The following is a 144,179-nucleotide window of genomic DNA, read 5'->3' on the forward strand; positions in this document are numbered from 1 at the left end:
GCATATTTTAGATGTGTCCCTTATGTGACACACCCAGGTCAAGGCTCACACTACTAACAAGCTGATGAGTTGAACCAGGTTTGTTAGATAAAGGAGACATCCTAAATGTGTAGTGTTCAGGGTACCACCCCAGGACCAAGATTTGGATACACTGTTTGAAAGTCCATTTATAGCAACACATTTTAGTTTCTGTATTCTGATCTGTGAAATGAAGTTTTATCTGCTTTACATCATTGACCAGACTCCTCAATTCAATTATATTTTCTTCTCAGATCGATTTTTTTCTTTGTGACTTAGGTTAGTGGTAATGATTTGATGGGTTCAGGGACCTGTCTCTGCTCTGACTTTATGTAACGAATAACATATCGTACACACGTGTTGCTTGCTTAACACTACACCATCTATTGAGCTCCATTTCAACACAGGACAGCAGCTTTTGTTGCGCTCAAAGTGGGGCTGCAATGAATGGGTAATACAACGGGGAATATCAAAACAATCTCCCTCTCTTTTACTTCATCTCTATTTCTCTCTGTCTCTCCATTCTTGTTTTAATGGCAGCCCAAGGCCCCTAGCCACCATCTGTTGGCCCTAAAGGCCAGCGGTAGCCCCATGTGCCAACTGTACTGGCCAGACGCTCTCTTGCTTTGTCAGTATCAGCCCAACCATAACACAAGGACCCCGATCCCCAAGCCGAGGACCCCTGCACGCTCACAACAATTAGCCACATGAGCTCCAAGCCATAGATAATTGTTGCTCGTTTGGTGGGTGAAATTAGTATAGGGGAGGGGAAAAAATAGGGCGAGTGAGAGAAGAATAGAGGTCATGTCAACATGACACCCTCCCTGGTACTAACCCCTTCTATTAGGGTACTAACGGTCGCCCAAATTTGAGGATGTGTTTGTTATGTATGGTTGTCTAGAGTTTTTGCCTTTATGAGTCATATATTTTGATAAAATAACCTAAACAAAGCACTTTTTTATAGCACACCTGGTCTACAGGGGGTATCCACCCTGATAGATATTCAGTGTGTTTGTTTTCATCTATATGATGTATTGTTATATTACTATTGTTCATACTTTGGTTAGGGATTTCAACATATCCTGAACACTAAGTGTTTCACCTGGTTTTGAGTGAACACTTGTTTTTTTTAACTGACTTGATCCTATTGATCTGAGAGGTCTGTTAGGTTTATATTCAGCAAGCACTTCTGCAATGTATTTAGGTTCTAAGCAATTGATTCTTTTATAAACTAGTAATAATACCTTAAAATATATTCTAAATGTACCTGGAAGCTAATGTAAAGACCTGAGGACTGGAGTAATATGCTCAGATTTTTTTGGTTTGTGTCAGAATCCTGGCGGCAGCATTCTGAATGAGCTGCATCTGTCGAATGGTCTTTTTGGGAAGGCCAGTGAGAAGTCCATTGCAGTAGTCCACACTACTTGTGATGAATGGATGAGCAAGTTTCTCTAAGTTTTGAGTGGATACAAGACATCTAATTAGTAGGTATGAATAAAAAATATAAGTTATTCAATATGAGACATGCCAGGGTTTGTTATTCAGTACGTATGCTCATAGTGTTATATATGTCAGTTTAGGAACATCGGCTGTTCAAACCAGTATTTGATATGGGCTGTATTTAATATATATCATGTGAACAAATGTACAAAAAAAAGTTTGGTAATTATAAAAATATTATTAAAAAAAAATGCAGGCATGAAATTCTGAATAGCACAAGCCGTTAGGTTCTTTGAACTTGCTATCTATTAGCCAATCAGCTCACTCACATATGATATGTCAAGCTCATTGGCTCACAAGCTGTTAGGTCCTTTGATGTGTAATCGAGTAGCCAATTAACAAGAGCGCCTTGAGAAATTTTCTCTGAAAATGCTATTTGCTCAGGTGGTAACTGGGGCTTTTTCTTCTACAGCTTGCATGGTAAGGTCTGCTTTAGGTCATGACAAATAGAAATGCATATTTATCAAAGTAAGCCATAGCCAAATCAGGGACTGGCTCACATCGCTATCTAAGGTCAGTTGTTTAAACACAGCTAAGCTAAGTCTCCAGTTAAATAAACTCTGGGCTTTCCTGGTCCAGATACAAATAATGAGTCAGGTCACTAGCCATTTAAACCATTCGGCCAAGCAGGCCCAGACACACATATCAATTTAGTTCATTAGCTATATGCAATTTGGCTAAGCAGGCGAAGGCACACTTAGCTGGCATACACTCTGTGCACAAGGCTCTCCGGAGCAGCAGCAGTACACAAGTCTTGGCGATAGATCTGCTTTTTTTGAGCGTTGTTTTTTGTATTTTGTGTGTGTGTAGGCTCGCTGCTTTGTTGGGGGATTTTATGTCATACATGCGATAGACACTTTGCACTGTCTTGTGCGTGTTGCATTATTTCATGTGGGTCAGCTGTGTGTCATCTAATGGTTTTAGATCCACTTGCTGTCTTTTATTGAAGCTGCTCCCATTCGTTTTGTGGTCTGTGACCACAATGCTATGCTGAGCAATCTGCTCTTGCTTATGAAATCAAAGCACTTATACCTCCCTCCATCTTTAATTTTATCCATCCCTCGGATCCCAAGCCAGCTCATCCAGGAATCTTCTCAATGCGCACTCTCTTTGATCTGTTACAGAGAGGTTTATTTGGAAAAGCTGCTCTGAGGTATCCGTAGCCTTAATTTTATAGATTCCATCTGTTTCACTGGAGGGTTACCTTGTTGATAAAGGGAGAGGGATAAAAGAGGTAAGGATAACACTAAAAGGAGGGCAGCTGTTGTGCAGGTACACTACAGAGCACACCCTTTTTAAAGGATACAAGCCGACACACAAAATGTTTTTTCTTCCTACATCCATCCACTTAGAGGTACATCAGTGTGTAGAGTAGGCTATGTGATGCAGTTGTTTTTCCAATATTGTTTTTCATTTTGTTTTCACTTCAGTTTTTAGTGAAAATAATAAAACTGCTTTGAATCCTGATTTGATTTTGAACTTACTAAGATAAGAAACACACCACATGCTACATAACTGATCTTGCCTTACAATAGGTACAGCTGCCAGGGGGTTGGGTGGGTGAGGCTGGGGTAGGACCCTCCTTTGATTGGACATTTTTTAGGAGGACTAAAGACCTGATTAGCTTTCAGACTAAATTTATGCAGGTCTGTGTGAGTATTCACATCAAGTGGTGATTAATAATGGCACAGACACGGGAGTTATTGGAAAATATGTGAATGAGAGGGTGGGATGGGGTAGGTAAGGGTGCTGGGTTTAGCTAAATGTTGTTGTTAGAGTCTGAAAGGTGTTGAATGACAAAGCAGAAACAAAAGCTTCTAATAAAATCTAACAATGTCTACATTTCTTACTGATGTGCTTTCCTAGTGGTTAGAGAGTCTTTTATTAAAGAGTTCACCCAAAATGACTTACATTCATTTAATTCCAGATCCAAAATTATTTCCTCTGTGAAACACCAGGTGAATATCCTGGCCACTCTTTTCCAAATAATGAAAGTGGAAGAGGACTGAGGCTGTCAAGTTCAAAAATGATACGAAAAAAGGCATCATAAATGTATCATAAACACGGTCCATATGATTCCTGCTTCAAAATTTAGAAAGAGTGTGAGTAAATGATGACAGAACTATTCCTCTACAGAGCATGATTGAATAACACAAAATTGTATATTTTAATGTAACTATACGTATATGTATGCCAACTATATCCACAGCATCTGCTGGACAGTAAAGAAGAAACCTTTTTCTTTTATGTGTTTGAATGTATGTTAATAGAAGAGGTCGACCGATAGTGGATTTTGCAGATGCCGATAAAAGATTAATCGGTCTATAGTTTTAAAAACTATTATTAGTCTTTACTTATTGTGACGGGCACAGACACAGAGGCTACAAGAGTCCAAAATGGATAAAGATGTTATCCAATAATAACACAATAGGCATGTAGGGAAGTCTTAAAGGGGACAATACAGAAAACCGAGCGTTTCAGACTAAGGGCCATAGATGGGGTGGAAAAAAAGTTATTTAATACTATATTATGACTTTTTTAGTTGAGGAAAAGTGGTAAATTATGCAAAGCCGAAGCCGCCAAAGCAGAATGAAACAGAAAGGGAAGTAATTGAATTTTAAAGTAATGATTTCAGATACTGTAACTTTTCATGGCATACATTTATTATGCTGTGGTATATCCCAGTATTGGTGTACTGCTTTACAACACATAACAAGGTATTGCCTATCACCAGTGAAGTATATTCTTTTAGGGTATAGTAGAAGTATACAAATTGGAAAGCATCTTTGGATTGCTCTGTTTATGCAACTGTACTTGTAAATGTCAAACTTGTGTGCATACACTATGTAGAGAGAGTTCTCCTGATGCATAATTCAAAAGAATAACTAAATAGCCAGCTGCACAGCATCAGAGAATATCAAATAAAAATTTCTATTTGATACAATCTTGTTGTTCTCTACTAAATTGAATGATATACCTGAACTAGATCTGATTCTTGGTTATTTGTGTTCTGTATTGTTGCATGACCGAACTTGCCTAAAACACACACACATAAATCAATTAACCTTGTATTTCATACCAGCAGTAATGCACTTACACAAATCACATAGATTGCCATAATGGTCAGACGACCTTATAATTAAATGCTGCCCTGCATTGTAATTAACCATTTTGATTGCCAGAGCAAGTGCCTGACTGCTCTGTTAAGGTGAGGTCCAAATAGTCTCTGGTATGCAAAATTGCTTCAGACCCGCAATGAATGTTAACAACAGAATACAATGTCAAACTCTAGTCTAAATTAAATAACAATAATTTCACAATGTTCAAATGCACCATCTAGCCACTTTTCAACAAACCATGTGGCTATGAAGTTTGTATTCTTTGTATTGAGCCAAGAGACCAATCTGTGCCATTTAGATCTTCTATTGGTCAAACGTTGATTCGCGATATGAATTTGTAGGTCAGAGTTCACCAAACTTGAACTTTGGTATGCAGCGGAAGACGAAACATCTTCTCATGTGCTTAATTGCATGTAAGTGTCTACATTAAAATTAATTCCTTAAAATGTATTATTGCTTAACTTTTAGGCTCACACGTTTAAAAACTGCTGTGGCAACTTCTTCATTATCTCTCCATTTTACACAACCTCCTCTTCCACTATGTATGGGTTTATGGCAATATTAGATCTCTTTATCTATCTTTAAGATGACTGTAACAGGTGAAGGATGGGCAAGGAGGAGGCGGGAACCGGCTGAACAGTCAACGTAAAGTTTTAATGTCAACTCAACTTAAATCAACATAAAACAAACATGAACACACACATACATGCATCTCTCTCTCTCTTTCTTGAACTGGCGTCTCCAGCTCCCCTTTATCTCACTGATTCAGTGCTGGCCGTGCACCCTAACGGCCAGGCCACGCCCTCCTCCTCATTACACACTCCTCCCCTGCCCAATTTAGGCTGGGGCGCCACAGGACTGACTTACTCCTTACACCTCCACTCTGGTTGGGAGACACTGCCGTTCCGGCCGTTCTGTCAGCTGTTGGTCCTGGGAACCTGGGGGAGAGACGAGGGGAGGCATGGGGAGAGGGAAAGCACGAGCGGGAGACACAGAGATAGAGAAAGAGGAGCGAGAGAGAGAGAGAGAGAGAGAGAGAGAGAGAGAGAGAGAGAGAGAGAAAACATGCTCGCTGGTCCCCGGACATGCCGTCGCCCGGTCCTCAACCGATCCTCCGTCCTCTGCCGAACGTCAGCTCGCTCCTCCCCTGGCAGACGGCAGCAAGCCTCCAACCCCTGGAGGATGGAACCCCTCTTCCCCTTACTGGCGGACAGCAGCGGTTCCTCAGGCTCTAGATGGCTGGCAGCAACCCCTCCGTCCCCAGGCAGATGGCCGTGGATGCGCCTCTGGTGGATGGCAGTGGCGAGGAATCCATGACGGAGCATCCCTCCTCCCTCCCTGGTTTCGGCACCACTATAACAGGTAAAGGATGGGCGAGGAGGAGGTGGGAACCGGCAACTCAACTTAAAACAACATAAAACAAACATGAACAAACACATACAGCACGGCCACGTGCATCTCTCTCTATTACAATTACAGACTTCATAAGTTCTATTTTTGTGTTTCACATAAGAAATAAATTCAAACATCATAAATTATGATAGAATCTTTGGGTGATCTATTCTTTTAATATAGAATTCAATGGATGTGTGATTGGTCGCCATGTATTTTATACTGTATCTGGCCCGATATGTATATATTTTTTTCTGTATAATTTAGATTTTGATCAGAAATGTGAATTTTTCATGAAATGTGTATGCATTATCAGCTACTTGCAACATTTGCTTGTTTCAGTCTTTGATGGTACATTTGATAGTACTGTATATGTAATCTGTATTTTCTTGTGCACACACATACAAAGGAGGGAAATAGTACAGTACATTTCATTTTATGACTGACTCTCAGACAGGTCCTGTTCCATTACACTTGAGAAAATATATATATTTTTTGTGTGTGGGAATAATATTTATTTTTGTACTGTATTTTCTCCATTATTTTGCCTTATTTTAAATGGCTCCCACACCCTAATCCACCCCTTTACTACACACACTCTAATGAAGAGTAGGGATATTCCTATGAAAGAAAATACCTGTCTCTTCTAACCAACCCCCACGGCACCTGTCCCTAGTGACCATGCAAATGATCAGCCTTTTACTATTAATGAGCACTGCGCCATCAGGGCTTGGCAGGGATTCTCACTCTTTCCCTGTATCCATGCCGAGCTGAAATGAGAGTGCTTATAGCCACTGGAACTATGCAGGGGCCCCTCATGGCATTATGAGCCAATTAGATTACGTTTGCTAAATCTAATTATTTAATCTAGATAGATTTTACTCCATATAGATATTGCATCAAAGCAGTAAACACTGTTTGTATACACTTAAGGTAGCACAGCCTAAATGTACAGTATATGAACAGGACTCACAGTTGTGAGAAGCAGTGTATCACAAGCAGGAATATTGATTGACACAACAAAGGAAATTGGGAAATCGCTTCACACTCATTTGAAAATGAGTTAAATCACGAAAGAAGCATTAGTGGTTTTCCATGATATCACTAATTATTGTATCATTTGTTGATGTTAACACTTTAGGGAGTCGGCATCATGTCAATCACCTACTCTCTGTATGCTGTATTTGTTTTTGTTGTGGATGATATTTTACACTGTTGTGTCATGGCAATACAATAATAAGTCAACAATGTGAATAGTAGAGGGCCGAGTACAGAGCCCTGCAGGTCACCATTGCTTATGTTGACAGTTTGTGAGATCCAGTTATGGATCTTGACTGCCTGAGGTCTGTTAGGCAAGGACAAATCAAGGATCCATTTTAGGGCTTGATATGGTTCTTTCCCAGCCACTAAAAGGACTTAATTTTGCCAGTTGTGAGGACTGTAGATAGTAGAGTGGGAATGTAGACATAAAGGCATGTTACTAATACATTTTTGTGAAACTTTTGAGAACATCAGTAAGGGAGGCCGGGAGCACCCTGCCAGGATACTGTCTGCAGTAGGTTTGCATAGGTTTTCCCACTGCAGGGTTCTTTTCACCTTGGCTATAACAGACCACACCTCAACTCTGTCCAAGTTACGAATTTATGAAAACAAACGTTAATATTGCATAACAAAAGCATCTCTTCTGGAGAAACTGCCGTAAAATAGAAGCCAATGTGGCTCTCTTGTTTATTGTAAAAAATTACTTGCGGTTAAGAGTGCGCAGACAAAACACGAACATCATGGTTGATTGCAATCGGCAGCAGATGCCTTATGCCTTATTTTTAACACATACAGTACATACAGTTAAGACCTGTATTTAGTGCTGAACACCAATCAACACCAATCCGATCACCAAAAACAAATTTTAATACCAGGTGGAAACAGGGTCATATTATGACTGGTTCACAAGCAATCTGTGCTGATATGAGCTAACAAAACATACAATCCATTCTGAAATGTTCTGAAAACGCAAACGTAAAACAGTTCATGGTGATGTTGGCTGCTTCAACTGGATTCAACAGGACAAAGCAGAGACACTGGTCTTCACATGTGCGACATCTCACATCCTCATCACAAGACTGCATGTGTTTCTCCCAGTCTGTGGCAGCAGCAGAATGAGACGTGTTTTTAAAATTTGCATTTGCACATCACTGGAAATGCATCAAAACAATCAAAGACATCCATCTAGTGCATGCTTACAAAAGACCAACAATTCAATATAGCACAGATTGGTGCAAAAACAGTCCAGGATACCTTCAAAATAACAAGAAACAGAGCTGCTGAATGAAATAGAATGGAGGTCTCTTTTTAGAGTTATAACTTGACATTGCATATTTTAAAAAAGGCACGAGATGCTCTAACGAGATGATAATGGTCAAAGTTGTTCATGAAAAAATATTTAAATTCAGATTAAGTCTCCTTTGGATGAATCTTCCATTACAAGCCCTTTCTCCTCTTCACCTGTGACTGACTGTGAGCACCAGCGTGAGGGGCCAAGGGTGCAATGACGAAAAATAGGTGTTGTTGTCTTGCTGAAGAGGCAGTCATATACAGATGTATTTTGTCCTTGTGAAGTCACAAGTTCCACAAATTCCAAATGGCCCATTTCTAAGGCCTGATTTAAATAAATGCTATTTTTTATTAAGGAGGAAGTTTCAGTTCTGAGACTTAGAGTGTGTTTTTAAAGTACAATGTCAGAAGGAAAATTTGACTCCTCTCTGAGCAAATTCTGAATTCACATGGCTTGTTGAGGCAAAGTCACATGACTCTTTTATGCATCTATAGTATAGTCCTATATACATTCTATAGGAATATATTATTGTAACAGTTAAAAGGACGGGCAAGGAGACAGGAACTGGCTAAACAGTCAAAGTAAAGTTTAATGATAGAAATGAACTTTAATCAACATAAAACTTAAGGACACACATGCAGCGCGGCCGTGTGCATCTCTCTCTCTCTCTCTCGCTCTCGAACTGGTGTCTTGACACCCTTTATCTCGTTCTCCCGCTGATCATCTGATTCAGCGCCGGCCGTGTACCCTCCTGGCCCGGTCATGCCCTCCTCCTTGTCACAATTCTGTAAATGCATTTCCATTGTAGTTTATGTAGTCCTAGGTGTGTTTTCTCATCAAATAAAATAATGATCCACTTCAAGTGAGCTGTTAGGTTTATATATAAAATGTATTGGCTCTTTTACCTGTAAGGTGGGACATCCTTTTCTACATCCACCATACTGGGTGTTCCAATTTCTCCCATTCATTTTAATACAAGTGCTCCATCAGGATAAATAGTGTTTGGTTTTACATTAGCATTTTGCTAAGCTAACGTTGTTAACAACTGGAGCTATTTCATACTCATGCAGTGATTGAAAATGACTTCAAAAATAGAGATAGTAATAGAAAATTAAAATGTTTTGGAACATGTACCATGCTGTGGTATAATATAATATAATATAATATATCCTTCTAATCATTTGTAATGTACAAGGAAATGTCAGTATGTCAGTATTATTTTGTTGATATATTGATATATCCTCGCCAGAGTAAAATCACTGAATTCCTCTAGTCACATGTCTCTCATCCTCACTCCCTATTTCCTTCTCTCTTTCTCTCTCTATCTTTTCGTGATTGAACTCGTAAATCTCCAGCTAACATGGGCGCTAGGTGGGCGGAAGCAGGAGTGGAGTGGTTACCATGACAACTAACACTGATTCATTGCTGTATTGCAGCACTGAGGCGCAGTGGAAGTGAACGAGGGAGAGGGGGAGGAAAAGCGATGGAGAGGAAAGGGGTTGTCCTTGGCGGTACTCCAGTCTGTGGGTCCCATTGGCTTGTGTCCCAGGATGCTCACCACATCTAAGGTGCTATAGAGCTGTAAAGAACAGTGTGATTGATTGAGACTATGTGTGGATGTGTGTGCAGGATGCCACATTGCTTCACTGCAAAAAAAAATTTTTACTCAGTGTTTTAATTTAAAAATATCGAAATATTCCAAGATCAGTGTAAAGCAGTTCAATGGAAAGGAGGAGGCGAGAACCGGCTTGACAATATAAATAATATTTTTATTATAAACTTAAACAAAAGACACAAACACACATGACGGACATGTCCGTAAACTATCTCTCTCTCGTTGTACCACAGTCTGCCATTGGCCTTTATCCCTCTCGGAGGCTTAATTAGCCTGATAAGGGACCGGGTGTGTAGAATCACAACCCGGCCCCGCCCTCTGCCCTGCCACAATCAGCTAAATTGAGAAGCAAAATGACATAAGTATTTGTAATAAGTTGTATTGTCTTTTTTTTTTTTCAGAGACACCTAATAAAATGTAATAGTGTTTATGCTTAGATAAAATAATAATAATAATAATAATAAAAAATAAAACAACTATTTGCCAAAGGGGTAAGGAAAATCAAGTCAAAGGCATTTTATTTTTCTTACCACATTGGCAGGTAGGTTTCCTCAATAAAGACGTTTTTGCTTAAAACAAGAAAAAGTTATTTTGAGTAATAATAATAATAATAATAATAATATATATATATATATATATATATATATATATATATATATATATATATATATATATATATATATATAATAGAAACGTATTTTTTCTTTCAATTATTTTTTTTTTACTGGAAAATAAGACAATACTGATACAGATTTTAATTTTATTTTTTTTGTGCGGTGTTGGTTCACATAAATGTCAGCCTAGTTTGTAATGAGCATATTCCAAAGAAGCACAGAATATTGATGAAACCATTTCGTAAGCCTCATACATGCATGCACAAAAATATACTGAATTGTACTGTAAATGTACTGCATAACACATATGCATACACACAAAAATAATTTTACCATGATCAAAGGTTAACAGTAGATTGTATTGTTAGTAATTTTAGCTGTGTTCCAAAATCTACACTGCAAAAAGGGAAAACTTGTAGTTGTTACCACAAAAAGTAATGCGTGAAATTTTTCCAATGTTAAAATACTTGCTCTTAGCCCAACTTAATATGCACAAATCAGAAACCAGTTTGAAAACGAGTAATTATTTTAGCAATTTTGTTTGGTGACTTTCACTGTTGTGCTCGTCTCCGTGTTTATATCAGTGTCTCCCGCTGAATGCGTTTGCATGCGCGTCCTCCAGCGAACTTCAACCGGGGCGAATAGGGTGGTGGATGTCATGACATTATTGTCTCATAAATGTTCACACCCCTTTCATGATTTATACAAATATAAGAGATAACAATATATATACATACATACATACATACATACATACATACATATAAGTGGTGTGGGACTTTTAATTTTAAAGAAGCCCGAAATACACATGAAACTCTTATTTTGAAATGTATGCGCTCCCAGTTGTGAACACACTGTTGGATGATTTGCTGAGAAAGTGAATCTGATTCAAACTGCTAACCTGAGCTCCTGATTTCACACCATCAGTTATTTCACGACTCTCTCTGCTGGGTTTGTTGTTGCATGCGGTGCAGCTAACTCGTCACAACAGAACGGGTGAAAAGCGGCTCGAGACACACTGATTGCACTCTAAAAATTCAATATCTCACAAGATGATATCTGATGAAATGCATTTGAACGCACACAACCCGTCTGTTGCCAATGGCGACTAGAGTTTAAATGATAGTCGCAATCAATTATTTTTGGTATATAACCATTTATAATAACCATTTTAGTTGCAGCCTGGAGCCCTGCTGTATCTGAGGCACAAGGGGCATCCGCCACCCTATTCTTCCCCTCATTAAGGGGTATTAACATTTTATACTGCCTTCCATTTTCACTGATTTTAATAAAAGAAAAATAGTACAACTGCATCTTTTTTTTTACTGTAATAACCAACAACAACTACAAAAAAGATTGTGTAAAGGTTATGAAAATCATTAAAAAACTATGGAAATTGTATAAGTTAAATGTGTCCAAATGCATTTCAGTAACGAGAATTGGGGGGTAAACTGTGCTTAATTATAATGAAAATAATGTCACAATCCAAAAATCCTTAAATATGACCAGGACTTTTTCTTGATAACCCCTAGCCCATGCCATGTTTTGGAATGAGCAATTTTCTGATTTGTCTTTTTAAACATCTTATTAGAAAGATCCATATAACATTGTAATGAATGTTACAATACTGAGTTACAGTGATTCTTTGCCCTCTCAAGATTGTAAATTTCAGTCATGAATTATTGTAAAGGCCAATGCTGTCTCCTCTTTACCTCTCAATCCACAGTACACAATAGGCCACTGTGGCCTGTAGAATAGAGCTGTTAAATGACAGAACTCCAGTAAGCATGAGCTTAATTTGAGGATGTTGCGATTTTTTCAATCTGGGCGGTGACTTCCAAATGCTTGGTATCATATGTTCGACATGTTCCCCAATGCATTGAACTCTATGGAATGAAGCATCAAGCTATAGCGTTTTCCTAGGTGGCGTGTTGAATGCAGGTCAAGGGTTGTAACACAAGTCTCACAAATCAAATAAATTAAACTTTGACCCTGATTGCCACTGATCTTTCAAAGAGCAGCCATTGACTACCGAACAGTTTGAATATTGTTATGTGGCTGATGTCGGCGTGGAAATCACAACTAGATGGAAGAGAAACTGATCCTGTGCATATCAGAGCTATTGTGAGGACTTCTTCTGTTCCTTTACATTGAATTTTACTTGAGGTAGAAAACAGAATGCAGAAATCTAATAGGAATTTGAATTGAAGGCATTGACAATTGAGGAAACATGATGACAATTCTGCGAAGGGGACATATTGAGCAATGATACTCCCTGGTTTTCAACAGACAGTGCATTCTGGGAATTTTTAGAAAGCAAACTTTTCAGTGCACTTGATCAATGTTGTAATTGGGACATCTGTAGAAATGGCCGATTCCCTGACCAGTGCCCTGAATACTGATCTAGGGAGCTGATTTAGACACACCCGTGGTGTAGTGGTTAAGGTTCAGGGCTGGTAGCCAGAAGGTTGCTGGTTTGATCCCCTCAAGTGAGCCATGAACCATCACCATAGTGCTGTGTTCAAATATAAAATGATTTACAGAGCATTCAAGGTGCATATATTTAACATTTGTTTTCTGGGAATCAAGACTATAACTTTAGGTTTGCCTGCCCTATGTTTTACCAGCTACTGGAACAACTTCAAGACATCCAGGACAACAGAGGTGCAACTTTAAGACTAGCCTAAGGGGGTTTGAACACCTTTGGAGTACTAGCCTACTACTAGTTCTACTAGCCGAAACAGCTGAGCACTGGTATACTGTTTGCAACATACAGTATGTTTATTTAAAAATATTTAAATAAACTCTGGTTTTTACAAGCACTACAGAAAATAATTGAAAATAAAAAGCTCATTTTCCAATGTATTTTCTATGAAGGTTCGGTTTTCATCATCAATTTGCCTTTTGTCGAAAAAGGTTGTGCATATGAGCTGACATCACTTCTGTAACAGCTTTGAATTTTTTTTTTTCATCTGTAGATTTGTCTGCACCCAGCGGCTAAACAGTTTGCCTCAATACATTTCAGTGAACAAGATGTGATAAAATGCGCTCACCCAAAAGTTGCTGGTTCATGTTTTGGAGTAGAGTGTAACTGAACTATGGCCAGACAACCTTAAACACTGGAGCACGGGTAGCTTGACGTGCACAGACACTGTTGCACGTGTTGAGCGTTGTTAAACTCATCGCTGAGTTTTGCGCAGAGAGAGCTTGGCTAATTACCGCGATTTTATCACAATCATTTGTAGGTCATTGTAGGTCCCCCTTGTGCCGCCAAAACAGCGCTAACCCGCATCTCAGAATAGCATTATAATATTCTTCTCACCACAATTGTACAGAGTGGTTAAACTGAAGTATAGCTTGGCCTCTCTGTTTCATCTTGAGTTCAGGTAGGCAGAAACAACACCTTTGGAGCAAGGTCTGGTTCATGAACCCTTTTAGGATCTGCCCAAAATGACACACTCTTTGTGGACTTGCAGACTCGTGGCCTTCACTCATGCATCCATGAGACTGCAGGATGTCCCATTTGTCATGATTGATGATTCAGCTTTGCAGCCTCTGTGCTCCCTTGATGCGACCTTTTGCAAAGGCAACTCAGCCGACTACTACCCAATTGCTATGCAGGGGGGTCTGTGCGGTGTCACCTACCTCTGTTGTATTGCTTGAAGGCTTGAGCTACAACCTTGAAGTTACATTCAGCTGATTTTGTGTAAGTGGAACAGGCGATTGCTTTTATTTAACTTTCTTCTTACTTCGGCAACCAAATAAAATTGATCTTGAAATCTCCCTTATTGTAAAATATAGGCCCAAACTTACTGTGATTCGTCTGATATATTCTTCAGCTTAGTTATATGTCCTTCAGCCCACTTTTAGTACAAGGCCTTCCTTGAAAGATTAGAGTGTTGCAAGTTGGCTGATGTAATTCAACCAGTTTATATGCATTTAAAATATACTCAATTGGTTTATAGAACACAGCTGCCTCAACTAATTGTTATTGGTGGTAAAATATGAGGCCTATACGAGGTAACAATTTTGCAAATGTTATTGTTGAACAACCATTAAAACCTCTGCATTACATCTTTTTTAAAGAATGGAAATAAACCAAAGTATAGCTATTTCAATGTACAAAACTGACTACCACTCTTTATTATGACAATCAGTCATTGCTTTTGAGTTGGATCTAGAAAGAAGAACAACAGAAAATCTAGTGAAAAATAGAGAAAATATAATTAAGACAAGGAATAAATCTTAATCCGAGTCAATTTTATTTAAAAAAAACATGTCGTATTGGTCTCACAGAAACAGGTTTAAAAATGAAACATAAATAAATAAATAATATTGTTGAAACACCCATCAGTGTCTGACATCCCCCATCATCCCCTACTTCACAGGTCAGCATCACACATCAGGCCTGTTATCCCCCAGGACCACAAAGTTGTCACGACAACCGGTGTGAATCTGATTCTAAGCAGCTATGACAAGACTCCGCCTCAAGACAGCAGCTGCTGAAGCCAACAGCCAATCAAGGGTGAGCAAGAGGGAAAAAGATGACATCATAGGCAAATTAGGGCAAGTTGCAGCAGGACTTTGTTTGGTGTTGCTGCCCACAGTGGAATCGTAGGAAAGCTGGGGCAAAAAGATAAATGCTCATTCAACAAACTCGCGGACAGCTGTGCATAGCAAACTAAAAGCTACTTGTTTAAAATAATCTGCTTTTATCAATTAATTAGTCTTGAAATGTTAAAAAAGACAAAGTAAAGAAAGATTTAATTAACGCTTGTTTTCTTAGTCACAGTTTGCCATTTTCTCCAAATCCTTATATTAACCTGTCAAGTAATTTGAACATATACAAGAATATATCATGGTACAGTGATAGTATCAGACAGTAATATCATGGTATTTTGGAACCATGCTACCTCAGGTTTACCATATTTATATTATATGTTATTTACAATATAATTAGAAGAAAACTGTGGTATTCCAATCATATCAGTGCCCAAATAACCTACAAAAAATCTGAAGAAAAGGCAGTCAACTAAAAGAATAAGTAAAATCTACAACAATCATGGTAATACAATGTTACTTTTCTTAAACTAGAACACTTTTTCAGCTCTCTTGGTTCCAGAAGAGTATTGCCCATTTAGTATTTCAATAGGGATTTAATAAAATCCTTTATATAAGAGTTCTAAACCATAAACCAAACCAACCAGCTCTGAGTTGAATCACAACATTACAAACTTTGATTTGAAGCAATAAAGTATTTGAAAACGTGACTCTTTTGGTGTGCTTTGTTTGCTGCGATTCTCTGATTGGTGGATTTCCCCTTTCAGGATCATGGGTAGTGAAGTTCTTCACCAGAAATTCCACTATTATACAAATAATTTTTTTAATTACTTTGAAATAATGCAGTCTGTTGGCCATATCCATTTTGATTAACAACCACGGAGCTCATGGTAGGTCCGTCTTTTCTCCCCAATTTGGAATGCCCAATTCCCACTACTTAGTAGGTCCTCATGGTGGTGCGGTTACTCACCTCAATCCGGGTGGTGGAGGACATGTTTCAGTTGCCTCCGCTTCTAAGACCGTCAATCCGTGCATCTTGTCACGTGGCTTGATGTGCATGACACCGCGGAGACTCCCAGCGTGTGGAGGCTGTCCGCGATACTCTCCGCGATCCACGCATAACTTACCCCATGCCCCATTGAGAGTGAGAACCACCAATAGTGACCACAAGGAGGTTACCCCATGTGACTCTAACATCCCTAGCAACCACGCCAATTTGGTTGCTTGGGAAACCGACTGGAGTCACACAGCACATCCTGGATTCGAACTCGCGACTCCTGGGGTGGTAGTCAGTGTCAATACTCGCTGAGCTACCCAGGCCCCCCTCTGTCTTTAAAGGTTTATACGTTTCAAAAATCAATTCACCCATAGAGAAAAAGAATGGGATTTAACTTCCTGAGCCAGACTGTTGCGCTTTATTACAACAGGAAGTTTGGGCAGGACATATCGAATGGCTTCTCTCTTTATTTATTTCAAAAGCAATAGGTTTTAATTACATCACAACCTTGAACCATGACTTCTTACTTGCTTGTCGGTTGTAGGGGGAGGGACATCCTCATTCTAGAAAGCATTTGATTGGACAATTTATTTATTTATTTTTGTGGAAGGAGTAATCAATCATTTTGGTCTGGTTTCCCAGAAAAGAAAGACTATCAATTTGAAATGTGTTTTTCTGCTAAAAGATAATTCCTCTAAATGAAACTGGGTGGAATAAAAAAATCCTCCCTATGTTTTCTGTGAATTCACCAATCTGTGAAACAGCAGATCCATTCTGTCTGGATGCCGCCCTCCCCCTCTCTCCTGGCAGCTGCCTTTATTAACATGCAGCCTCTTAGCCAATAAGGCTGTAAGTTCTTTGTGACATCACTGGCTAGGGAACAGTAGGCAGGCAGTGAAGCAGGCAGGCTGCTGACTGAAGCCAGTGAGTCCAGGTTTGGGGGTCAGGAACTGGTCTGACAACAGAATGGAGAGCCTGAGCATGCATTAGCTTTCAGGAATATATGCTGTGGAGGATGTACAAGGAAAACACACGGAGGCTTCCACGGATGCAGCCAGGGAATGTCAAGACATGTTTCAGGTGAGTTGTTTCAAAGGGCTCCTTTTCTGTCTGCGATGACACGAATATGGATAAGAGAGAGAGAGAGAGAGTGTGAGAGAGAGAGAGAGAGGGAGAGGGAGATAGTAGGGCTAGCCTTTTTCCTTGGCTTCCAGAATTCAGCCCTTCTAAGGAGGATAGAAAAAGGAAGATGGTAGAGGAAAGAGAAAGAGATAGCAGCTGTGTGGAGGCATTGTCTTGTATGGAGGAGATGCAGTTGCATTCTGGGTGCTGTTGCTACTGTCAGCTGCCCCTGCCCCATTCCAATGCCACATCCCCAAAATGCATCTCTGTTGATGTCACAAAAATGAACGTTGTGGGTGTGTGTGATCGCTTAATTGAACCATCTGCAGAGCAAACAGAGTAACAAAAAGCACTGCTTTTTTGGGGGGCATTAAGATTAAAGGCTGAATTTGTGTCTGTGTGGATGTGCCATTCCACCCATTGAATCTTGGCCCTTGTACTGTAGGTGCTACAGCTGGATGAATGTAGAAAAGGATGAAAGGATGGATAGTTAGATGGACAGATTTGTGTCATTGCTGTTTGTACATGGCCTTTTGTTAGGCTACCCATGTCTGTATTTGGGCCTTTTATAGGGACGCTTCAGAATGATTGATTTTTACCTCTGCCAAGCCTGCGCAGACTCACAAGAGGCCATGCACACACTCTAAGAGTCTGAGATATTGCCAATGCCGTCTCCTTAGAAGTGTTGTTAGAGATGGTGGAAACAAAGAACAAGGAAAAGTGATCTGTGTATTTTCCTGACTGGGTGGGGGATTAGATTAATTAACATATGTGTCCTGTGGGACAGGAGTGTTCATGGAGTTTGTGTTCGTGCATATATTGTATATGAGGGGTGAGGTTTATGGTGATGACTGGGGGCTTGTGCACTATAAACACCTGACAGCTAAACTTCAGCACCAATATAATAAATTAGGATTTATGTCCGATACATATGATATTATGAAAATAATTTTTTTTTTTCATGTTTTGAACACTGTTACAACTGATATGATGGCCAATGTTACTTTATCTGCTTTTTTATTTTTCACACTAAAGAGCCAATCTAGAATTTAGTGAAATCAGGTATTTATATACAATAAAATATTATATGGTAGAAAAAAATTTCTAATGAAAGCTAAGGTCTTTCTAGGGATGCACAGCAGGCTATATTGAAATGTTGGCCTTTAAAATAGCTGATAATTGTATTTAGGCATCAAAACTTAAGATGTATACAATAGAAAAGATAGATAATTGTTTATGAGCTCAATCGACAGCATTTGTTGCATGAAGTTGATTAACACACAAAAAAAAATTGACACATTCTCCCTTTTTTTAAAATAAAAAGCAAAAGTTGAGGTTACAGTGAAGCACATACAATGTAAGTAAACGGGGGTCAATTTTTGGAGGGGTGAAACGCAGAAATGTGAAGCTTATAATTTTATATGTAAATCATTTTGTAAATAAGCCAGGTCAGCACAGCCATAGAACAAGAAGCCCCAGTGTATGTCTCCATATACAGTACACTGTGTGTGTGTGTGTGTGTGTGTGTGTGTGTGTGTGTGTGTGTGTGTGTGTGTGTGTGTGTTAGAGATTACGTTTTTCCACACAGTTGACATTAACATTTTTATCCTATATAGAGCCATATATGCTGACATAACTGATATATACCTTCACACTTTGACATTTGACCTTGCCTTTTTTATTTACAACATGCTGCCACAACACTGCATCACTTCACCTCATCTGGTTTGAAGATCCAAAAGCAGGGCCCTGAACAGATAACTTTTATATTTCATTATTTTTATTTTTACATTTACAATAGTCAGCAGTTATCAGACATCATGGTACTGTAACACTTTACATCACAGTGTCAATGTTACACATATTACATGTTGCTGTAGTTCATAAATGTAGTATTAATAACAATATCAATATGTAAACACAAGCAGAGCCATAAGTTATTAGCTTTTGTCTTCATTAATATTACTCAGTACTTACTTTATGTACATAAAATTATTTTCAATTTCAATGTAATTAGACTGATGCTAATCATTAAAAAACTGGAATGTGGTTAATAAATGCCAGAGTAAATAGCCCACTCACACCACAGCAATATACACTACACGTTTACAAGGAAATAGCCAATTATCAAAGACCTTGTTCAGACAAGCGGCAAAAAACTGATTTTGTTGGGGGGGTGTCTCAGACTCAAATCTGGTTCATAATTTGTAGTGTGAACAGTGAAAATTAGGTTTTTACAAACCCAATCAATACCATATCCTTAGGTGATGAAATCTGAGAAAAACTTGTTTTTGGAAATGCTTCTATCTGATCTGAATTCAAGTACTTTTCTGTCATTTGTGACATGATGCATTTGAAACGTCACAGTGCACAATAATGTTTCTAGCTGTGTCCAAATGCAATATAATTTCCCAATACAGTGAACTAGAGTTACTAGTCTGGGGATATTTGGGAGTGGAGTGTCTATGGATACCAGAGACAAATATATGGAATGGGATTGAGTGAAAAGTGTATGTGTAAGTGTGTTAAGTGTGATGAGGGATTTTCCAAATGGCAGGATGATTTTGGGGGTTGTGACAAGCTGAATGTTTCAGCAGCTGGTGAATGTGTGCATTTGCATATGTAATTCTGTGTCTGAAGTGTGTGAGGGGGCATCTGTTATGGACTATAATAAAAAGTATGTTGTTGGTTCTGGTGCCTTTGCATGCTTGTGTATGTATGCTAAATATCTCTCTTAGGCTTAACTCCACAAAGTAGGTTTAAACTGATGCAAAAATGAACAGAAGGACTGAACCTTTAAACACTGTGGTGACTTGGCTTGGGTGTTCCACAAGGCTCTGTTTTAGGTCCCTTTCAGTTCTTTACCGACACAACATAAAATAACAAGAAAAGGGGTTTTCAAACAAATCATAACACAACCTAATTCATTAAGAAATTTGCATTGCCCTTAAGTAACTTTGTTAGAACTTGGACTAGCTACATACTTTCTCGACATTTTAACATAATCTAATATTTTGCTTGCTGACTACAGCTGTTAAGATTATCTGCCATTCACAGGTTTGTAAATGGACTGTGTGGCCTTATAATCTTCTTTTTATATGTTTATTCTGTCCATTTCTATCTTTCTCCCCTTGTTAGTCATCAAATAAATAATTTATTTGCATGCGCTGTCTGTGTTGTTTTAGCACCTGATTTACTAAAGGAAATAGGCAAATCAGGTAATGGCAACATGACCAAATAAACTGTTCAGAACAATTTGTAGGGAACAAATCATGATCTTGTAGGTTAGCGTTTGTTGGGGATGCAGCTGACTACTACTATCTACCACCACTGTACTGCTCTACAATACAGGCACCTGAACCTCTTTAAAATGGACATTTTGATATATATCCAGTTATAACACTCTTCTCCATATTTTGACCATCATTTGAAATACCGCTTGCAAATCTTGTGCAAATGTTTAGTGAATTTGCGCCTTTATGGTTAAAAGGAAATGGAGAATATTATTTGGAAGTTGAAAGTCCTTTGGCATGATTGAAACTGTCAGAGTGCCAAGTGCTAATGTAATTATGGAAGGCACATTGGCTCAAATTGCTCTCTTTGCTTTTTCTATGGTGTTGGGATGTTAAATAGACTTTCAGATTGAGTTTGAGGACTGCAAAAGAGCAAAAAGAGAGGTAAACAGAGGTTGCAGAGGTTAGTGTGCACACATTTTTGGAGAGTGTGCATGTTTTGGTCTGTTTTAAATTCAAAGGAGATTCACAGGGAATAATGGTGTAACTCTAATAGGGCTGGGCGATGTAGCAAAAAAACCCTAAAAAAACCATTATATTTTTCATAGATAATATTGTAAACACAAGATAATATTCTTAATTTCCTTCAATCTTTATAACGGCAAAATCTAAATATTTATGTATTTGCTCTGATATGCTTAAAAGGATTTCTTTTTTCCTGTAGCCAATTAGATTCAAAATGTTAAATGTAAACTGAATTAAAAAAATAATCAAGACATGTTTACATTAAATGATGCACAAGTATTTAACTCATATATTAGTCTGTTTCATTAAAATATCTAAAAAATGCCACATGGAAAATTCAGAGAAAATGTTTTTTTATGAATACGTGTTAGTTTGCTCAGATTTAATCTCTACACAGATGAAATCACCTAAGACAAGTATTAACAATTGCATAAAAACACACACGCAAGTTACTGAATAGACTTAGCACCAGTGTTAGAGCCTAAGGAAATATGATACACTCAGCCGCACACATACAAACATAAATGATCCTCTGCCTCAACACTATGGTCACATTGTCACATTTAATGCGTGTGTGTCTGTGTGCCATTGTAAGGTGCTTGTCGGGCCCTGGTTGCTATACTGGATTAGCATAGAGGATTGAGTGCCATCTGGCAACCGCCTGCAGAGAGCGAGACGGAGAGAGAGAGACAGGCACTTACACACAAATCCCAAATACTCTACCTTTCTACTTCTTACAGAGAATACTAGAGCTTTCTCTACTATTGATTTATTCATCTCATAGTCAATGGCCACCAATCGTACATTTGCTTGGCACTATCGACAGCAGAAAATAAGAATGTGTTCTTGCATTTAAACACAGCTGGACAGAGCACAACTCCGAAGGGAACTCGAGGCGTCTTTTCTACATTTCAAACTGTTTCACTTGACACAGTGACCTAAAAATGCTGTATATTTGACGCAAAGCAACCAAAGTGAGATGGTCCAGAAAAGCGTATGTCTGACGCAGGTGTACATTGACACATGCTAGAGTGTTTTATAAATATAATATATATTATAAAAATAATAATTCAGGTAATTAAAATGCATAACATTATTGTGGCAGATCAGTAAAGCATGAGGCTATGTATCCGCTAGCTAGCTAGCTATCCAGCTAATATGATATCGGTAAGGCTTAAAAAAAGCGCTATATAATTGCAGAGCATTTACATACTATTTATTAGATGGGTATTGTCAAGTAATGTTGTAGTCAAAAAACTAGTATATTAAAATGCAATGTAAATGTAAATTAAAACGCACGTTAAAAATAACACGTATGACACATATGCGAAATGTAACTTTTGATTTATTCAAGACCGTTACCAAGAATAAGATGATGCGAGGGGCCTGGGTAGCTCAGCGAGTAAAGACGCTGACTACCACCCCTGGCGTCGTGAGTTCGACTCCTCGTGGTCGCTATAATGTGGTTCTCGCTCTTGGTGGGCCACGTGGTGAGTTGTGTGTGGATGCCGCGGAGAGTTGCGTGAAGCCTCCACATGTGCTATGTCTCCGCGGTAACGCACTCAACAAGCCACGTGATAAGATGCGCGGATTGACGTCTCAGATGTGGAGGCAACTGATATTCATTGTCCGCCACACGGATTGAGGCAAGTCACTACGCCACCACGAGGATTGGGAATTAGGTATTTCAAATTGGGGAGAAAAAAGGGGAGGAAAAAAGAAGAAGCACAGATACCATGATTTCTTCTTCTCTCACCCAACACCTGGATGACGCACATCTACAGCACCCCCAGTGGACTCAATTGTAACTGCGAGATTTGGTGAGAGATTCAGAGGGAAAACAAACAAGTTCTGTTTAATTCATTCTTGAAGTGTAACAAACATGTTAAAGCATTTCCATCCCCATTTATGGTATAATGTATATCATGCTAAATATCCTTATCGAACAATATCTAAAAAAAAATATTGTGTTAGTATTTTTTACCATATCGCCCAGCCCTAGTGTAAGTATGTGTGTGTTTGTAATGTGAAGTCTGTTGGGTCGTTTCTTGTGAGATGGTCAGATATGACAAGTAATGTTAGCCAAACAGTATCAGTATGGGGTTAATGAAAGATCAGGGTCCATCTGTTACTATGTGTGTGCATGTGAGCTCGTATGTGTGCTAATTTTTGTTTTCAAATGGACCACTTTTTGCAGGTCTATGATGTCATGTGTAAGTGTGTGCATGCAGAAGATGACATTGAGTGCATCTTTAGTGAGGAAGGTTTTCATGAACCTAATGCTGGAGCAGACCGATTTACTGCTTTATGGTTTGTCAGTATTACAGCCGTCTCAGCGGATAATCTCTCTCTCTCTCACACACACACACACACACACACACACACACACACACACACACACACACACACACACACACACACACACAGAACTGACCCTCACCCATCAATACTGTCTGTTGTTTCCCAGTAGACTACCTTTGATTTTTCTGCTAATATTTTGACCTTTAAATATGTACCTTGTTTGGCATATGTTTTTGCATAAAATAGCTTTAAATGAACATTGCTATGTATATTATAATCATACGTCTACTTTTACTCAATAAATCTGTCACATCATTACAGTGGACTTGCCCATTGAGTAAGTCCCTTACAAAAAATGTATATGGTAACCCCAATTTCAGTGAAATAGTTATAATTATTGTTCCCAGAGATAGGGACTCGAGGTAGAGACTTAATGGGACAATTTGTGTTTTATTTGTATGGATTCATTACATCTGGGTCACATGTGTAGGGTTGCCACCCATCCCTTAAAATATAGGATCATCCATATTTAAAGATGAAAAGTCACATCCCGCATTGATTTGATTTGATTTATGTATTCGTATTTTAAGCTGGCTAGATGAGTCATGGCGACCGTTTAAGATTGTTAATTTAACCTTGATATTCATATTAAATGTTGTGTACTGTGGGTAAGGGACCGTCTAAAAAGTCCACACATTGTGCTAAAATGTCATAATACTGTGGCGGGTATGATAAGGGACCGTCTGAAAAGTCCAAACAAATGACAACACCATCGCAACAAACTTGGACTTCAGATGAAAGACTTGTGAACATCTCTGATTGTTACTTCCATAAAACCATAATAAATGAATACAAGATCCCCTTCAAACATTGTAAGAAGCTTTTGGTATCTTTCTAGGATGGCCGTGCGGCTAATAGCATGTTACTGCAGTTTTATTGAAGTAACAGAAAATGCGCATGGTGCTTCCACATGCAAACGTTGCCATGATGCTAGAGTGTTGTGGGTGGTGACCAAGGCTTTTCCCATTATCAACCACATTTTCCATGATAGTAGTGATAGTTCATCTGTTTTCACAATAGTGTAGCTTTTGCCATTACAAGATGCAGTGCAGCTTCACAAAACTACATTTGGTTATCATAATACTGTGATTTTTATTAGGTGTGTGTAAGGCAATAATATTCTACTCCTGATGCAAACATTTCTTCTGTACACCAGTAATGAGTGAGTTAATCTCTGATCACTGTTGCTACCTATTTTGCTATAATGTCAGTTTTAACAGAGAGATGTAAAAAAAAAAGCAGCTTCTCACAATGTACTAGCCAATGGTTGTAACTGATGTTTTTAAACTCCAATCTTGCTGGAATGTAGTTTAACTCTTGTTTTTGTCACTGAAATAATTGTGTTTTCAATATATCCAGTTTATATTGGTGTGTTACTGGTGGAACTAGTAGCCATTTCATGTAAAGCGAATATAATTTGGGATACTAAATAAAGGAAAATGAGTTTAAATTGGGACAGTAATGTAATGGCCCCTAATGCCTTTCAGCATTATACCCATAAATGAACAATGAAACTGTGGCAGCACAAAGAAAATCTATCACTTAATTCTCATTTCATTCTTTTTAAAGAGGGCAATTTTATTTGCTTCAGTATTTCAGTGCCATCAATGGCCATTCCATCAGCCATGCAAAAGATTGCAACTTTTCTTTGTGTTGCTAAAGAGTGCATTGAACATTGATTTACATTACAAAGACGGCTTGAACGATAAACAAACTTTATTGTTGTTCTCTTAATATCAAGTTTAATTACCTTTTCAATACCAAAATGGCATTTAAATGAACAGATAACAATGAACTTTGAACTTTTAAAAAAACTAACATCAACACCATTGAAACATAGCCAAATACTGCTCATTACAGATTAGTACAGACCTTGTCTTGTTGAGGCTAATGTTAAAGTAAGGCTAGACTAATTTTATCAAGCCAGCTACGACTACAACAATAGTATGCATGTTTTTTCTTCGTCTTTTTTTCTGGATAACAAGCCTGTTGCTAATATATCAGCAACAGGATAGGGGATATTTATTTAGGGGATAGCAGGGTTCTACTAAATGTAATAACCGCAAGTTCACTCACACTGTAAGGGAACATACGATTGCATCAGGGTTTCCGCGGGTCTTAAAAAGGTCTTAAAATTTTTAATTCGCCCTTCTGCAAAATGAGGCCTTAAAAAGGTCTTAAATTGTATCAACAAGTCTTTAATTCATAAGGTCATGGCATTAAATGTTGCATGAGGGGTTGTTTTCTGGTTGCAGGATTGTTTTCTCGTTACGTTTACGTAGGGTGACCAGAAGTCCCGTTTTGAAGAGGTGTGTGTCCCGTTGTCCTGACAATTTTCTAAACATTGTAATTATGTCCTGGTTTCAGCTGGTAGGCTCACTGATTGTTTTCTACTTACATTTGATGTACTAATTTTCCTTCTCGCTATTGTCATTGGTATCGTTTGCAGAGAAGAGTAGCAATTTCAAAGCGTTGCACGTTGATTTGAAGATACTTTCATTCTAGTCTTTCTGCAAATCTGCTGAAATATGTCTGGATACCACGGCAATGACGTCATACGCTTGGCAAGCACTCTTTGTCATCCTGTCAGTCAGCACAAGTAGAAATGCACCAATAAATAATATATTTTCAACAACGAGCTGAAAGAAGCCGATCTATTTCTTCGTGCATCACATGAATATGTAAGCGAATATTTTTCTGTTATGTTCATTTCCCCATGAGCACGGCGGTAAATCAGACAATGTCACATTTAGACAGCTACACTGCTCTTTTTATGTAGTACTGCCCTTCAATAGCTACATAACACAAAATGTACTCTTATTTACACAAATCATACTGTTCAAAAGTTTGCATCCCTTGTTTCTTCTTATGTTCTTCTTTTTGAGGATCAAAAATTGTTTGCACCTTTTGTAATAGTTGTGTATTAGTCCCTCAATTGTCAAAATTTGGACCTCATATATAGCCATTGTTGGGAAGAACTCAAATGTGCAGAAGCTAATTTTACTCTAGTTGGGCATTTCTTAAGAAAAGTGGACATCTTCAATGCTCAGGAAGCATACCCCCGCGTTTCAGCGGCTGGTAGGGGTCTCCTTCGCCCCTGGCAGCGGCCCTGACTGCCCCAGGCAGTCAGTTAGGAGCCCCTTCTCTTTTCGTGGTTCTGCTCTTCGTCTGCTCTCAGGTGGTCAGGCTCCTCCGTCCTCTGGCGGATGGCTACGGCTGCTCCATTGGGGTGGATGGTAGTGGCGAGGACTCTACTACGGCGCATCCCTCCTCCTTCCCAGATTTCGGCACCAGTGTAAAGGGATTAATGGGAAAAGAGGAGGCGAGAACCGGCTTGACAATAGAAATAATATTTTAATAAGGAACTTAAACAAAAAGACAAACACACAAAGGTATCGGACAGCTGCCCATAAATCTCTCTCTCTGTCCCACTGCAGTCTCCAGTCGGCCTTTATTCCTCTCTGAGGCTTGAGTAGTCTGAATAGGGGCCAGGCATGTAGCATCATGACCTGGCCCTGCCCTCCGCCCTCTCACACTGTGCGTTCAATTCATTAGTATTGAAATTACATACTTAGTGTAAGATGATTACATATGTATTTTAGTTATTACTTCGAGATGCAAACGTCAATGTGTAGCTAGTTGAGTTTTAGAGAACTACTCATTGGCAACTTGAAAGCAAGTGTGGTGGGGTGAGCAAGAGTCAGACACAGTGGGTGTGATATCAAGCCTAAGAGAGATGTAGCACTCAGCCTGTTTTCTTCAAATGTTTTAGTTCAGCTTGTGAAAATACAGCTCTTATCTCTTATTTGCATGCCAGCACAACGTTCTAATCCACTGCATTCTGCTTTACATCATCATTCTACTACATTCCTCCAAATGTGGACAGAAGATTGCTTTAGTGACTCCTGCGTATTTGTTTGATCTTAAATATGGTTTAAATCAAATTATCTGCTAACAATGACAACAAATTATGTGAAGTTGAAATGTGGTTATTGGTAGACCAGTGGTCTCATCTGAGAGCATGTGCAGCAAGATGAAACCGAAGGTGTTTGTGAAATTAGACTGGACTGGTATTGCAGACTGATCTCACAGAGACATCAGAAACAGTAGGTTGACTTTTCTTTAGCAAAAACTGAACTGTGCTTACCGAAATGTGAAACACTGCCCCCGGTGGCCAAAGCCGTAAGTGTCTTGGTGTAATGTCCATGAAGGGGCACCAAAAAGTTCAGGCTGTAATACAGTGAAAGAATTACATATTTTATAAACTGTACCCCAACCCAAACCTAAACCTAACCATCAGTGGAGTAAAAATGTAATGTTAGAGGGGGAAATGCAACTTCGAAATCACACTCACTGTCTTCCTATGTGATCATGCTGGGAGTAGACCTCATGAGTCTTCTGCATGGTTATATATTTTCCAAATTTGTGACATCTTATAAGTCTGTCTAAGCATTGCACTTACTGATAAAGTACACCTTTCGTTCTCTCCGACTCTATGAGATGAGAGATGGAGAGGTTCCTCATTTGCTTGCTGACCTTGAGAGAAAGTGTAATGGAGTTTGAGGCGTCATAATGGGCAAGCAGTCTGGTGAGATGCTGCAGGGTCAGGGTATATTCTGGCAAACCGTTTGCCAATCACGTCTAGCAATCGGCAAAGCAAAATGTGGCACACGCCATTTACCAACAAGCGATGGGTAACTCGCAAAGCACGATGTTTCTTCCCGTTTTCCCAGCACGATACCATAGAACGGCATAAAGAGGGGTGAGAATTAAGAGGTGGGGCACCAGTTAAAACATTTCAAAGTTAAAGTTCACGCAAACAGGTATTAATAGACAAGTTTAGTCAATAAATATTGATTGTTTATAGCTAAATCCAGTGTTAAAGTAGAACACAAACAATCTGCTGGCTATATTTGGAACATTATAAAACCAAAGTGTACGGTCACTTCCACGTATTCGTTCAGGGGGCTTAAGTAGCTACACCCGGCGCTGCGATTACCTGGAGCTGTCAAAATAACTGAGAGAAGATGATGAGTTTTTAGAATTTTGCAGAAGCACTCCTAATCTGGGTATTGAATTTATTGTGTTAGCCTATATTTCTTAAATTGCACACAAGCATGAAAACAATGTAGGCTACTTTAAATATTTGTATTATCTTAATGGGCCATGAGTGATAAACAAATAGCCTAATGTATAACCTTGATTATTTTCCAAACAAGATGACTTGCGCCTAAATATCCCTGTAAACCAGATAAAGGAGACACTTTTATTTTTCACTTTGTTTTGAACATTACAGTTGATGTAGTTTTAATAATACAGGTTTGTTGTAAATGTCATTTTATTAGGCTATATATTTTTAAGTTGAATATTTGATTGAATGTGTCAGTTGCAAAGGCTGGTATCACTGGGATCGCATGAGCAGACCAAACTTTGATTTGTCTGGGATCCCAAGACCCTTTCTGAAGTATGTTAATGTGTGTGTTTAAATAAATCCGAATGAGATTTTACGGAAATATGTAACGTTAGTGCAGTTCATAAAGTAAACCGCGTAATTTAAATTTCGCTCTGAATTCCCCTCTGCATACCAAGCTCTGATAAACTATATGATATTTCCATATCTGTGTGTCCATCTTCATACATGCTCTTTATAACGTTTTCATATGCTGATAAACTCATGGTACCGACTAAGTCGAGTTAGAAGTGCACCCACTGCATTTAAATTACGCGGTTTACTTATAGATATGGAAATATCATATAGTTTATCAGAGCGTTTTGGATTTATAATGTTCCAAATATAGCCAGCAGATTGTTTGTGTTCTACTTTAACACTGGATTTAGCTATAAACAATCAATATTTATTGACTAAAACTTGTCTATTAATACCTGTTTGCGTGAACTTTAACTTTGAAATGTTTTAACTGGTGCCCCACCTCTTACTTCTCACCCCTCTTTATGCCGTTCTATGGTATCGTGCTGGGAAAACGGGAAGAAACATCGTGCTTTGCGAGTTACCCATCGCTTGTTGGTAAATGGCGTGTGCCACATTTTGCTTTGCCGATTGCTAGACGTGATTGGCAAACGGTTTGCCAGAATATACCCTGACCCTGCAGGCTGTATGTTAATAGTTAAAAGAACAGTAAACTGGCACATATACTGTATGATATAGGACCAGCCTTTCATTTTTCTCAGCTATCCCTAGAAATTACTAAGAAATCAAATCTGTTATCCAGTCAGCTACATTGGTTGCGACCAAGCTTTATTATGGTATGCTTTATTTATCATTTTATTCTGATATTATTATTATTATTCAAATTGAAGACCCTTCACAAACACTATGTCCTAAACAGGTGCTATGTGTTAAGTTACTAGTGAGTCATTTTTCTGTTCTCGCCAACAGTTCAATACCACTTAAAGTAACAAATTATTGCCAATCAGAGCATATACAATGTTGACTATGGGGTCAGTACAGGTAAAGTTTGACAACGGGTATAGAGGGACACATTAGCTTAATCATCTTTATCATGGTGTGTACATTTTTCAGTTACTAAGTCATTAGGTTCATTCTAAACTAAACTAGTGACATTAAAAATCCCACTCTACATAGCTGGAGGGTGAATACTGGTAAAGTGGGACACTTTCTGATAATTTGTCATTGGTGTTGTTTTTTAAAATATAATTTGTGTTTCTGTGACAGCTGAAATTAGTCTTTGTAAGGGAAAAACTAGTGTATGTATGACTTGTGTATGACAACAAACAAGGAAGCAGTATGATTTTTTAAGTTGTTGAGCTAAAAAACAGAGATCCGTAAATCAGTAAAGTAATCTGATTTCAATTTATAGAAGTAATTAGTCATTTGTATTTGATTGCTGTCACAAACTTCTCCTGGTCTATTGGTTATGTTTGTTTGTGTAGTATTATTCCAAAACACATAAGGTCAAGGACTTCTATACATACAGTATATAGCATGTGCCTTTGGTGTACTTTTTTCAAAATACTTTGATTTGTAATCTGAATCCAACCAACCCAATAGTGCACAGACTGAGCTCTGCCAGTGTTACACAAACACATGTGTTTGACACTCTACTTTAATATAACTCATCATCTCTAGTAGAAAATCATGGATCAACTGGAGTGAGATGTGATTAGCACCCACATCATTAATCCCTGTCTGCTCTCTATCACACCACACTGTAGGGGATGCATATAATGCATGCGTGTGTGTGTGTGTGTGTGTGAAAGAGAGAGAGAGGATTATATTTCAGAGTTTTGTTGTCAGTTATTATGCAAATTAGTGCAAGGGGAGGTGTTCAAGATTAGAAGATTAGTGAAACATTGTATGCCAGCAGCAGACATATGGAAGTGTTACAGCAGGTGAGAGGAGAGAACAGATAGTATGACACTGAGGTATAGAGAGAGAGAGAGACATGAGGGAAGAATACAGGGTGAGATAAGAAGGCCACTGCAATATTAGTCATTCACATTCAACTAGACACTGAAAAGAGCATTATTCTTTGATCAGAGAGAGAGAATATTTGTAATAGCATAGTACTGTACTACTAGAACCTTTTCTGCAGTATGCATAGCCTACTGTGCTAATTTTGCATGTAGTAATTAATATAATACAGCCACATATATATTTATACAAATATAAATATATATAATTTTTTATATAAATTAAATAAAAATATTTCTCCAGACTGGAAACACTCAAGTTAAATGACTGTTGCTGTTTAATATATATATATATATATATATATATATATACATTAGGGCTGTCAATCGATTAACATTTTTAATCGAATTAATTACATGGTGTCCCGATTAATTAATCGCGATTAATCGCATATACAAATATTTGCTGAGAAAGCCCTCATATAACAATAATTCAATATATAATGATGAAATAATGATAGTTATCTTTAAATATAAAAAATTATATATATATATATATATATATATATATATATATATATATATATTAAAAAATATATAGATAATTAAAATGTATTACATTCTTGAAGCAGAAGAGTTAATCATTAATAAGACAATACAAAAAGTGGCTTTAGAATACAATGTATTGTTTACTACCATATTATTGATCATAAGACAATCATTGGCATACAGTTCACAGCAATCCATTACACAAGTGAATTTGTCAATCAGTTTGAGATTTATTATGAGGGTTTGTTTAAGAGCCCGTCAATCTACACCTGCGTCAGACATGCTTGTGTAGCCTCTCGGGTGCGTTGCATCATAAACATACAATCTTAGGTCACTGTGTCAAGTTAAATATAGTTTAATACTTAGAACACATCTTGAGATCTCTTATTCGGATTTGTGCTCCATCAAGTGTTTTGAATGCAAGAACATAACGCATGTTTGTGCTGTTCTCACTGATGAAAATATGTGGTTGTTCTGCTGTTCACGGGTGTTTTTCTTCACTGTATAAACTGCGCATTGCCACGCAGCTGAAGTTTCACTTAGTGCCCTCTGGAGTAAACAGACGGTACTACAAGCTTGCATTTCTCAGGACTCTTCCATATGACGGTCCGGGGGCATTGCGATTAATGGCGTTAATTTTTTTAACGCGTTATTTTTAGTCAAATTAATCGCACTGAATTAACTTGATAATCGACAGCCCTAATATATATATATATATTTAACAATATCACACTCGCAATCGTGCTATATGGCCCTACATCAGCACTGCTGTGATTCAGCCGCAGGCCGAGTGCCATAGGTAATTACAGCAGTGCTGATGTAGGGCCATATAGCATGATTGCGAGTGTGATATTGCTTATATACAACATTTCAATGAACAAGTACATTTAAAAATATTAGGAAAAACTGAGTACGGTCATAAAAACATATTTGTGCATGGAACTACTTTATTACGCGACAGATCAGAATCTGCCATTGCTGGTTCAAAACAAATGATGCGTCCAAGCCTCCGTTAGTAATTCAAAATGTCACTTCAGAAATAGTATCACGCCTTGTGCTGTTTCTAACAAGTCATTGGATAAACAAGGATAGACGGATGGATGTGTGTGTGTGTGTGTGTGTGTGTGTGTGTGTGTGTGAGAGAGAGAGAGAGAGAGAGAGAGAGAGATGGATCACCTGTTGCCACACCCAATCAGAGATTCTTACAGCTTTCTGATGGTCAGCTTTCTAAGTGGAATATAGACGTCCAAGTGGGGTATTCCTCTCTATTTCGGGGTAGCCGGTGCACAAATGTAATTCACTATAGAAACAGTGATGTCCTCCGCCATTTTAAACAGTATGTATCCAATGTGGAAACTCACAGAGCGCTGTTCTATGTAAACAATGACTAATAGATTCACTTTACGTCACCAACTGGTTCATATTACACACAAAAATTATCTTTTAACTTATGTAGCATATGTAATTTCAAAAATAAAGACAGTAACTCCTAACACATGCACTACGCTTACACTTTAGTTTAGAACAGCAGGAACACAAGCGGAGTGATACACACACAGTGAAGCGTCTGATTGTTGATGGTGTCAGACCATCAGTGCTCATGGAACATCTCTTGTCCAATCAGATTCGTGGACCGGAACTAACTGCATTATAACGGGTGCCTGAAACGGGTAAGGGAGGAGTGTGACGAGGAGGAGTGCATGGCCAGGCCTTGAGGGTGTACGGCCAGTGCTGAGTCAACCGCTCAGTGGGAGAGCGAGATAAAGGGGAGCCTGAGACAACAGTTTGAGAGAGAGAGAGAGACGCACGCAGCTGCTGTGTGTCTCTGTGTGTGTGTGAGTCTTATGTTATTTTAAGTTGAGTTTTTCATTAAAGTTTATGTTGACTGTTCAGCCGGTTCCCGCCACTTATTTGTCCAACTTACCTGTTACAATGCAATACTAAAATATTCAAAATGTACTGCAAATCAACACCACATATACTTAACTCAACGGCTACACATGTAAAGTACAAAAGCACATATTCTTAATCGACACACATAAACATACATAAATATTTCTGTAGCATACAGCCGTGGGATTAGATTGTCGAAGTCAAACAAAGATTCATATGGGCATGCAACCTCAACTAGGTGAATCGAGGCGTCCAGTGCTTAGTCATTTCCCAGGGTTTAAATAGGGTTTTGTATTAAACACTGAGGTTCCAGGCAGTGACTTCAGTGTGTGTGTATGTGTGTGTGTGAGATCCTTATTCCCTCTCCTTTAAATGTGCCACATCAATTCACAATTCACATCTCAAATGTGCCAGTCTGTGCCTTGCATCCATATGTGATGGGGACAGAGAAGTGGAAAAGAAGGTGAACAAAACTAATATTTCTGAGTCACATTTGTCTGAGTAAGGCTCCAGACTAAAAAAATGACTGAGGAGCCATTGGCTCCTAAACTGAAACATTTAGGAGAGAAATAGCTGTTTTAGTTCCCACATCACAGAATTGCTCGATTTAGATTGTTGTTCAAAAACAAAGAAAGCACAAGAAAAGACAGCTGATAACTCATTAATAGGGCATTTAATAGATATACTGTATAGATGAGTACACACATTTGCATTCCCCTTTTGTCTCAAAAGTTCTCACACCCTTTTCAGAATTTATACAAATATAAGAGATAAAAGATCTTTTTTCTTTCAATTTATTACTGTCCTTCAGAATCTACATAACAGTTATTTACATAAAGTATAGTATGCATATAGTAGTGTGTTGCCTTCTTGAGCATCAATGAATGTTTGCACCTTGTGTAATAGTTGTGTATGAGTCCCTCAATGGTCCTTAGTATCAAAAGCTGGATCTCACATCACAAATAAATAAAGTATATATATGTATATATGGGCCAGCGGTTAAGGCTCTGAGTTACTGACTGAAAGGTCAGGGGTTCAAGCCCCAGCACTGTCATGATATCATTGTTGGGCCCTTGAGAAAGGTCCTTGGCCCATCTGCTCTGGGGGGTGCTGTTTCATGGCTGACCCTGTGCTCTGACCCCAGCTTAGTTGGGATATATGAAAACAACTGCATTTCATTGGCTCTGTACCTGTACACTGCACAATGACAATAATGTTGAATATTAATATATATATATATATATATATATATATATATATATATATATATATATATATATATATATATATATATATATATATATATATATATATATATATATATATATATATAAAAATTATATATAATATATAACCCATAATGACAATGTGAAAGAAGTTTGTTTGAAATCTTATTCACAGCCTTTGCTCAATACTTTGTTGAAATACCTTTGGGACCAATTACAGCCTCAAGTATTTTTGTGTATGATGCTACAATCTTGGCACACCTATTCTTGGGCAGTTTCTCCCATTCTTCTTTGCAAGACCTCTCAAGCTCTGTCAGGTTGGATGGGGAGTGTCGGTGCACAGCCATTTTCAGATCTCTCCAGAGATGTTCAATTGGGTTCAAGTCTGGGCTCTGGCTGGGCCACTCAAGGACATTCACTGAGTTGTCCCGTAGCCACTCCTTTGTTATCTTGGCTGTTTAGGGTCGTTGTCCTGTTGATAGATGAACCTTCGCCCCAGTCTGAGGTCCAGAGCGCTCTGGAGCAGGTTTTCATCAAGGATGTCTCTGTACATTGCTGAATTAATCTTTCCCTCAATCCTGACTAGTCTCCCAGTTCCTGCCGCTGAAAAACATCCCCACAGCATGATGCTGCCACCACCATGCTTCACTGTATGGATGGGATTGGCCAGGTGATGAGCGGTGCCTGGTTTCCTCCAGACATGACATGATGCATTCAGTCCAAAGAGTTTAATCTTTGTTTCATCAAACCAGAGAATTTTGTTTCTCATGGTCTGAGAGTCCTTCAGGTGCCTTTTGGCAAACTCCAGGATGGCCTTTTACTGAGGAGTGGCTTCCGTCTGGCCACTCTACCATACAGGCCAGATAGGTGTAGTGCTACAGAGATGGTTGTTCTTCTGGAAGATTCTCCTCTCTCCACAGAGAAATGCTGGAGCTCTGTCAGAGTGACCATCTGATTCTTGGTCACCTCCCTAACTAAGGCCCTTCTCCCCCGATCGCTCAGTTTGGTCGGGCGGCCAGCTCTAGGAAGAGTCCTGGTTCCAAACTTCTTCCAGCTACGGATGAAATTTTTCTGTATCCTTCCCCAGATCTGTGCCTCGATACAATCCTGTTTCGGAGGGCTACAGACAATTCCTTGGACTTCATGGTCTTGGTTTGTGCTCTGACATGCACTGTTAACTGTGGGACCTCATATAGACAGATGTGTGCCTTTCCAAATCATCTCCAATCAACTGAATTTACCACAGGTGGACTCCAATCAAGTTGTAGAAACATCTCAAGGATGATCAGTGGAAACAGGATGCACCTGAGCTCAATTTTGAGTGTCATGGCAAAGGCGGTGTATACTTATGTACATGTGATTTTTTTTTTTCTTTTGAATAAATTTCAACTTCTTTCATGTTGTCATTATGGGGTATTGTTTGTAGAATTTTGAGGAAAATAATGAATTTAATACATTTTGGAAGAAAGCTGTAGTATATCTAAATGTAGAAAAAGTGAAGCGCTGTGAATACTTTCCGGATGCACTGCATATTATATATACATGTATATGGGGGTGCATATATTAAATTTATTTTTTGTATATAATTATAAAAAAATCTTTGTCTTTCTTTACTGTAACTATATGGCAAAGACACAGAGACTACAAGAGTGCAAATTCTCAGATGAAGTTTATTGTGCTACTCCAATCCCAATCAATAATAAAATAAAAAAAAAATATTTGGCACATAACACAGGACTTTTCATTATAAACAAGTCCGAAATACACATGGGACTGCTATTTTGAAATGTCTGCACTCCCATTTGTGAACTCACTGACATCTGATTCGCTGAGAAAATAACTCGAATTCAAACTGCTAACCTGATCTCCTGATTCCAGATGAGCTCTTTCCAGATGATTTGTTATAAAGACCTAGTTCAAAAGAGTCATTTGTTCATGAATCGGACATCATGGCTCACGCTGTTTTTGTTGTTGCATGCAGCCAGCAAGCTCATATCATCAACAGAAAGGGTGAAAAGTGGCACGAGACACACTGGCACTCTAAAGATGTATTCAATAACTCACAAGATGATATCTGATGAAGTCGCATATGAACGCATACATCCCGTGAAAACAATGACGTTATGCGCACTCGTATTACCTGTTCAGTCTATTGGCATGAACGTCCAGAACTTCGTCCTTACCTCCAGGGCAAACAGACCAACATGAGATCACCAGTTGGAGTCCTTAAAAAGGTGGCGTGCTTTATAGTCCAGGGTCATTTATCATGTAGTAATAAAGTAACCTCATCGTCCGTCCAGACAAAATTGCTCAATGCTTTCGCCATCTTCATTGTTTTATTCACAGTTCTGTGGAAGAGTGATTATGTGCAGAGGTGCATAGTGTTTATTTACAAAGTGACATCAATAACTACTGGCCTGGCGTGCACAATACAGCGTTTTTTGTCATTTTCACGAATCTGTGTGAACGGGGTTTGTTTTGACAACGTTGTCGTCTGTATGCGAAACTTTTAAAAAACGCAAAGGAAAAACTTTTCAGTTTTTAGTAAATCATTGTCGTGTACATAGTCGCAGTCTGGAGCTCTTGTAAAAGTCCCTTTCAAGGCAATTGATTCCACTTGGCGGCCATCTTTGGAACACTCAAGGGGAGCTATTTTCTATTAATAAAAGTGGCATGACCATAACAATCCTATCTACTTTATTGGGGAGAAACCTAAATCTCTTCTTTTTCTCAGATGAAGGAAAAACGTAATTTTTCAGGCTAGTCCAGCTAATGCACATTGACTTTCTCCTTTACTAAAAGGTGATTGTTTTTGTTGTTGTTTTTACCTTCTAGGTGGGACTTCCTTTACTACATCTGCCAAATTGGCTGTTCCAATTTTGAAACAATTGATCTGTCTCGGGCTAAGTAGTCTCTGGCCTTGTTCGCTTTTAGAGTATCATATTATTAGCATAGCAACATGCTAACATTAGACTCCTGCCAGATCTTTTTTTGTGTACATTTGTATGGTGTATGCACTTGTTGCCTGAGTATACCAAATCAGTCACTTATGAGATTCCATTACAGTTAGAATGTTGTCTTAGAAGGCAACTGCCTTTTTAGGTGCTAGACAACAAGGTAGCACACTATGTTTTGAAACAGCTAATGTACATACCACTGAGGATGTATTGAGCTGTTTTTAAAAGGTTAATATACATAACATGTACAGTATATTTCATGTTTCTTGTTAGATTTAGGCAATCACTGTGGTCTCTGTGTAGCTTATTTTTATCAAAAGGACATTACGGAGAAGAGAGACTAATGGATGAGGGGAAAGATGAGAGATTCAGGGAACCACTCTCATATTCTCTCACTCTCTCTCTCTTTGCTGGTCTGCGCTTGGCTCTAAATAGGTCAGAGTTTTAATGCTACATTGGGGGATGTGGCAGAGCTCTTCTTCTCAAATGAAGGAGGAAACAGGAGCCGTGTAAACATCCAAACGTAAGACATTTATTTTACCCACACTTTTCAGTGTCACACATAAAGGGGTGTTTTTAAGCACCACATAAAACATATTGACATACACAAACACACACAGACAGCTTTGGGCGTCTCGCTCTCTCTTTCTCTCTCTTTTAAACTGTGGCGCTGGCTCCTCCTTATCTCTCTCCCGGCTGATTGCTATAATTCTGCCCCAGCCGTCCATCCTTATCACTTGGCCACGCCCTGCTCGCCAAAGGGAATAAGGAGACACTATGGCGTCCATCTTTAACCCTCCCTACAGAAAAGACTGTTGCTGCTCCATATGGAATGGGCACACAGATTTAGCAGTGATGACCCTCTATGACTAATGACAAGATATGAGCCAAGCCCATCTAATGATACTAACATCACAAAACTACTATAGTACTAACAGATGGGTCTAGAGTCAGATTCACTGTACATTGGCATTACACTGATGGTAAAACACGATAATGCAAAAACATGGTATAGCCATTGTACAAGTCCAAAATACCATGGTTGTACAATACATTTACAGGTTAATACAGGTTATTTTGAATTACAAGTCTATACTGTACATCTTTACTAGCATCTGTACTGCTGACTTATAATTGATGAGACTAACAGAAACGATTATGCGTGTCTGCTTCAGGAGAGGTGATGTCAGTCCATCAGACTCATCCTATTTGAGTTACATTTAACATCTAAAATTCAGTGAGCATTTAAATGGAAATGGATGGCAAGTATAAAACGATTCACATCAAACATTTCATATATATTCCATATATATATATATATATATATAGAATGTCTTTATTGTCATTGTATAAGTACAATTATTATTGCACAGGTACAACAAATTAGGTTTGTGACTCTCCTTACATTACTATAGAACAATAAAACAATAAATAAGATCAAATAAACCAAGTAAATCAAATAAAAATACCAAACATGATAAGGAAATTCCAACAAATGTAAATAGTGCGATAGCTCAGGTATGTAGTACAGCAATGGAATCAGTAGTGTCACTCAGTGGATTGATTCATAAGAGTTATTGCTCTGGGGAAAAAACTGTTTCTCTGTCTGGAGGTGCGTGCATAAAGGGCCCTATAGCGCCTTCCAGAAGGAAGAAGTTCAAATAAATGGTGGCATTGGTGTGTGTGGTCCTTGCAGATGTTGGCGGCTTTCCTGAGGCAGCGCGATCTGTAGATGTCCTCTAGTGCTGGCAACTAAATCCCAATAATCCTCTGTGCGATGTAGACGACTCGTTGTGGGGCTTTCCTATCAGCACAGAGATGCAGTATGTTAAGATGCTCTCAGTAGTGCAGTGGAAAAATTCACCAGCATGTGTTGAGGCAGTCCAGCTTTCTTCAGCATCCTCAGGAAAAACAGTCATTGCTGTGCTTTCTTGGTCAAAGCAGTCGTGTTTGTGGACCATGTGAGATCATATGAGATGTGTGTCCCAGAAACCTGAAATTGGGCACTCGCGCCACACTGTCTCCATTAATGAAGACTGGAGCATATCCAACTTTCTGTGACCTTCTAAAGTCAATGATTACCTCCTTGGTCTTTGCTGTGTTGAGGGACAGATTGTTCTCTGAGCACCAGCCCTCCAAATTCTGCACCTCCACTCTATAGGCTGAGTCATCGTTGTTAGAGATCAGTCCAATCACTGATATATCAGTAAACTTAACAATGGTGTTATTGAGGAATGCAGGAACACAGTCATGTGTGAACAGGGAATAGAGGATGGGACCCAGTACACATTCTTGTGGTGTGCCAGTACTCAGAGTTATAGTAGAGGATATGTGGGCGCACATTCTCACCGCCTGAGGATGCTCTGATTAGAAAGTTCAGGATCTAGTTTCATATATATATATATATATATATATATATATATATATATATATATATAGCCAGCTCCTATCAGAAATGTTTGATTAGGCTCCAGTGAATGTAACTTCCTTGTGGTGCAACAGGAAGTGCTTTGCATCAGCAGCATGGGAGACCCAGGTTCACGCATTGAAACTCGGAAGTTATTATATTCACATAATCAGTCACGAGCGTAATTGGAGGTTGTATTTTGTAATGTAACATTACATTTTTACTCCACTGATGGTTAGGTTTAGGTTTGGGGGTTGTGTTGGCGGGACAGTTTAGAAAATATGCATTACTGTATTAAGCCTGCACAGCTCAAACCAACTCACTTCACAACTTACTTTTGGCGCCCCTCTGTGGACATTACACCTGGTACATGGAGCTCACACACCCATACGCCCAACAACACTTACTACTTTGGCCTCTGGAGGCAGAGTTTTTGCACTTTGCTAAGCACAGACCGATTTAAAAAAAATTTACCTGCACCTTTATTATAACTGTGAATGGTGCTTTTTTTGCACATGTTTCTAAAACTTGTTTTTATAATTATGTATTAACAAATAGGGACACATTTTATTATTTAAATCAATAAGACAATTAGAAAGGTAGTTGTATGTCCTAAATCTATATATATGTTTGTGGTTTCGGTTGACATATTGCATTATTAAAAAGACAAAGTTATCCCCCGAGGTTATTTGTCAACTCTTTACAACCATAACGTCTCTAATTAAAGGACTTCATTTACTGTAAATCTCTCTTGTATTTTTGCAAATTTTGTCAGTAGGGCAAATTAAAATGTCAACCCTGTTATCAAGATTTTATATGGCAAACAACTGATTTTTAAGACATATCAGCTTTAAAAATCTTCTAATAAATACTTTATAGTGTCATGATTCAGAGCACAAACCTAGAAATATTTAACTGAACTGTAAAAATGACAACCCTATTAGAATAAACTGACATATATTTATATCTATTCATTTAGCTTGCGCCGACACAATACATTTCCTCAACACCTAATGACATTTCTTCTTTGATAAACTATTTATAATCTTATAGATGTGCACTTTTTCAAAATATGACCTGATGATGACAGTGGGTGAAGAGAGGTGTTCATGTAATGTTTTTTTTTTTACAATTAGTTAAAAACTGGAACTCTGAGAAGCAGATTAGTAATAGCTTTGATGAATGCGTTTAAAACAGCTCCTAATGGCCTATTACGCTTTCAAGTGTATTCAGGCTTACTTAATGTTTCTTTGTGTATTTGGGATCATTAGACATACAGAGGTGTGCATATGGGGTGTAGAAACATTTGAAGGTATGTTTGGGGGTGTGTGTGTGTGTGTGCATCTGCGTGTGTTGGGGATGGTTTGTGGCTCACATATAGGGATTTTATCATTCTTTTTGAGTTCTGGTTGTGCCAGAAAAACGACAGTTAACGTGTCTGTGCCACACCTAGATTCGCACAGTAGAGGAAAAACCCACTACCTGACTCAATGCTTGAATGAATGCATCATTATTGTTGTTGAGTTTATGTCAGATGTACCCAACGAAGTTCAAACTGATCAATCAAAACTATTAAGTCAATACACTTTACACACATATACACAGAGAAAGTTTCGTAGCAAACTTAAATTTTCAATTTTGCTAAACCTTTATCCTCAACTACTAGTCTTTCATTACAAATATATATATACTGTATATATATATATATATATATATATATATATATATATATATATATATATTCAAAATGTTAAAAAGTTTTTACATTTAATGCTGGGAATTCTTACACACTATGTTTTAAAACATATTGCTACCAGAATAGCATAATTTATGTAAGAGCTAGAATAATTGACTGATTGTTTGTTGTCTAGTGTTGAGTTTGGTTTGCTCATCATTATCTAAATGGCTGTACATATCTATCATATGTGGAATGGGGAAGTGAAAAAAAAAGGTGCTGAAATTGTACTCTATATACACGTTTTTCCCCTGTCTATCTGTGCTAACAACCTGATGGAATATATGCTTTCATAACGACACATCTGTGACATCCACAGGGTCACAGACTAATTACAATTGATTGCTACAGAAAGATGAAACCGCATCTGAAAACACACGTGTTTGTTTATGTGGATGTATAAGAGTATATTTACCTCTCAATGAATGTTGGGAATGTTGTTATGACTGTTCAATGGTTCCTAAACATTTACTGTACAAAATCATCTTCATTAATTCATTGTGTAGTATTTATACACAGTTTATTTACACACGGCCGGCCTTGAATCGGCTAATCAGCCGGGAGGGGGATAAAGACGAGCCGGAAATGCCAGTTCGAGAGAGAAAGAGAGAGACGCACGTGGCTGCACTTCATGTGTGTTTTTGTCTCATTTTTATGTGGTTTTAAGTTGACTTTTACATTAAAAGTTATGTTTACTGTTCAGCCAGTTCCCGCCTCAAAAAAAGGTGCTAGTTGCTTTGCGTATGATGATGTTAAAGGTACATTCAGTGATATTTTGGTTGCGCTAGCTGATATACAGATCATTTTGGACTTAACTAACAACATGCAGCATGAATACAGTATCACGTAAATTATAGTTTTCTATAACTAGTGGCATTGTAGAAATGCACTATTATATCAATTTATTCTATATACGATAATTTAGGGGTTTCCGAGTAGCATGTGATTTCAACATGGCACCCCCCATGAGATGACTTGCTCCATGTAAAATGTATTTTAAACCTAATTATTAGGCTACATATATGAATTAAGTCTTCATATCCAATCATATCCTATGATTAAAAAAAAAATAAATTATACATCTGCTTTTGATGAATATTAGAAATGAATGTGAACCAATGCATTTGAATGGGGTTATGGGTTGCATCATGGAGTGAGGGAGCGAGTTTCCCTTAATTAATGCTTTGAGGAAATGTGTGTGTGTTTGCGTGTGCACTTGCATTTATGTGTAACTGAGATCCAAAGATAGACCACAGAAAGAGTGCATATGTGTTAAATGGCCTCATTGTAAACACTCTGGCTATTGTTTGGAATGTAAGTGTATTGCAGGGTACAAATGCATCAGACGGACACTTTTGGAATGTCACTTTGGTTGCGTCGTGTCATAAATACAGCATATTTAGGTTGCTGTGTCAAGTTCAATGTAGTTTGAAACTTGAGATCCCTGCATTTAGAATTGAGCTCCGTCCAGTTGTATGAATGCAAGAACGCATTCTCATTTTGTTCAGTCGCTACTGTCAAGTAAGCCTGACTGTGGCTTGTTGCCTGTATAGCTGCTCATTGCCTATACAGCTGGAGTTTTGCTCACTGCCCCCTGATGAAAACAGATGGTACTTCAAGCTTGAATTGCTCCAATGGTAGATATATTCCTTATTAAGGTTCGTGGACATAATTAATTGCATAATTTTTTGTATGTTATTGTTTTATATAATTAATCACAATGAATTAGTGTGTTAAATCAACAGCTCTAGTTAATATCCTTTTAGATTTTGGTTTTGAATAAACGATTCTTTTTGTATCTCCATTTTTAAGCCCCATATGTTAGGCCCCTATATGTTTGAATACTTAGAGGTATGGGGCTCTCAATGTTGCTCCATCCATAAATTGTTCCATTTTACTCATTTTCAATGGTCGAAAACCAAATATGGTCACATGTTATCAAGCCAGTAACAAATTATTTAAAAAAAACATTTTTTTTTTTAGCTGGGGACCTCTGGTTGAGTTGACTCTGCACAGAATATACTGTATACTACTTTAAAAATGGTAAGTGAAACAGCACAGTGTGCTATGATAATCGCATATGTTTCAAACAGTAGTATGCATGAATAGTTGTCACATAACCACTACATTGTATTTGTATTCCTCATTTTGTACTCTGGTTGTATACTGCAGATTTTGGCAAGTGTAGCGTGTCACCTAGGCATTCCACAGATACAAACAATTCACAAACTGCACATTTGAATACTGCAAAAATAGAAATATGCCACTACGAATGTGGCCCATATGTCTGTTTATTTGTAGATCTTTTGTTGCGCAGACTCATAGTCTGAATTTTCCATTTGGGATCAATAAAGTCCATGAATCGAAAAGCTCCAAGCTCTCCTAAAATTGAGACTTCTCACTTCTCTCGGAAATATTCACGGTTCCATCTCCAATCTGAAAACAGTCTTTACAATGATTCTCGGTTTCTCTCTTTCCCTGCAGGCCATAGTGATTGCAGCTAAAGATGTCAGATAGTGTCGATATTGAAGAGAAGCCGCCTGCCCCCCCCCTGAGAATGAACAGTAGTTCCCGCGACCCTTTCGCACTTCACAGTTCCAAACCACTTCCAATGGCTCCAGAAGAGAAGAACAAGAAAGCCCGTCTCAGGTCCATCTTTCCAGGAGGAGACAAGAGTAAGTGCATGCCATCCACATGACTCCAGTATAGTATGGGCACATGCTGTTTTCAATGTAAATTTACTAGTTTAAAAAACTACAATTATTTATATGCTTAAATGAGAGCTTAAATCAGAGTAATACACTCTCTGGCTGAAAATATAGACCATTTCAAGTGTGTTAACAATAACAAAGAAATTAGAACGCTGAATTCTGAAGCACTAAAGCACTTCCGTGTCGTTAACAGATCGTTTAAATAAGGCTCTGTGTTACATATTTGTAACATATTTTCCTCAAATAACCTCAAACGTTTATCTGAAGATCCAGACATGTTTGTTGATACTGAGCATCTACTGAGCATTTGTGTTCCTAATTTGTGGTGGTGGGGGGGGGGGGGCTCTGCATATCACACGCCGTTTTGTGGTCCGTTCTGCATAACTGGCATGTTTCACGGCCGGTTCTCCCGATGGCCAGTCTGCCCCTGATTGGTCCTAAAGTGCGTCGGCCCTCCAGAAACATGCCTGGTATGCCAGATTACCAGTCCAGCCCCGTGTGCAGTGGAAAAGCCCCATTAGAGTTCCACCTATCAAACTTAGAATGATTTTGCAGAAATGTCATTCACCTACCAGAGATAAGACGTGTGCTACAGTGTGCTACTCACTTTTTTAGTCATTTTTGTTGGAAATTCTGTTTGAAGCAATTTTACAGCATGGCTATCATGATTTTTCTCCATTCAAAGTGCCCTTCGGAGGGTGATTTATCCCATGTGGAACACAGTTTGAGTTTGACAACTAGCAGGAATTGTTCAAGGAACAAAAAGATGTCACTTCCTCAAACCATCTTGAAATGGTATATTAGCAAATTAGACCAAATATTTAAACTCTGCATGCCAGTATGTTCATGTTGACTGATCTTAACTGGCTGAACGGGATTTAGCTGTCGGTCTCAATGTAGGAGGAGCTCCAGGTCACACCTACCAATGATGTGGACAAATGGTAGTAAAAAGTGTTTAGCAGCCGGTAAGAAGTTTTCCCCCGAACCCCCGAAAAGAACGCAAAAACGTTTAGGCCAGATTTAGTTCTCAATGACGTTACACCTGTTAATTCTTCAATTTCATAAGTGTGTGCATGGACCTTAAGCCATTTATGAAACCATTAATAAAAGGTATTTTAAAATCGGTCAAAAAGACAAAGGTACAAGACCATGTACTTTAATGGACTACAATCCCATGTTGAAAAAACGCAGTCTAATAGCTCCAACAGAAGTATACATATTACCACTGATTAACAACCTCTGATCTCACAGTAGGTCTGTCTTTAAAGGTCTGTAAGTACTTGTTAAAAATGTATTTCCCTATGGACAAAATTTATGGGATTTTTTACCTCCGGAACCAGACTATTGTTCTCTATTAGGCCAGTACTCTATTGTAAGTCCTGTATTTGTTGATCTTGTACATGTGCTTTTATGCCACGCCAACATAAACATAATGTCTAGGTTACGGAGAAGAAGAATCATAAACACGGGACGTGATGGTAAACTGTCCATTGTGCCAATGGATGGTATGCACATGAGGTTTGCCTTGATGTTGAGAGTGGCGTGGGAGTTGTACCTCAGTCATGGGAAAGATGTAAATTTCGAGACACATCATCAGTAATGTACCTTTGAATCAGGGGGTGTTTCGGCCTTTCAACACTAGACACCCTCATCAAAGGTGGCCAGCTACAGGGTGATCAAACCTGAGTTTGTGTCCCATGCCCAATCATGAAAATTAGGACTATGCAAGGCATGGAAGCGTCCTCTTCCCTGATTCAAGCATAAGGCTGACCGCATACCTTCAGCCTCCTCATGGAGGGTTGTGACCTGGGTTCTCAAGTGGGTTATAGGGTGGGGGGATTAGTGAGTGGGTCATGTTGATGCTCTTTGAGCCCAACAAGGGTCCTTCCTTTTAATCCATATCCACTGACTACTTCTTTCGGCCGCTTCAGAGACTGATCTAATTGTTTGTCGCAGAGCCTGTCCACGGATGCCAAGGTCTTTCAGCAGTCTGATGGTAGAAAAAGCCACAAAACCTCTGCATCCCACTTCAACCAGATAGACTTTCGCTTTTCATCCTCGTTGTCGAGCGTCTGCTGCCAGTTCTATATAGCGCAGTTTCTTGCGTTCATAGGCCTCATCTGTTGAATTCTCCCATGGGACTGTGAGCTCAGTGATGTAAACAGACTTCAATGAAGGGGACCAGAGAACCAAGTCTGGCCTAAGGGTGGTGACTGCAATTTCAGGTGGAAAGATTAGTTGCTGGCCTATATCGACTAGCATCTTCCAGTCCCGGGCCATCGCTAGCTGTCCAGCCTCTGGTTTGGTAGGGGGATGGTTGGGCTTTTTCTGTTCCTCTCGGATGAAGGCCGTAATGGACTTGATTGCTCTCAGGAGCAAGGAGTTGGTGGCATTCCTCTGGCTCTCAAGAGCTGCTGCCAGACTCTTGAGGACCTGGTTGTGTCTCCAGGTGTAATGACCTTGTGTGAGGCTGGTCTTACAACCGACCAAGATGTGCTTGAGAGTCGCTGGAGTTGGGCAGAGGGCACAGGTTGGGTCCTCGCCATACCACTGGTGGAGGTTTTTTGGAGATGGGAGCACATCATAGGTGGCTCTGATGATGAAGCTGATGTTGCTTGCCTCTATTTCCCAGAGCTCCCTCCAGCTAAGCTTTCTCCTCTCCAGGCCTTCCCACCTCATCCATTGTCCCTGCTTGGCAAGAGAGACAGCCTTTGCACTTCTTTCCGCCTCCTCCTGATGGCGCACCTCCTTGGATGTAACCGCCGTTCCCTGATGGAGGGAATGAGACGTTGTGTCCTCCCGGCCATGTCGCTGAGCCGAGCCACTGTAGTGGCCAGACCATTTCCGGCTCCTCAGAAAAATCCTGAATGAACTCAACGTATTTCTCCGCTTTTGTACCCGTATGTCCGGGGGGCGGGGTATGAAAATATTGTCTGCCTAATTCCCATTGGCCTTTTTTCATAGATCAGAGGCATATTCGGCACTCAAGAGAGACACCTAGTGTCACTTCTTCGACACAACATCTCGTTCCCTCCATCAGGGAACAGAGGTTACATCCGTAACCTAGACATTTTCTGTGATGTATTGAGCATTATTGTTGGAAATTTTGCTAATTTAAACTTTTCACCAAGGTAAAGTTTGTAGCTGTCTGAAAATGTGATTCTCGAAAGCATAAATTTTGTAAAGAAGACTGAACGATTAATTAAAAGCAAGCAAAAAAAAAAAAAATGTATTTCTTGTGGTGCAGCCAGTGAAAATGTTGGCAGGTTAAGTAAAAACACAACTGGGCCAGCAGAAAGAATCCTTACTGTTAAGAATTTATGCTGATCTAAGATAACCAACAGTGATGAACTAGGGATGTTTTTGATGAGTTGATGTGAGAGTGTCAAAATTGTGTTTGTTTCTCCATTCCACAGCCAATAAGAAGAAGGAGAAAGAGCGTCCTGAGATTTCCCTGCCCTCTGATTTCGAGCACACCATCCATGTAGGCTTTGACGCAGTAACAGGAGAGTTCACCGTGAGTTCACCCAATCTCAATGGACTGTAGTGTATGTGTATGGAGTGGGATTGATACTGTATCAGTGATGTGTGGATCTGCCGATGGTGTCCTATTATGACAGTTGGTGTTTGTATGGACATGTGTTAGATAACCACATTAGTAATAAATATCAGAGAGCATATGGAGGATTTTCAAAACATTGCCAAATCCTTTCACAGTTTAATTATTTTTTTGTTTGAGGCATGCAAAAGACATTAATCATTTACCCGTCTGGCCTTTATGTCTGTCTCCAATGGTCACATACACAGGGTATTCCAGAGCAATGGGCCCGGCTATTGCAAACCTCTAATATTACTAAGCTGGAACAGAAGAAGAACCCTCAAGCTGTTATAGATGTTCTCAAGTTCTACGACTCCAAAGAGACCGTCAACAACCAGAAATACATGAGCTTTACATCAGGAGGTGAGGCACAGACACAAATACACAAGCTCAAGTCCCCTTGACTTACAGTGCTATTCATATTATTAAGAAGAACCTGAAGTTTTTCGTTAGTGTGTAATGTGCTGTATTTTCTGCTATTCAACTAGTAGAAATAGTCAAATCGAACCCATGATCTGGCACTAGCAACGCCAATATCATGGGTTTGATTTTCAGGGAACATTCAAACTGACAAAATATTGACATTGAATGCTCTAAAAGTCACTTTGGATAAAAGCGTCTAGGGTTAGTAATGATAATATTGTAATCTGTGTTGGTATTTTTCAAGACCATTACCACATTCTTAGGTGTGTTAAATAGTTTAATGATCTGCCATTGAAAAACCCATATTTGTTGACCACTAATCTGAATATTGTGGGGTCGCATCCCATTAAGGTGTCTTTGGTGGTTACGCTCCTGGTACTTTGGGCTTATGGAGGGAAAATATGATATCTTTCAAATTTAGCATTAAACATTTCAATTGAAATAACACAAAAACAAACTGACATTTTCATGCAGGAATTGCGCCGTTTCTTTAGAATGACACAATTATGTGATTGTCATTCATTTATGTCAAGTACTTCAGTTAAAGGACAAGTTCAACTCAGTCAACAGCATTTGTGGCATAATGTTGATTACCACCCAAAAAAAATGTAAAAAAAATAAGTCACAATTGAAGTGAATAGGGCCAGTCTATTATTGTTAAAAATACACATAGTTTATGTAGTCAACAGTGTAGCCACACAGTGTAAATATTGTTCTTGTTAACATGATTTTAATGTGATAAAATCGCATACAAGTTACATCCAATACCAGGATTACAGGGTTATGTCGCCATGACAACAAAGTTGTAACATTGCCTATTTCTTTACACAGATAAAGTTAGTAAGCAATTTTATCACATTAAAATTATGTTAACATGTATATTGGTATGTTGTGGCTATACTTTTGAAACTGTGTATTGAAGCATTTATCGATTCAAGTGACTTGGAACGAGGGGCGTGTCAAAGTTAGATTTTGTAGTAATTAACATTTGCATTCAACACAGAACATTCCTTTAAATCTATTAATTGAAAACAGAACAATTTATTACAGTTTTAAAACTTAAATCACTTACAATATAAAATAAAATCATCATCAATTACTAAAGTAACTGTAATAATACATTTACATTTATCCAATGCGACTTACAAAAGAAAAAAACATAAGCGAATCCTCTTAAGGACACAGTGGTATAAAAAGTGCCATATTACAAAGTTTCACTATCATCAGAATAGTATACAAGACAGATTAAAGTGCAACAAGAATGTTTTTTTATTTTTTTATGTATTTTTTATAATAGTGCACCTGACATCAAAACACTATTTACAATTGATTTAGCTAAAATGACTTTTATTTGCTAAAGGCCAGACCGTATAGAGGAATTCACTACATTTTAAATATCTGGGGATTTTCCCACTTTCAGTGGCATTTTTGTACTTCTACATTAAGAGATATGTCTCATGAAGAAGCAGTTTATACATTTTGTTTAAGTAAAATTCTCTAGGACTAATGGAGTTGTTTTTATGCTTCCAGATAAATCCGCTCATGGTTATATTGCAGCCAATACTCTGGTGAGTTACTCACTTTTTCACATTTTGTTTCCCAATTTGACGTTTGATCCTAACATCTTAATGAATCAAATGATTCATTATTCAAGCACCTTCCACTGATGCCATTTCTATCTCTCACAAGCAAAACCATTACTAGCACTTACTAAAGATCCATTAAAACAATATAATTCGTGAGGCTCAATCTTTTGCTTGTGGTTATATTGTTAGCTTTTCCCGATTTGTTTCTTTCTCCCATCCCCTGCATGTGCTTCTGATGTTGCTGTCATTGCCGTGTCCTCCACTGATAAAAAATTACCAGCTTGAAACTGCTAGAAAACCATATTAGGCTGGTTGTAGCAATGGTTAAAACCAGTTTACTAACTCTCACAAACAAAGATGGTGTGGGCAGGCAACATACTGCTTATTAGGAGGTAAACATTTAAAAAAAATGTATGTTTTTGAACAAACAACTACATTTTCCATCACGCTCAGCAGCTGACTCAGATTCTCTGTTGTATCTCTGTAAATCTGGACATCTAATTTTTCCCTCATGTGGACTTTCTATAAAGTGAACATCATGCGTTATGTTTAGGGCTGGAATTCCACATCAAAATGTGTGAGAATCAGGTTGTCTGTTTATAACAGGCCTGACTAACCCTGAAAGTTGTGTTAAGATTCAGCTTTCAAGCGCTTAGCCTTTAAACTTTTCGGTTTGTTTTTATGTCTTTAATTTGACACTGGTGTCGATCCTGGTGTAGACTGGTTGGTTTGTAAGTGGGTATGTGTCTGTATTTGTTTAACTCATCATCTCATACACAAATTTATACACACTGCAGTTTTTACCACATAGCAAAAACAACACTTACTATTCAATTAATATTTCCTATTCAACAGATGTTGAATGAGTTCAAGCTATTGAAAGGAATAACTTTACTACATAAATCTCACTCTTAAAGGAATATTCCAGGTTCAATACAAGTAAATAAAGTAAATAAACAAAAGCGGAAACGGAGGTGACAGTGAGGCACTTACAATGGAAGTGAATGGGGCCAATTTGTGGAGAAATGTGCTGCTGGAAATACTGATTATTTCATGATGGTGTTCCAGACGCATCGGTCGGAAAATTGCATGCAGGAGAACCGTTAACGGAACTGAAATTCACAAAGCTTATATGATTCTGGTACTTTTTAGAGAATGTAACCGGTTCTGAACAAGGTTTTCGGGTTTCCCAACCCTAGTTAACAAATTGGTTCTGTCTTGTGACAATACTTTTGAAACAGTGAGTATTTTAATGTTTAAAGATTTGCCCTATTCATTTCTATTGCAAGTGCCTCACTGTAAGGTGTTTTTGTGTTTTTTAAAGGGGTAATGACATGCATATTTTCTTTATTTTATTTCCTTCCTTAAAGGTTTACTTATAATGTTATTAAAGTTTCTTGCACAAAAAAAAAAACCCCAGTCAAAACAGTAATAACCTTTTTCTACCATGTCTTTGACCCTCTGTCTGAAACGCTCAGTTTTCACGCCCATTGTTATGATCGGCTAAAATAATTGAAAAGCAAATGCCCTCCCGCAGTTACAAGTGTGAAACTGTATTTTCCAAGAATATTTATCAGGTACACAAGATTTGGTGATAAAGTAATGCTTTTTAAAAAGCAAAAATAGTCAAACACAAGCTGAGAATGTGAAGGGTTAATAAATGTGTATCAAGCTATAGGGAGAGTGTTATAAGGGACGGTCATCTGGGGATACCCTGTTTGATCTTCCGGCTTCAATATGCATCCCGTGTCAGAAAATAAGCGATGGTCACCGGCTGAGAAATCACTCTTAAATGATTTGCCGGTCGACCGGTGGAGGGGGGTCTCCATTGATAAATTTGAAAAAGGGCGTCCCATGTGTTCATTTCAGCCAAAATCTGGGACATCATGACTATAAAGAGAGAAATAACCAATGAGAAAGCAGGCAGCCTTTCTACCATACACTTCACCATTGTTTTTATTTATTCTATATTTAAATAATTGAATCTCAAATCAATAATTAGTGTCATGTCCAACATTGTTGCCACTGCTAGATCTTTCAATACAAGTTTCTTTGCAAAGCCTGAATCCTTGGTTCTTAGAATTCAAAGAATACAAACATTTAGGTAACACTTTATTTTGATGGTCCCAAGACTTATCAGCTGGCTTGCTATAGCTAGTAAACAGTGTTTCAACAAACATTCAGTAGACCATCAATAGCCTGTATATAGATCTTTATTATTGACCTTTTAATTAACTGATGTTCTCAACAATAATGTATGTAGGTCATTAATAGAGATATATATATATACAAGCTACTGATAGTCTACTGAATGTTTGTTGAAACACTGTTTACTAGCTATAGAAAGCCAGTTGATAAACTGTTATTTTGCTGCTGTATACAAGCTACTGATAGTCTACTGAATGTTTGATGAAACACTGTTTACTAGCTATAGCAAGCCAGTTGATAAACTGTTATTTTGCTGCTGTTATACAGGCTACTGAAAGTCTACTGAATGTTTGTTGAAACACTGTTTACTAGCTATAGCAAGCCAGTTTATAAGTCACTTATAGTCAGTTAAATATCTACTTGGGACCATAGAAATAAAGTGTTACCAACATTTATTCCCACATTGCTTACAGGTATTTTGTTTGAATTAGCCACTCATTCCTAACATTGTGATCCTTTAGAAGGCTATTCAGAGATACAATTTTTCCACAACTGGAAACACAGCAACGTCTGGGGACCTAACTTTACACTTTTCACTGGTTAAAAGCAAACTACACTTACAATAGTACCACTTTCAGTGTTGAAGCTGCTTTCTCTCTCTGTCAACTCACCGGCCATTGGCAATTTCAAATGTTGTGGAGGCAGGGACTATACAAATGGCACGGCTCTGTAACTTCACAATGTAGCTGATTTCAAAACGAGTTGTTTTTAAAGGGTGGAAACAATAAATGTCCTTTTTGGTCTGGAGAGGAAGCTTTGAGTTCTGAAACTTACAGTATGTCTTTGCAATAAAGTGACCTCTTCCAGTATATGTAAAAATATCAAGAAAGATTTGATTCCTTATGCCATGACACCTTGACTTATGCTCAATTGCTGTTGATTGAGCTTAAATTGTTTTGAACCTGGAATATTCCTTTAAAAAGATTCTCCCCAAACTTTTATTATTTATCAAATTACTCACAGGGAATATATTATACATTTCTAGGTAACAAAAGTGTTGCATTAACAAATGTATTGTTGTCTTGATTTCCAGTAAAAAATATCTAAACAATCTTAAAAAAAGTCACAATTACGCAAACTTAGAGACACTTACCTAACCCCTTTAAGGGTTAAAACAAGTAAAAACAATTACATAAAAAAGGCAGTTTTGCTCCTCTGATAAATGTAACTAATTTTAAAGGATGTTTCTAATATTCATGTGAAAGGCTGGGGAAAAAGATTTCAGCTTCATAAATATGATTTTTGCAACAGTTAACATCTGAAATGATCGACCAGTTAAAATGGTGAAAAATGGATGTCCATGTTCAGACCACAAAGATTCTCACGCCTTTTCTTAGTTATATTTTACCCTCATCCTTTCCCCTGACATATAGAACTTCTTAAACCAACCTTTCCGTCTGTCTGCCCCCTAACACATTCCCTCCTCTCCTCTCTTCTCTGCAGTCCATTTGTAGTGTTTGATTACTTTGTGGGTTTTTTGTGTCAAGTTAAATATCCTCCCGTTCTCAACCTTATCATCATTCAGAACCGCCTCCTGTCTTCCGGGCCACCTGTCAGCCTTAGAACCTGCAGCGCGTTTTTTGACAAGGTAAAACTTCACCTTTATACTGTACGCCACTAAAGAAGCAGCACATTATTTGGCAAAGCTGAAGCCTCTACGGTGCAGCCGCTTGTCTAGAGCTGGTCTAAAATATTATTTGGCATGATGCTTACGGTACTGCAAAATGTTGCAAACACTGCTAATAATCTTTTAGATATTATTGGAAACTCTTTTTGATGTGCTTGGAGAAGATTTAATGAGCTCATCTCAGTATTGTCCATGAAATGATGTTGGATTTCTCACCTGAAGCCGAACCACAATGAACATTATTGTCACTATAACTAATGTTGGTAGGATGCACAAAGATGCTCTAGTCTAGAAAACACCAACATGTACACTTGAAGACCCCATGAAATGGTTTGATGAATGCATTACTTCCAAGTTCTGACATATTTCCTTTTGGAATAGGAAGTTTAGGAAGGACAGAATATATATTTAATTATGTTTTTGTTTTTATTAAAGAAGAAGGCGAATTGGGACGTAGTCGATGAGTCTCGTTCTTGCGTTCAAACAAAGCTTAATGTACCGCAAATTCCCATTGTGTTTTTGTATGCTTTAGACTACGTTGAACTTGACACAGTGACCAAAAAACAGTATATTTAAGTCGCAACGCAACCAAAGTGAGACGCTCCAAAAGCATCCGTCTGATACAGGTGTACATTACCGCGTCCTTAGAAAAGCCATTATTATAAATCTATTTCGGACAGATTGACGAATTCAATTGCAAAAAAGGATTACTGTGAACTGTAGGCCAATGATAGGCTCATGTAAATCTGAACCTAACTGATAGTGTCATAAAAAGCAAAAGTGAGATGATAAATTCAATTGGAGAAGCAACCGCATCATTTTGGGGTGCTTCGATGACACTTTTTGCTTATGTGTTGAGCCGCATGCTCCTAGGGACTCGTAACACATTTATTTGTATTGCAAGGTCAACTGCGCAACTTTATTGTGCTCGAATAAGTTTGTAATGCAAATGTTTAATGTGTCGCCTTACAAGTCATGCGCTATAGTAAAAGTGTTTAGCTGTCATAAGATAGCATTGTGTGAAGGCGAAAAGTGTTTATAAACTGTTTATCTGCAGTTTTACTCGTGATTTGTGTAACCGTGTGTTCAGACCAGAGGCGTCGAGAGCGTCAAATCGACCGGAAATCAATCATTTTCTATGACAGCCAGAGTCTCTCGGTGGTGAGAAGTGGCACGGCGAGTCTTGGGCGGTGTGGGCGTCAGAGGAAAGTTCAAGTGCAGCCAACTTTATGGTAATGAGCTTTGACGCGGTTCGGCAGCAACCTATCGGAATATAGAAGTGCTCCACTCTAGCGAAGTCTAGAGAACACAACAGTGTAAACTTTGGTTCCCACCAAACATTAGTTCCGAAGACAAAATGGAGGAGAAACTGATTATTGTCGTGGCGGGTTTTCCCATAATATTTGTCCCCGTTTGCTTACAGGGATATAAATAAAATAAAATACGATGAGTGGACAAAGGTGTCTGAAATTGTTAGTGTGCCAGGTGAGGTGATGAAGTGGATATTATGGTTAATATTATATTATATAATAATATATTCAAATATTTCATGAGTCGACATGTCTGGATGTTTTGTGGCCCCTTTAAATATAATTCACAAAACCAAGCATTCTCAACGAACGTTGCCGCCTATTTCAAATACGTCAGAGCGTCCACGAATTTCCGATAGCGTTGTTGGCAGGGCAGCCAGAGCGAATTTTTACGCTCTCGCCGCATCTGGTCTGAACGCATGGTAAAGGTAATAAAAGTAATTGTTGTTTTAGGGCCTCTAGTGTTCATTTCATCATGAAAGTATGTACATGTAAATGAAAAATATATATATCTATATATATATATATATATATATATATATATATATAGATATAGATAGATAGATAGATAGATAGATAGATAGATAGATAGATAGATAGATAGATAGATAGATAGATAGATAGATAGATAGATAGATAGATAGATAGATAGATATAGACCAGGTTGTAAAGAACACTAAGTTTGATTTCATGGGGTCTTTAAGATGAAGATATTTAGGCACTTTCCTATGTTTCCCTCCCATATTTGAAGGATTTAGTGCTCTGCTTAAATTGCTTGCTAGATTGCTTGCCTTATTAAATACAGTACTTCCTTAACCACAGTTCATCATGACAACATACATAGCCACACCAACAGTACTACATGCATGCAAGTGTGTGTATGTGTGTCTGTTATCTTTCACCATTCATCTCATACCTCCAGTTGCTAGACTCTTCCGCAAACTCGATCTCTTCCTTATATTTCAGGTTTAGAATCATAGTAGGATGAATGCCAGTTGCTAATTGGCAGAAACAAATATGAAAATGCATGTGATACTTAATCTTGTGAGTCTGACCTTTACACAAGTCTGCTGATTTCAAACTGGTTTTAGCTCCGGTTTCTTGTTGTGCATAGTGCTTCTATTAACTCTTACTTTTACCAATGTGCAAAGTTTAGGGAGCAGTATGCTCTGTTTTCAAATGTCTTGGATGTTTATATTGCAATGCATTTTAATGAAACAAGCGTTCTGATTCTGAATTGCTTCTTCAAAAAGAGCCAGATTTGTCATTTCAGTGCTGTCAACGTAACTGTGTTAAGTGTTTGTAAGAATTTTGAAGTTCACAGTTTGAACTTTGACAAAGGTAGGACAGAGACTTAGCAGAGATAACATCACAATTCTTTAACAGACCATTGTCAATAACTGTTATAGTAAAAGCAGCAGAATATTTTCCGTAAATGTTATAATTCACAACATACATGAATGTACATGTTTGGAAGTATGCATACTATTCTTACTGTTCCTGCAGCAAATAGTGTGTATACTGTGTATAGTATGCACATTTTCAGTATGCAGAGTTAGGTGACCTACTGTACTACATGCCAAAATGTGCAGTATACAACAGAGCACACTGGAAGGAGTTTACAATTTTGAACATCTCTTTTTTTGACCTACTATTGGTTAAGACTGCTATAGGTTAGGATGTTTTTACACAACACTGGATTAAAAGTATCAAATAACAGTTTTTACTTCAAAGATGATAACTGGATGCCACTGAAACACATTATGACAAGGTCACGTGACAACAACAAAGCATCCTACTCCTTGAGATGTTTATTGTGGAATAGTTTCTTCAGTTTCATTTACAATTTTTACAAAATATTCAGCAGCACAGTTTTTAGTAAGTGTTCAGTTTGTATTCCATTCTGATCAATGCCATTTACCTCTGCTCTTACTTCTGGACTCCACTCAGATTGGCAGTGTTTATGGTGTCACCCTCTAGATGTTGAAATGACTTCAGCTGAAGCAAGAGTTACAAAAGCGTTATAATAGTGTGGAGCCATATTTAAAACAAACGCAATCCGCTTTGCAAAGGAATACTCAACTCTCAAACAAACAGAAAGTGATTTGCAAATACAAATGGCCATTTGCGAGAAAATGAGGAGTAGTTGTACTGTACCACTGGCCTAACAAACAAATGCACTGTGTTGTACAAATATAACAAATATGTTATAAATAAATAAATACAATCTATTCTACAGGATTGTCAAACAAATACAAAAATTATCCTAATTTCGTGGTAACATTGCATTTTGTGTTTTAAAGGTAATCTTACATTGTTGGCGACATTATTTTATTGATACACAGTGCTTAGACCTGAAACCAGAAGATCAATGAATGAATGAAGTGTCTTAATATGGAGATATGTAGTTCAAAACAATGCTGAGGCCCATCACTGTATATCTATGTGCATCTGTTTTCAACCAAAGGAGTGGTGACTGCAGTGCCAAGTCAAGTCATTTTTATTTGTATAGCACTTTTCACAACACACATCGTTTCAAAGCAGCTTTACAGAACATTATGCTGTAACAAAAATGATGCTGTAATGTCTGTAATATTTTAAAATCATAAAAAAGAGACCACTATAATGATAAAATCGAGTGTCACACTAAAGGCGTTTATCTCAGGCCAATTTTAGAGGCTGAGCATCAATACATCTGAGCCACAAAGCCATAAATGTTTCCCTTATTAAATATATGTTCAAAAACTTTAATAGGTGTGAAGACAAGATGACGTGCAATTTCCACGTTTGCCAGCATTTTCACATTATTTTCACATTAATGAGACAAACTCCCTCTCCTTACCTGATAAGGAAAAAATACAAGGATAAAATATAATTTTTTTACTAGAAAATATTTAATTACATGTTTTGTGATTACCAGAAGTTATCTTATTTTAACTAGAAAATATGTTTTTACCATGTAATATTTAGTAACAATTTGTTCAACAATCATGTAGAATAGATTGTACTTATTTGTGAAATATGATGTAGGCTCATATGAAACACATTTTCTATATTTGTACAACACAGTGCATTTGTTAAGCCAGTGGTATAGGACAACTACTCTTCATTTGCTCTCAAATGGCCATTTGTATTTGCAAATAGCTTTCTTCAGAGTTGAGTTTTTCTTTGCAAAGAGGATTGTGTTTGATTTCAAAGCATTCTATTTGTTTGTTTCCTTTTGGCAGAAATCTGGCTCCATATTATTTGTGCCTAAATTCTGCAAGATGATATTTTAAAAGCGCAAAATTATATTTTGAGCATGCAAGATGATTTTTGGAGTACACAAAAACAAATTTTCCACATGACTTGAACTCTTGCAAAGATCAATTAATTTTGAGAAAACAAAAACAAAATGTGTGCTCAAATAAACTTAGAATGTGTGCTGATGTCAATATTTGCACAGAATTCTGATACTTTTCCTACACCTATTTTTTTTTGCGTGTGCAAGATCTCACTCGTTCTATCTCCTTGTACATCTCTCTCACTCTGTGAGTGCTCAGAACTTAAAATACTCACTTTCTTTTCCACCTGTATTCTGACAAGTCCTGCCTTCTGCGTCAGGATGGACTATTAGGAGCTATTGACAATCACTCTGTAGATCTACCTGTGACGACATGAATTATAGATTAAGAAGATGTGGTCCTGTTTAAATGTGAAGTGTTGCTGGTTATTAACTCTACAAAAAGAGCAGTACAGTGATACATCTGATATACATACACGTTGAACACTCAATTCTGTTTTTATTCTGTGCATATGTTTATGTTTATGTGTGTGAAAGCAGCACAGTGCTAAGACAGTGTCTGAGCCTCCAATTGCACCTCCGGTGTCTGAAGAAGAAGATGAGGAAGAGGAGGATGAAGATGAAGAAGATGATGAGGACAATGAGGATGAGGTCCCACCCATCATCGCTCCACGACCGGAGCACACCAAATCTGTTAGTACACATACTTATTTTGTAGTTGCGAGACACATAAATAAATAAAACTAGGAAACAGTGGTGCTTGCAAGGCTGCAAATTAAGTCAATTATCCCATAATATAGTTATAATTATTCGAGAAACACTTCTCATCCTTCACTCTGTCACTTTATCTGTATGTCTGCAGATCTTCACACGCTCTGTCATTGAGCCGGCTGCACCTCCTGCTCCTATCAAAGAGGTCACGACCCCTCCAGAGTCCCAGGTCCAACCGGAGAACACGTCCAGTACGCTGTACCGTCATACTGACAGGCAGAGGAAGAAATCCAAGATGACTGATGAGGAAATACTGGAAAAACTCAGTATGTGGTCCTTGTGTTATAGACTTAAAGGTGCACTCAGTAACGTTGCACTCAGAAGGACTTTCAGTGACACCTAGTGGTGTGGATGCTGAATCATTCAAAATCAACAGATTTCAGTTACAGATGTCATTGAGAAATTCACTATTCACAATCAGCCAGGATTAATTTAATCCAAGAGGGAAATTGTCCAATAACAAGAGATTAAGAGAGTAGTATTCAGCTGGTCATGTGATTTGAAAATGGCAGCCCCCATGAGGGGACCCCTGACCCATGTGGTATCCTTTTATAAGGTTACTGACAGGGGTGTAAAGTAACGAATTAAACATACTCACATTACTGTAAATTGTTTTTCCCAGGAATTGTCCTGTTTTAAGTAGTTTAAAAATGTATACTTTTACTTTTACTTGAGTACATTTTAAGTGCTGTAACTGCACTTTTAATGCGCTGTTTTTCCACCGTCTGTGTTCGCTACGTCCTTGTCCTGATTTTATTTTTATCTATCAACATGATTGGCTAGGGAGTCTCGTGACTCCCGTCAAATCAAATCTCACGTAAAAAACTTGAACGGCACCTGTAGATCTAGCGCCAACTGTTATGGATGTGGAGGATACCTCAAACATAGTTTACAGTTGAAAGTGCTTTTCGCAGTGAAAAAGGCCAAATGCTTGACTGCGTCATGTGAGTTTAACTTGCTTAAGCCAGATATCAGCATTAATCCTGCCTCTAATTTGAAGAAACATATCAAGGTAAATTTCATATTTCTGCTTACTAGATTCTGTATCTATAATGTAGCCTGTAAATTAGCTATTTATCACTGAGATTATTGGGTTGATGTGAGAGATTGGGCTGGGTGATAAAACAATCTTGATGTTTATTTGAAAAGAGAGAGAGAGAGAGAGAGAGAGAGAGAGAGAGAGAGAGATGTCCTTGATATCGATGATAAACTTTTGAGCAGTTTTCTATAAAACTATAGTTTTCTAGAACAGGGGTGTTCTTTACATTAATAGTGATAGCAAGACAACCACTGGTTGGTTGATCTAGATAAAATATAAAAGATTGACTTTATTTCCTGACGTTTGTAGCTGTGTGCTGTTAGATTGACAGTCGGCTAATGTTTGATCGCTAATGCAGGTCATGCCTAAGGGTCAAATACACTTTATAATTCCACCAATGCCTGTCTTGATGAAGCATTAATGTAAATGCAGTTGGTTTGGTCTAAAGTGAATTTAAACAGTGGGACAACTGTCAAAATGTTGGACTTGAACTGTACATGTAACCAGTGGTGGACCGTTCATTAAAATCTAGGCCTTCAGTGTGATTCATGCCATTAAGAAACACAGTTTCACAATGAATAAGACACCCTATGCCTTTGGGCATCATACATTATGTCGCAGCTAACTAGCAAAACCAATTTACATTTTAAAAACACATCCACGCACGAAAGCCAGAACTTGAAAGACACTTAATGCTCAAGCAAACCTAATTTTACCTGCAGCATGAATGTTTTGTGAAATGAACAACATTCAAAGATCATTATTTTTCATATGAACCTACCAAGGAGGTCTATAATACCTGGAAAAATCTATCGAATAATATTTGTGATTTAAATGTTGTTTTGTCTGGGTACACGGTTATGCTGCGTTCCATTCAAGTTGGATGTAGGATATTCCTACTTGATATCTCCAACCATAAATGCAATCCATTCCCCGATATTCGGAACTGCAACGCTCCCGTTAGCTTAGCAGGTGTTTGACTCTCATTAGAGATGTCTCCTAGAATCCCAATTGATAAACAACATTTTTGGCGAAATCGGAGTTGCGAATTTCTCCATGAGCCTACGAGTTGTAATTCTGACTTCAAGATGCATTCTATTGCACTTTTTATTGTAGGATGTTGTCAAATCCGACATTCCGAATGGAACACAGAACTACTTTTCAAAACTGACACTGAATGCTCCAGCAGCCTAATTTACACATTATGTCGCAGCTAACTAGCAAAACCAATTTACATTTTAAAAACACGTCCACGCACGAAAGCCAGAACTTGAAAGACACTTAATGCTCAAGCAAGCCTAATTTTACCTGCAGCATGAATGTTTTGTGAAATGAATATCTCCCGAACAGACATTCAAAGATCATTATTTTTCACTCCAGACCGTACGTTCACACCAGAGGTGGCGAGAGCGTCAAATCGACCGGAAGTCATTCATTTTCAATGACAGCCAGCGTCTCGGCGGCGTGGGCGTCTCGGGCGGCGTGGGCGTCAGATGGAAGTTCAAGTGCAGTCAACATTGTGGTAATGAGCTTTGACGCGGTTCGGCGGCAACCTATTGGAATATAGAAGTGCTCCGCTCTAGCGAAGTCTAGAGAACACAACCGTGTAAACTTTGGTTCCCACCAAACATTAGCTCCGAAGATAAAATGGAGGAGAAACTAATTATTGCCGTGATGGGTTTCCCTGTAATATATGACCAAGACCACAGTTATTATTACAAATGTATTTTATTTTGATAACAAACAACTATAATTTTAATTAGTTTCTGCCATCGATCGATTCCTTATTTTCACATTTTAAAGAGTTCATGAGGATATACGCTACTTGTGATAGGTCGGCAAAAAGTAAATGGTCGACATGTCTGGATGTTTAAATTGCGGCCCCTTTAAATATAGTTCACAAAACAAAGCATTCTGAACAAACGTTGCCGCCTATTTCAACTACGTCAGAGCGTCCACGAGCGTCCTTGAGCGTCGAAGGCAGGGCAGCCAGAGCGAATTTTGACGCTCTCGCCGCTTCTGGTGTGAATGTACAGTTAGAAAACTCCTGATGTTGCTATAACAATGCAAAAATCAGTTACCAAATTACTTGAAGTGAAAATAAGTCCTTCTTCTTTCCTGTTTAATAAATTAAGCAATCGCACGGTCATGCAGAACATCTCAGGTTTGTAAATCCACAAGGATCTCTTTCTCAATGGCAATAGCAGCATTAATGACAATCGACTCATAAGACAGCTTGATCTTATGCTCTTTGCTTTCAAATTACATACATCATTTAAAGAGTGATTGCGTCACTCAAAGGCAGCAGGATGTCCTCGACCGGGACATATCCTAAAGATCATACCCACCAAGAACAAATAAATCAATCTGATTGGCTGATGAATCTGACAATCTGACTTTAGTTGCCCATTCATTTGCACTGGTGAGTGATTCTGTGGAAATTCTGAAGGCCTGACGAGGTGCAGCTCAAACTCATGCGCTGTTTTAGGCATGCGATTTGTGAAACAGAGAAGGCTTTGCTGGCCATGAGAATTCGTAATGTAATAGAATAAAACAGTGACATTTTTAATAATAATATATTTTTTAATAATATTGTAAAATTACCAGGAAAGTAGAGATGATAAAATAATTTATAATTATGCTTTGTCTTTATAAAGATAGAAAATTATCAACATTTGTAGAGCAATAATTCAGCAGAACATTCCACCAGTCACAAACTTCAGAAAATTGTGCATCATGCATTAGAATAAGAACACAAATATTTCTGGGCTTAAAAGATACAAGAACTAAATCACTGTTGAACATTGTATCTCAAAAGAAGGACAATGTGGCCCTCATGTGCTACTTAAAGAAATAATTCTCTCAAAAATTAAAATTCTCTCCTCATTTACTCACCCTCATGCCATCCCAGATGTGTTATGACTTTCTTTTTTCAGAAGAACACAAATTAATATTTTTAGGAGAATATTTCAGCTCTGTAGGCCCATACAATACAAGTGATTGGATGCCAACATTTTGACACTCCAAATACCACAATAGCAGCACAGAAGTAATCCAAATGACTCCAGTGCTTTAATCCATGTCTTCAGAAGACATATGATAGGTGTGGGTGAGGAAAAATATAAATATTTAAGTCTGCTTTTGCTAGAAATTCTTCTCCCTGGCTAGTAGATGGAAATATGCATGAAGAATATGAATTTCCAAAAACAAAAGATGAAGAAAGTGAAAGTTAAAGTGGAGATTGACTGAGCAGGGAGGAGAATTATTAGTAAAAATGTACTTAAATATTGATCTGTTTCTCACCCAACCTATCATATCTCTTCTGAAGATATGGATTTAACCACTCAAATCACATGAATTAGGCTACTTTTATGCTGATTTATGTGATTTTTGGAGCTTCAAAATGTTGGCACCATTCACTTGCATTGTATGAACCAAAAGAGCTGAGATGTTCTTCTAAAATATCTTAATTTGTTTCCTTCCTCTGGGGGAAAGCCACTTCAGCCGCCCCCCGCACCGTGCTGTCTTCCTACAGGATTGAGGCCCGGTTTGCTGGGTGACTCCCCATGAACAGCCCACCCCCCAGCACGCTCGTTTGCCCCCTTGCGGTCCGCTGCGAGACTGGCTCGCCTCACGGCCAGTAAGATGTCTTCTTCGAACACCCTGAACTGGATGAGAATAACGCTGCTGCATCTGAGAGCATTGCGGTGTCTGATGCTGAGGACTTGCCTGGGCAGCCACCTTCGGGTCTGCTCGCCCAGTCTAAGCCCGACGCACAGATGTCCGGCATGCTAGCCCGGGCCGCCGTGATTGTTTGGCTGGACTGGAACTCCCTGTCCCCCCTCAGCCCTCACAACTAGATAATTGGTTCCTCGGGTCAGGGCGCCACATACAACCACTTGTTTAATTGTTCATTTTTTTAAATGCATTACTCTTTACATAATTAAACACACTTAATTAACACATTAAATCAACAGACTTACTTAAAAAGGATCCATCAGAAACGTAATCCCTGTGGCAAGTCTTCTGAAGGACTACAAGTTGGGTTTTTTTATATTTGGATTAAAACCCTTGACCTTGCTAGGAGCACTTTACAACGCAAGTTCTCGCATGAACAATTTATGATATGAATCTTGTACAAAGGATTTTTATGTAAACAAATAAATAAATTACTATGTAGGTCTGGTCTTCTTTCCATTGAACTCCACATGTGATTCAGATTACTGACAGTCCTAAATACTTAAACAGAGATTACAGTCCTTACAACTGACAGAGATTACTGTTCTTACACTGCAAGCGACACACAAACAAATGCACAAACCTGTCTGTGTCATTCACAAGCATCAATGATTACATGGACTATGTGCCAACTCCCAGCATGCATCACTCCACAGTGGTCACCTATATAGATTTGCTCCTGTGTGTATATAATCTTACAGAACTCTCTGCTTTCTTCCAGGAAGCATTGTTAGTGTTGGCGATCCCAAGAAGAAATACACACGTTTTGAGAAAATAGGGCAAGGGTAAGTCTATCCACAATCATCCTCTAGTACAAACACTTTCCCACCCAGCTGAACACCTCGCCTCTCATTTCACACCACAAAAACAAAAGGATACGAGAAAATCAAGAAAGGAGAGAAGCTTGTACAGAGAAGGGGAGAAAGCTGGGGTGGGTCACAGGCATGCACAAGAGTCATATGGAGACGAAAGAGAGAGATGTCAAAGAAGCAAATGAAAATTTGATCCAGCTGTGGCTACAGGCCAAAGAGAAGGGGAGAACGGGACAGTCTGCTTTGAGTTTGGCAGCTGACCAGCTCTTAAAGAATAGTTCACTTAGAAATACAAATCCCAAACCTGTATGTTTTTCTTTCTTCTATGGAAAACAAAAGCAGAATTAATGTTAAGATGCTGCTTGCTTCCAATCAATGAAAGAGAATGCGTGCTTGGGCTGTTGCTGGGGCTGCAGAATTATGAAAAGGGACCATTCAAAGTATATAAAAGTGGCCCATGCATCATGAGCACTATATTCCAAGTATTCCAATGTAAGTGAATGGAGAAAAGTGAAGCTCCAAAAGGGATAAAAAAAAAAAAAAAAAAAGTAGTCCAAATTAGTTGTATAGTGATATTACAAGTGTTCTGATGCCATATGATAGCTATGTGTGAATATCAGAGAGAAATTTAAAGGGATAGTTCACCCAAACATTTTAATTATTTTATAATTTACTCACCCTCATGCCATACCATATGTGTATGACTTTCTTTCTTGTGCCGAACACAAATGAAGATTTTTAGGAGAATATTTCCTCATATAATGCAAGACAATGGGGTCTAATCCTTTGAAGCTCAAAAAGCACATAAAGGCAGCATAAAAGTAATCCAAAATGTACAACTCCAGTAGTTAAATCCATGTCTTCAGAAGTGATATGATAGGTGTGGGTGAGAACCAGCTCAATATTTAAGCCCTTTTTTAAACAGCCCTTCTAAGCACTCTTCTCTTCTAAGATTTCTTCATGTTTTATTTTTGGTGATTCATATTCTTTATGCATATTGTCACCTACTGGGCAGGGAGGAGAATTTATATTTAAAAAGGACTTAAATATTGATCTGTTTCTCACCCACACCTATCACCTCTGAAGATACCTGTTTAACCTGTTCAACTCTTTGGGTTTTTTTTGGGGGGGGGGAGGGGGTCTATTTGGAAAGGAAACTTAATTATTGTGTAATTAATAATTATCAATACTCACTAATTGTTGTTGTATGTGTTCAAACTACTGTAATAAACACCAAAAAATAGGCGCATTTGTTTTCTTTGAATTATGTCTTTGAAACTGTAGGCCTATAACTCAAGCTATGTATGCTTTGTTTGATTCCACTAGATGGCAGCAAACACTGAAAATATATATATTTTCCTCTATCGTTTACCATTCAAAAGGTAATCCTATGAAACAGAAGGGAGACAAAGTAGCCATTTAAGCTGCGTTCACACTGCCAGCGACACGCAGCGACAAACGACCTCATCTCATTCATTTTCAATGAGAGCTGGCGACTTCCGGCAACACGAGCGACGGTGACCGTTGGCGATCGGATGTGGGCGTGTCCAGCGACGCAACAAAGTTAGAAATGTTTAATTTTATGCAAATGAAGAGCGATTTTCGGGAGCGACAGCCAATACGAGAGAAGATGATAGAACTCACGTGATCCTTATATTTTAATAATAATATTAATTGTAAAGAAACTGTGCTGTTTATACTCTCCATACACACCACTAGTGACCTAACCGCCAGCCACTGGCGACATGCAGCGACCAAGTAGATGGCAGTGTGAACACAGCATTAATGTCCCAAAAGAGACTAAAGTGAAAATAATGATAATTATCTCAGGCTCTGATTGGTCGGCAGGGAAGGATTGACATGTCTTTGGACAGCCTAGATAATCAACTTTCCAATGATATGCGTCTCATCTGCTCTACGGTGTTTACAAATATAAAATATCTTCTTTGCAATTCATCCGGCGATCATCTGATCTGTTGTTTTATTCCAACAAAATAAACTAAATATACATAATTTGGAGAATGATAGCTATATGTGTCTGAGAGAGTGAATAATATACAGTGATGTAGACGGTGGTAGAGATGATGTTAATCTTTATGGATCAGATTCTGCATTAAATGTACTGTCAATATTAAAAAAACAAAAATAATCAGTTTTATTTGACATTCCTTTTATATGTGCAATATTTAATCAAAAATATAATGTACAAATATAATGCTCATAATTCTTGAGACTCTGAGGGCACTGAGGAATGCAAATAGAAAATGCTGTGCTGCCCCCTATTGCTCTCATGTGCTGGAACTTACCCTGCTTTATGTAAAGAAGTGTCCATCGTTATCTAATGTGATTTAGAACAGTTCTCACCTGCTTCTCTTTTCAGGGCGTCTGGGACAGTATACACAGCTATTGACATTGCCACTGGACAAGAGGTGAGTCAGTTATCTCTAGCATTTAATATTAGCATGTTTTCCATCCATTACTGGCTTCATACTGTAAGTTCTCTCTCTCTCTCTCTCTCTCTCTCTCTCTCTCTCTCTCTCTCTCTCTCTGTCTGTCTCTCAGGTGGCCATCAAACAGATGAACCTGCAGCAGCAGCCAAAGAAAGAGCTCATTATTAATGAGATTCTAGTGATGAGGGAAAACAAAAACCCCAACATAGTTAACTACCTGGACAGGTACAAGCTTAATATTTGGAGGAAAATTCCACTTGATACATCCTGACATAGCAGGAAAAGCTGTAGAGTGCCGATGCACAATCTTCACTTGCTGCAACTATGTTTCACCACTAGGTGGTGCAATCGGGTATTCCACAATCCAAACTACCTGTTTGAATATGCTTGTATGTTTTGTTTTCATCTTTCTCTTTTAGTTATCTGGTTGGAGATGAGTTGTGGGTGGTAATGGAGTATTTGGCAGGTGGTTCACTTACTGATGTGGTAACAGAGACCTGCATGGATGAAGGACAGATCGCTGCAGTATGCCGAGAGGTAACACACAAACAGTCACACACAAGTTATAAAGATCACACACGCACTTACAGATTTAGAAGTACAGATGAATCAGGGGTGGATCTAGAAATATTTTTATGGGGTGGCAAGACGGTGGTATGCAGACTATGAGGGGTGGCAACACCAAAGCAAGTGCCCATGCGTAGTTCTTATGGATGAAGGTACCAAGCTTCAATGCATGTGGTCATTGTTGTTAGAAGAACTAAGCTCATCAACACGCAAGAGCCCAAAAAACTGTACACACACACTCTAATAGTAGGTAGGCAATTGGTCGATTATGTGATTGGCTGCTGCTGTAAACAATCACTCGATTGGTTGCTGCTGTAATCAATCACGCTATGGGACTGTAGTCATTTGGGCGTTCGGTGAGAGTTTAGGCAGTTTGACATGAATAAACCCATTTGGATACTTATGTTGGGGTGGCAGATGGGGTGACAATGCTTTTTCTTAGGGTGGCATTTGCCACCCTATGCCACATGGTTAGAGTGTCTCTGAGAGGGATACACTCATTTTGACTTGCAATTTAACTTTTTGCATGTGCACGTCTTCACAGTGTCTACAGGCTCTGGATTTCCTGCATTTAAATCAGGTGATACACAGAGATATCAAGAGTGACAATATCCTGCTGGGCTTGGATGGATCGGTGAAACTCAGTGAGTTACTCATACCAAGCCAGGCTTGTTAAACTTTGTCAAAAAAATATACTCTTTAATACTATTGTATATAACCTTTTTGTTTTTATTATTAGTGGTCTTTCCTAAGGCAAACATCCCTATTTCTATTCCTTATATTTAGGGATTTTAACAAACTCCTAACCCTAAATATGACTAAATATTACAATTTAGTGCCTAACATTTCCTTCACTGTTTGTGCTATGGACATGAGTTAGACCTCAAATTGGGAGACTCATTTAGAATAGTTTTCTAAGCAATCAGACTTTGGGTTTTTCACCACGCAGATGAAAAAAACTGACCAGAATATCATAGGGACTTCAGGGTAGGCTCTTTTGACTGAGACCACTAAGTAACATACTAAAAACCACTCCGAACACCTTATCAAATGAACATTGATTTGCATTCTCTGTAGAAATGTTTTACAATTTATTACGTTTCCTGTTATTAAGCATAATCCAAATCATAACACACTCTCTTTTTTCTCTTTAGCGGATTTTGGCTTCTGTGCTCAGATCACACCCGAGCAGAACAAGCGCAGCACCATGGTCGGCACACCCTATTGGATGGCCCCAGAGGTCGTGACCCGGAAGGCCTATGGCCCCAAAGTAGACATCTGGTCCCTGGGCATCATGGCCATTGAGATGGTGGAGGGAGAACCACCATACTTGAATGAGAACCCACTCAGGGTAAGAACTATCAGAACTGTACAGTGTTGGGTGAAATGTAATTTCAAAGCAATTCATTACTGTAATCTAATTACTTTTTTGGTACAAAAAGTAGTGTAGCACATTACATTTCAAATTCTTGTAATCCGATTACAGTTACTGACTTTCAGTTAAGTTAACTACTTTTAATTACTTTTCTTGGGTTACAAATATTTCAAAAATATTATTAAATTATGTATTAGCAATGTATTATGTATTATGTACATTTAAAACATGCATTACGTTAATATGTATATCTGTTTGCATTTGCGACAGCCGAAGGCCTTGCGGCTCCAAACGAGTCAATGAACATGGAAGAAATAAATACAATACTTTTAATATTTGAGCGGAAAAGCAAATATTTTAGAATGTAATTAAAGTAATTAGTAATGCGATTAAGTTTTTTTATGAAGTATTAAGTAAAGTCAGTATCTGATTACATTAAAGTAGTAATTAATCTTTTATAGTTCATTAATTTTTGTAAGTAACTTACCCAACACTGGAACTGTATAAGGCAACACAAAACATCTCCTTATTAAAAAAAAGTAACTTCCAACTAAACCTAAAAATGCAACAATTCATCAACAAATTAGAAAATGAAGTGAATTAGCCTCCCTGTTGTTAATCGTTTAAGGTGGTAAAGCTGAAAATCTAGTAGTAGGACTGAAAGATGAATGTAAATAAAACTGAAATCACGATATGACCTTGTGCGATTATCAAACCGCATGGCTGTGATTTAATTAAATAGTCTGTATGCGCTGCTCGCTGCACTAATCCAGCTAATGTGCTGTGTGCGTTATATTTACAGCACTCCACATTCACTAATTGCACATTCGCATAATTCCAAAAATGCTTGGCTGCTAAAAGTTACTTTCCAAATCCAAAGTAACCTCATAACACAGGGTTTTTGTGGACAGTTCAATGTTCCGCCAAAATAAAATCACCCATCAAAATAAAGGCTTAAGGGTTTAACCGGACTGCATAGCATTCCACATGCACGTAAAGAAATTATTACATAAATATAGTATCGTTTTAAAACAATAATAATAATTATTATTATTATTATACAAAAAATATTTCCGTAATAATTTCTTAACGTAATAATAACTTATTATTGGGTTCCAAAAGGAATGATGAAAAGTGGGTCGAGACCCTATCACAAAGTGGTCAAAAACAGTTACACAGTGAACAGGTACAATGTGAAGGTGCAAATAGGAGTAATCCTTTATAAAAAAAAAAAGTCACTGATGTCCCAGTACACTTAAATGGATAGTTCACCAAAAATAAAAATGTTCATCATTTACTCACCCTCATGCCTCCCAGATATCTAAGACTTTCCTCTGCAGAACACAGAACATTTTTAGAAGAATATCTCAGCTCTGATGGTCCATACAATGCAAGTAAATGGTGACCAAAACTTTGAAGCTCTAAAAAGCACATAAAGGCAGCATAAATGTAATCCATACAATTCCTGTGGTTTATTCCATGTCTTCAGAAGTGATATGATAGTTGTGGGTGAGAAACAGAATTATAGTAAAAAAGGACTTAAATATTGATCTGTTTCTCACCCACACCTATCATGTCACTTCTGAAGATATGGATTCATTCACTGGAGACATATGGACTACTTTAATGCTGCCGTTATGTGCTTTTTAGAGATTCAAAGTACTGGCCACCATTGACTTGCATTGTATGGACCAACAGAGCTGAAATATTCTTCTACAAATCTTCTTTTGTGTTCTGCAGAAGAAAGAAAGTCACCTGGGATGGTATGAGGTTGAGTAAATGATGAGGGAATCTCTTTTAAAAAAATTACAAGCTTCGATGCTTGCCTTAAAGGTTTAAGCTCCCTCAAAATGTACAGATGCATAAATGTGTTTTCCCTTTCGGTAGGCCCTGTATTTAATTGCTACCAATGGCACTCCAGAACTACAAAATCCTGAGCGGCTTTCCTCAGTGTTCCGAGACTTCCTAAACCGTTGTCTCGAGATGGATGTAGACCGGAGAGGCTCAGCTAAAGAATTGCTTCAGGTAACAAAACTAAGCTTCGAACATCTACATGACAGTTTAAATTCCAGCAATTGTACCTTTATTTTTGCTACCTAATCTTTGGAACAGCCTTGAAGTCTATTGGGCTCCTTTGATACTTAAAAATGAGAAAATGTGAGTACATGCCAAAAAAATCTTTCTCTATTTTTACAGCACTCATTCCTGAAACTTGCCAAGCCTCTCTCCAGCTTGTCTCCACTGATTGTAGCCGCCAAGGAAGCCATCAAGAATAGCAGCCGCTAGGATGTTCCCCATACGCAACATATACAAACATAACATTCACACAGACGCACACACTCTGCCCGTGGTTACAGAGGTACAGTGTGTAGATGTGTGATGGCACAATTACAATATCTGAATCTGGACACAAACGCTTACACAAGCACATGCTTACACAAGCACTTTCCCTTATAAGGATGATTCACCGCTCTTCAAGGCCTTTGGAATGGGATTGGCCCTGCTGCCTGGCCCTCACACACGCGTTATGTATGGAACTGTTGCACCAGTCACTCAGTGTGTGTCCACACATCTGGAAATGAGACTATCAAACTGAAATATGAGAAACAATTCCTTTGTTCCTTTTCTCTGGAATGAAAGATGAAGTGGATTACAGTAGACATCTACAATCAGTCAGTTTAGTCTCTTATTTAACCTGTTCTGAACTATGGTCTTGGATTACTACTGACCTGCTTTGGGTTTTATAGGGTTTTCCTGTGATAAAAGCCTGAAGATGTGTACCTCCAAATCTCGGGATCTCCTCAAGACATCTGCATGATTGTCAACAACAGCTATTCACAGCAATCACCACCTTTCTACACTGTGCGTGTGTGCAAATCAGAGTGCATAAGTGTGTGAGAAATATACTGGAAGTACATGGGTGAATCTCACAAAAACAGGTGAAATTTCCCCCCAAAATCAAAAGAAAGAAATAAGAAGTCATATTTTGCATATAGAAAATTAAGCTATCATTGTGACATTATTCTCATGGCACATTTCACATCCCACAAGTCTCATTACCGTAATGCAATTACTGTAATACAAAAACAAAAAATGCTATTATATATTTGAATCATCATAAGGGAAATAATATTTACAACTATCATAATTTGCAAGTACTTTTCACAGAACATCACTTTTTGCATTTATGTAACGTAAAATATAATAAGATAATGGGCCCTATTTAAGAGCACTTGCGCTATGTGGAGCACTATGTTTTAAGTCAAAAGACAATGAGCATGGTCATGACGTTTTGGTATTTTCGTGCAAGCATGCACTACGTCTAGGCGCAAGTGAATGCAAAGTGCGACTGGGGCTGGGTCAAGTGCAAATTCATTTGGAGGTTCTTCTCCGGTTATTGCACCGTCTGTGTATTATATAGCCAAGCACCAGCGAGATAAACAAAGACAGCGCATTCATAAGAAGTTGGTGGTATTAATGGACTGTATGCAATGAACTAGAACAGTAGATTATATGGACATACTTTTGTGCATCAACTGCATCCTTGTTGAATGTCAGTTGTATTTCTATGACAGTGACACGCTCCTTTTATACACATGAAAAATGTGGTACTCATCAGGATTTGGCTGTAGGCTTTGTTAAATGATAGAGAATAAAAGTATTATTAATCATTTTTAATAATTAAAAAGTAAATGCCTTTATTGAAACATGAAAAACTTAAACCAAATATATGTCTAAATTTAAATTTATCTTGAAACAAAATAAAAATCTGATCAAAATAATGAAGTGGTCAAAAACAAAATCGTATCCAACATTTTACACTGTCCAACTTCTTTCACCAGCCCCTTTTGCAGCGACTTAAAAATCACTCTACAACAACAGGTGGAAAAATACCAATACAAATTAGATCATAAATATAATTGAAAATATAAACATAATAATAATTGGGAAAAAAAACATGACCTCTTTAAATTTTTTACACAAATTAAGCTTTTACACAAATATCATACATTTTTGTTACATAAAATGGTTACAACAGCGATTGTCGTGGACGTAATTTGTTTGGACATTAACTTTATTACCACCTGCTGGTGGAATCTCCAAACTGCAAATGCAGGAACTGAGTTTAAACTTTGCGCTGATAGTAGACATGCTACTGAAATGTCTTGGCACAATTTCTCAGGAAAACAGCATATTGCGCGTTGTTCTAATTCATTAACATACAAGACAAACACAGTTTTTGCACATACACCCACAGATAGCGCAAAGACTCCCACCCTCGCCCATTTGCACTTTGTGCGGCACAAAAATTGCGCTTTGAATTAGCGTTCTCATGAAAATCACCTGAGACATAGCGCATGGTCGTTGCGCATAGCACTACACTTAACGCGGCAACAAAAATAGAGCCTGTGATCTTTGAATATGCAGCAGAGTGAAAGGGGTTAATTGTCATGAGGATAATGCACATTGACATGAGTAACAAAAGATCTTAATGGTCCTGAAGCTTGAAAAACATGAAGTGTAAAGCCTAGGCTTCATTTTTCTCCATCAAAGTATAATTAATTATTTTTCTCTCACTGTCTCGCTCACTCTCACCCAAAATGGATTCACAGACGGAGTTTTCTCATACAATATCTCTGTCGTAGGGCTCAGCATCTACACATGAATTTAAAAATACATAGGTATAGACTATGCATTTTAAGAGCTAATGCAAAATCCCCACAACCAAGCCATCATAAGCCAAATGCAGAGTGGGTTAGTGTATTACTTCTTGGGCATTATGGAGTAGGAAATCCACGCTGGTGTTTCAGTGTCTGCTCATCACATATTGTCAGAAAACATTGTGTGAATCATTCGAAGAGCAGTGATTGGCTGAAATTTTTGTGGGATAAAGGGCCATTCGCACAGGATGCATTATTGTCTTCCATCTACATTTTTTTTAACGGATGAAATATACTTAGATTTTCTGTGTATAATGTGCGAGACTGCAAATTCAGTACAGTTTGCATGGGAAGTCTGTGTGCAGCTCAGTATTTGTAGATGTATTTGTAGTTTTTTATCTGTAGATGTAGTTGACTGTTTTAAAGTGTATCACAAAGCAGTCGTATTGTGCGCATGCGTTGAACGTGTCCGTTCAAGCTTACGGTCAAAATGGTGTACTTTGGAAAGCAGGAATGCCCGACAGTGCGCACGCAGAAAAAATAGGGAAATCCCTGGCTGTTGCGGGCGCATCTTGCTGTTTTTTCCAGCATCATTCTCATTGTGGCCACAAGGGGCGCTATAGTGTGCATAAGCATAAACTGTCTTCTACTGTCAGGTTTTTTTAGGTGAACTACTGTCATGCCCGATCAACAGTTTGAAGAGACTCTTGCGGAGCAAGTAGATCTGCAAAACATGTTTTTTAGATACCTGAAGAACACATCATTTGAATGGCACAGACATTTTAAGATAACTGGTAATCATTAATTTCACATTTTCATTTGTGTACATATGCAAGGTTTGTTTCTTCAACATGATCACACACAAAAAATCAGCACGTTGCTTCCGAAAGTTCATGTACCCTGAAATCAACCCCATTCAGCCGAATTACTAACAAGCGGCATCAGCTATCAGACATATCTGCATCAATTCTTCTACTGAAAGCACATTGTGCAGACAATGTCTGAGACACATGTTCTGGTTCTGTTGGGACCAGGAAGTAATCTCGTTTACATAAACTTTTTTGCCCTACAAAAGGGAGGTTCATATAGAGGTTACATTTTGACTCCACTGACAGATCCATGCGATTGTGTATTCCATTAATTCCAATTAATTTCCCCTTGCAGATTTCACATGGAGTTCAAGTAACCATGTTGACCAATAGGAAGTTGCTTGGTTTGGTAGTGACCTTTGTGTGGGTGGGGCTTCATACACAGCTGCACTGAATATTCACAATGGACAAGGATTTAATTTTAGCGGTTAGTTTCTTTTTAACTTCACACTCCCGAGTATAAAGTGCAGCATTAATAAGGGGGTAGAGTTAAAAAAAATATATGCATTTCTGTTGAATTTTACATCATTTACAGCCAGAAATACAACTTGCTTTTGATGCCACTCTGTGGTCATTTCACACAGAAATGGGAGCTCACATGAGCCTATACGTTCAACAACATTTCCAGTTTCAGGCACTGGGGCAGTGATTCGAATTTCAGTAAGCACGGACCGATTTCAGCAGCAGAACTTTTGACCTCCGGTTGCCGAATTCAGCGTGTGATCAGTCTGATTTATGGCCTAAGTCCTGTGTCAAGTTGAAAACAGTTTAACTAGGAAAAACACATCTCGAAACCCCTACTTTCTATTCCATTTCTTTGCACTCTAGCTGTTTGTGAATGCAAGAATGTGTCCTGTGTGAACAGTCCTTAAGAGAACAGTCTGTGAATCCAACCCCAACACTAACTGTGGACAATTTCATTTTTAACGCTACACAGACTTCAATACACATCAATAGGGGTGCTATTTCTGATGCCTTTTACAATATTGGTCAAGTTCAAAACTGTTTGATTTTTGCTGAGGTTATCCTTATATTCTCCCTTGGTTTATGAATATGGATTCATACAATACAGAAGTTATAAGTCATAAGTGTACACCCTTGTAGAGAATGTAGGTGTCTGATAGATTGTGTCCACTTGATATCTTTCTTTACAAAAATGAGTGTATCTGTGAGAGTTGTGCTATGTATGTGCGTAGTTAAGATAACCTCAGCCTGGTATTAGTCTGTCTCTCAAATCACTGTGAAAATTCAGGATACTACACTAGACTACCCAACCGTAAGCAGACGTGTACAAGAGTAGTTATAGTACAGTAGTTTAGAAGACAACCATAGACATCTAAAGGCATAGATAGCAATATTTAAATACTGCTATTGCCAATATACCACAATGGATGTCACAACCCCACCTACAGTCAGTATCAGAGTGTTGTTTTATAGTAGGAACCAGTTTAAGGCATGACATAACGGAATTACTTTCCTCCAGCTCTGGTAATCTTTGAAAAGTTAGCTTTACACACATTTGAGGATGATATTTAATGTACATTGTTATGTTTCGTTCTTTTTTCAAATGAAAACCTTATGACAGTAATATTCAGGCTGCTCTTTGATATGTTTTTGTAAATATTGTTCACCCTGGTCCCAAGGAATACAACAAATCAAAACTCTGATGGAGATGGTGGTGCATTTCTTACAGAGAGCAGCATCTTGTGCCTGTAACATAGACTGCAGAACGCACCTGTCCCGAACACTCACCAAGCAACCTTCAATTGCAGCCTTCCCCTAAATACAAGGAGGAACACAATGCAAATTTATTTATAGCCCTTGGACTTTCCTTTTGAAAGACCCTTCGTATTCAATCAGGGCTTGGACCCGACGTGAGCACATATGAGCACATGACGACATGCGAACACGATGAACGAACGGATGTGGAAAGTGCGCAATGACTCTGTCCAGGATTCCTCTTGTCTCTTGTAAATGCCCTTTACTTCTGAATGTTTGAACCCTGTACATGTGCTGTGGCGAAATCCTTCTATTGGTGTCTAATATGAAAATGGAACAAAGACTGTACATGCTGACAAAAAGGTTTTTTTTGTTCTTTTTAAATTATTATTCAAACATGACGAAACTGTTGATGTGGGCTCGTGCGCATCTCAGCAAGGACCTTCCCTGCTCTTGGGAAGAAATATGAAAAGACGAGAGGCACATGGTTAAATGTTCCGCAGGTGTGAGAACCATTGTTTTGGATAATCTATTTTAAATTGTGGTTGAAGCAATAGACTTTTTTAAATCTAAATTGTGCATGGCTGTGTTTTGAGTGTAAAACAAAAAAAAAAGCTACAGTTTGGGAACTGGACTGAATTATAAAAAATTATAATAAAAAAAGGAAAACATCCAGGACAAAATGCTACTTTTTCTGGCCTGAATAATATTAGTAAGGAAATTGAGAATTATTTGAGCATCAGATGTGCATCTATTGTTAATTTAGAACCAAAGAGTCTATACATGTCCAGGGGCAGTATGCATAAAACCTCTCAGAAATGCTCTTATGGATTGTCTTTGATTGCTTTGATATAGTAAGTGTCAAAAATGCTTAGTAAAAACTAGGACTTGTGTAAGAGTAAAAGCTTTTTTATATATATATATATATATATATATATATATATATATATATATATATATATATATATATATAAAGAAGCTAAAAGCAACTTTCAGCAAAGTCTAAGACTGATTCTTTACTGCTCACTGAGGTGGCACCTAAATATTGTGACGTAAGGATTATAGTGATGTCTGCCCAAAATGCCGTCCTCAAACACTGAATCAGCCAATAAAGAGCCTGCAAGTGTAATAGGTCAGAGCACCATGACCAATGACAAATTCTATTGTGCAGAACCTTTGGCCACCTGAGCAGATAGATAGATAGATAGATAGATAGATAGATAGATAGATAGATGGATGGATGGATGGATGGATGGATGGATGGATGGATGGATGGATGGATGGATGGATGGATGGATGGATGGATGGATGGATGGATGGATGGATGGATGGAAGGATAGACAGACATAGAGACAGATTAGATAGACAGACAGATAGACAGATAGATAGATAGACAGACAGACAGACAGATAGATTAGAGTCTTATGCAAAGATCTGATATTTTGAACACATACCTGATTTATTACACGTTTGTATGTAAGACATAAGCAACTGTTTATTTTGAAGAGATAGTTCACCCAAAAATTAAAATTCTCTCATCATTTATTCACCCTCAAGCCATCCCAGATGTGAATGACTTTCTTCAGCAGAACACAAAAGAAGATTTAGACGAACATCTCGGCTCTGTAGGTCCTCTCAGTGCAATCGAATGCTGACTAGAATTCAGAAGGTCCAAAAAGGACATTAAGGCAGCATAAAAGTGGTAAAATCCATGTCTTCAGAAGTGATATGATAGGCGAGATCAATATTTAAGTCATTTTTTCTATACATATCCACCTTTGACAATTCCCAACCAGTAGGTGGCTGAATGAGAAGATTTACAATAAAAAGGACTTAAATGTTGATCTGTTTCTCGCCTACAATTATCATATTGCTTCAAAAGACATGACACTGGAATCATATTAATTACTTTTATATTGCCTTTGCTCTTTTTGGACCTTCTGAGTTCTGGTCACCATTCACTTCACTCCTGTTATCAGTGAACCGAGCTTACCTGAGTAAACTAAAGCTCTCTTTCTAGCATTCATTTGGTATCTAACTTAGGCATATAGCCAACACCCCTATTGCAGATATGCTGTCCGTAGCAGACCAGTCAACTGACTTGTAGTGTCTGATGAACAAGAACCCAATTACTAAAGAATGGATATGAGAAAGGAAAAGAACACACTTGTGTTTTCATTGTTGTTTTGTTGGGTTTTTTATACATCGGCAAATTGACTACCGACACTGAATTAGCCAATGACGGCTCTGTAACATCCAGTCTTTGAAATCGGACAAAGGTTTGAGGCGATGCCCAACTCTCAGCCCACAAATGTCCTGGACTAAAACGTCCCTAAACAGCACGCACGAGGTAGCTATGCCTCTGATAGGTCGCAACCGAGGCCTATTATAACTTAATATAATTGCCTCAACTACCTAATGAGACCCATCGTGATATGGGTCTCTAGCTTTAGGAGAAACAGTCCACAAAACAAAAGCTGCATACAAAGCACATACAAGAAAGATGAACCATCAAAGCATGAAGTTCACTTACCTGCTTCAAGGTCATCAGAGCCAGTAACAAAGCTGACTTTAGCGAAAGGAGCTTTAAATCTGTACTTTCCAGGAAGGCTGAAAAAGCACTTTCAGCCACACGTTTCAAGTGATGTGAAGAGTACAAGGGCAGCTTACATGAATCTCTCCAACAGTTTACTCGCCACCTGAGGGTGGATTCTCCATTCTCTGTACAGAGGATTCAACTGTAGGCACTTAAATATGCTTAATTGTCATGAAAATAATCTCAAATTTCAAAATAAATCATTGTCCCTAAAATAAGATTAATTTAGCAAGGCTTAAAAGGATAATTTAATCTTGCTGTCTTTTGATTGTGGGGTGAAATATGGCAGGATTCATGAGATGCACCTCTATACAGTGATCTGTCAACCACAACCAAAACAGTGTTTTAGAAACAGGTGTTTCTAAATGTTGTTTAGAAGAAAAGAAGAGGAATAAACTATTCTGTTCAGGGTCTTTGTGCTTTAGTGGTTCACAAAGACCTACAGAAAGAGCAGTGGTGGAAATGTACTCAAGTTCCATAAGTAAAATTACTCATATACCACACCAACTTGTTATCCATTAAAATACTACTTAAAAAGTAAATACTTCAAATACAAATCTGATTATCTTATCAAATGCGACCCATTCATGTTGTTATTGTTAAAGCTGAATAATTGAGTCTCATATAGCTGATATTGATACGATAAATTAAGCTGAGTTGCCGGTGGAAATGAGGACAGGGCATTTTATTCAGAAAACAATCATGGTTAATGAAAATTAACATGAACAGGCTTTTAATGAATTCAAACAATGTAATTATTCCATTATTATAACTCTAACTGTGTATTTTCAAATCTATATGCATCAAAGTTTCTCAGCGTGTGATTATTTAGATGTAAACAACTCAAATAGATGCTAACCACTGATCCATGTATATATATATATATATATATATAATGTGTAAATACAGTGAGACAAATTCCAGCCTAATATTTTTTAATGCATTTCAATGGAGCCTTTCAGCTCCCTTAGAGAAAGACCGCTTTTTATCCTAAAGGATGTTCTTGGTGAGGCCAGAGATTGTTTTAAATTAACTACAACCTCCGCGGTTCTAGCGTGTTACGACAGTATATCACTTTTTGCTTATACCATACAAATAAGTGGTGAGCGCCGAAAACTGACATATATCTGTCGCAAAATTCTCCGTGACTACTCTTTTTAAAACAGCAATGATATTGTAGTAAACTCCAAACATAGTTCATTCCAAATGGATTTTTTAGTGGTACACTTGTTGAATATTAGCGGACAGGCGGTCAATTCACTAAGCGATTTGTGTTTTTCCTCACAAAATAGTTTATTTGGCACACTGAGGGATCTCCTCCATAATCATCCATTCAAAAGAACGGCCTTTTGTCTCCTCGCCAGTGTACCGCCGATGTATGCTATTTAATACTTAGCTAAGCAGGTAGGCTCTATATAACTACAAGAGCTCTGGGTGACGCTCCACAGGCTCCACCCACCCATCCTCCATGTTTGTTATTCCACGCGAAGGCGGGCGAATTTGAAAACATCGCTGATTCGTTTGAGTCTACGGGATGTAACTTTTCTTTTTATATTATCCCAGACACACGTCTGTTACTATACTTGCAGAGGTTTTTGTCGCATCATCACTTTATCTTTGAATTGGCTTACTTGCTATCATCAGTCCGCATCGTATCTGGATCTGTATTTGTTCCAAAATGAGCAACAAATCCCCACTATTAGCGTCGGCTGGTCAGTCGAGGAAGAGCAACGACCAAATCGACCGCATCAGAAGTGAGTGTTATTACTTAGATTCTTAGAATATCACACTTAGTTGTTTGTAGGATTAATAGCACTATGACAAAGTCACAGTGTGGCATATTTTCAGGGGGAATAATGCAACATGCTTAGCTGGCTTTGCAATTATAACATTCAAGAAATTCATTTCAAACACCACGCTTTTTTGTTGTTGTTTATATAAAGAGTCAAATGGAGCCAGTCCTGCAAGACGGAGATCTTCCAGGTTGTCGGCAAACGATGAAAATCTGCCCTCTAAAATTGCGGTGAGTCACAGCATAAAGTCCATCACATAAAGTCATATATATATATATATATATATATATATATATATATATATATATATATGAGTTATGGTCTGAGAGATGTATGGTTATTTGTGATAATGATATGTCATAATTTTGGTTAGAAAATAAGACTAGAGAAAACACTAGGGCTGGGAATTGCCACTGACCGCCCAATTCGATATTTAGTTGCTGTAGTTGGATTTAGTTGGATATATAGACTCGAAGCACAGGCCTTTAATAGGGCAAGTAATCGATATTCAACATATCAATAGGCTAAATTACTATTACCTCTTACCGTCAAATCTATAAAAGTAAAAAAGTAAACAAAACCTGTTTTTGCGGAACTCGGCACAAATATAGCTTCCTATGACTGTCTATGCATGTTAAAGGGATAGTTCACCGAAAAATGAAACTTATCTAATCATTTACTCACCCTCATGTCATCCCAGATGTGTTTGACTGTCTTTCTTCAACAGAACACAAATTAATATTTTAGCTCTGCATGTTCATAAAATGGAAGTGTATGGGTGCCAATTTTTTGAAGATCCAAAAAGCACATATAGCCATCATGCAAGAATCCATACGACTCCAGTGGTCTAATTCACGTCTTCTGAAGTGAAACACTAGGTGTGTGAAGAAACAGATCAACAGATTACTGTTATGGTGGCAAGCTATGTGCTTTTTGGGGCTTCAAATATTTGGCACCCATGCACTTGCATTGTATGGACCTACAGAGCTGAAATATTCTTCTAAAAAATCTTAATTTGTGTTCTTCAGAAGAAATTCCTACACTTCTGGGATGGCACGAGAGTGACTAAATGATGAGAGAATTATCTTCTCTTTTTTTTTCACCAATTTTCATCAGGGAGACTATTTAACAGAATAATTTTTTCCCAACTCTAGAAAATCCATGAAACTGTTTATTTGTGGTAAGAATATTCTAGTGATCTTTTTGGATTTGTTGTGCACTGAGAAAGAAAAAAAGTTTTGCAAGTTTTTTTGCACAGTTTTTCTATGTAAATTCTAATGATATAAAATGAAGTAAAATCGAATTAACGAAATTAACATTTCAGTTAAAACCGTTACTTTTACTTACAAATCTGACGTGCATGGTGCTTGAGTAAACTTATTTTGAAATTATGTTTAATTATATACCACATGACATACGGAAGTCTTCCACGGGGAAGCTTAATGCATGCTATGTAGTCTATTAGAAAACATCACCTTGCTTCAATGGTGATAGAATCAAAAGACAGAGCTTCACACACAGACCTGAACACTTGGTGCATAAAACATGATGACTGTAACAATCAACAGACAATTTGTTTGATCATGAACGGGTAATTTTGAGTTGAAAATGAACTTCAAACTTCACAAAACAAGAAGTTAACAAACATAACAAAATTAACAATAAAAACTGAGTTAATTACCTTGCAAACAGTGATACCATGCAAGTTCACTTACTATTCAAGCCCGGAAACCCCAGCTTCGAAAAGTAATGTAAAATGTACTTGTTTCATTTATCTGTGAAATATCCTAATATTAGCTAATAAATATGAGAAGGTTTTCTACTTTAGGATTGATACATGATGAAACATCCTAAAGATAACAAACTGTCAAATAATATTTACTTATAAGCGAGAGCATGCTTGAACTGAGTTCAAATGTAGAATTTACTTCATATTTTCAAGTTCACGCTTCAACTTATTCAGTGTAGAAAGTACTTGATCTTTTTTGCCATGCTTCAACATAAAATCAGTTTGTTTTGTTGGGCATGTTTTGGTCCATGTCTCAATGCAACTGTAAACATGGTGGTTTAGTTTCTAATAGATGTGTAATATTACAATGTGTCTTTTTTTATAAGGCTCCACCAGTGGCTGTTAAACGGTCGATCACTGTTCGAAAAATAGCACCCAGGAAAACTCAGGTGAGTCCAACAAACTATCAATATCATGTTTATGATTTATTGATCACTTACTGTACATGGGCCCCAACTGAGTAACCACAGTTGTGGTTCATCACTGCATTTCATTCATTGTTTATATGCTTCACTGTATACCGCAAATACATTATCTTCTCAATTGGAAATGCTCTTTCTAGGCCCTGTCAGACAGTAACAAAGAGAATGTGGAAAGATTATCTGAAGTGGCACTAAAGGTGTCCAAAGTCATGACATCATCCCCAGGTGTAGCAACTGCACCAAAGACGGCCGCCGTCTCGCCCATCTTGCCTCCTCCTCCATCATCATCTCAGTGTAGAGAATCTGAGCAGGATCCCGTATGGTCCCAGAAAGTGAGGCGCTCCTACACTCGGCTTAGCTTCGGTGAAAAGTCCTTTGAAAGCCCCAAAACTCAGCCTGCTTCTTCCTCACCTCCCAACAACCGAGAGACCATGTTTGGGTTTGAGAGGCTTCAGACACCAGAGGTGATGCGTAAAACAGAACGGTCTGGAATAGCTCCCCAAGGCTCTTCGTCATTCAGTGTGGGTTCTTTTAACATCTCAAGTGCTGATGACAGCGCATCTTGCCCTCCTGAAGTAGATCCAAATATCCCTGGTGTGTGCCTGGTGAAGAAAACCATCAGGAGGAAGCGTGTGCAACAGATCAAGGTGAGAGTGAGTCAGGAATGGACATGGAAATGTAAAACATCTCATTAAGTGTAATTTCTCCCCGACGTTCATTAGTTAGACAAACCGAAATCCCACTCACAGTCTTGCCATTGGCCACATCGAGTAAGCTGCCAGAAAGCCCTTTAAAAATGTGTTTACTTGCACAGTTATTGCGATGTAATAAGCAAAAATCAATTTGCGCCCATCCTTTTTGCTTAAACAGTTTATGACCTTACCCTAATAAAAAAACAATGGCATTTACATGATCTTATATGTTGTTGTGCCACAGAGTTTACTCTTTTCTGTTGAATCAAACTATGAATGGCTTACTTATAGTTGCCTCTGCATATGAAGTTGTTGTTGGGATGAATCTGATCCCTGATTATTCTGATTTGTTTCAATGTTCTTTATCTTTTCTTTCAGATTTCGGAATTGGAAGTTCTTGCCGCAAAGATGAATGCAGAGTTTGAAGAAGCGGAACATTTTGATCTGGTTGTTGAATGATATTTGCAAAGATCCTCATGTGTTCAGGACATTTTGTGTACATGATACTAGTCAACATATGGCTTAATTAGTGTTCATTATTCTGAAAAACTGACCATCATTTCTTTTTGTATGCAGAAATTATTACAAGCACATTTAAGAGATCAAACAAAATGTTGTGTTGTTTTTACAAAATACATTTTACATAAAGATTATTTTTGAGATTTAGGCATTTAAAATTACTTCAAATTTAATTGTGTAATGATAAACAAAATCATTAAAATACATCTTTTAAAGATTACTCAATTAAAATTTATGGAATTTTGTTTTGAAATTAAGATGCGTAAATCTAAAAGGGATAGCACCCTAAAATTTACATTCCCTCATTTCCTCACCCTCATGCCATTTCAGATGTGTATGACTTACTTTCTTCTTTAGAACACAAATGAAGATTTTTAGAAGAATATTTCAGTTCTGTAGGTCCATACAATGTAAGTGAATGGTGACCAGTACTTTGAGGCTCCAAAAAGCACATAAAAGTAGTGTAAAAGTAATAAGACTCCAGTGGTTTAATTAATGTCTTCTGAAGCAATCCATTTGGTTTTCGGTGAGAACAAACCAAAATATAACTCCTTTTTCGCTGTACACCTTGCCATAGCAGTCTCTGGGTACGATCATGATTACAATCTCAATTACACTTCCTAGTGCTTGACGCATGTGCAGAGCCCTAGATGGCGCTATAGGAAATGTAATTGAGCTGGAAATCATTATCGCCAAAAAGAGACTGCTGTCAAGATATCTACTGTAAAATTCAACATTTTGGTATTTTCTCACCCAAAACCAACAGGATCAGTTCAGAAGACATGCATTAAACCACTGGAGTTTGATGAATTGTTTAGGCTAACTTGATCTGCTTTTTGAAACTTCAAAGTTCTGGTCACCTTTCACTTGCATTATCTGGTGCTATAGAGCTGAGATATTCTTCAAAACATTTGTGTTCTGCAGAAGAATGTCAAACACATCTTAGATGGTATGAGTGTAAATGATGAATTTTCATAAATTTTCAGTATAAGATGGATCAGTTTGGTTAACATCTATTTGGCCCAACTTTTTTTTCATATGTTCTGTCTTTGGTTTGTTAATTGTGTAATAATGTGTATTAATGTGTTTTCATTGCAAACATATCACTGTAGCAGTCCGCTCTTTTAATAAGCATTTTGATATGTGTAGTAATAGTTGAACTTTCACTCAAAAAAATTATATTATTTTGTAGAATTAAGATTTTCACATTTTACTTTTATAACAAAATTCTATCAAATTGAATTTGTGTAATTTTTAATTAAATTAAATCCATAAAACATATTAGTGTTTAATGTATTTTGTTAAAGATTACTATTCAATTTGATGTAATTTTGTTATGAAATTGAATTGCGTAAATCTTGAAATATTTTTTTGTGTGTGTGTTGACTCTGCAGTATGTTGCATATAGAGATGTACACTTATGCTCTTAAAGGAGCTGCTAAGTTTGATTGCATCTTATCTGTTTACAAATTTATGATAAATCAGATATGAGAAGTTGTTTGTTTGTGTATATTTTAAATATTTGGGAATTAAAAAGATAAAATGGTATTGAAAATACAGTGTAGATTTTTTCTGTAAGAAATAATTTGCTGACAAAGTTTTGGTTTTGCTATGTGTCACCACTAGAGTGAGCACTTGATCATCAATGTCCATCTCCAACTCTGCGACGTTAGTGAATTCACATCTGGGCCATTTCAGAAAACTAACCCTTGTCTCTTAAGCTATTCAGAGTTGTGATTCATAATTGGTATTTTCCTGCTGGAAAATGAATCCTAAGCCCTTAATGCAAGTCTTTGGCTGACAAAAACAGGTTATCCAAATTGGCCTTTATTTGCTGCTGCTGCAACAACAACAAAAAAAGCTTTTCAGTTCCTCCCCAGATTATGATGCTGCCACAGCATGCTTCATGTAACTCATTGGTAGTTTACGGCACTTACAACACCCAGGAACCCAACAAAAACGAATACCTTGAATGCAATGAAAGTTGCTGTGAATGAAAGTGTCTGCCAAATGCATCAATGAAATGACGATTGGTTCATGCCAAACAGCACTTTGTCTCTAACATCACAGAATTCCATGGGAAGTTCCTTTGGTCTTCATAAAAGCAGCTTCTCATTTGAACACCACATCCAGTGTAGGTTGTTTAAGGTTAAGTAAATTAAGTAGTTTTAAAATGATTCTTTACAAAGCTACTATACTTTAATAAAATAAAAACAGTATTTTATTTGATCATTACAGAGAAATACATCTGCAGGTGTCTGAAAATATTTCAATATGACTTTACAGTGCAGCAGTACAAACAAAATGTATTAGTACTTTCTGCAGACAAATTGGCAATGAATTCACCAAATGTCCTTGCATGCAATTCCATTGTTGCATAATAATAGGAATTTGATGGGAAATTATTGTCCCTGTCCACTTGTCATTCAGGGCTCAACTATGGTTGGGTCTGCATCCATTTGTTCTTTTCTGGAGGTTAAAATTCAGTGCAGTTTGACATTGAATACGGTTGGATGCCTGAACAGTGTTACATAATCGATCATTGATTGTTTTTAGCTTGGAGTGGAATGATCTGACATATATGAAGTACACCATCTACCCACAAACCCCAGGGATCAGCCCAAACTATCAATAGTAAAATTTCTGTATCTGAGTCAGGTGTTGCTGTTTCTCATAAAACAGCCAGCATATAGGACCATAAGTATTTTATCATGAGGATTTGTTAAAGGCCCCTTAATTACTTTTAAAATTACTGTTGATTCAAGAAATGTTTGATGTTGCAATGGAAATTCCTCTGGCATCTTCCTACAACTACTATTAAATCTATCTGTCACTTATCATCAAACAAAAACTCATGATATTTACACGTACCTTGCGTTTTGTGAGGAAATTTGTCTAATTTTGGTAATTGCACAGGAAGATGTAATCACCTGCTGGGCATTGCTGCCTGTCGCACCTCCTCCAGTGCCCATGGGTCAGCTGCAGGGTCATCAGCCAGAAACCACCGTTCACCGACGTTTCGCTCCTTCAATTCTGGAACGTCTCCTGGTGGCGGAGCAGTGACAGGGACGTCTCCCTGTCACCCCCTGCAGCTGATAGCTGTTCTCCCTGCTGCTGTAATCTGGGGTTAGATGTTCTTCCCCCAACTCCTATCTTTCCTCCTCAGCCAGAGCCAAAAGCTACCTTTCTCTGCCTCCTCTGCCAGATCCTTTGTTGCCCTCCTTAGCCTCCCTCTGGTCACTCCTGCTTCCCTCAAGAGGCGTATGGTTGATACCCCAAGGAAACCTCGGCATCCGACCTCCACTGGGTGGATGGTCGATCTTCCAGCCAGCCTCCCGGCACTCGGCAGCGAGCTCTGAGTACTTGGCCTTCTTCCGTTCAAAGGTGGCCTCGATCCCCTCCTCCAGTGGTACAGTGAGCTCGATGAGGTGCGTCGATCTCGCCTTGGTTGACCACACCACTATGTCTGGCCGGAGAGATGTGGTGGTTATCTCCGTGGGGAACCGGAGCTGCCTATCCAGGTCCACCCTCATGTCCCACTCCTGGTTGGGGGAGAAGGGCCTTGCTGTTTCTCTTGATCTGGTGCTTCTCCTTACCCCTCCTTCCGACAGGAAGATGGTGGGGTCCTCTACTGATGGTGGTTGTTTACTACCCTGTCGACACTCCTCAAGTACTTCGGCTAGCTTTCTCAGGACCTGATCGTGGCGCCATCTGTAGCATCCCTGTGAGAGAGCGATCTTACAGCCTGCCAAGATGTGCTGGAGACTTGCGTTGGGAGCATTGCAGAGTACGCAGGATTCTTCATTTCCAAACCACTGGTGAAGGTTCCGAGGGCAGGGAAGCGTGTCGTAGGTTGAACGAATAAGGAAACTAAGTCTTGCCTGTGGGATTTTCCACACGTCTGACCAACTGATGTTCCGGTTCATGATTCCCTCCCAGGTTGTCCAGCTTCCTTGTCGACCCTGCGCCACGGCCGTGATTTTATAGCGATCTTCCTCCAACCTCGTCACCTCTGCTACCACCATCTCCTTCCTTTGCTTGCGACTGGCCTTGGACCAAAAGCGTGGCGTCTCTCCCCATCCTAGACCTGCTCTTCCTACCTGCACTCTGCCCATGATCTCCCGGTGTTGTAGCCGACCGACAGCTTGATCGACCTCGATTTGGGCATTCCACTTGCGGCCAGTAGGAACCTTGGCATTTGCGTTCCTTACTGACTCGTCTGTGGACTCCCTCAGCTCGAGAACCAACCTGGTCTTTTCTTGCATGTAGCCCAACTGTATGGACTGCATTTATACGATTTTCAATAAAAATGTTCTGTTTTTAACTATAGTCAGTTGGTAATATGAACCATCCATATCTAACTAAATTTATAAATATATATATTTCTGTAGTTATAAGCATTATACTCAAGCCAAATATGGTTTAGTTGCTGTTTCATAAGGCTTCATTGATGTTTTTGACGTTTATGACATCGGTGCACCAGTTTCACATTGTTAGGTGGCATGGACAGTGATGGCAAACATGTGATTGTGAATGTGGGTTATGCCGCTGTTATAATTTCAAATTGATTCTTAATGATTCAACCGTCAGAATGAATCATCAGCCCTTTTGCATTAACATTAGACATGAGTCATCAATACAACTCCATGCCTGAAGCGAAGGAAACTATGTATCAATATCTGCATGTCAGGTTAGAATTTTATGTTTTCAGACAACAAAGTTTGAGATCAAATCCAAGGATGAGCACAATTAATATGAATGAGATAGGAGATTCTAAACTTTTACAAAAGCTTTCAATTATCTCTTTTAGAACATGAATAAATAAATGAAGAACAGAAGATTTGATGCAGCAAAAATGTAATGATCAACCAACATCAGCACCCAACATGAACTAGAATCTGCCCTTTTTGAGTTCTTTTAGCTCTGAAGTGATGTTTATGCCATTGTGTCACAAATTTGCCATGGGCATTTCAGCCAATGAGACAGGAATTATTGACATTTGGGACTCACACTTTGGTGATGGCTGTAGGAAAATCAGCCATGTCAGATAAAGGGGCTGGACAGACATGGATAGAAAAGTTGTTTGGATACCAGAGCACTCTCCATTTCAGGACCATTCCAACATGCACTTGTTTGACGTAGCTTGTAATATGATTCATGAATTTGTCTGAATTCTGAACTGAAACTCTTCTTTTAATTTATATTACATGTTGTTAAGAATTTATTTTTGTTTGGTCCCTTGAAAAACTCTGGATTACTTTTCCTGTTGAAAATTGTCATCATTTTTTTTGGTAAGATATTGCAACATATTGCTAGTCAGATTGACATTTTTTAACTAGATATCAAATTTGACCATTTTTGGTATTCACTATTTGTTGTCTTGGTTTTTTATAAATGTGTATCTCTTTATCTCAGTTCATGTCCTTGATGTTTTGCAATAAATTCACTAAACATATTGGCAGTGTCACTGTTCATTTAGCCGTTCAGAAACGTAAAACGTTCAGCTATGCTTTACCAGATGCACAGAATATAAAGTGAGCTTTGTATTAGAGAATACTTCAGTTTCTTGGTTTGTGGAAAATGACACATTTGAAGACAAACCACTAATTCTCTACTATATGTTACCATAGCACTACCCATCTGGACCATTACACTGTTGAAAGGGACGATTTATTTTTAGAAAATTAACAATAATTGCTAGTTTTTACCAATCAAGTGGTATCTCTTGGAATCTTAAATCATCCTTCTAAGAGGAATCAATGGCCCATCATCAGATCCATCACCCCTCTCAACACCATCATCATCATCCTCAACGTCGCCACTCATCTCATCACCAACATCATCACCATCATGGAGCACACCTTCCAGAGGATCATGATGATCACAGGTCTGTTTTACTAAAAATCAGTTTTATATTAAACTAATAATATAGTTTGAGTGTATCGTTTTGTAGATTAATATAATTGTAAAAACAAAATTCCGCAGCAGCCAATCAATTAATGCTTGGAGCACTGTACAAAATTGAAGGCACTTTTCTACCATCAGGCCAAATGGTTTTCGATCAGGGCTCATTGGCACAGTTTCAGTTTCTTTCTCCATTGGGGTGCTGCAAAAGAATAAGAATGGACTGACTGAGCAAGTGACCAATCATGAGTTGCCACATCACTAAAGGCATTCCACGAGCATGTTCTACTGTCCTGAGTACGGTTAGCTAACCCTCCTGAGAAATCTGGGCCAGAAATGGTTACCGAACCATGTTAAAGTGGAAAAGCTGCTGGAAAAGTTACTCGCTGTGCTCAGAACCGTTCGCGCCGATGGTGGAAAAGAAGCTTAAGTGTATCAAAAATGTAAAATGTGAATTACATGATAACATAGCTATTGCATTTAGAAGAATCTTCAATTTTATTTGAAGTGAATACATGGTTTCCAATTCACTTAAAATATAAAGTTTAATCACAACCATTTACATAGAAGCTCATGATCTAACTACTTTTTGAATACAAAATAGATTTAATTAAATAAGGTTTGGAAAGTTTGGTCTTTGTCTTGAGACATGATATTATATTACTGTAAAATGTAGTTCAGTATAATATCTAAAAAAAGGTTGTTGTCATGCAGTTGCTATAGTGTTATTAGTTGTTGTTAGCATGTTGCCAGGTGGTTGCTAGTGGTGTTCTGGTGGTTTCGACGAAGGATAGGATCCAGGGTGTTTTTAGAGCATTATTAGGCAGTTCAACTGGCCCAAGTTAAAAGAGCCCTTCCCCAAGTTTCTATGATATTCTTTTCCCTGGCTCTGTCCCCCTCTGTCCTTTAATATAAGGATCTTTTAAGCTGTTTCACCTACTGTAGGCAAAAGTCAAATTGCTTGGAAAAGTAATAGCACATCTCTCTTCAGCAAGCCACATAATTTAAGGCAGGGGTCTTCAACCATTTGTGTTCATAGGTCTGTGTGCGTCGTGGTAGTGTGAAGGTAGACCCCCCCAGAAATCCTCTGGAGGATAGTGTGTTTGTAGGTTTGTGTGTGTGTCGTGATAGTGCAAAGAGCAGATCCAGCGCAGAGAGGCAACTGATGAGGAATACTCAGGTGAAGTTTACCCTGGAACAAACTGGCCAGATCCCTCACCACTTCATGGCCTTGGGCCGAACGATCGAAAAATCGACGGAGCTCTGGAATGACGAGCAGCAGATGTGGCCATTGTCCCACGTTCCCCACTCACTGGCCCTCCCAGGCAGGAGCATTATGACAAAAGGAACAGGTATTATTGATAATTAAACATAGCAGAGCTGGCAAAGCATGCGGGTAACCTGTACCAACTGCAGCGTCGAGAGTGTGTTCGTAGGCTAGTTTGCATTGTGTTAGTGTAGAGCATAGATCCGTGAGGAATTCTCACTTTACTCACGCGTCCCTCTGCTGCAGCGCAGCTGAAATTGATGTGTGTCGTGCTTTGAGCGGCTTGTGATGAGCATGAGCAAGTGAATGGTTTGTCCATGCTACACGCTTCTGCTAGCTCACACTTTAATAGCATTTACCATTCCAGTCTGTTCATAACTAAATACATAAGGTGCACAGATATGAGCAAGGATTAAAAAGAAAGATTAAGGTTTGGCATGCAGATGCAATGAACTTCAACATGTCAATTAATTCAAATTCATATACTTAATTCCAACTATCGTTTGCATATGAATAATTATTACAAGTGCCAATGGTGGATCAAACAATAATTTGTAGAACCCCTGTGGTACCACTGCGGACCCCCTGTTGAAGACCCTAGATTTAAGGTGTCACTCATGTCAATAGCATAAATGGCATGGGACAGAAGTAGAAGAAGTAGAAGCAGAAGTAAATAGCAATAGTATTTATCAAACACAACTAATTATTTTCTCTCCACTTTGATTTATAGTGCCTCAGAGGGCAGCAGTGTTCACCATCACATTCATGAGAATTGTAACCATCCTCACTCACAAGCTGAAAGCCATCATCATCATCATTATCCACACCACCAACATCAGGAAAAACGCTACACGGAGAAAAATAAATCCCATTCTAAAGCTTCAGTTACTTCCTCAAACTCTTCTAGGCCTTCCAATAGTTCCACTTCATCAAGCTCATCCAGTTTGGATTCTTCTTCCTCAGATTCCTCTTCCTCCTCTAATACCTCTTCCTCTTCTTCCTCCAAATCATATATTTCCAAATCTAGCTTTTCCTCTTCCTCTGGTTCTTGCTCTTCCTGGTCATCTGAAGCCAGTCTGGAAATTGTCCCTTTTGCTTCTCATTCCAAGCGAGGTATTTGCCATCCACAGCACTCACAATCATGCATGGATATCCCTAGAGGAAGGAGAGCCTTTGAGGATGATGAGGATGAGGAAGATAGTATGCCTCTATTAGATACTGGTGGTAATCTCAACAAGTCTACAAGCATGGAAAAGAATGAGTCTGACAAAGAAAAAAGTGTTGGTACTGCCAGGAAGGCAAAATATTCTCAACAACACAATGAAAAGGGCAATATGAGGCAACAGAATCAGGCTAAAGGGGCAGTAGTGGCTGCAAATATAAGAAAGAGCAAGTCTATGGAGGTTCTGTCCAGGCAGACAGATAATTCTGGTGTGGAAGAGTTGGATGAGAAAGAGCTGAAGATAAGAAAACAAGAGGCCCATAAGACCTTTGTGAAGGAGAAGATTAAGTTTTCTACCTTTTTGAATGAAATCACAAGGCAGGTGCTTAGCCCATCAAGACTTACATCCCTTGGGGTAACAGATGTTCAAAGGCCCACCAGCCCTGGCCAGAACTCAGTGAAGTCTCCCAAGCCTGAACATAAAAGAGAGAAGCCAAAAAATACCCAAAGCCGACCAGGAAGCAGTGCCAGCTCCATTACATCGGCTACCCACTCCCATATCAGCAAGCACTCTCACTCTAGTAAGAACTCCCACTCCAGTAATCATTCCCATTCCAGACAACACTCCCACTCCAGCAAGAACTCCCATTCGAACAAGCTCCCTTATTCTGAAAAAGACATTGACAACCAACAACAGCACAAGGCTGTTCCCAGGCATCGCAGCAATAGTACAAGAAGTGATACACTAAATAGTTCTTCTTTGAAAGGCCACAAAGGTCAGAAGAAGCACAAAATTGCACACAATGAGCAACATTTACATTCTTCCGCTTATCGACATTCACATCACACACACTCTTCATCACATCACCATTATAATGAAGATAATCACAGCCAACCTCCATGTCCTCATTCTCCAGAATCAGAAAACATCCATCATTATTCCCATCCAGAATCTCATCACCATCGTTCACCTTCATCCCATCACCACCATGGAACTCATCATTACCCATCTCCACACCATCATTCCCCCCACTCTGATTCTCATCATCATTCACCCTCTCCATCACATCACCATGGAGCTCACCACAGCCCATCTTCAAACCATTACTCTGCCAATTCAGGGACTCACCATCATCCTTCCCATCCAGAATCTCTTCAAAATCCTTCTCATGAAGAATCACACCATCATCACTCGTCCTCACCATCCCATCATCACCCCGGAGGTACCCACATCTCATCTCCACACCATCATTCCACCCATACTGAAACAACCCCCCATCCATCCCATCCATCCCATCCACAATCTCACCATGGTTATTTATCTCCTTCAGCTCTCCACCTCCATGGAGAACATGGTAGTGCATCTCAGCTTTCTTCCCCCTTAGAATCTCACCACCAGCAATCCCATTTGAAATCGCCACACCCTCATTCTGACTTTGAGTCGTCTCATCCCAAATGCCACCAACACTATGAATTCCATCATGAGAAACCTCACCATTATCATTCCCATCCAGACTCTCATCATAATAACCCATCCCACACCGATTACCACCATCACACTTCAGAACAGAAGCACCATCACTTCCACAATGATTCCCACTCTGAAACTCACCAAAACACTCATGACACATCTCCTTCATCAGAACACCATCATCATTCCACTCATTCTGACCCACACCATCATCGTCATCAGCACCACCATCACAAGTCTAACACTTATCCAAAAGGTCTTGCTCACTCTAAATCATCCCATAATTATGGAAATCATCATAACTCACAATCTCAAAGTTCCCAAGATCATAGCCCACCACATTCCAAAGAGCACTGCCACCACCACAGTTCTGACTCACAGTCTCACCACAATCGCTGTTTTGACCACACAGAGTCTTCTCACCACCACCATTCCCATTCAGAATCCCAACACCACCATGATATTGAGCCTCAAAAATCTCACCATTTCCTTTCAGAATTTAAATCTGATCAACACCACCTCCAAAAGCCTCAAGACTCCCACCATCAGTCTCATTCAGATTCCCATCATCACTCCAATCCAGAGTCTAACCATTCTCATCATAATGAGCATTCAGAATTCCATCACCATTCTCAACCAGATTCCCACAGTTATAATTCCCAAGATCACCATTATCACCATGATTATCCTGAATCCCATAGTCAGTATTCCCATTCAGAATCGATCCACTGTCATTCCCACTTCAAAGAGGACCATCATAATGATGATCACCCAAGCCCACTTCGCCATTCTCCAGTTGGCCAAAGGTCTACTTCTCCACATTCCACTAAATCGGATTCATCAGCTAGCTCCATTGTCCATGATGACCAATCCACAGTAAGCTACCAAGCAACATCACCATTCCCAAAAGTAGGTGGTATTCAGTGCTTTTTTTTTTAAAATCATCTTGTCATATTATAAAAATATTTTTGCATGAAACTTTACCAACTTTCTTATTTACTTATTACATTGACAACATTTGTTTATCAGCGACTCTTGCAGATTTAATTGTAGTAGATTGCATAAATTGTCCTTAGATGGTTTTGCTAATATTCTTCATTAATAGTACAGTATGATGACATATAAAGGCGTAAGTGGAAGTCCCCATTGTTGAGTGATATTGCGTTCTGATTTGTAATGTAAAAAATGCTTTTAAAACGAATATTAATTTTTTCCTTTTGTGATCTTTGATATTTGTATCTTCTTTTATCTTTCTTTAGGAAACTGACTCAGAATTGCAGAGGTTAATGTGAGTTTTGTTTTTTAGTTCTTTTCTTTTTGCATGTTACCAGCTAATTTCCATAATTTCAGGTGTAGTAATGGCTTTCCAAAATCCGTTGTGTCGATATTACCCTAACCTCAAATCTTTCTTGTCACACTCACTGTCTGACCATGTTGGGCATGCATATAGAAATGTAGTGTAGCTTACCTTCTATGTGTGACTGTTTCCATGGAGGCCTGTTTGATGGATTGACTCTATGTTAATCTGTTCTAGAATGTTACAGGAGCAGAATGAGGTTCTCAACCACAGCCTGCTGCAGACCACTGTGCGAATGGAATGCATGGGAGCAGAGTTCAAAACCGGTCACCAGCTCCTTGAGTCTGAGTTACAAAGAACTCGCATAGAACTTAACTGCCTAATGGACCGGTTCACAAGGTAAAACACAAGATAAAGTCATAATGTTAAAATTGGAACTAGACTGTAACTGTGCTTGATCACCTTATCATCTATTCTATTCTGTTCTATTCTATTCTATTCTATTCTATTCTGTTCAGGAATAATACTCATATTTAAAGGCAAAAATAAGGATTAATAGCAAACAATAGAGCTGTGCAGCTGTGAGGTCAATTTGTAGGTGAAACGGAAGTCTAATTTGCCATGGGTTCCCTCTGGATTTTCCTATGGCTTTTATAGTGTTTTTTTTTTTATCTTATGTGAATCGTTACGTGAATTGTTTTTTAAAACTATACAATTCAATACAGCTTCAAATTCACATTTGAGGTATGAAAGTGTGTAATTTATGTTGTAGAACAAAACATCCATGTATCAACAAGTATTATTTTCCACAGCCTTATTTTACTCATAAATCAAAAACTCCCATTATAAAACGCATTGGAATATCCTGAGGGAACCCATGGTGAATTCTCTTCTGGGTTTGAGGACTACAAACGGAACAGCTCTATTTGCGAAATAACACTACGTGAGTTGTGATTCGGCACTGCTCTTCTGTGCAGATGAATCTCATGGTTTGAGCTTACCTGGATATCGCCTGTGTTTGATCATGACAGGGAGAAATTCATAACGTGCTATTTTCATGTTGATATTATTTTATTCTTTTAAACATTTAAAGCTGAAATATAACTTGATTTGACAAAGATAAACAACACTTGTATCAACATATTTTGAATGAATGTATTTTTCACTTACAGAGCTTTTCTGACACTACACCTAACTGCTATGAAATCAGTACATTTTAAACAACTTGAGATGAACATACATTTAATAGGGAATTAACTTGTACCTATAGTGGCCTTTAAACACACTAAATGGACAATCTACTAAAATGAGTATAAGCAATGTTATAAAATAATCAGAATAATAAGTCAGAATAATAGTAAACATGTGTAAAGGTATAAGGGAAAGGGGGATGCGAGAACCAGCTTGACAATATAAATACTAGTTTAATGAAGAACTTAACCAAAAGACACAAACACACACAGGTGTCGGGCAGCTGCCTGTAACTCTCTCTCTCTCTGTCGCAGCACCGTCTCCGGTCGGCCTTTATCCCTCTCAGAGGCTTGATTAGCCTGATAAGGGGCCGGGTGTGTAGCATCACGACCCGGCCCCGCCCTCCTCCCTGCCACAACATGTTGCAGTAAATTCAATGGACAATGTATATACATTGCAAACAGTAAACTCACATGTACTGTTCGATTCATACAAGCATCAACAATGCTACCAGACAACATATTGCCCAAATCTGAACCGACAGCTCAAAAAACAATTCATTTTTGTAGGCTTAACATGAATAGGGGTTTGCACAGCTGGATTTGGGGATTTTCTGGCATTCTTCTATGCAGATCCTCTCAAGCTCTGTCAGGCTGGATGGGACCATTGGTGAACAGCCATTTTCAGGTTTCTCTAGAGATGTTCGATTGGGTTCAAGTTTGAGCTCTGGCTGGGCCACTCTTGTCCCAACAGTTGTGTTTTCTTAGCTGTGTGCTTAGGGTAATTGTCGTGTTGGAAGGTGAACCTTCGGCCCAGTCTGTGGGCCTGAGCGCTCTGGACCAGGTTTTCATAAAGGATATCTCTGTATTTGCTGCGTTCAGCTTTCCTTGAACCCTGACCATTCCCCCAGCTGCTGAAAAACACCCCCACAGCATGATGCTACCACCACCATTCTTCACCATTGTGATGGTATTGCGCAGGTGATGAGCGGTGTCTGGTTTCCTCCAGACATGACGCTTGAAATTGAGACCAAAATGTTCAATCTTCGTTTCATCAGACCAGAGAATCGTGTTTCTCACAGTCTTAGAGTCCTTTAGGTGCTTTTTTGCAAATTCCAAGTGGGCTTTCATGTGTCTTGCTCTGAGGAGAGGCTTCCGTCTGGACACTCTGCCATAAAGCCCAGATTGGTGGAGTGTTGCACTGATGGATGTCCTCCTGCAAGATTCACCCATCTCCACACATGATCTCTGGAGCTCAACCAGAGTGACCATTGGGTTCTTGGCCACCTCGCTTACAAAGGCCCTTCTGCCCCGATAGCTCAGTTTGGCCGTTGTTCTGTTGATTCCTGGTTGCTCTTGGGAACCTTCAGTGCAGCCTAACTTTTTTGTAGCCTTCCCCAGATCTGTGCCTCGACACAAACCTGTCTCTGAGCTTTGCAGACAGTTCCTTTAACCTCATGCCTTGGTTTTTGCTCTGATATGCATTTTCAGTTGTGAGATCTTATACAGACAGGTGTGTGCCTTTCCAAATCATGTCCAATCAATTGAATTTTCCACAGGTGGTCTCCAATCAAATGTGTAGATACATCTCAAAGATGATCCAGAGAAATGGGATGCACCTGAGCATCAAGTGTCATAACAAAGGGTCTGAATACTTGTCAGTGTGATATTTCAGTTTTTTTAATAATAAATTTGCAAATATATCAAAATCTGTTTTTTGCTTTGTGATTTTGGGGTATGGAGCCTAAAATGTGAAAAAAAGGGGTCTGAATATTTTCTGAACGCGGCTTTATTCCAACATCTATCTGCCTCATGAGCTCATTATACTGAGCCTGATGCACTAGCACTTTAACTTCACACTTGAAGTTCCCAATGAAAAAAGAATGTTCTTGAATTGAACTGAAATACTACACATAAACCTAGTAACAATAGAAATAGTAACAGCGAATGATACGCTCCTGAGACTTTGGCTGCTGGGCAGTTACCTTTTAGACACAGCCTTATAGTCACTATGATGGCATTCGAAAGTCGGATAACATTTCGAACTGGCATGCATTGCTTCAAGCCAGCCACCGTTCTGTCTGCGCAGCGCTGCATGAAGTAGAACACACCTGTTGATTCACTGTCGTATCTCTCTGAAAGCAGTTCATTGAAGCCAGGTCCATGTTTTATTGACTTAGAAAACTCAAATGAGCCAAGTTGACCATTAATCTCTCTCCTATTGTAGAGCCACGGAGGTTGGTATCTCCTCACACTGTATCACGAGCCTTACATATGCTGTTGGGACAAGCAGCATGTTCAGAGTTTTTAATTTTATCACAGCCTCTTTGCGGTTTAATAATCACACAAAGTCATATCTTGAAAAGTATTTTAAAAGTACTGTTTATTGTTAGATAATGTTAACTAGTTAACTATTGTTAACAAATAGAAATGTATTTTAAAGTGTTCCCATTTAATATTTTTATTTGTGCGACAAAGAATCTGTTTTGATTGAGAAATTTAGAATATGTAGAATATCGTTTTCATTTCAATATATCTTTCATTAGACTTCAGGACAACTACTCCAGCACACAACAAACCAACCACCATCTGGAGAAGAAATTGCATTGTGTGGTAAAGTCAGAATTATCACAATTTAACTACATTCCTAGTTTGTAGTTCCACATTAAAGAATTAAGCCAATGTTTTTTTCAGGTCATCATCATCAGCTTTTACAATATCATAATACTCAATATCATATTCTATATCATTTAGAGTTACAAGAATCTGTATATGTTGAAGAAAACAAACCACTGACTCCAGCATATTGAGTCATCTGTCTAATTGTTCTTATACTTTAATATAGGCACAAAGCATGGATGGAGAGCGTGAGCGACTGAACCAGCGTGTCTCTCAGCTCACAGAACAGCTTTCTGCAGCAAAGACAACCATCCAAAGTCTGGAAACCATTAATGTGAGAGATTGTCCTGACTTGCTGAACGTTTTTGTTTAATTTGTTTGTTCTCTGTGTAAAATGTATCATTTCTGTGCAGATAGCATCACCAAATGGAACTGCAAAAATAATGCCTGTTTTTAAACAGGTTTCCAGAACACTCCTCCATCAGCCATTGGCTGTTCAAACAGAGAGTTCCACCCAAACCATGAGCAGAACAAATGCACTGGGGGGGCTGTGTCTCAGGTGGTAGAGCGGGTCGGCTGCCAATCGCACGGTTGGTGGTTCGATTCCCGGCCCACGCGACTCCACATGCCGAAGTGTCCTTGCAAGACACTGAACCCCAAGTTGCTCCCAATGGCAGGCTAGTGCTTTGCATGGCAGCTCTGCCATCATTGGTGTGTGAATGTATGGGTGATGGGGACACAGTGTGAAGTGCTTTGGTAACCTCTATGTTTCTGCTCATGTCTTATGAATAAGGCCCAATGTTTTGATAGCACCACAGAGTCACAGTATTTACAATTTTGTGAGAATTATCCTACAAATATCTCACTTACAGCTGTCCTTGCATATTAAGCTGGGATATGAGAAAGTATTTTGACATCAAAAAGATTGCACACATCACCCTTAAGGTTATAAAGTGTTCTTTTATCTGTCTTCAAATTTGCATTCGCTTTTATGAGATTTTGTTTGTTATGTAAAGCAAAAAGAATGTAATATTCATATTTATATGCTACATAGCATATCCCAGTTATTGAAGATGCCTCCTTCATTTCCTTCATATTCTTACAGTTTTTCCTTCCAAAAATGTCATGCTCTCTATCTCTGTCAATAATTTGAGCATCATTATAGTTGCAGCCTCAAAAAACCTGTGGCCTAATGGCCCTCTGTTTCATGGTGTAGTTTGCAACTATTTGATTTTTGGAAGTTAAACTATGCATCATCAAAGCATGTGGGTTGTCATATCTGATTGATCTCACTGTAGGTTGACTTTTCTTTATCTAAAATCGGTCTGTGCTTACCGAAATTGGAAACACTGCCCCTGGTGGCCAAAGCGGTAAGTGTTGTTGGGTGTATGGGCACATGTGAGCTCCATTTTCCTGGTGTAATGTCCACACAGGGGTGCCAAAAGCGAGTTGAGAAGCGAGTTGTTTTTAGCTGTGCAGGCTGAAATACAGTGAAGAGTAATGCATATTTTATAAACTGTACCCCCCAAACCTAAAGCTAACCATCAGTGGAGTAAAAAATTTATGTTAGATGGAAAAATGCAACCTACGAGTCACACTTACCACTGATAATGTGAACGCAATTACTTTTAACACGGTATCTGAACCTGTGTCTCCCATGCTGCTGATGCAACACACTTCCAGTCATGCCAGTGGAGAAGGTAAACATACTGTAGCCGGAGATGCCACTTGTCAATGAGTCGGCATAATGTGGCCAATCCTAGGGTATCAGAAACAACATGGGTCAGCATTAAATAATTTAATAATTGATGCTGATTCCAAATATGACCATATGTAGCTGCACTATACAGACAACTCTGCTTACAATGTGATTTCTGATTCAGAATATCTTCAGTTTGTTTAATGCACTGTTGTTTTTCCTTCCCTCCATCACAGGTGACATCGATGCTACAGGATGCCCTAGTGAAGCACTTAAAATCTGATGATCCTATCACTCCACTACCAGTGGCCCCACCTCCAGCTCAGTTCATGGATAGTGACCATTATGACAAAAGGGATGACCAATCATTGGGAACGCTCCCAGAAGAGGAGGAATCCGACTGGTCAGAAATGGGGGAGGAGGTTTTAATGGTTTCACAGGGAACTCATGAAAACACTTATTTTCAATGGCAGCAGAGACAAGGCTGCTGGGAGGGGGCAAATCAGTATGGGAGGGGGAATGCCGACACAGAAAGTGAATCAGGGGGTGAGGAGAACAAAACACACCAACCTCCTCATGGCCTACAGATACCACATCTCAAGTTTACTGTTCACCCCGAAACCTTGCCGGTTCCCATCCAAGACGTCAGCCTAGCCCGTTTCAAGCAGAGTCCAGATGGTCCAGAATCCGAGAGCTACCAGATCACAGATGTACGCAATCTGGGCTCCCCCATTCGCGTCCTCTCTGCTAGTCTGGAAGAGATCCACTCCATTGGGCTGCTGAAGATGCAGGATGATCATGGCCAGCTGAGGTCCAATAAATCCATGATGGACCTCCACCATACACAGGTTGGCACCAGACAGGTCTCGTATGTGGATGATATTGTTTGTAATTGGAGAGAAACAAACAGCCAGGGCTCTGGAGAAGATGTCAGTGGTATGGTTGATCTGGAGTCTGCTCAAAAAATGCTCAACCACTTCATCCATGATGGGGAGAGTACACACTTGTGATACAAGGGTATATAGAAGTACATTTGTGGATGGTGAATTTGTCGTAGTATAAACTATGGCAAGTAAAAGTGAAGCAATATAGGTCAGATAATTTGGAAACCTATATTTTATTTATGATTCACAAGATGGAAATATACTTATGATAAACTTAAAGAAGAAAAGAAATGTATAGTAGTTCTCAAATAGTTTTGCTTCAGGACCCTGAATTTACATTGGACTTCTAGTAAACACCAAATACAGATATAAACAAAACCCATTTTTCATGTAGTCTATGTTGTTTTTCTTTTACATTGCATGATTTTGTTAATGGTGTTCCAGGATGAGGGCATGTCACACAATCTGTCCACTTTGGCATCTGCTTCATTTGGCTAGATTCTACCAAGATGATGACAGATGATGACAGTAGAGTTTGTCAGCACACACATCCTGTAACAGCAAATACATTAAATATGGGTTCCTGTAGCTTAACTGGTAGAGCATAGCGCTAGCAACCTTTGATTCCCAGGAAACACAGAAATTGATACAATGTATACCTTAAATGCACTCTAAACGCACTTTTCCACTGCACGTTACGGTTCGACTTGCCTCAACTCTACTCCCTTTACTTTTCTGAGCTTGCATTTCCACTGCAGTTTAGTGTCACCAAAACGTGGGTGGGATTATAGGCTGATCATCATAGTTGTGGCACCTCTACTGTCGTGACATCATCTTAAACACGACACAAACTGACCAAAACAATACCACGACCGCTAGCTGTTAGCTATTAGCTCATTGTGCTGCATAAAGCAGTTGTTGCATGGTGATTTTATACAAGTGTAACAGTTAAATTGGCCTGGTTGTTTTAGAAGCAAGCTTCCAGTAGCTGGGCAACTAAATAAAGTGAAGCTTTCAAGCAGAGAATAGAGTTAACGTAACAAAACGTACCATCCTCCATCGTGGCTGAGTCCAGGGCACTCTTCCTCCCATTGCTTGCCGGTTTAGACAGCGTCCATTTGGTCGAACCACTTCCAGTTTTCCTTGATGGTTCTGTAGTCACTTTTAAGTTTTTTTACTTTTCCCTACACTTTTGGTAGGTCCGGTGGTAGCTGTGTGTGTCCAACAGCTGAGAACTTCCTGAGAGACCTTTGTTTTGCTCATCACTAACAAGTGGACCGTCTGCACCTTGTTTATTGACCACAGCGTGGTTTTGCGCACAGCCATTTCTTTTTTTGCAATTCGAAAGTTGTGTGAACAAATGATACTGCTATCGCTGTTGCTAACTTTAAAACTAGCGGGTTGATGTCAAGTGTCAGAAATCCAGTGCTATCTAGTAGAAATCTAGTAGTGAAGATTTTCCCTGACCAATCAGAGATCTGCAGGATTTTGACGTCACATTTAGTGTCGGCTCGGCTCGCTTGGAACCTCGACTGAGGTGGTACAAAAAAAGTATCAGATACCAGGTACTATCCACAGTGGAAAACCCCAAAAAAGCGAGCAGAGTCGAGTTGAGTCGAGTCGAGTTGTACCGTGCAATGGAAAAGCCCCTTAAGTCACCCAAACCCAGACATCAAGTCTGAAGATATATTTTCTTTTTTCGTCCTTGAATGTGTTTTTAGGAAGCCACTAATTATATATATATAAAGAAAAAAAATTATATATATATATAGAAAAATAAAGACAAATAAATTAATTTAAATAAAGTTATTTTATTTTTCATTTTAATATTTTTGTGTGGCTTCAGAGATCAATCCAATTTGCTTTCAGGTGACTATTGTGTGACTTTAACCAGCTGTAACATTCAATATACATTTTCCCACATCAAAACTGATGGTGTGATATAATTCAGTGTAATTTTGTTTATGACTATTTTTAATAATAAAAAATGTTTAATAAATGTTGCATTCTGCTATGCTGAGGGTTAAATATGTATATGTCTATTAATGTTGCTAGCCAAACTGTGCAAAAGTTAGTTGAATTTTACTTTTTTGTTATTATTTGCTTTGAGACTTGGTTTCCCCTTGCTATCTGAATCCCAATCATCCAACCTATTTTGGGCTTCTGTTTACCTTCAGATCAAAAATATTGTATATAGTCTCTCTCAGCACCAATGAAGGATCCACAAGGATCCTACAGATGTACTGTAGATCAACAGCAAACATGACTATGGGAATTTCATTTTAACCTTTTTTTCACCCTTAGAAGATCCTACTCTTTGCTACAATCCTGTGTCTAAATTTTTTTGGGTTTGGTATAGAATGACAAAATATTGCTAGATTCATTAAATAATTTACACTAGAAATAACTGAACTTTGCTCATTAGATGTTTAATCTTATTTATTCAATATTAGTTTTTTTATGATCTGCATTTATTTGATGGCTTATGTATTTGAGCACATGTGCTAATGAAGAGGTTATTATGTAAAACAATAAAGATATAAAAAAGAGAATGGAGAGTGGAAATAATGGGTAAGAGAAGAGCTATTAAGCTTTACATAGAGTATAATGGTGGGCAGGATGTGTGTGTGTGTTGGGGGGGGGGGGTCATTTTCATCCCTTACATTTTCCCATCCCATTGCTGCAGAATGTTTTAGTGCAATGTCATGAGAATCTTTCAACTTTTTGGTAAAAATAAAACTGTATAATGCATCTTCCTAAATGTATTACCTAGTATGTTGTACTGCCAAAGTTTATATTAATGTTGGTATTAATTGTTCAAATAAAGAAAGAAGTGGAACAAACGTTAATATTTGAAGTCTTTTATTTTGAAATGAGAGAATTCTCATCTTCATGTATACTGAATGTTTTTAATGGGATGACCATAAATCAAACAATGAAGAACCATACATTAAATGGTTAAAAAGTCATCTATCTGTTCCATTGTCCTTATAAGGGATCAACATCCATATTTCAACTCTATGTTTTGAAATATGACACACAATGTCATATTTCTGCACATTTAAGCACAAGCTATACAGAGTTTGTCCCTTGCATATCCATTTGCAATAACAATTTGTAAAACTGAATGAGAGCTTCCTTTGAGAAAAGGCTGATCTCATGACTGGCTATAATCTGTTGAGCGATTGCCTTTACTAATATCCTACTGACAGACACACTAGAACTAAACTGAGCTTTGTAGTAGAAAGAGGTATCTAAATAACTCTCATATTGTCCATTTACTTATTAAAGATCATATACTGTACATAATGAAATATTGTAGAGTAATTGCAGCAGTGTTAGAACAGTTCCATTTTGAAGCACTATGGCAGCCATCTTTCTTTTAGTCTGGTTGTTATAACTCTTCTAATCTCATCTTGTCGCTATTCATCATCTTTATCCTTTACTTCTGCACCGCTAACACTGCTGAGCAGACAGTGGCCTTATTTCCCATTGGAGAGGGCCATTGTAATAGGATAGGTGAGGGATTACAGGTAAGATGTCCAAGACGTCTAACTTTGGCCAAATCTAAAGTGTCTCACCCAACCATGGGCATGGAGGTTCAAGGGCTCCACTCTCACCATTGAGTGGGCATTTGGCTCATTTTAGCATCTCAAAGGGGGGATCACCTCTCAAAAATTTGGGCTGACCGTTGGACTACGATATTAACCAGAATAGAAGCTTTGCTTGGACTGAACTGATCTGATTTTATTTTCTAACACACAAGGAAATTTTACGGATTACACAAAATTATCCACTTTTGCACAGAACATTGAAGCTGCGACTCTCTCTTTCAAAGACTTCACAATCTTTCCAAGTTTGAACACACCTCTCCATTTCTTCCTTTTCTCAAATCTCTATCAGTAAACCTTTTCATCATGGTTGTGGGTAAGATGAAGTTAACTTTTCAGAAAAGGGTCAAGTTGGCCCAGCGTTTATGGCTGCTCTCTTGGATGGCAACTCTGGGCGGAGCGATTACCTTCACGTTAGGATGCTTCCTAAAGACTGAACTTCAAAGGAGGGCAGAGGTATACAAATAACCCTCATCTTTTTCATTTACTTAATTGATATTTAATAATATTGTAGTGATCAGATTTGGACTTCCAAATTGCTATGAATACATTCAATAGTAAACTGAATAACATTGGTAGAAGCATTTTTTATTTTGCAACAACTGATTATAACAGTACATTCTTTGTGTAAGAATTTTCCTTTGTGTGCAAAAAGTGCTGTTTCTACCTTTATTTTATAAATGTTTAAGGATTTGATCATTTCAATTTCTATGATATTTTAATATATAAATATAGTGCAAGGGCCATTGTAAACTTGTCTTGAAATATCTGGCATGGATTAACCTATGTGAATGAAAATATTATCTAACCCGGCTATAATAGGTAATAAGTTGCTGTCCTTTACAAATGCGATCTTCTAGATGTCTAGATGTGTCATAAACAACCTACTGAAGAAGACGGGTATTCGTCTTAACCGGGGCAGGCATGATAACCTAGTTTTTCAAACCAGACTATCCAACTTGGTGATTATATTCCCATACATATGTTTATTTAATGCATGTAGACCACCCAGAAAGCACACATACATCTCTGAGATGTTTGTTGAAGAGCATTTAATCTGAAAAGCTTCTGATAAACATCTTAAAAAGAGCAAATTAACGATCATTCTAAATCACAAATGCGTCAAAGACATCTGCTGAATGTCCTTTTGACATCCAAGAGGAAACGTCTTATAGACAAATTGCAGATGAACAAACAGTCTAAAAATACAACTTCCAGATGTAAACACACACATCAAATAGACGTTTGGGTTATGTACATGTGCTATCAAGGCACATTTTATTTCATGGGAGGACAAAACATTTTAAATGACCACAACAAAAACAATATTTTTTATGTTTATTTTCTCCCCTTTTTTGGAATGCCCAATTCCCAATGCGCTCTAGGTCCTAGTGGTGGCGTAATGACCTCAATTGCCTCCACGTCTGAGACCGTCAATGTGCGTATTTTATCACGTGGCTTGTTGAGCGCGTTACCGTGGCCCCAGCAAGAGCGAGAACCACATTAAAGCATCCACGAGGAGGTTACCCCATGTGACTCTACCTTCCCTAGCTACCGGGCCAATATGGTTGCTTAGGAGACTTGGCTGGAGTCGAACTCGCGACTCCACGGGTGGTAGTCAGCGTCTTTGCTTGCTGAGCTACCCAGGCCCCTCCATTTATGATAAATCTCCTATTCAAGTGTCAGTTCAAATCAAAAACTTATAGTAAGATACAAAGAAGGTATAGCTGCAGGCCGGAGACCTCCAAATGTGGCAGAATCTCCAAAAGAGTTAGTCCAGAAGGGGGCGTGGTTACTCCAAAAGAACATGTTGTGCTCACTTTGCGCTGCACGCCCAGGTCACAAGCTGTCTTTATGTTGTGCTGAGGTTCAGTCACTTCAGTCTGAGATTTTGGGTTTGTGTGTCACCGAACTCTCTCACAGGTGTCCAGTCTTGTTTTTGTCACCTGTTGTGTGCATTACGTGGCGTTTGCCTTGTGATGTACGCTCAGGTTTTGTTTAGTGTGAGAATGCATGGCATCGCTTTGTTTGCCATTGCTACATATTCTCTCGTCTTGTTTGTCAGTTGGCATGAGCGTATTTTGCCTTATTGTCTTGGCAATGTGCGCTCATGCCATTCGGGTGTTTTGTTGTCTTGTGAGAACACGTGGCTTTGTTTTGTTTCTGTATCGCCGCGTGTCTCTCTTACGGCATACCCTGCCTCCTTGTTTGCCCATTATTAGTTAATTTGTTACCTGTCTGATTTCCTTCCCTGTTTTACTCTCCTTGTGTGTGCTGTTCAGTGCCAGTTCATCTTGTGTGCTTGTGTATTTGGTCAGTCTGTTGGTTTGTTCCAGTCAGTCTTGTGTGTTGGTCCTGTCTTTGATTCTTGGTTCCCCATTACCCTCTGCCACAGCCCGGATTACATTTTCCCCTATGGAGTAGTTTGTGTTTGTTTTCCTCTTTGTGGGAGTTTTATGTTGGATTTTGTGTTTTAATTTTTGTATTAAATAAACCTGCAGCTATATTCTGCTCTAACATACCCCAGAAGTAACAAACTCCCTTGAATCTCTTTATAAACATAAAGAAATCTAAACTGCAACTTTTTAAGCCAGTGGTTAACTTGACAACATTTGGCCAATATTAAAGTTATTCCACCTATTAGAAATATTATTAGAAATTGCTCATCTTCCAAAAATTGTGAACACAGCTATCCAGATGTCACAATAGACACAGTCTAATGCAATTAAACTAATGCACGCTTGTCTTTTAGGTAATGCATAACACAGACATCCACTGTGTGCCCAACACCTTGATGATTGTGGGTCTGGCTTCAATGGGCATCAATTACTTTGCTGGTCGAATCTGCCAGGACGCCCTAGATGCTGGGCATTTTCCACGATGGAAGACCTTCTTAAAGCCCTATTTTGGATGCTCGGTATTCTTCACCACCCTCATGCTCATCTCAGTCATCTTGAGTTACGTCATGAAAGGCAGCCTGGAGTCCTCCCTGAAGATCGGGCTGAAGAATGGCATCAGGTTCTACAAGGACACCGACACTCCTGGCCGGTGCTTCCAGAAGCAGACCATAGACCACCTTCAGATGGAGTTCCAGTGCTGTGGTAACAATGACTACAAAGATTGGTTTGAGGTGCAGTGGATCAGCAACCGTTACCTGGATTTCAGCTCTAAGGAAGTTAAGGAGTGAGTCATTGAGTAACATCCAAATTTCAGTAAATACACATAATCAACTAAATTAACAATTAGGCCTCTATTATCACCAAACAGAATTGCAAAAATAATGATTGTTTTCAAAAACAGGTGTTCTAAACACTCCCACGTCAGTCATTTGTCGAAAAAAACATCCTCTGAACGTTTGGGATGCTTAAACAAATGCCCCATACTTCTCAGGGAACTCAACCAACAAATTATTTATAGTTGTCTCTGCAAATTGAAATGGGATGGGAGAAATTATTTGAACATATAAATAATTAAATCACCTTTTTCAAGTATATTTTGGGAGGAACAGTTTGCTGACTTTTGTGCGTTTTATCAACATGTACAAACACGTACAAACATGATGCAGTGATGTTTGTAGACATGAAATCAGAGACCCTCCTTTCTATGAAATATAATCCTATGTGGTCACAGGAGATTTGAGATGCATGTCAATACCAGGTTGAAGATTTGTGATTGGATTATTGTAGATAAATGTTAATACCAGATGCAAATAGGTCCTGTTATAACTACAGTAAGTCAGCAAAGGCTCAATTACACTACATGCTGTTAAAACATTTTTTATCCCTGATTTGCAGTCAGGCCAAGTCAGTGCTCATTGGCAATAGTCAACAGATTTGACAGAAAACTGCATAATATATGTTTGGTACCAACTCTGATTTACTACACTCAGACTACTTTTCCATCAATTCGGAAGTTATCGAACATGTTTGAATTTTTCGAGGCTGCAATCCATGACTGCAGGGGAATCTCGTAGTGTTCTATGATCCAATCGTCTGACAGGGGTGTATGAGGCAATCGTCTGAAGGGGGTGCACGAGGCAATCGTCTGATGAGAACTGTGTTTTTTACGACTGCTGTCAAGTCCCTTAGTAACATATAATGTGTAGAGGAACGGTAAGATGTTGCTCATCTATAAGGGTCGGTGCCCTACACAGACTGCATATATTGCATATAGGAAGCGGCGGCCCTGTATAGAGGCCATACTGGTGCAGGTTTCAAACCAAGACCGTAGCTTATTGCACTTGGCTCATGTCTTACAAAACTCGGAACATAGAGTAGCAGTAACAGTAATGTTCCCATGTATGTTTGTTAACATCTGTAGGGGTTTCCACGTGAATTTGTGATCGGATAGGATCTATTTGAAAGTGGGGTACTGTGTCATACTCAGTCGTTTGGTGTGCGATGGCCAATTTTGATTTGTAGTCATTTAAATAGTAGGTAACTATGTGGTACAGTCCCTAATATATTTGTACCTTAATCCTGTTCATATTTAAAAAAAATTGTGTAGTGTAATCCAGCCTTAAGTCATTGTTAATACAACAATATTGTGTGTAAGTCAAGTCAAGTCAAGAGTTTTCTAGGGTTTCATTGGTGACCCATGCAACTAGCCAGAATTTGCAATGATTCAAGGGTGTTTTCATTCTTCATTTTCTTTCTTCATCCTCAATTCTCCAGTCGCATAAAAAGCAACGTGGATGGTCGTTACTTGGTTGATGGTGTGCCCTTCAGTTGCTGCAACCCTAGTTCCCCCAGACCCTGTATCCAAAATAAAATCACCAACAACACTGCCCACTACAACTACGAGCACCTAAGCGAAGAACTCAACATCTTCACTCACGGTTGCAGAGAAGCCCTGGTCAACTATTATATGGGACTGATGAACACCATTGGAGCTGTAGTACTGTCCGTCTTTCTGATTCAGGTACATGGTAGAATGTGATTCCCTGTATACAGGGTAGATACTTTATTTACTTTGATGCTTGAGGCTGTGAGGGATGGAAGTACAGTCCATTCTATGGATTCCCTGCTGAAACAAACAGCATTGCTGATTACCAACACATGTTGTGTTTTGGATGCTGGTGTGCTGGTGTTCCCAGCAGGCTTCTTAACTAGGTTTACCAGTAAGACTTCCTTGGTCAACCATCATCACAATAAAGACTAGCCGACCAGCTTCACCAGCCAAGTTTTGCTGGGCCATCCTCTACACTAGCACAAACCAGCTAAAACCAGATTTGGCCAACATGGAAATTCATGCAGGGTTGTACTGTTGTGTACAGTACCTCAGTGTTGGCCATTCAGATGATGAAACAAAGAAAATACATCTTTTCAAAACATTTCCAGTGCACAAAATTAAATGTTAAATTGGATTTAACCAACAACCTTCTAGTTATTTGTGACCACGTGTCCATGAAACCTTCGCTGCATGTGTGTGATACTCTAGTCAACTCAAGTCGTATATACACACGATGCACACAAACACATTACAGAAGACTAGAAAAACTGGGCTGTATGGCAACAGTCCATACAGTCTGTGCTGATGATGAAATTTATGCTGGGACACGGAAAACCAAAAAATACTTTAGCCTTTTAATATGGTGCAACCCATTGAACAGTCTGTCTATCCCTCACAGCTTTGTTTTCATTAAGAAATCAAATTAAATATGGCATCTAACCTGACTAAGATCAATTGATTTGTAAAAAACAAGATTGCTTTGGAAGAGTCCCGGTTCTCCCTATGGCCAGTCCACCCCTGACAGTAACCATAGTATCATCGTGGTATTTTGTAGTAAAATCATAGTAACCACAAAACTAAAACATGGTTACTAAATTAACACCAAATTGAAGTAACACTATGTTGAAATGTTTAAAAACGAGACTGGCTTCTGACAAAAAAAACATGGTTACTACAATATTACTAAAACCATGGTTCATTTACACATAGCAAACCTTTCTCTCATCTCCACGACTTTCACATTGACCAAATCACTTTATATAATTTTTTATGTATTATTATAAGTAGTATTTAAATTAGTATTCATACTTGAATCTGAATAAATGAAGCAATGTTTGAAATAAAGACCACCCAGTTCCACACAAATCCACTTTTATCCAGCCATAATACATTCTAGTAACATAAACCTGTATGTTGTTTAACAGTTCATAATTCATATAGATTTCCACAGAATGAATCAACCATTTCTTCCCTGTCTCCCCTATTCAATGACCTCCGCAGTGCTCAGTGCTGGCCAGTGTGCGCCTCCTGCAGACTTCTTTGGAGGCCATTTCAGGACAGGAGAACGTAGAGATCGAAACAGAAGGCTACTTGCTGGAGAAGGGAGTGAAGGAGACCTTCTTGGAGTACATGGATCCTGTGCTGAAACTCCTGTTTCTGAACCAGGTATCTCCTCCTGAGGGCAACGCTGAAGCAGAGGCCTCTGGGACAAAAACTACCACCAGCTAAAGAGCCCGAATTTTGTCTGACCAATGAAATTATTTCAAATGGAGGCTGAGAAGACCCGTCAGTTCTGTTAATTTATGATCAATATATTGTTTTAGTTTTTTCTGTTTCAATTACCTAAATATCAAAGAATTGTTTGTTTCATTTATACTATTATAAAATAATTGTCCTTAAATGTATCAATCCTGTTCAGCAGTATCAACATGTACAATTTCCTGAGAAGTCTCAGCAAGTGATAAGATAACTCCACTGTCAATTCTGTTGCACCGACTACTTGACTAGTCGATTAGTTCAGCCTAGTCTACATATTGGGTCTGTTCTTTGGCCATGCAAAACCACTATACTGTATGGTATACAAGGTAAACATTGACCAGCCAACTAGTTGACTACTTTTCTGGATGACTTGTCAACTAGTAAATAGGAGTATTCATGCAAGCCCAACCCCTCAACCCATGGCACATATGCTAGGCTTGGGGTGAGTAAATGTCTGTTCTTTAATGTCAGGAGAAAATTGGTGTAGCTTTGGCTGTGAAATGACTTGCATTATGCTTTTGAGTTTGAATCTGGAGTGGTAAGATGTTTTGGAGTGACTGAGCAGTTTCTTAAAAACTGGAAGTCTTTAAGACTTGTAATTTCCCAATTAAAAAACCATGTTGTACCTTTAGAAGTGAAGTTTTTTATAGCGTATTTTGTTATACTTCATACTATATGGTACAACAGTATCTTAATTGCAATGATAAAACAAAATAGTATCCTGGAAGCTCCTAATAATCTGAACCTTACACATATCCTAAAAAGTAGGACGAGTAGTAAGACTTAAAATTAAGTAGTCGTCGCTGCATCACATGTGGCACATTTGCATAAAGTTGAACTCTGTCGCATTGTTAATGGTATCTGTTGCCTGCCTTGAACCAACAACTCTCATTGAACATTAATAACTTCCTGTAACTTTGTTGCAAATCACTGGCAGTGTGAACTCCGCTTGAATCTAAGTTTCTGTCTAACCACAACACAAAAGCCCTGTTTCTTGGTTTCTATTTGTGTGGCATTGTGCTGGGTAGCCCCACACAATGAGAAATCTCATTGGTCTAAAATCCTGCTCTGCATAGCTGTACATGAAACATCAAATCATTTTTGACTGGCTGCGATTGTGTTACGTGCTGCAGCATTCGCTTTCAGTGTGGACAAGAATATTACTTGTTGCTGGAAACCTGTCACATTGCACCTGGTTAAGACATACATTTGATTTATCTTAAATTCATTATGTATTCATTAAAACAAATGTCAAATTCATTTTTGAAAATCTGATGAAACATTTGTTTTTCTTTTTCTTTTCTCATCCAGTGTAATTGCATATTTAAACATAAATACTTGAAAAATAAATCATGTGAAGAGATTGTGTAGACCAGGGGTTGGGAACGTCAGGCCTCAGGGCCGTATAAGGCCCGCAAGACAACTTTACCCGGCCCATGAGGCCATTTGAAAAATAATTTGAAAAATAAATAAAAATACAATAAAAATAATGATTACAATTAATTTTAAATGATAACAATGCAAAATACTGTATAATAGACAGACCTTTCAGTGTTTTTTTCTTGGTGCGTCAGCACGTAACAGGTAGCGTACACTAATTTTAACACACAATCAGAAATTGCAAGCAATTTTATGGCTCGCGAATAATTTCATAAACACTTGAATGGCCCTTAATAGGAAAAAGGTTCCCCACCCCTGATGTAGACGAGGCTCAGTGCTCTGAAAATGCTATGAAACTCAATATTGCACTCGAAGGCCTACACAGAAAATGGTCTGGTCTAATAAATCTGATGTTTTGAACTGCTTTGTAGAGCCATTTTGTTGAAATAGACGTATACTGTATTCCCTCTTTTTATTGTCTCATTCTTTCAAACTGAACACACAAACATACAGGTACAGACATTTATGTTCACAACAAAGTGAGCAGAAAGCTCTACATATATTCACACAGGCATATAACCTTATGCAGATACACAAACACTTTCACGTGCACACAGATTAGAGACAGATACTGGATAATGAAGGATGATGGGTAATAGCATATACAGTGAAAGCCTTGTCTGTCTGTGTCCTCTAGTCTGACACCTCTATCTTGTCCTAATCTTTTAATACGCAAACTGCTGCACAAGCACTCACACTCACTGCATCCGATTTGTCTCAAATGGCACCCTCTGCCCTTGTGGTCTTCCTCTGAGTGCAGACTTTGGCTGTGTCCCGTTTGGAAGGCTGCATCCTCCGGAGGTCGCAAACATCATCGAGGCTCAATAAGCGAGTAGAACACTTCGAATGCGACCTTCTTTCACAGGAATTTGGAGGATGCATGAGGTGTATCCTTCATGGGCATTCACAACCCACAATTCTTTGCTTCATTGGAAATGTCTAAAAAAAAAAAAAAGATGCCAATTTGCCCAAAAACATGATGTTCAAATGCAAGTTTATAATAGCTCTAATGAGATTAGAAACAGTGTGATGGAGGGGAATGTCCCCCTCCTACTGTATCTCACTCACTGTATCGGAGATAAGTGTCTGCATGAAACAGAAACATGAGCAGATGCTGAAGTGTGCCAAAGGCACATCTCTAAATTGTTTTATTTTCTTTTGATTTGATTTATTTTTATATGGAAAATGATGTGACGACAATAATGGTATGCTGTAAAAAATAAAACCTAATTTTACAGAAAAGAACTAAAAAATGTTACAGTAGTTTTCTGTTTTGCACTAAATGCACTAAAAGTTTTGCAGAGAAACACCATTATTTTACAGGTATTCCTGATTTATTATGATCAAACACCTTCAATAAGTGATTGCACTAAAAGTTCTTGTAATGTTTGGATAACATGGATTAGGGCAGAGGATACTGGGAAATGTAGTGCAGGAGAAAGCTTCAAAATAAGAGTCCTTTAACACTGTGGAGACAAACTGTGACAGTTCTACAGAGAAACACTGTTATTTTAAATGCATTTTACAGGTATTCCTGATTGATTTTGATCAAACACATTCAATTAAATAAAGACATTTTTTTATGAAGTGTTTGCTTGTGTGATGTATTTAATGCATTGTTTTATACAGTTTATTAATTGCAACAAATATTTGTTTCTGTAGTGGTTTGTTATTATTGTATGTTAGACTTTGCTCCTTCATAATTGTTTTACAGTTTAAAAAACAGTTTTTTCACCAAAAAATGAAGATTCACTCTCATTTACTCACTCTCATGCATCCCAGATGTGTGTGACTTTCTGTCTTCTACAGAACACAAATTAAGATTTCAAGAAGAATATCTCTGCTCTGTTGGTCCATACAATGGAATTGAATGGTGACCAGAACTTTGAAGCTCCAAAAATATAATCCATGTCTTTAGGCTTTTTGGCTCAAGCCACTGTGGCTAGTGGTTTCCAAGGTCACTAGCCACTCAACATTTTCACTAGTCAAAATCCCCTGCCTCGCAAAAAGTGATATAACTGGACAACGTAACTGCATGCATTTGTTTTGACATTATTTAAGGAAGACTGATATTAGTTTAGTAGGACACAGGCCTAATTAGTTGTCACCTCTACAATATCGATGTCACAGAAATTTAGAACAGGAGGAAAATCTGTCAATAATTTATACATAACTCATGGAAGTTTTAATCCCTTCATTCTAAATTGTACTTGCGTATATGAAAGTTTATCATTGTTCTACCATGTCTAACAGTGGCATTTGTAATGATAAAGCCATTACCATAGGTAAGACCATGGGATCCTCATTATGTGGTTAGGTTAATGTAGATAGTCTTTTCTAAAAAATAAACAATAGTATTTGTTATAAAAAAAAAATTTAAAAACACCAAGTGCCTAAAATCATTAGAAACTAAAACTTTTACAGTTGTAATAAATGTCCCTTTAATGCAGACAAAAAACAAAACCAAAAAAATTGGTAAAACATTACCAAATACCAAACCATTTTAGTAAGGATGATAATGTGCAACTTAAAAACCAATATTATTTGTCTCCTCTTTACCACGTAATTGCTGTTTATAATGGGGGATGTCTAGGGGAGTTTGAGGGGTTTCATTTCCTCCATATAGAGCTTTATACAAGAACGTTCAAGCTCGATTACACTTCCTATAGCGCCATCTAGCGCTATTTGCATGCTCAAACACTGGAAAGTGTAATCAAGCTTGAAATCATGATCGTGTCTAGAGACTAACATGGCAATTTGCACAGTAAAAAAGGAGTTACATTTTGGTCTGTTCTTACCCAAAATCAATTAAGATCACTTTAGAAGACATGGATTAAACCACTGGAGTCTTGTGGGTTACTGCTGCCTTTATGTGCTTTTTGGGCCTTCACAATTTTGCTCACCATTCACTTATTGACATACAGAGCTGAAATAGTCTTCTAAAAATATTTGTGTTTATCTTTGTGAAAAAAGAAAGTCATACACATCTGAGATGGCGTGAGGGTGAGAAAATGATTTTAAATTTTGGGGTGAACTATCCCTTTAAATAGGCTGTAACACAGTTAAATTCCCATATGTTGAGGAAGATGGCTTTTATTTTTTTTTATTTTTTACTTTAAATATAGTATTTCAGATACCATACAAAGTTATTCTTCTCAAATTTGTGTCAATAAACATGTTGGGGGATTTTTTTTTATCATGTAGCCTACTTATTTTATTTTATTCTCTTTCCTGGACAGCTCTGGATCTTGTAAAATAATGATCCTAAAGCTAAACATCGACCCTGCCTACACATAGAGATACAAAAAGGGTGTGCAAGATAAATGCTGTCGTTATAGGGAGAGGCAGTACTTTAGAACGGGAGTTGGCAAGTTGCATTGCACCAGCTTTCCTCTTTCGCCACCTACACAAGAGCAACCTACCCAACCACACAGCTGCTGTACTCAGAAACCGATTTCAATAGCGGCACTTAGCGTTGTAAAGTCCGAATCATTTTGCGAATCGGTTCGTTCGGATGGTTCATTTTAATGAACCAATTCAAAAGAAACGAACAACCGATTCGTTCGAGTCATCAGTCAAGTGTTCCTGAAGTCCCTGGGCAGCATTTTATGTCCTAGAAGAATAATAGGCTACTAATACTGTGCATAAGATGTTTCACAAGCTTGGAAGCTTGGAACATCCCGTCTGCCAACAACCAAGAAAAACAGGGTCTAGGTGTACCTAGGAGAATTGGGGCAATTTTAAATGCAAAGGTGGTCACACCGGATATTGATTTGGCTTTTCTATGTTTACTGGACTTTTTATGACAAGTGATACATGAAAACCATTTATGTCATTATTTTTGAAAACATCCTCACTATGCAACATTATTCACAAGTGCCTAAAACTTTTGCACAGTACTGCATATAAAAATAGTGATGCTAATTACTGCATTTATGTTCGAGATAGCATTAATTTACCCAGTGTCATAGCCAAGTGTGGGCCGGGGTGGGCCTGGGCCCACCCAAATTAGACCCAGACCCACCCAGAATATTAGAGATGATTCTCTGACTTAATTTATATATTTATAAAATAGTTTTCAAATTAATTTCAGAAAGTGTGAAAGGAATTTTTGGAAAATATGATAAACATCTGGCCCCTCCAATTTTATTGAGGCCCACCCAAAAGCAATTTCATGGTTACGCCCTTGCTTTTACCATGTCTGCAGTAGCAATGAATATTTGTGCATACTATTTGAATTAATTATAAATAATTATAATTATGACATTTTTTTTTATACAAAATTGGAATAAAAATGCCAAATTGCTATATTTCCGAGATGCTAACTGGACGACAACCACTCAACTAATTAAAAAATTTAATTTTATGATGTAAAGTGTTTTGAAACATTTATTGTTGCATGAAAATGCACTGGTTTAAATAGTCGACTTATATAATATCCAGCAAACAGTGTTCTGCACACTATTCCTTTGACATAGCTGTGTTTGTTTCCAATATGATCACCCTAAACAGTTTTACTCCCATTTTACTAGCACACGTACATCTCCTAGATGTCTGTTTTAGATCTTTTCAACTGGAAAGCGTCACATAGTTAGCATCTGCTAAACATCTTAAAAAGATCAGATTTACAAACATCCTAAAAGTCTCAGAATCTAATGAATGTCTTGCCCACATTTAAGAGGAAACATCTTATAGACGTACTGCAGATGATCAAACAACCTAAAAATAACGTCTTCCAGATGTAAACACATACATCAAAATACACATCTGGGTGATTTACGTGTGCTATCATGGAGCCAGTGATTGAAAATAAGCTTTGCGAATCGGTTCAACTGAATCAATGAAAAAGAGTCGGTTATAATTCGTTTGCGAATAGATCTTCCCTACGTCGGCTTCCGTAGCTGAAGTCAACCACAGTCTTTACACTTTCTTCCAGACATTTATCGTTCAGTTAATTTCCTTTCCATATCAAACGCATATTTTTCACGTGTGTCATTCATAACTACATCCGGAAAGAAGGAGAAAAGGCCAGCACTTAAATACACCCGTTCAGCTTTTGTGAACTAGCTGTTAGGGATATTTTAATGTGAACTGTCTTGTTTGATAGTTAGCACGTACGCTACCGGGTTTATAATAGCCCTCTATCAGATCGATATATCGCTTTATTGGAGGTGTGTTGCAGGTAATGCAGAGGCGGTAGCCGCAATAATGCGATTAACTCAAATGTGACCGCAAACGCACGTCAGGTCTGCGATCTTCATTGCAGTTGCATATGAGCTCACGACAGTTGTGTCGAAGTTGGAAATACGGAAATAACAGCCATTTATGATCGACATTATGATCAATTAATTGCAGTTGAAGTGTTAAAAATAGCGCGCATTGTTTTCGAAAGATATATTAAAAGTATATCGAAGCACGCCACTATATCAAAAGTGGAGATTAATATTTAGGTCGTGTATGAAGATTAGTGACCACAGCAGGATGTCAAAGGGATTTATGAGCTGAGATGCATTATAAAACCAAAAACATGTTATCCTCTATGTCATAAGAATCCGTTTTGAAAGTTTCGCTGTGGAATACTTGATATTTTCTGCGCTGTAAACGGCGTCGTTTGGTTTTATTAATATAGATGGTTGTGGATTGGAAGAGCAATCTGTCAAACTCACTTTACTGATCAAACACACTATAAATCAGTCGCATCATCATGTCAGGGGACAGTAGTGGTAGTGGTGAGGACTCGGACCTGGAAACCCGCAGTAAAGTGTGCACCGTGAAACATGAGATCACTAATGGTAGGTGACTGTATCCTCACTTAAATAATAATACATTTAATATATTTACCCTCAGTTCTTTCTTTCTTTCTTTCTTTCTTTCTTTCCAAAACAATTTAGTATATATACCATGGTACTTTAAAAAAAAGAATTTGAATGATATGATATATATATATATATATATATATATATATATATATATATATATATATATATATATATACACACACACACACACACAAAACAGTTAGTTCCAGTCCTCGAATCTGATTGGGCGAGAGACATTCCATGAGTACTGGCGGTCTCGCACCATCAGCACTCAGACGCTTCACTGTGTGTATCACTCCGGTTGTGTTCATGCCGTTCTAAACTAAAGTGTAAAAGCAGTGCAGATGTGTTAAGAGCTACATGAGTCTCTTTACATTTATTGTTGTGACATTACAAATTTTTGCCAGCAGGTGGTGGAAATAGACAATTTTTTGTGTAGTATAAACCAGTTAGGTGACGTAAAGTGAGTCAGCCTTAGTCACTGTTTTCATTCATCAGCACTACGTGATCACTTGGATTATGACTACACTACTAAAGCTAGGAAATGGCTTTAAACTAACATCTTCAGCATTAAGGCTCATCACAGCTGAGAGACACCTTGACTGAGTCATTATAAATCTTCTTACCAGCACTCAGCCTGCGGTCGAATCACAGTAGTGCTGATGTAACGCCATGTCGCACTCTTGCTTGTGTGATATTGCTTAAATATATATAAAATATCTATTTTTTTTTCACGATTCAGACATCATGGCTCACGCTGTGTTTGTTGTTGCTTGCAGCCAGCGAGCTAATTTCATCAAAAGAAAGGGTGAAAAGCGGCGTGAGACACACAGGCGCTCTAAAGATGTATTTAATAACTCACAAGATGATTGTTTGTTCATCTGCAATACGTCTATAAGACGTTTCTTCTCGGATGTCAATAAGACCTTCATTAGCTGTCTTTGAGGTATTTGTGATTTTGAATGTTTGTACATTTTTAAGATGTTAAGCAGATGTTGCCATACATCTTCCTCTTAATCACATTCCAGAAATCTTTAATGGGGTTCAGGTCAGGGCTAATAGGGCAAAACCGCGCCAACACACATCTCAGAATAGCATTCTGAGATTATATTGAGTTACCGTAGACTTTGGCCAGACAGGTTCGAACTGACATTCTCCATTGACTTCTCTCATCAACAAGGAGTTTCCGTCCACAGAACTGCCGCTCACTGGATGTTTTTTGTTTTTGGCACCATTCTGAGTAAATTCTAGAGACTGCTGTGTGGGAAAATCAAACCAGCGCACCTGGCACCAACAATTATACATGCGATTATCTAATCAGCCAATTGTGCGGTAGCAGTGCATAAAATCAAGCAGACACGGATCAGGATCTTCCGTTAATGTTCACATCCACCGTCAGAATGGAGAAAAATGTGATCTCAGTGATTTGGACTGTGGCATGATTGTTGGTGCCAGATGGGCTGGTTTGAGTGTTTCTGTAACTGCTGATCTTCTGGGATTTTCACTCACAAAAACATCCAGTGAGGTCAACAGAGAATGGCCAGTCTGGTTCAGACTGACAAAGTCTACGGTAACTCAGATAACCACTCTGTACAATTGTGGTGAGACAAATCTAATCTCAGAATGCTACTCTGAGATACGGGTTGGCGCTGTTTTGGCAGCACAAGGGGAACCTACACAATATTAGGCAGGTGGTTTTAATGTTGTGGCTGTTCGGTGTTTATATATATATAAATGAAATATGTTTAACATATTCATGTTGTACCATGGTATATACATGGTACTTCCAAGGGTACCTGTCTAAAAAATGTTTTACCATGGTACTATGTAAAAAACATGTTATTACTTTTTTTTTTTTTTTAAAGTGTCCTCTGATTTAAATGACGCAAATAGGAGAGCAGTCATTCTTCATTTTAACAATCCCGTTATCTATTACATATTAAAAGACAGTGATCAATCTTTAACATTTACTTTTGAAGTTGACTTCAGTTTTGTTGTGTTGATTAGGCTATTACTTCTGTTAAATAACAATTGAACTGTACAGTTTGGGCGCTATTGGTATTTTTTGAATCTATATTTTTGTACCAAGTTAGAAGGTTCTCTGTATAAATTACAGTATTAGCTGAGAGACAATTTCTTTCATATGTTAGCTAAAAAGACATTCTAACAAAAAATTTGGGTGATTATTTGTCTACATATGCCTGTTCATCTCTTTTCAGCGAACCTCACAGGACACACTGAGAAAGTTGGCATGGAGAACTTTGAACTTCTTAAAGTGCTAGGCACTGGAGGTGAGAGCACAGCACTAACTATCACTGTGATACTTGAGTCTGTTTCTATGCCAGAAAACAGTTTGGTTACTCCGTAAAGGTTTGCTGTGATTTTTTTATTTTTTTATTCTGACCAAGTAGATTCTGATGATAAAAAAGTTAATTAAAATGGACTTGCATAACGTCTAAACTGTTTTTATTCAACGATGAGTATACAATTAGCATTTAAACCAGTCACTAACCAACTGGGTCACTAGAGACACCTGACCCGTAATCAAACCTAGTAAATGCCCAGACACCTTGTACATGTTTAATGTTGTCTTATTAAAACATGTAGGACTTACAGGAGGCATTTAAAGGAATAGTTCACACTAAAATGATAATTTTATCATTATGTAATCTCCTCCAAACTCATATGACTTTATTTCTTCCATGGAACACAAACATAGATTTTGATGAATATATGATGTCTCTTTGTCCATGCAATGCAATGCAAGGGAATGGTGACCAAAAGTTTGATGCTCCAAAAAGCACTATGGCAGCATAAAAGTAATCCAATGGTTTAACCCGTGTCTTCTGATTTGATCTTATCGATTTTGGGTGAGAAACAGACCTAAATATAACTCGCTATAACTTTCGCTATAAATCTTGACATCAGCAGTCTCCTCGGCGATCGTGACTTTAAGCTCGATTACACTTCCTGCATGCGTCAAGCACTAGGAAGTGTAATCTAGCTTGAAATCACGATTGTGCCTAGAGACTGCAATGGCAAGATGTTACACTTAATTCGATTCTCGGTTCTTCAGAAGAAGTGGATTAAACATCTTCGTTTGTGTTCTGCGGAAGAAAGTCATACAAGTTTGACAGGACATAAGGGTGAGTAAATGAGGAAGGAATTATAATTTTTGGGTGAACTATTCTTTTGAAGAATATTTGCACAAATAACTAAAAATGTACTATAGCTATTTAACTGTATCTCTGCTTTCGACTTTATCAGCTTACGGGAAAGTTTTCCTGGTCAGAAAAATCAGTGGTCATGATAAAGGCAAACTTTATGCGATGAAGGTTTGTATTTGTCTCTCTTCTTGAAACACAATTTCTTTGGGAAATCTATAAAAAAAAAGCATATTTTATTTATTAAATTGTTATTTATATTATTGATAATTTTGAAAAACATTTCTGGCCTTTCCCCCCGTAGGTTCTGAAGAAAGCAGCCATCGTTCAGAAAGCAAAAACCGCCGAGCACACTCGGACAGAGCGGCAGGTACTGGAACACATCCGCCAGTCACCCTTTCTGGTCACACTCCATTACGCCTTTCAGACTCAAACCAAACTGCACCTTATACTGGGTAAGCACAGATGACAGATGTCCTAATTCACACGTGCACACAGATTTATGGATGGCGTATTTGCTTCTAGCTACTTCTCCTGAAATTAAAGATGCTTTTGGACACTTTTATGAGTGTGTGTGTGTTTGTATTGGAAGACTATGTGAGTGGAGGTGAGATGTTCACTCACCTGTACCAGCGAGATCATTTCTCAGAAGATGAGGTGAGGATCTACGTGGGAGAGATCATACTGGCCCTGGAGCACCTGCACAAGGTAGATCTGTTGAATCCCTTTTCATTGATGAGCTACCACACACACTGTATTAAAGACACATTGGTTTTACTGTATGTAAATGTACAGTATTTATAAATTAAAATGAGACGGGAAAAGGGAAGAAGCTTTTTAGTCTTTGTTAGAAAGGATATAGTTAAGGATATAGTTATTTAATCAAATTTTTTGAGAAGTTCACACTTTTTAATTAATTAATTTATTAATAAGGTGATTTGTGTTATTTTTTTGAATGATAAAATACTTTCTCCTATTCTAGTTTAATAAGCAGAGACAACTTTGACCAAATGCTCTGTTTGAGTGGCCCGTAGCCCCGTTAGTTAAACCAATGGTGTGAGGTTGGGGTGGGGCTATCTGTTTGTTCAACCAATGGCAGAAGGGGAGCTGTTTGATGAAACCTAAATCACCTACTTTTAAATATTTAAACTGTGTTAAATGTATTTTTTGATGATTTAATTAGTAAAATATATGAATTATTTAATATACAATCCAGATAGGAAAAATATGTTTTCCTAAAAAAATTTTTTTTAGGAATTAATGAAATCTTTATCCAAAATTTACTTATTATTTAATCAAACTTTGAGACTTCAAACTTTGTTTTATTCCTACCAATATTATATTTATATTATAAAATAATCATGTAGGGATGTCAGTAGTTTTAAATAATACCAGTGTTTTATGAGCACCATCGTTTGGTCTTGTGTTTTCAGCTTGGCATTGTGTACCGGGACATTAAACTGGAGAATATCTTATTGGATAGTGATGGTCATGTGGTCCTGACAGACTTTGGGCTTAGTAAGGAGTTTTTGGAGAAAGAGGTGAGAAAATAAAGCTATAATAACTGGAGTTTGGTTTTGTTTTGTTGTATCCTGTGTGCAGTTCTCAGTCCTTATGCTGCTTTGTTTCTGTGTTCACCTGTAGAAAGAGAGAACATACTCATTCTGTGGCACTATAGAGTACATGGCACCAGAGATTATCAGAGGGAAAGCTGGCCATGGCAAGGTGAGATCAAAGATTTTTGTGTGAACCTCAAAAAAAAAAATGTATCCAGGTTATGTTTCAGCTCAAAATGAAAAGAAAACAACTATAAAATGAAGCCTAATTTTGTAGCATGAAAATTATTTTATATTACAATTAGGCACATTTCCCCCCCAGTTCTCAGTACTGTAATAACATATGACAACATACATCAGACTTTAATTTGACATTTGTGTAATTTTAAATATTAAGTTAATGTAAAAAGATGAAAATGCTCTTGTTTACAGACAAACAAGAAGACATACAGTGGGTACGGAAAGTATTCAGACCCCCTTAAATTTTTCACTCTTTGTTATATTGCAGCCATTTGCTAAAATCATTTAAGTTCATTTTTTTTCCTCATTATTGTACACACAGCACCCCATATTGGCAGAAAAACACAGAATTGTTGACATTTTTGCACATTTATTAAAAAAGAAAAACTGAAATATCACATGGTCCTAAGTATTCAGACCCTTTGCTGTGACACTCATATATTTAACTCAGGTGCTGTCCATTTCTTCTGATCATCCTTGAGATGTTCAATTGAGTCCAGCTGTGTTTGATTATACTGATTGGACTTGATTAGGAAAGCCACATACCTGTCTATATAAGACCTTACAGCTCACAGTGCATGTCAGAGCAAATGAGAATCATGAGGTCAAAGGAACTGCCTGAAGTGCTCAGAGACAGAATTGTGGCAAGGCACAGATCTGGCCAAGGTTACAAAAAAAATTCTGCTGCCATTAAGGTTCATAAGAGCACAGTGGCCTCCATAATCCTTAAATGGAAGACGTTTGGGATGACCAGAACCCTTCCTAGAGCTGGCCGTCCGGCCAAACTGAGCTATCGGGGGAGAAGAGCCTTGGTGAGAGAGGTAAAGAAGAACCCAAAGATCACTGTGGCTGAGCTCCAGAGATGCAGTCAGGAGATGGGAGAAAGTTGTAGTAAGTCAACCATCACTGCAGCCATCCACCAGTCGGGGCTTTATGGCAGAGCGGCCCGACGGAAGCCTCTCCTCAGTGCAAGACACATGAAAACCCGCATGGAGTTTGCTAAAAAAACACCTGAAGGACTCCAAGATGGTGATAAATAAGATTCTCTGGTCTGATGAGACCAAGATAGAACTTTTTGGCCTTAATTCTAAGCGGTATGTGTGGAGAAAACCAGGCACTGCTCATCACCTGTCCAATACAGTCTCAACAGTGAAGCATGGTGGTGGCAGCATCATGCTGTGGGGGTGTTTTTCAGCTGCAGGGACAGGACGACTGGTTGCAATCGAGGGAAAGATGAATGCGGCCAAGTACAGGGATATCCTGGACGAAAACCTTCTCCAGAGTTCTCTGGACCTCAGACTGGGCCGAAGGTTCACCTTCCAACAAGACAATGACCCTAAGCACACCGCTAAAATAACGAAGGTGTGGCTTCACAACAACTCCATGACTGTTCTTGAATGGCCCAGCCAGAGCCCTGACTTAAACCCAATTGAGCATCTCTAGAGAGACCTGAAAATGGCTGTCCACCAACGTTTAGCATCCAACCTGACAGAACTGGAGAGGATCTGCAAGGAGGAATGGCAGAGGATACCCAAATCCAGATGTGAAAAACTTGTTGCATCTTTCCCAAAAAGACTCATGGCTGTATTAGATCAAAAGGGTGCTTCTACTAAATACTGAACAAAGGGTCTGAATACTTAGGACCACGTGATATTTCAGTTTTTCTTTTTTAATAAATGTGCAAAAATGTCAACAATTCTGTGTTTTTCTGTCAATATGGGGTGCTGTGTGTACAGTAATGAGGGAAAAAAATGAACTTAAATGATTTTAGCAAATGGCTGCAATATAACAAAGAGTGAAAAATTTAAGGGGGTCTGAATACTTTCCGTACCCACTGTAAATAGTTATAGAATATAGACAGAAATGTATCATAATAGTACAATCAAATATTCCATTTAATAATCATCATTAATATGCAGATTTCACTGAATCGAAATCTTCATTTAAACAATCTTTAACTTTAAGCAGCAATCTATATACAGTATCTCACAAAAGTAAGTACACCCCTCACATTTTTGTAAATATTTGATTATATCTTTTCATGTGACAACACTGAAGAAATTACACTTTGCTACAATGTAAAGTAGTGAGTGTACAGCTTGTATAACAGTGTACATTTGCTGTCCCCTCAAAATAACTCAACACACAGCCATTAATGTCTAAACCGCTGGCAACAAAAGTGAGTACACCCCTAGGTGAAAATGTCCAAAATGGGCCCAATTAGCCATTTTTCCTCCCCGGTGTGATGTGACTCGTTAGTTTTACAAGGTCTCAGCTGTAAATGGGGAGCAGGTGTGTTAAATTTGGTGTCATCGCTCTCACACTCCCTCATTCTGGTCACTGGAAGTTCAACATGGCACCTCATGGCACAGAACTCTGAGGATCTGAAAAAAATTATTGTTGCTCTACATAAAGATGGCTATAAGAAGATTGCCAAGACCCTGACACTGAGCTGCAGCACGGTGGCCAAGACCATACAGCGGTTTAACAGGACAGGTTCCACTCTGAACAGGCCTCACCATGGTCGACCAAAGAAGTGGAGTGCACGTGCTCAGCGTCATATTTAGAGATTGTCTTTGGGAAATAGAAGTATGAGTGATGCCAGCATTGCTGTAGAGGTTGAAAGGGTGGGGGGGGTCAGCCTGTCAGTGCTCAGACCATACGCCGCACACTGCATCAAATTGGTCTCCATGGCTGCCGTCCCAGAAGGAAGCCTCTTCTAAAGATGATGCACAAGAAAGCCTGCAAACAGTTTGCTGAAGACAAGCAGACTAAGGACATGGATTACTGGAACCATGTCCTTTGGTCTGATGACCAAGATAAACTTATTTGGTTCAGATGGTGTCAAGCGTGTGTGGCGGCAACCAGGTGAGGAGTACAAAGACAAGTGTGTCTTGCCTACAGACAAGCATGGTGGTGGGAGTGTCATGGTCAGGGGCTGCATGAGTGCTGCCGGCACTGGGGATGTACAGTTCATTGAGGGAACCATGAATGCCAACATGTACTGTGACAAACTGAAGCAGAGCATGATCCCCTCCCTTCGGAGACTGGGCTGCAGGGCAGTATTCCAGCATGATAACGACCCCAAACACACCTCCAAGACGACCACTGCCTTGCTAAAGAAGCTGAGGGTGAAGGTGATGGACTGGCCAAGCATGTCTCCAGACATAAACCCTATTGAGCATCTGTGGGGCATCCTCAAATGGAAGGTGGAGGAGCACAAGGTGTCTAACAGCCATCAGCTCTGTGATGTCGTCATTGAGGAGTGGAAGAGGACTCAAGTGGCAACCTGTGAAGCTCTGGTGAACTCCATGCCCAGGAGGGTTAAAGCAGTGCTGGAAAATAATGGTGGCCACACAAAATATTTATACTTTGGGCCCAATTTGGACATTTTCACTTAAGGGTGTACTCACATTTGTTGCCAGCGGTTTAGACATTAATGGCTGTGTGTTGAGTTATTTTGAGGGGACAGCAAATGTACACTGTTATACAAGCTGTACACTCACTACTTTACATTGCAGCAAAGTGTCATTTCTTCAGTGTTGTCACATTAAAAGATATAATCAAATATTTACAAAAATGTGAGGGATGTACTCACTTTTGTGAGATACTGTGTGTGTGTGTGTGTGTGTGTGTGTGTGTGTGTGTGTGTGTGTGTGTGTGTGTAAATATATATACACACAGTATATGTATTGATTTGGCCTTCCGTTTTATGTAGTCTGGTGTAATAGCTTTGGGAGACCATAAGGGGGTGAACATTTACTTATACTGAAGGACGCTCCAATGCGGTACAGGTTGCAGTCCAAAGTTGTGAACCTAGTCACCATGCACTAAGTAAAAAAAAAAAAAAGATTGACAAAGCGATGTTGATACATTTTAATGTATAAAACTGGTGTTACTGCGCAAACTAAACAATTACGTTTATTATGCAATTTCTGTATATGGAGCCTTGAACAGGTTTCATTCATGCTGTCAAACCACAAAAAAAACATACTTGTAACTGAAAATACATTATGTAGGTTAGAGTAAATAATCTACTGTATGTCCTTTGATAATGATTTGGGTTGAATTTAATGGAACACTATGCCAGTTGCGCTCTGGTGTAACTGTGCAAATTGAACGATTAGAAATGGCAACATTTATTATGCAAGTTCTCTGTATGATGCCTTGAAGAATTTTTAGCAGCCTCCAGAGTTGTAACTGGGCACCACGACAGACAGTGAGCGGCTGCGGTGGTTTGCTAAACTTCATTGGACATAATTGTTTTGAATTTTAGAACATGCCATTTCATCTGTCAGATGCATCCAGTGTAAGACCCCCCTTTAATGGGATAGTTTACCCAACAATGAAAATTCTCTCATCATTTACTCACCCTCATGCCATCCCGGATGTGTATGACTTTCTTTCTTCTGCAGAACACAAATGTAGATTTTAGCTGTGTAGGTCCATTCAATGTAAGTCAATGGTGAACAGAACTCAGAAGGTCCAAAAGCACATAAAGGCAATATAAAAGTAATCAAAATGATAGGTTTGGGGGAGAAACTGATCAATATTTAAGTCCTTTTTTATTTTTTTATATGGCATACAGTAGATCCCAAGCCTATTTTATTTATATATATATATGATCAGCCACATAATTAAAACCACCTGCCTAATATTGAACAGCATTCTGAGATGATATTCTTCTCACCACAATTGTACAGAGTGGTTATCTGAGTTACCGTAGACTTTGGCCATTCTCTGTTGACCTCAACATCAGAAAGTATTTTCCATCATCAGAACTGCCGCTCACTGGATGTTTTTTGTTTTTGGCTCCATTCTGAGTAAATTCTAGAGACTGTTGTGCATTAAAATTCAAGGAGATCAGCAGTTACAGAAATACTCTAACCAGCCCACCTGGCACCAACAATCATCTATGCGATTAACTAATCAGCCAATCGTGTGGCAGCAGTGTATAAAATCATGCAGATATGGGTCAGGAGCTTCAGTTAATGTTCACATCAACCATTAGAATGGGGAAAAATGGTCTCATGATTTGTAGCGTGGCATGATTGTTGGTGCCAGATGGGCTGGTTTTGAGTATTTTTTTGAAGAGGAGTCAGCCACCCTATATTATAATCATTAGTGACCATTGCCCTATTGCCTGTAGTGAAGAATAATTGCAGACAAACAATAATCTTAGCTGAAATCTACCCCTGTTTCGTCCTTCCTTTATTTACTTTCCTGTAGACGGTGGATTGGTGGAGTTTGGGGATTCTGATGTTTGAGCTGTTGACTGGAGCATCTCCGTTCACTCTGGAGGGAGAGCGAAATTCCCAGAGTGAAGTGTCCAAGTGAGTCTCGTCTGTGCACAGACAAACCTCCATGACTCTTAAGGACTGTACTCCCGCAATGCATTTAAAGTCCCAGTGATGACAGCTGTTGTTGTGATTGTATCACATTGATGATTACATCAGAGAAATCATTCCCCAGAATTAAATTAGCTCTCTCTGTCTGTCTTAGACGTATCCTGCGCTGTGAGCCTCCATTCCCTTCTATAATTGGACCTTTGGCACAGGACCTCTTGAGAAAGTTACTGGTGAAGGACCCTCATAAGAGGCTGGGGTCTGGTCCCCGAGGAGCAGAGGACATCAAGAGTCATCCGTTCTTCAAGGTTCTCGCCTCCTCTCCTTTTGGGCCATTAAACAGTCATATTTGAGTTTTTTTCCACCCTCTCAATTTGCATGTAAAAATGATTAACAATGCTTATTTACAGGTTGTGGGTTTGCTGTCTGCTGTTGCTCCATTACATTTTGACAGATTGACGTTTGGAGCTGTGCATGCATTTTATATTTACTTATTAAACACAGCTTTTTTGTGATTCACAGAGCTATCGCACGACTTCAAGTGGCTTTGAATAAAATGCATGAGTCATATGAACTACTTTGTGTTTTTATGGTTCTTTAATGCCATTTTTTTTAAGCTTGACAGTAATGAACATGACTAATATACAGGATCGGATTTGGATCGGGCTCGTTTGACCGATGCCCGACCCGTCTAAAAGCTTCAGTATCAGAGCCGATACCGATCCAGGTATCGGATCGGTGCATCCCTATTTGAAACCTAGCAAAATGTGAAACATTGTAGTTATGCAAGTGTTTTGCTTGAACAGTTTGCTTGGGCTATCTTTCTGCATAATAATTAGCCTACCAAAAATGTTGTTATGTAATGCAATTATATTAATCACTCTGTGTTTTAGGGTTTAAACTGGTCTGATCTGTCTGAGAAAAAGGTTGCGAGTCCATTCCGACCAGAACTCCGTAATGAATTGGATGTGGGAAACTTTGCAGAAGAGTTCACTGGGATGGAGCCAGTGTATTCCCCTGCCAGCACGCCACCTAGTACAGACCGTCTGTTTCAGGTACACACACACACACACTTGCCCCTGTTCCACTTTTAGAGAGACAAATCCATGTATACAGTACACTCCATTTCATGCCACGACCCTCCATTATTATTAGCTAGTGTAACACACACACACACAAGCTCTGAAACAGAATACCAGGTCATCCCGATCAAATGACAAATCCACACACTTGTTATTGGAACACCTTCTCTGTCATGTCAATCCTGTTCTATGGTGTTCTCATTCAGGCTTCACACCTCCTGCCGATGGCAATGCAATTACATTATCTACCAAAATAAACTGCTGTAGGGATGTGAAAAGTACATCTGCTTTGTGCGAAGTTACTTTCTACCACAGTTGTTTTGTCCTAAGTAAATGTAAACATGCTGGGCAAAAAAATTGCATGTCAAAATATCTGATCTGTGCCTTAGGGCTTGCCATTGTCTGTTATGCCATTAATATTAATCAAACAAGAATATTGGGGGGAAAAAATAGAGAAGCACTCACAATCATAATATAAACACAAAGTTAGGCCTAAAGAGGAAAAAATAAAGAAACGGTATATTTAAGTTGAATTACAGACCTACTTCTACAAATTTAGACATATATTTCCATGAATATTTTACTTTTAATGGAGTGTGTTCAATTGCATAGTTTGTGCTGTTGTGTCGATACTGAATTTTGAAATTTCACTGGAATTGGTATAAAAATGTGTTATCAACCCTACTGTGTTTTAATTGTGTTTTCTCTTGCTCTCAGGGCTACTCTTTCGTGGCTCCTTCTATCTTGTTCAACAAGAATGTGGTAATGGGGGACGTCCTGGACGCTCATGCGAATGTTGACAGGCCCGGTTCTGCCACAGTCCATCGTAGTGCTATGCTGAAAGTACACTGCTGCCTCTCTAAAAAAAAGCTTTTGAAAGATCATATAACTTTAAATATTTGTGGTGAAAAAGGTAAACGTGCTCTTTTTTTGTGTTTTCCAGGAGTCTCAGTTTTTCTTGCACTATGAGCTGTGCCTGCAGGGGGCGCCACTTGGTGAGGGCAGTTTCTCAGTCTGCAGGAAGTGCAAACACAGGAAGAGTGGGCAGGAATATGCCGTAAAAATTGTCAGCCGAAGGTAGAAACACAAATTCACACTTGTTCATTGCAAAAGCAGGTCAAAATTTTGGGTTTCCAACAAATGAACTATAGAATCTACTATAGCTGGCTCTGAGGACAGGAACACCATATGTTACTCTACTAATGAAACGTGAATGATTTTAACCATCAAACACTGATTTTTGTTGACACTAAACCACAAGAATATTTTGGTTAACTTAATTGGATTTGTTCATCCCTTTTTTTTAAATCTTTTTATTTTCTCCCTTTTTCTCCCCAAATTGGAATGCCCAATTCCCGATGTGCTCTAATTCCTCATGGTGGCGTAGTAATTCGCTTGAATCCGGGTGGCGGAGGATGAATCTCAGTTGCCTCCGCGTCTGAGACTGTCAATTGGCGCATCTTATCACGTGGTTTGAGCGTCTTACCGTGGAGACCTTTTAATTTTTTATATAATTTAAGTTGTTGTTACAGCATTTCAATGGCAGTGAAACAAATATTCCTGCACAATTATTCGGCTGTGCCACAGAATGAAAATAGACCATACAGTGTATCTGGAAATTATACACAACGCTTCACTTTTTCCACATTTTGTTACGTTACAGCCTTATTCCAAAATGGATTAAATTAATTATTTTCCTCAAAATTCTACAAACAATACCCCATAATGACAATGTGAAAGAAGTTTGTTTGAAATCTTTGTAAATGTATTAAAAATGAATAATTTTTTTTTTAAATCACTTGTGCATACTCAAACCAAAAAGATGATGGAAATTGTCTATTTGGAGGACAAGATGCATCGTCCTATTATTAAATTAACTTAAAGCACCAGACAAATGAATAATAAGCATCAAAACTGTCAATTGTACACAATGTCAAACTACGGAAAGCCTAAAGGGACTTTTGAAAAATAGTGTCTTTTTAAATCATGTTTTAAGGTACATTGAGTGAAAAGCACACAACATATCTGAGGCTGAGACAAAAGTGGGACTTTTTAGTTTTAGTTTCGGTGATCTTTAAAGGTTTACTACAGAAATGACACCCAATGCATGCAACTTTTATGATAAAGTGTATTATATTCCGATATGTCGTCAATGGATGGCCACAGACGTCTGGGCTGATCCCCGAATATACACTGAACCTAGAACCGCAACTTGTGTTGAATGTATGTGGAGATATGTTGAGATGCCCAACAATGCTTGAGTCTCAGCATGATTCTGTCTGCTGTTGAAGGATGGAGGCCATGACTCAGAGAGAGGTGGCAGCATTGAGACAGTGTGAATCTCACCCGAACATAGTCACGCTCCATGAGGTCTATACTGATCAGGTATGCCTATGCACCACTCACACACGTATAATACAATATTTTGTTTAATTGCTTGAATTGGGCTTGTTTATCCCATTCTTTTATTACTCTTATTCCACCGAGTTGGTGCCCAACCTGTAACTGTTTCATGTGTTTCTAAACTGGCTCTATACTGGCCCCATAAATCCGATGGTCTCGAACCAGGAGCCATTAAAGTAATGGTTCAACCAAAAATTATCATACTCTCAACATTTACAGAACTCACCCTTATGCTGTATCAAACTCGTATGACTTTCTGTCTTCTGCTGAACACAAACAAATATGTTTAGAAGAATATTTCAGTTCTGTAGGTCTATAGAAAGCAAGTGAATGGTGACCAGATCAAAAAGGAAGTCCTTTTTTACTCTAAATCTCCACTTTCACGTTTACATCTGAAAGTCACATGTGGTACCTGTTTAGTTTTACTTTCACGTCTTAAAGTGAAAGTTAAAGTGGAGATTTAGATTAAAAAAGGACTTAAATATTGATCTGTTTCTCACCCACACGTATTATATGGATTTAAACACTGGAGTCATATAGATTACTTTTATAATGATTTTATGTGATTTTTGGAGCTACAGAGGTCTGATCACCAAAACTTTACTTTGTATGGACCTACAGAAGGGAAATATAATTTGTTCTTGTTTGAGAAAGAGAGCGAGAGTGTGCAGTCTCATGCAGAGTGACTGGCAGTGATAAAATAGCACTTTTAATATAAAAGTAAATTACAAACTACTCTCCATTAAATGGTATAACGTAACATAAAAACTTTCATGATCAGCTACGCAATTGTGTCGTAAAAGTAACCGCATTAACCCGACATTGTTTGCCCTGTAGTCCTGAAAAGCCGTAGGAGATTGCTGTACCTACTTGGCTTGTAGGCTAGTTTTAACTGCTTGTTTGTTGGTTATGTATACTGCCGAACAGACCGGTTGACAAAGGCTTCTGATTGGTCTGAAAGGGAGGAACGTCCAGGATTCATACTTCTTGCAAACGCAAATGGGAAAAAGAACAAGGAGCATGAGGTCCGAGAACCAAATCTGGGAGGGCCAATAAGGGGCCACTAAGAGGATCTGCTCCCCGTCCTCCCTGACCTTGCACAGCATCTGTGCAAGTAGGCTCACTGGGGGAACGCATACTTGCGCAGCCCCAGGGGCCAGCTGTGTGCCAGGGCATCTGTGTCGAGGGGAGCCTCGGGAAGAGAGTACCACAGTGGGCAGTGGGAGGATTCTGGGGAAGCAAACAGGTCTACCTGTGCTTGGCCGAATCGACTCCAGATCAGCTGGACCACATGAGGGTGGAGTCTCCACTCTCCCCTGGGCGTAACCTTCTGCAACCGCTGTGCTGTTGAGGTGACCCTGGAGATGAGTGGCTCACAGCGACTTGAGCCGGTGCTGGCTCCAAAGGAGGAGATGGCGGGCGAGTTGCGACACGACGAGAGTTTAGGCCGCCTTGGTGGTTGATGTACGCCATTGTCGCTGTGTTGTCCGTCCGGACCAACACTTGCTTGCCTCAGATAAACGACAATAGCCTCCTCAGGGCAAGTAGTACTGCCAGCAACTTGAGGCAGTTAATGTGCTAGTGCAGTCGCGGGCCGGCGACTGAGTGCCCGTTGCACACGGCGCCCCAGCCCCGCTGGGAGGCATCTGTCGTAACCACGATGTGCCTGGGGACCTGTCCTAGGTGAACTCCTGCCCGTAGGAACGCTAGGTCTGCCAGGGGCTGAAGAAACGGCAGCAAGCCTGCATGACGAGGACGCGTTGTGTGCCGTGGCACCATGATCTCTCAACTCGGGTCTGTAGCCAGTGCTGAAGTGGTCTCATATGCATCAACCCAAGCGTCGTGACCGTCGCGGAGGATGCCATATGCCCCAGGAGCCTCTGAAAGGATTTCAGTGGGACCAATGTGTTCTGTCTGAACAAATGCAGGGGCTGCCTCTGCGACTTTCGTGAAGGCGCGAGGGGACAAGGACAGGCCGAAGGGGTGGACTTCGAACTGATATGCCCGGAGAAAGGGTCTGTGTCGAGGAAGAATCGAGACATGAATGTCCACTCCAGCCCAACACTCGCGGCTGCCCGGGCAAGCATGGCCATCAGCTCCACGTCTGCCTGAGACTAAGCTGCTCATCGACAGCACATCGACGTCGGGAGCGCCAAACAAGATCGCGGGTCCTCCGTAGGACGAACCGGCAACCTTGCTCCAGCACTCGGTTGGAGCATACGAGCGTGATGGGGAATGGGAGGTCCGTTGTGGAGTACCCGGTGGAGAGGCTCCCATTGAAGTCCCCATATCGCCCCCAGTGCTAGCCGACCCCACCTCATACCCGTAGGTAGAAGGATTGAGTCGGGGAGCTGCTGGGGTGGCTTGTCCTCTTATGAAGGCAAGCTGCGTCCGCAACGTAGCCATGGTCATATCCTCGCAGTGAGGACATGAACCATCCACGAATGCTGACTCCACGTGGGTGGCCCCCAGAGACGAGAGGCAGCGATCGTGGCCATCGGACAGGGAGAGGTATCGACCGCAAACAGGAAATATACACAAACGTAAAGGCATCTCTCTTTTAGAGAGATTAAACTCTTTTGTGCTTCGCTCTGCTCCGAGGAAGATATCTGATATGCGTTTGCAGCGTCATTCCTTTTATACCCGTATGTCCGTGGGAGTGGCATGCAAATTCCACACGCCAATTTCCATTGGCCTTTTCTCAAGATCAGAGATGTCTGAGTCCCCAGGAGTGACCCCTAGTGTCATCTCACTGACACAACGTCGAGTGAGTGACATATAGGGAACTATAAATATAACACCATCATATAATTTCAAATATATTCTAGCATTTATTGTGTTATGATGTCCTGTGCATTATTTACAGCTATTTTTTATTTTATTCTATTTTTATTTCGTTTTTTCTAATTATCAATCAGAATTGTCCGGATTGAGAATTTATGTAATTAAATGGAAGTATTTTACATAATTGGGCATCATGCTGTTTGTTTTTATATGTCAGAAACGCATGCCATCATAAAGGTTAAAAATGCCTCTGTGAATCGATTTAAATATTGCCCCAAATTTGGAAATCTGTTTTTTTGCGTTAATAACTAATTAATAAATGTCAGTTAATAAACGCAATCCATTAAATTATCCTAACTACAGGTATATATTAAATAAAATACTAAACAAACTAAAAATGTGATGACGTATTTCATTCATGCATTATTTCCACTGATTACAACGAAACTCATATGTATCTTTATCTACACACTGTAATATGAACTAGAGGTCGACAGATATATTGGTGCCCATCACAACAATTTATTTTTTTTTTTATATTCAATAAATCGATTTTAAAGATCCGATCATGAAAAGACCAAGTGTAAATGCTCTCCAACATGGATTCGAGATGGATATAACTCCGGAGGTGGTTTGAGACGCATTCCATTCCAAACTCGGTCAAGTGCAAATTCATCTGGCTGTCAAGCCACATATGTAAACTTTACTCTGCCCAAACAGCGATACGTCTGCATAGTGAATACGTGAAACGTAACATCTGTTACCGAGTATTTGCATAGGGCTCGAGTCGTGCAATAAATAGTACCAAGTACAACATTACAGAACAGAGTAACATTCGGGAATTGTTAATGGAACTGAAAGTCATGAAAATCCCACAACTCTGACAACTGCTTCTCGATCCCCAACCCTACATTTCACCTCCTATCCTTCCCATTCTCCTTTCCATTCTTGATCCTTTCCATCTCTCTCCAACTCTCTCTCTCCCAGTATCACACATACCTTGTCATGGAGTTGTTACGTGGCGGTGAGCTGTTGGAGCGGATAAGGAAGAAGAAGATGTTTGCTGAATGGGAGGCCAGTCAGCTAATGAAGAGTCTTGTGTCTGCAGTTAGCTACATGCATGAGGCTGGAGTCGTACACCGAGACCTCAAACCAGAGGTACAGAGATAATCAAACTTTCAGTCAAAAAAAACACTTTCATTGAGATTACAATGGATAGATAGATGAATAGATGGGCAGGATTGGCATAAAGAGGAAATTAGAATTTATTTTATGGCACTGTGCCAATAAGGGAAGGATGAAAATAGGACTTGAATGTCGATTTATTGATGTGTGAACTATCAAACAGCAAACAGACAAATAAACACTTATATGTCAACTACGCAAATGCAAAGGATGGAGAATTGAATCAATTCTCAGTTCTCGGATAAAAGGGGGCTGTTATGCACTGACAAATGCATTATGTTCACATCTGTTGCACCGCCAACTGGTCATGCCAGCTCTCTTTCTCGTGTTCTGTCATTCAGATCTCCCGTGAACTGTGTGATCATCACTCATAGTTTGCCTGGTTTCACTTCTGGCTCAGATGCAGCAGATATTGTGATATTAAGCATTCAACACTCACTTGTGCTTGGCTATCCATGGGCTGTTTTTGTGTCTGTGCTGTGCTGTGCACGGAGGACTGTCAAGTGCACTGCAGTTGACATTCATCTTCATCAGTGGCAGTTTCTAAAATGAATTTTATTTAGTTGTCTCAGACCACATTCACACTAGAGTTTTGGTGTGAATCCAAGTCTTTTTGACGTCAGAGTTCAGTTTGTTTAATTTGTTGTAAAAGCTGTTTTTCAAACTCGGGTGTCCACCGAGGAACCTTGAGTCTGAAACTGAAGTCTGGGTTACAGTCCATGTGGACTCCAGTACAGATTGCAGTTGATGTTAAGTTTGGCCTGATGTGCGCAAGTGAACTACTGTTAATGATACGTTGTGGGACTGGGCGATACAGTGAATATTATTTTGCTGGCGATATAAAATTAAGCAATATCGGGAATATATCGCGATGATTGAAGGTTCCTTTTTTGGCCACTATGTTTCCTAAAGAATGCGTCATCTGACTAATTTCATGACCTTTTCAAAATTATTACATTTTATAAAAATCTCATTTTTGTTTTATGTGATTATTAAACCGCTAAAGGCTGCAATTTAATTCAATGAATACATGGTTTGCGTGTGAACAGGTGACATGCTTTTCTATGTGCGTGTGCGGGGATCATGATACGCTCTTTTAAGTGGTCTCAGGGCAGTTTGCATACAATTGTGAAAGCTGGTTCACACATTTACACAATTCCAAACACTGGGAACGTTACAAGTTATCATACAAATGAAAAAAAGTGGGGCACGGCATTACAGAAAAGAAAGAGGTGACAGCGTTTCACCAGCTTTTAAGTGACCAACATTGCAAACTGTCAAATACAAACTTCATTTGCCGTCTTCCGCCAAATAAATGTCCAAGTGAATGTGAAGTAAATACGATAGCACTTTCAGCTTTCCCCACCAAAATAAAAGCTCCAGGTGAAGTAAATACGACAAAAATATTACTTTAGAACAAACCAAATATAATCCTCAATAATAATAATAATAATAATAATAATTATTATTATTATTATTATTATTATTATTATTATTATTGAGTATTATATTGTGTTCCTTGTATACACGTTTCATTCACAATTGAAAAACATTTTTATAAAATATATTGATCCAGTGCCCTGCGATGGACTGGCGACCTGTCCAGGGTGTCCCCCGCCTTTCGCCCAATGTTAGCTGGGATAGGCTCCAGCCCCCCGCGACCCTGTACACAGGATAAGCGGTTGACGATGGATGGATGGATGGATGGATGGATATTGATCCAGTATCCTTTTTTGCATCAGTATCTGTCCCACTGACATCCTCACTAGATACAATACATCAATTTCTAATGCCCTTGATTTACATGCCCCCCTTAAGAGTAGACTTGTCCCTTCCACTCTCTCGTCTCCCTGGTTTACACCTGAACTTCGCTGTCTGAAAGCTGCAAGATACCGCCTTGAGCGTCTCTTTAAGAAAACTGGCTTAACTGTTCACTCATCTGCCTATAATGACCATATGCAGGGTTCTGTTCTTGGTCCACTGCTCTTCATCACTTATATGCTTCCCCTGGGTCACATCATCCACCTGCACAGACTCAAATGTCACTGTTATGCTGATGACACACAGCTTTATATCAGATCAAAACCCACTGCCCCTTACCCAAAAGCTCCTTATCTGCACGTGTGAATGTCATCAATACCTGAATGACCAATAATTTTCTCAAACTTAACACTGACAAAACTGATGTACTTTTAGATGGTTCCACAAATCTTACATCTTGCCACTCTGATCAGTCTGTTGAAATTGATGGTGTCACAGTCAGACCCCTCTCTACAGTCAGTAACCACTGCATTATTTTTGATTCTTCACTCCCCTTCCTCCCTCACATCTCTCCTCTCACAAAAGCTGCTTTCTTTCACCTCTGCAGTATTGCCAGACTACGCCCCATTCTCAGTAAAAAAGATGCAGAGACTCTTGTTCACGCTTTCATCACTTCACGACTCGATTACTGTAATGTCATCTTTTCTGGTCTCCCCATCAAAACAATCATTAAACTGCAATACATTCAGAATTCTTAAACTCGGGTTCTCACGTATTCCAAGAAATCATCACACATCACCGCCATTTTACATAGACTACGTTGGCTACCTGTCTCTTACTGCATTCAGTATAAATTATTCCTCACTATTTTTAAAGCTCTACATGGCCTTTCCCCTTCTTACATCGAATAACTTATTCATTCCTACACACCATCTCGCTCACTCAGGTCTTCTGACTCCGGTTTACTACTCACCCCATGTTAAAATCTAACATCACTGGGTGGCAGGGCTTTTAGCAATACTGCTTCAACATTATGGAATTCTATCCCACAATCCCTCAACAACATACATGATTTTAAAACCCACCTGAAAACATATCTCTTTGCCCAATGTTATTCTGACTCTTAATTGATATACACTTCTTTTTATATATATATATATATATATATATATATTTGCAAAGCAACCTAGAAAGGCTCTATATAAAATAAACATATTATTATTATTATTATTATTATTGTGTATATAATATATACAATAAAAAGTTTGATATATTAAAATTAGGGCTGTAAATCGATTACATTAAATTAATTACAAGGTATCCCGATTAATTAATTGAATGAATCACATATATAAATATTTACTGAGAAAGCCCCTCTATATATATATATATATATATATATATACACACACACACACACACACACACACACACACACACACACACACACACACACACACACACAGTTGAAGTCAGAAGTTTACATACACTTAGGTTGAAGTCATTAAAACACTTTTTTTAATTTCACAATTAAAACACAAAGTTAATTGTGCCTTTAAGCAGCTTGGAAAACAGAAAATGATGTCAAGCCTTTAGACAATTAGCCAATTAGCTTCTGATTGGCTAATTGACAAATTGGAGTCAATTGGAGGCATACCTGTGGATGTATTTTAAGTCCTTCATTCAAACTCCGTGCCTCTTTGCTTGACATCATGGGAAAATCTAAAGAAATCAGCCAAGAGCTCATAAACTTTTTTTTGGACGACCACAAGTTGGGTATTTTTTTGTAAAACAATAGTACACAAGTATAAACACCATGGGACCATGCAGCCATCATACCACTCAGGAAGGAGACTCATTCTGTCTCCTACAGATGAATGTAGTTTGGTGCAAATCAATCAAAGAACAACAGCAAAGGACTTTGTGTAGATGCTGGAGGAAATGGGTAGACAAGTATCTATATCCACAGTAAAACGAGTCCTATATCGTCATAACTGCCATAAAGCCAGACTACAGTTTGCAAGTGCACATGGGAAACAAAAATTTAACTTCAGAATGACCATCGGCATGTTTGGAGGAAAAAGGGCGAGGCTTGCAAGCTGAAGAACACTTTCCCAACCGTGAAGCATGGGGGTGGCAGCATCATACTGTGGGGTGCTTTGCTGCAGGAGGGACTGGTGCACAAAATAGATAGCTTCATGAGGAAGGAAAATGATGTGGAAATTTTGAAGCCACATCTCAAGACATCAGCTAGGAAGTTAAAGCTCGGTCGCCAATGGATCTAACAAATGGACAATGACCCCAAGCATACCTCCAAAGTTGTGGCAAAATGGCTTAAGGACAGCAAAGTCAAGGTATTGGAGTGGCATCACAAAGCCCTGAGCTCAGTCTGATTGAAAATTTGTGGGCAGAAATTAAATAGCGTGTGCGAGCAATAAGGCCTACAAACCTGGCTCATTTACACCTGTTCTGTCTGGAGGAATGGGCCAAAATTCCAGCAACTTATTGTGAGAAGCTTGTGGAAGACTACCCCAAAAAATATATAGATAATTAAAACGCATTACATTTTTGTGGCAGACGAGTATATCATTGATAAGACAATACAAAAAGCGGCTTTAGAATACAATGTATTGTTTATTTGCATATTGTTGATCAAAAGTCAATCATTGGCATACAGTTCACAGCAATCCATTTCACAAGTGAATTTGTCAATCAGTCAGAGATATATTATTGTCCAAGGACCCGTCAATGTACACCTGCGTTAGATGGATGCTTTTGTAGCGTCTTTGGTTGTGTTGTGTCATAAGCATACATTTTTTTTAGTCACTGATTCAAGGTAAATGTAGTTTAATGCTTAGATTACTTCTTGAGATTCTTTAGTTTGGATTTGTGGTCCATCAATCTGTGTTTTGAATGCAAGATCGTATCTTCGTGCTGTATATGTATCATTCTTGGGTTTGGATCAAGATATTTAGTCATGACTGAAAACAGCCTCAGTTATTATTGTAATATACTTCAGTGTGCTTAGCAATATGCTACTAATGCGTATCTTTTTCTCTCTTTATTTTTTTCTGTCTGGCAGAATGTGCTGTTCGCTGATGAATCGGATGACTCTGTTTTGAAGGTGATAGATTTTGGTTTTGCACGATTGTTTCCAGCGGGGAGCGGCAGCGCTCCTCTGCAGACTCCCTGCTTCACCCTGCAGTACGCTGCTCCCGAGCTCTTCCACAGCTCTGGATATGACCAGGCGTGTGACCTCTGGAGCCTGGGGGTCATCTTGGTGAGTGTGTGAGGCTACATGCAAGTGTGTGTAAAAGAATCAGGGACTAAAAAAAAAATATTTTTCATTTTTCATTGTTCTGAGCAGAAACAGTATTTTTTTTTTAAGTGACAGTACGTGGTGCGAAGTGTGGGTGACATACCAGTTGCAGTGTTTACAGATCTCACAAGAAACAAGGCACCTTTTTTGGAAAAACAAGTTCAAACTAAGCGACTTGCCTCACCCTAAATAAGCAAAAATAAGCAATTACATTTTTTCCCATGTGGGGGAATTTTCCAGACAGAAATCTTAAGCTTAGTACTGTATACAGTAGCCTACATAAAGTAACATCTTTTCAATAAATGTATTCTTATTATTTCAGCTATTCATTTGGCCACCTAAAATCAATTAATAGCCTAAATTTCTCTCTCCAGCATGTGTGCACGCTGTTTTTTAACATTGGTTTCCTTCAGAATCAAAGCACATTTTTTTCGGGCAACAGGAAGTGGTGTAATTCTGAAAATTTACTATGATAAACTCACAGTACATTTTTGTTTCATAAAAAAATTATCTGAAAAATTAACCAGTTACCAGCATTTAAAAATAATGTTTTCAATCCGGAACAATTGAAAAGGATTTCGCTCCCGTTTTCGGTTATGCTCTTCTAAAAATAATTATTTTATTCTGTTTTTGTTTTCGTTTCTTGAATCGTTTTTAGTCCCTGATAAGAATATGTATTTATTAATATTGATAATGTAGCACGTGTCAGACTACTTTAGACAGGACTGCTATGATCGCAAGCCCTTTCGTCATTGAAATACATGCAGGCTGTGAATTATACATATCTGCAATTAAAGGGATAGTTCCCCCAAAAATCTAAATTCTCTCATCATTTACTCACCCTCATGCCAACCCAGATGTGTCTGACTTACTTTTTCTGCAGAACACAAATGAAGACTTTAGAAGAATATTTCAGCTCTGTAGGTCCATACAATGCAAGTGAATGGGTGCCAAAATTATGAAAGTCACATAAATGCAGATCAAAATAATCCATATGACTCGATATCTTCAGAAGTGATTTTATAGGATCAATATTTAAGTCCAGTTTTGCTAGAAATTCCTCTCCCCAACAGGGGGCGATATGCATGAAGAATGTGAATCACCAAAACCACAAAAAGAAGAATGTGAAATTGAAAGGAGGAGTAATTATAGTAAAAAAAGGACTTAAATATTGATCTGTTTCTCACCCAAACTCATCATATCGATTCTGGAGACATTGATTTAACCACTGGAGTCTTGTTGATTACTTTTATGCTGACTTTATGTCCTTTATGGGGTTTCAAAGTTCTGGTCACTATTTACTTGCATTGGTGAACTATCCCTTTGATGCTTTTTATTTTAATTTTATAAATTGCACTGAATTAACACGTTAAATCAACAGCTTTAAAATGTATGTATTATAATTATGTGCTTTTTGGAGCATACAAATTTTGCCACCCATTCACTTGCATTATATGGAACAAAAGAGCTGAGAAATTCTTATAAAAATCAAAATTTAAACTTCTGGGATAGCGTGAGTAAATGATGAGAAAATGTTCATATTTGAGTGAACCATCCCTTTAAGTTTTCACTCTTAAAAACGTTAATTCTTGACATTAAAAAATACGCCACTACTCGCTGAAATACACATTCTTGATATCAAAATTTGTATTATTATCTTATAAAAAAACATTATTCACATATATCTACAACTGCATTTTCATAACTATAATTTCGCAATTATCTGTCGTTCATTCTTATTCTAAATACAATTACAGATAACTATAATTAATAAAGAAATTCTAATTTCTGTTACCAGCATTGCATCACTTACTAGTAAAAATTATCATTTTTGATATCAATAATTACAGTTACTAGTTCAAATGTCCATTCCTAAAATCATCAATTGAATTACAACTAGCAAAAAATTTTCATTTTGATTTGCATTTTGATCTTAAAATTTAACGATTCTTGATACTACAGCAAAAATTAAAATGCTAATGAACTCATTTAGTTTAAACATTACATATTAATCAAAAAAAACTATCCAATTAAATAAAGAAAAAAGGCATCAGTATTTACTTTATGTATTTTTCAGTAAAGGTAAACATTTCTTCAGGTTTTTCAAATAATTATTCAAGACAAGTAAACAGACAAGTTATAAAATAAAAAACAAAGAAATTAATTACAAGCAAATCATTAAAAAAACAAGCAATAGATCAATACAGACACATACAGTAAACCGCTCTTGATGTTTTTCAGGTATCTAATGGCAAAAGCATTCAAGTAAAAGTACAGAAATAATCAATCATTAAATAAATCTACTTTATTGTATTATGTAAAACTGTGAACTCAATACCTAGGACATTTACATATTAATTTATTAAAAATGCCACATCTAATA

At 38.6% G+C, this 144,179-nt stretch overlaps 5 protein-coding genes across 7 annotated transcripts in view; all 5 read left to right on the top strand.

Annotated features, from left to right (window-relative positions):
- The first annotated feature begins 17,078 nt into the window (after window positions 1-17,078).
- LOC127638053 (serine/threonine-protein kinase PAK 3) lies at window positions 17,079-76,977 on the top strand. 3 transcript variants are annotated; one of them, XM_052119398.1, is made up of 17 exons: window positions 17,079-17,227; window positions 43,531-43,590; window positions 44,032-44,222; window positions 47,675-47,775; window positions 48,066-48,219; window positions 49,810-49,847; window positions 53,599-53,661; window positions 58,834-58,986; window positions 59,156-59,330; window positions 64,563-64,626; window positions 67,034-67,082; window positions 67,216-67,328; window positions 67,523-67,640; window positions 68,215-68,314; window positions 68,825-69,021; window positions 70,933-71,070; window positions 71,242-76,977. In XM_052119398.1, the coding sequence occupies exons 3-17, from the start codon at window positions 44,054-44,056 to the stop codon at window positions 71,329-71,331; spliced, it is 1,722 nt and encodes a 573-aa protein (XP_051975358.1). In that variant the 5' UTR covers window positions 17,079-17,227; window positions 43,531-43,590; window positions 44,032-44,053; the 3' UTR covers window positions 71,332-76,977. The 3 variants fall into 3 exon arrangements, with proteins under 3 accessions (XP_051975358.1, XP_051975351.1, XP_051975366.1); XM_052119391.1 differs by lacking the exon at window positions 43,531-43,590; XM_052119406.1 differs by lacking the exons at window positions 43,531-43,590; window positions 53,599-53,661.
- Window positions 76,978-80,392: 3,415 nt separating this feature from the next.
- Window positions 80,393-85,265, top strand: LOC127638117 (sororin-like). Its single transcript, XM_052119478.1, has 5 exons — window positions 80,393-80,644; window positions 80,834-80,913; window positions 82,799-82,861; window positions 83,035-83,541; window positions 83,965-85,265. Exons 1-5 carry the CDS (start codon window positions 80,569-80,571, stop codon window positions 84,043-84,045), a joined length of 807 nt encoding a protein of 268 aa, XP_051975438.1. The 5' UTR covers window positions 80,393-80,568; the 3' UTR covers window positions 84,046-85,265.
- An 8,762-nt stretch (window positions 85,266-94,027) lies between these two features.
- Window positions 94,028-104,372, top strand: LOC127641512 (uncharacterized). The gene is made up of 7 exons (XM_052124558.1): window positions 94,028-94,613; window positions 94,658-94,818; window positions 95,169-95,197; window positions 95,444-95,605; window positions 98,943-99,009; window positions 99,242-99,349; window positions 100,951-104,372. The coding sequence occupies exons 1-7, from the start codon at window positions 94,028-94,030 to the stop codon at window positions 101,722-101,724; spliced, it is 1,887 nt and encodes a 628-aa protein (XP_051980518.1). The 3' UTR covers window positions 101,725-104,372.
- A 790-nt stretch (window positions 104,373-105,162) lies between these two features.
- On the top strand, window positions 105,163-113,957 carry LOC127638084 (RDS/peripherin-like protein xRDS35). Its single transcript, XM_052119429.1, has 4 exons — window positions 105,163-105,665; window positions 107,962-108,392; window positions 109,883-110,129; window positions 111,441-113,957. Exons 1-4 carry the CDS (start codon window positions 105,516-105,518, stop codon window positions 111,666-111,668), a joined length of 1,056 nt encoding a protein of 351 aa, XP_051975389.1. The 5' UTR covers window positions 105,163-105,515; the 3' UTR covers window positions 111,669-113,957.
- Window positions 113,958-118,084: 4,127 nt separating this feature from the next.
- Window positions 118,085-144,179, top strand: part of LOC127637994 (ribosomal protein S6 kinase alpha-4-like) — a 38,349-nt gene continuing 12,254 nt past the window's right edge. The window contains 15 exon segments of the mRNA XM_052119354.1: window positions 118,085-118,930; window positions 121,177-121,248; window positions 122,225-122,292; window positions 122,426-122,576; window positions 122,714-122,829; window positions 123,555-123,662; window positions 123,766-123,846; window positions 129,147-129,250; window positions 129,420-129,570; window positions 130,156-130,317; window positions 131,062-131,187; window positions 131,288-131,421; window positions 132,636-132,729; window positions 136,519-136,689; window positions 141,560-141,757. Coding sequence (XP_051975314.1) covers window positions 118,843-118,930; window positions 121,177-121,248; window positions 122,225-122,292; window positions 122,426-122,576; window positions 122,714-122,829; window positions 123,555-123,662; window positions 123,766-123,846; window positions 129,147-129,250; window positions 129,420-129,570; window positions 130,156-130,317; window positions 131,062-131,187; window positions 131,288-131,421; window positions 132,636-132,729; window positions 136,519-136,689; window positions 141,560-141,757 — 1,824 coding nt within the window. The 5' untranslated portion in view covers window positions 118,085-118,842.

Source organism: Xyrauchen texanus, chromosome 4, assembly GCF_025860055.1.
Source record: "Xyrauchen texanus isolate HMW12.3.18 chromosome 4, RBS_HiC_50CHRs, whole genome shotgun sequence".
NCBI lineage: Eukaryota > Metazoa > Chordata > Actinopteri > Cypriniformes > Catostomidae > Xyrauchen > Xyrauchen texanus.

Bases quoted from the DNA above. Each gene is read 5' to 3' on its own strand.
- LOC127638084 (XM_052119429.1), top strand. From the start codon at position 105,516: ATGGTTGTGGGTAAGATGAAGTTAACTTTTCAGAAAAGGGTCAAGTTG. The intron at 108,393-109,882 runs GTGAGTCATTGA...TCAATTCTCCAG, and splicing joins AGCTCTAAGGAAGTTAAGGA to TCGCATAAAAAGCAACGTGG. The intron at 110,130-111,440 runs GTACATGGTAGA...TGACCTCCGCAG, and splicing joins TGTCCGTCTTTCTGATTCAG to TGCTCAGTGCTGGCCAGTGT.
- LOC127638053 (XM_052119398.1), top strand. From the start codon at position 44,054: ATGTCAGATAGTGTCGATATTGAAGAGAAGCCGCCTGCCCCCCCCCTG. The intron at 48,220-49,809 runs GTGAGGCACAGA...TTATGCTTCCAG, and splicing joins CATGAGCTTTACATCAGGAG to ATAAATCCGCTCATGGTTAT. The intron at 67,083-67,215 runs GTGAGTCAGTTA...TCTGTCTCTCAG, and splicing joins ACATTGCCACTGGACAAGAG to GTGGCCATCAAACAGATGAA.
- LOC127638117 (XM_052119478.1), top strand. From the start codon at position 80,569: ATGAGCAACAAATCCCCACTATTAGCGTCGGCTGGTCAGTCGAGGAAG. The intron at 80,645-80,833 runs GTGAGTGTTATT...GTTTATATAAAG, and splicing joins CCAAATCGACCGCATCAGAA to AGTCAAATGGAGCCAGTCCT. The intron at 83,542-83,964 runs GTGAGAGTGAGT...CTTTTCTTTCAG, and splicing joins AGCGTGTGCAACAGATCAAG to ATTTCGGAATTGGAAGTTCT.
- LOC127641512 (XM_052124558.1), top strand. From the start codon at position 94,028: ATGATTCCCACTCTGAAACTCACCAAAACACTCATGACACATCTCCTT. The intron at 94,819-95,168 runs GTAGGTGGTATT...ATCTTTCTTTAG, and splicing joins CAACATCACCATTCCCAAAA to GAAACTGACTCAGAATTGCA. The intron at 95,606-98,942 runs GTAAAACACAAG...ATCTTTCATTAG, and splicing joins CTAATGGACCGGTTCACAAG to ACTTCAGGACAACTACTCCA.